The sequence below is a fragment of the Podarcis gaigeae genome, assembly GCF_964106915.1.
Source record: "Podarcis gaigeae genome assembly, chromosome: 8".
Taxonomy (NCBI): Eukaryota; Metazoa; Chordata; class Lepidosauria; order Squamata; family Lacertidae; genus Podarcis; species Podarcis gaigeae.
In genome coordinates, this window is record NC_139684.1 from 86342339 (window position 1) to 86454272 (window position 111934).

Consider the following 111934-nt stretch of genomic DNA (forward strand, 5'->3'; position numbering starts at 1 on the left):
AAGAAAATATTGTTGCCATCCATTAATATGCAGGTGTGTATATTCTTATTATCCTAATACACAAATAATTGCCAGTAAACTAATATATTCTGCGTAAACTCATTCCAGATAGAATTATATTTATCCAAAGAGAGTCTGCTTCTGCAGCCAAGTATTAAGGGGAATTGTCTCTCTCTTCTTCCCATTCATCAATATCAGCCTCTGCTCCGGGTTCGAGTCCCGGCGGAGTCACCAAAAAATTAAATGAATATCAGCCTCTAGGCTAGATGACCCTGGGGGGAGTCTTCAAAGGAGTCTGTCAAGAACCACAGTTCTCCTTCTGTCAGGGATCCTTGAGCTGCAACCCTTGTGTTCCATGGGGTTGGGCTGGATGACCTTTGGAGGTCCCTTCTGCCTCCAGTGCCAGGGAGACTGAGCAGGAAGGCGCTGGGCTCTGACTTCCACCTCTGGGCGAGGGAAAACCTTGATGCCGTGTCTTGATCTGGGGCGGCTGGGTCTGTCTTCCTCCCCAACTCTGACCCCCCGTTTTTCTGTTTCGCCCCCCAGCTGTGGTGCAGGTTGACGGAGACCCCATCCGGCTACAGCTGTGCGACACTGCAGGGCAGGTAAGGAGGCCGGACGGGATGGGTTGGAGACTGACCTGGACTTGGCACTTTGACCTGGCTCTTCCTAACCGTCCCTTTGGCCTTCTTGAGGTCTAGCAACTTGTTTTTTTTGAATTTATTCCCGAGGGTTGCAAGCCTGCCGCTGAACCGCTTTCCCCTCCTCAAATGACGCAGCTGGCTTCCCCTCTCTGCAAACCTGTAAGGGCAAAGGTGTCCCAGAGGCGAGAGGCGCAGCTGGGCTTCGCGGGGCCACATTTATCTGGGGCGCCTCTCTGCGCCTCTTGAATCTGGCTTGTGGGGAAACCGAAGAGGATCAGCTCTAGTGTCCGGGGTCCTAATACAGACACGTAGATATTGATCCATTCTGGCTGTGCTTGCAATTTGCATTTGAAATAGACATAATGGCTTAATTTTTACTTCTACAAAAAATAACAAACCTTTGTCAACACAGGAAAGACAAGACAAACTAGAAGACACCCAAATGCCTTGGTTAACACATCACCAATTACATGCCTTCTTAAACAACCCAGCAGTAAAATCAGCAGCAACTAGGCCCCTGACAACCTTCGAAAACCTCCTTCTAACAACAAAGGGACACGGTAGAGGAATGGTATCCGCAGTATACAAAATACTACTACAAAATCCCACGAACTCCCTAGATGCAATCCAAAAACAATGGGAGGATGACATAGGCTATGAGATTAACCCCACTCAGTGGACCAGAATGTGGTCTAACCCCCCCTTTAAATCCATATCAATGAAAAGGAAATAACTCATTCTGAAACTCACCTACAGGTGGTACCTAACACCAAGAAAACTAGGGCTAATATGCCCAGAAACCTCACCAAAATGCTGGAGAGGGTGCACCTCCACAGGCACATACCTCCACATGTGGTGGGAGTGACCCAAAATCCAACTATTCTGGACAACAGCCATCTGAGAAATAAGTAAAATAACCAAACAAGTATTAGATATCACCCCAGAATTGGCCCTACTAAACATCTTCCAAGACAATAATGCCCACTTACACCACAAAGAACTCATAACCCACCTACTTTCAGCAGAAACACCATAAGCAGACACTGGAGAGACCTGTCAGGAGTAAGCATGGACCAATGGTACCAAATAGTATGGGAAACAGCCCTAGTAGAAAAATTAACCAATAAACTGAAACTGACACGGGGACAAATAGAAGAAGACCCCTTCACCCCGGTATGGCTCCCCTTTATCACATACACAGCCCAACAAGACAATGACAAAAATCCACCAATGGCATACAAATCAATATGGCTTAAGGTAAAGGGATCCCTGACCATTAGGTCCAGTCGTGGCCGACTCTGGGGTTGCGGCGCTCATCTCGCTTTACTGGCCAAGGGAGCTTCCGGGTCATGTGGTACAGCTTCCGGGTCATGTGGCCAACATGACTAAGCCGCTTCTGGCGAACTGATGGGGACGCGGGTGGCGCTGTGGGTTAAACCACAGAGCCTAGGACTTGCCGATCAGAAGGTCAGCGGTTCGAATCCCTGCGACGGGGTGAGCTCTTGTTGCTCGATCCCTGCTCCTGCCAACCTAGCATTTCAAAAGCACAAAGTGCAAGTAGATAAATAGGTATCGCTCCGATGGGAAGCGTTTCCGTGTGCTGCTCTGGTTCGCCAGAAGCGGCTTAGTCATGCTGGCCACATGACCTAGAAGCTGTACGCCAGCTCTCTCGGCTAATAAAGCGAGATGAGCGCCGCAACCCCAGAGCCGTCCGCGACTGGACCTAATGGTCAGGGGTCCCTTTACTTTTTCCTATGCTGCCCTTCCTCCTTAGAAGGGGGTTGGCCTGGATGACCACCAGGGGGCCCCCTCCCACCCCTGCGGTTAGAATCATCGTTTTCTGATTCATCGGAGCGCTTTAAACAGAGGTTGCCTGGCTGCCTGCCACGGATTCTGGAGTGGCGATTCCTGCCGCGTTGCGGGGTTGATCTAGATGACCCCTGGAGGACCCCTCCCAGCTCTGCGGTTCCCTGGTGGTTTGCTTGCAGGGCACCTCTCTCTCCCTCCTCACAGCCGCCCCTCTTTGCCCCCCCCAGGACGAATTCGACAGCCTGCGGCGCCTCTGCTACCCGAAGGCAGACGTGGTCCTGCTCTGCTTCAGCGTCGTGTCTCCCACCTCGTTCCAGAACATCTCCGAGAAGTGGCTCCCCGAATTGCGCCGCCACTGCCCCGCCACGCCCGTCCTGCTGGTGGGCACCCAGTCGGACCTGCGCCAGGACGTCAAGGTCCTCATCGCCCTGTCCCGGCGCCGGGAGAAGCCCGTGTCTCCCTCGGCTGCCCGCACCCTCTCCGCCAAGGCCGGCTTGCTGGGCTATGTGGAGTGCTCAGCCCTCACCCAGCACAACCTAAAGGAGGTCTTTGACACAGCCATCACCGCAGGGCTGCGCGGCACCCGTGGCCCCCCGCCCAAGCCACAGCGACGCAGCACCGCCAGCCGCATCCGGACCCTCTCCAAGGCTTGGTGGAGGAAGCACGTCTGCCTGTCGTAGCGCCGGGCGATTCCTGCATGGCCTGACCCCTTCTAATGGGTTTGCCTGCAGACTGGACCAACCGAGGGACGTTGGCTTTTGAGAGGGGCCAGGCCGGGCTGGCCTTCTTCGCAGGGACATCAGGCGGAATCTCGGCAGGGCCAAACAGATCTCCAAACGGATCGCAAAGACGTTTCCTCGTCTTCGAATGGGACGTGGCCAGGCTTTCATTTAGGGACGCTCTGCTGGCATGGCAGGACAGAGCAGATGTTTCTGAACGGCTGCGTTTGGTGTCCTGGTTGCTGGTCTTCCTTCGGGGCATGTGGCTGGCAGCTGGGAGAACAGGAGGCTGGACCATTGACCTGAGCTTCTCAAGCTCTTGTGGAGCCTCCAGCCCCAGAGGCAGTCTATCTGGAATCTTAAGTTCTGTGGAGGTATTTGGCTATGGTGAGAACTGGACTTTATGGGCCTCTGGCCTGATGCAGCAGCCGAGCTTCTTAAATGTTTTTATGGGACCTCCAGCTCCAGAGGCAGTCTATCTGAATTCTTAGGTTTTATGGGGTATTTGGCCCCTGTGTTGCTGGACTAGATGGGGTCCCCTTTGGGCCTCATCCAGCAGCTGGGCTCTTCTAATGTTCTTGTGCTCTGCCCCCCCCCACCTTGGGATTTGGGACCTTCAGCTCCCAGCCCCACTGAAAAGGGCCATATATTTGTAGACCCAAATATCTCTAGGGAGATGAGACAAGGTTGGGGACAGATGCTTTGGGGAGGCTGTGGCTGGAATGTTTGCCTCCCCATCCCCAAAAATAAAACTTCTGCACATGGTTTAGCTGAGAGCGAGATGGAGCAGCCCCTTGCCCAGAGTGGGGGTTTACTTGCAGAAGTGTGAGATGGAGTGACATATTTTTTAACCACTTGAATCTGAAAATTTTGTAGAGTTGGAAGAGAACCCGGGAAGCCTCCCCAGGGCCACCTAGTCCTAAGCCCCTGCGATGCAGCAAGCACAGCAAACTTTGGTTCTTGGTTTCGGAAGGAGAATATTTCGGGTGGGGGGAAAGTTTCTGGAAAGGAAAAGTTGTAGAGTGATTTTTTTTTACGCCATTTGTGCCTTTCTCCTGAGACAAAACCCAGGCCTTGAAACTGCGGTGTGTGTGTGTGTGTGTGTGTGTGTGTGTGTGTATATATACAGTGGACGCTCGGGTTGCGACTGTGATCCGTGCAGGATTTGGCGCTTCTGCGCATGTGCAAAGCGCGATTTAGTGCTTCTGCGCGGCCGCCAAAACCCGGAACTAACCCGTTCCGGTACTTCCAGGTTGCGGCAGTCCGTAACCTGAAAAAACGCAACTTGAAGCGTCTGTAACCTGAGGTATGACTGTATTTGGTCTGACCCAGGCATCACGGTCAGACTAGGACCAGGGTTCAAATCCCTACTCGGCCACGAAGCTCCCGGGGTGTGACGTTGGGGGGTCAGCCACCTCCTCTCTCAGCCTGACCTACCTCACAGGGTTGCTGTTGCAGGGATTAAATGAGGATCGGGTGAACCAAGTATCCTTGGATAGAGGTGGATAGAGAGGCAAGCAGTGGCGTAGCGTGGGTTGTCAGCACCCGGGGCAAGGCAAGTAATTTGCGCCCCTAACCCCTAACCTGCCGCCGCTGCCAGTTTCTTCTTGCTGCTGCCTGGGCTGGGGTATTTACGGTAAGGTAGCCACAGCGCGGCGGCAGGTCCGTGTCAGGTGATCTGAGGCGAGTTGCCGCTGGCGCTGCCGCTTGCCCGGAGGAGGAGGAGGGCAGAGAGGCGAGGAAAATGCAACATGGCCCAGCAGCTGCAGCAGCAGCGGCGGCGGCGGGGGGGCTGTGAGGAGGGGCTGCCTGGCACGCCCTCCGTGGCCCTGATGCGCGGGGACCGCGGCGAGCGCTGAGAGCCGCTGCCTGCCGGACGCCTTCAGCCCGGACGCGTGCACAGCTCGTCGGTTCCGCGAGACATGGGGCTCTGCTACAGCCTGCGCCCGAGGCTCTTTGGCGACTCCGGAGGCGGCGAGCGCGCCCCCCCCCCAGATGTTGCGCCCGGTGCGGCCGGCCCCCCTGCACCCCCCACGCTACGCCACTGGAGGCAATAAAAGAATTAATAAAAAAAACCCCAAGCTGCGCCCCCAATAAAATGCTGTGAGACAACCTGGTGTCTCTTTCTGAGCCCTGTTGCTCCCCCATTGCAAGAAGCCAGGTGGAAATGTGCTTTTTTTTCGGGGTGGGAATTCCCCCACCTGCCCAGTTTCTCGTTCCCTTTGCCTTGCAGGGAACCTGCAAAACTTTCCCTCCTTCCCCTTCATTTATCTTTCCATGGAAAAAAAATAAAATCCTGGGAATTGGGAGCTGCTTTCTCACTTTTCCGTTTCCTGTTTCTCCTGCCCCCCCCTCCACCTGTGTCCTTCCTGAAAAGCAGTTTTTTTGGGTTTTTTGCAAGCTGGAATTCTCCAGCCTCCTGGCTGCAAAGGGGAGGGGGGGGAGTCTGCTTTGTAGTTCTCAATGCAATCGCACCCCCCCCCAAAAAAACCCCACACCCCACCCACGTACAGGAATTTGGAAAATTACAAAAGGTGATGGGTTTTCAATTTTGCTGCAACACAGAGATGAAATGCGCGCCACTGCTTCTCTTTCTCGGGGGGTCAGAGAACAGCCTCCCCCCTTGCAACAAAAATCTCTAGGTTGCATTTGCACAGGAGCATTTCTGACTTTTTTTTGTGGGGTGGGGGAAAGCTCCCTTTGAAGTATAATAAGCTGTTTTCTTCCCTCTCCTGTGTGAATGCCTGCCTTGGGTTTGGTCCCCCCCCCCCATGGGGGTCAGAGGCGGAAGGGAAGAAAGGGACTTGGGGTTTCACCCCCCAAAAAGGGGGGCGGGAAGAGAATCACGTGCTCCACCTGAAGCCCCGTTGGAGGAAAAGTGGGGGCAGAAATGCAATAAATGAACAATGAGTAAAGATGTATTTTTGTTTCTCCCTCATTCAGCATGACTTGGGCCAGAGGGCCCCCATGGGCCATCTAGTCTGACCCCCTTCAATGACTATATGTGATAAAGAGATGGATTTTGTGTCTATGTCCTGGGCTCCGTTTCTGTCTCTGCGATTCCCCAATAGCCCCCACTTCCTCCCCCCCCCAATGTTTTGTCACGGTTCCCTTTTCGATATGACCCCCTTCTGGACAGAGCGCCCCCTTTCGCCCCTCTCTCCAAATCCCAATAGACAGAGGCGATGGTTCTAACCCAGAGGTTTCCAACGTTGTGCCCTCCGGATATGCCTGGACCACAAGTCCCATCATCCTTGGCCACTGGGGCTCATGGGAGCTGGAGTCCCAAAAACCTCTGGAGAGGGGGGCACTGCTGTCCCCGCCATCTTGGCTGCCCTCTGTTCCAGCTAATTCGGTGAGTACTCTGCACGTGCTCAGGGGCACCTGAGCTTTAAAGGCGCAGCTTCGTGTCCCTGGGCTGCACTTTGGCCTTCGTGGCAAGTCTGGGCCTGTTAATATTAACAGGACGGCAGCGGACATGTCAGCCTCGCTTGCGCCCTGTTCTCCGCTGGGGCTCCTCTGAGAAGTTGCTTTTCTGGCCCCCAGAAGCAGAATCTTCGGCTGGGAGACGCTGCCTCAGGCCAGGCGATTGGGGGGAGCAGCCGGAAAAGGGGTAAGAAGGGAACAGAAACCTGGGAGGCTGGCAGGCCTGCCTGCCTTTCTCCTCCCTCCTGGCTTAGGTGCCTTCTTTTGATAGACACTCATAGAATCGTAGAGTTGGAAGGGGCACCCGGGGGTCATCCAGCCCAACCCCTGCAATGCAGGAATCTCAGCTGAAGAATCCTTGACCGATGGCCATCCAACCTCTGCTTAAAAACCTCCAAGGAGATTGCACCACCTTCCGAGAGAGCCGGAAGCCAGAGCTATTCCTTCCTTCCTTCCTTCCTTCCTTCCTTCCTTCCTCCCTCCCTCCCTCCCTCCCTCCCTCCCTCCCCCCTCCCCCTTCCTTCCTTCCTTCCTTCCTTCCTTCCTTCCTTCCTTCTTCCTCCCTCCCTCTCCCTTCCTTCCTTCCTTCCTTCCTTCCTTCCTTCCTTCCTTCCTTCCTTCCTTCCTTCCCTCTTCCTCCCTCCCTCCCTCCCTCCCTCCCCCTTCCTTCCTTCCTTCCTTCCTTCCTTCCCCTTCCTTCCCTCCTTCCTTCCTTCCTTCCTTCCTTCCTTCCTTCCCTCCCTCCCTCCCTCCCTCCCTCCTTCCTTCTCTCTTTCTCCCTCCCTCCCCCTTCCTTCCTTCCTTCCTTCCTTCCTTCCTTCCTTCCTTCCTTCCTTCTCTCTTCCTCCCTCCCTCCCCCTCCCCCCTTCCTTCCTTCCTTCCCTCCCTCCCTCCTTTCCCTCTTTCTTTCTTTCTTTCTTTCTTTCTTTCTTTCCTTCCTTCCTTCCTTCCTTCCTTCCTTCCTTCCTTCCTTCCTTCCTTCCTTCCTTCTCTCTTCCTCCCTCCCTCCCCCTCCCCCCTTCCTTCCTTCCTTCCCTCCCTCCCTCTTTCTTTCTTTCTTTCTTTCTTTCTTTCTTTCTTTCCTTCCTTCCTTCCTTCCTTCCTTCCTTCCTTCCTTCCTTCCTTCCTTCCTTCCTTTCTTTCTTTCTTTCTTTCTTTCTTTCCCTCCCTCTCCACCTCCTGCCTGGCTCCTGCCTGCCTCCCTCGCCTCTTCCTGGGGGTTTTCCGGAGCCTGGGCTCCAGGCCCGCAACCTGGAAGCTGCCCCACCCTGCTCTGTGGGGCAGAGGGAGGCTGAGATCCTGCAGGCCGCCTCCTCTTTGGCGAGGGCAGCCAGCGCTTCTTGGGTGCCCGCCTGCCTCTTGCCGGCCACCCCTGGCACCTTCCCTCCCCTGCCGCAACCTGCCCAGCTGCCGCCATCTTATTGGGGCATCAAAGGCGGCCTGCTGGCTCACAGCCCGGCCTGCCAGCAGGTGCTGGATGAGGCCCAGGAGTCCTTGGGATTTTGCCCTGCGGGGTGTGCCCAGCCATTCTGCGGGAAGGGGTGAAAGGGCCAGGCCTCGTCCCCCTGAGCATGTGCAGAGTGTATCTCGTGATGACAAGGCAGGGCGAGCTGCAGGCGGGCCCAGATCTCCTTCCTCGCTTCCCCGTTATTAAGGAGGGCAACCTTGGCATTAGAGTTTAGACTCGTCAGATGGTAGAGTCGGGAGGGGACCTCCAAGGGCCATCTAGTCCAGCCCCCCCGAAAATGCAGCAATCGCATTTCAATTGGAAGCGGGGCTCAGCGATGCCACAGCCTTCATTTTGCCATCCTTCATCCCGTGGGTTACAAACCGTTCAGACAGTATAACGCGGCACAGACATAAAAAGTGAAGGAACAAGAGTGCCTCTGAGCGCGTGCGGAGTGCACTTGCCTTGCCACTCAACCGCAGCCGGTTGGAGGCAAGCAGACACCTGCCCTGGGGTTGCTACCACCTGGCCAGAGCCTGCAAAGAGAGCGGGGCAGTCTAGGCGCTGATCAGCCATGTGGGGGGGGGGCAACCAGCCTGGGTCCCCTGGAGCCCCCCTCTTTCCTCAGCCCCACATTCTCCGGGATTGGGGAGCTCTTGGCCTGAGGCCTCCTTCCTGCCAGGGGCGGGGGGTTAACTAGATTCCAATTCCTGGGTTCTGCAGACTCCTGGGTCCTCTCCCTGCCCTCATTCTCCGGGGCTGGCAGGCTCCTTGCCTGGCCCCACCCAGCTGCAGGATCCAACTTGATAAGGGGGGGGCAGGAGGAGGAGGAGGAGGAGGAGGAAGGGCCCAAGCTGCACCCTCCCTGCCCATCAGCCCCCGCAGGGGGCGGCTGCCGGCTTGGCAAGGACAGGCTGTTCCTGCCGGAGTTGGCGCTCAGCTTGGCCTCGCCTGCCCCCCTACCTACCTGTGGGCCTCGCAGGGAGGGCGTGTAGGGCTTGCATGGCGGGGGGGGGGGGGGCGGGGAGGGAGAGAGATGGAGGAAAGTGGAAAAACTTGGGGTGGGGGAGCAGTTGGGTTGCCTTTAAAGTGGGCATGGGAAAGGGTTTGCCAGGTTGTGCCAGAAGGGGTGCCCAGCATGCACCTTGGGCTCGTCAAAAGCTAAGATCCTGGAGCCACAGACTGGCAGGCTTGGAAGGGACCCCCAGGGACCTTGCCCCCGCAAGGCACCAATGCATCCAGGACAGATGGGAGAGGTCAGCCCCATGGGTGGGGAGGGGGCTGTGGAAAAAAAAAAGGCAAATTCCACGCTGGGGATCCTCGGAAAGGAATTGGGAATAAAACGGATGCGGCTGTACAAATCTCTGCCACGACGGCATTGGCAGTCCTGTGCTTGGTTCTGGGTGCCTCGTCTCATAACGGAGATCGAAGAGCTGGAAAAGGTTTCAAAAAGGGCAGCCCATATGTTCAAGGAAGGAAGGGAAGGAGCCACTGTGGCAGCATTTGGGACTTTGTAGTTTGGAGAAGAGCTAAAAGGCAATTCTCAGAATATGCCTGGGGGGAGGGCATTGTTGTTTAGTCGTTTAGCTGTGTCCGACTCTTTGTGACCCCCTGGACCAGAGCACGCCAGGCCCTCCTGTCTTCCACTGCCTCCTGCAGTTTGGCCAAATTCATGCTGGTAGCTTCGAGAACACTGTCCAACCATCTTGTCCTCTGTTGTCCCCTTTTCCTTGTGGCCTCCATCTTTCCCAACATCAGGGTCTTTTCCAGGGAGTCTTCTCTTCTCATGAGGTGGCCAAAGTCTTGGAGCCTCAGCTTCAGGATCTGTCCTTCCAGTGAGCACTCAGGGCTGATTTCCTTCAGAATGGAGAGGTTTGATCTTCTTGCAGTCCATGGGACTCTCAAGCGTCTCCTCCAGCACCAGAATTCAAAAGCATCCATTCTTTGGCGATCAGCCTTCTTTATGGTCCAGCTCTCACTTCCATACACCACTACTGGGAAAACCATGGCTTTAACTATACGGACCTTTGTTGGCAAGGTGATGTCTCTGCTTCACCTTGCAGAGGGGGGGGGGAGGGCATGGAGAACAGTTTTTCTTGCAACCCAAGAATTCGTGAAGATTCAGGACAGATAAAAGTCTTTCGTCATGCAGCACAGGGTTAATCTGTGGAACTCCCTCCCACAGGAGGCAGGGGTGAGAACCAACTTGGGTGTCTTTAGATGAGGACTGGACAAATTCACAGGGGAGGAGGCAGAACCAGCTGGGCCCTTGGCCTGACGCAGCAGGCAGGCTATTCCCACGTTCTTATGGAGCCTCCGGGTCTAGAGGCATTCTACCTCCATTCCCTGCTCCTTAAGGGGACTTAGCCACTGTGGGAACAGGAGGCAGGACCAGGTGGGCCTTTGGCCCGACCCAGCAGGCCGGCTCCCTTACGCCACAAGGCCATCAGTGCCAGACCAGCTCCAAGCATGAATCAGCCGCGAATTTCACAGGGCACCAGAGCTCCAAGCTGCCCTCTCCTCCAGCTCCAAGGGCCTTTCCCTGCCTGCAGGGAGGGCGTCAGAGGAGCCAGCCATCCCAGTCTCCCTGTGGGTCCTCTCCCTCCCAGGTCGGGTGAGAGGGATTAGCTGTTCCTCCTCCCGGTGCCAGGCTTTGGCTGGGTCAACCCGCTTCCTTGTGATCAAGTTGGCAAGAGCAGCCGAGCCAGTTCTTTGTCCGCCGGTCAAGGGAGGAGTCTTTGAGAAGAGGCTCTGGATCAGGGCCGGCGACTCGTTTGCGCTCCAGGGTGTGATCCTGGTCAGGTTGGAGCCCCCAGAGATGGGCAGGACCCCCCGGGAGACAGAGGGAAGGGTATGTGCTTTTGCAGGCTGGTTTCTCCTGGTGGCACATGGTGGATCAGCGCTGTGCCACCAGGCCTGGCATGCTTCTGTCTGGCCAGCTGCCCAGATGCATTGTGGATTGGCCGTTATGTGGCGGGGGAGCAGGATGAGTGCCGGGCCTGACCAAGGGAGAAGAGAGCAGGACTAGGACGTCCCTTGATCTGGACACTCGATTCTGCGGATGCAGCCGAGAATAGCCTTCGCTTGTTTTGCTGTTGCATCACAATTTTTGCCAACTAGGACAGCAAAGCAGTCTTGCTATCTTGTTAGGTTCATAAGCACATGGGTTTCACCCACCCATCCCCAAAGGGTCTGGGTAGAATTCAGACCTGCTAAAACATTCCCCTTTCTCTATCATGAACATGAAATTTATTACAGTCAGAGACCAGCTTTTTGAGAAACACAAATGGAACTACAATCCCAACAGCAAAACAAACATTTAAAACAATATACAACAATGGATTTTAAGTTTAGAAGTGCGGAAGGCATATAAACATGTGATCGAAGGTAAGGTAGTCTATTTTAAATGTGTTTATATGCCTTTCGCACTTCTATCACATGTGGTGGACCTGCCCCAAGGTGAAAGACTTCTGGGAAAAGATATATAATGAATTGAAAAAAATGTTGAAATATACATTCATAAAGAAACCAGAGGCCTTTCTTCTTGGAATTGCCCAAGAAAGATGTTAAATTATTTTTGTATGCCACAACTGCTGCTCATATTTTATTAGGTAGCTAAAAAGTGGAAAACCCAAGAATTACCAATGATAGAAGAATGGCAGATGAAGATGATGGATTTTTCGGAGCTAGGAAGAATGGAAAAAATTTAATGATTATTTGATTAAATATGTTAAGTTAAATTAGTTGGAAATAACTTGCAGATAGCTAATTGGCTTAGGATTTTTTATAAATTAAGTGATGAATCAATTTCTATAATTTCAAAATGAAAAGACTGAAAGATGTTAAAGCTAAAGGTAAATCTTATAAGAACTGTGATTTGGAAATGGATATGCATGGAAATTCAACCAAGGGGAAGCGAGCAAGTCACTTAACAATGTTAATCAGTATAATTTTTAATAAGATTATGATTTCTGTTTGTTTGTTTGTCTTGTTTATAATTTTTTGGAAATTAATATTTTTTTTGAAAAAAAAATAAAATAAAAAAATAAAATAGACTACCTTAGAGAAATGACCCAAAGTCGCCCGTGAATCCAGGTTTGGGAATTTTCTTAACAAACTAGAGTGAATTCCGGGATGGTCTGCACCTACAGATCTGTGCGCAGAATCTGGCGACAATCCGGGTCGTCTTGTGGTTTTTCTATCTGTACAGTGTCCCCCCCCCCCCACATGCCAGCGGCTTTGTGGGCATCTGGGAAAGGCCACGAGGTTGCTATTGCACCCATGGGTGCCCTCTTGGCTACCCCTGCAGGAAAAGAAGCTGGAATAATAATGCATGCAGGCCCTCTGACGACCTGGAGAACTCTGTCCCTGAATCCCAGGTGTGTGCGGATTGCTTGGAAGGATGAAAGGGAAAGGCACTCTGGAGCAGCTCAGAGGCACTCTTAGTATGTTCTGGTTAGGGCTCGGTTTCCTCAAGACAGAGACGGCGTCTGAGGCAGTTAGCAAGTCCGGCTCTGCTCTTTGAGGCTCTTAATTCCAGGCCCAGGTGAGGGGCTTGCGTTTGCATGGTCTGATGGATCTCTGCCCATGCTCAGGGGGTCCTTTCTTCGTTTTTCACTTTGCATTTCACCCCACTCATATTGGGCACTGAAAACGTTTTCCTGGACAGGTGCTGGTTCTTGTAGGCCAGTTCTGGACCCGTAACCAAGAACCGCGGAATCGGGAGGAGCCCAAGGGCCTTGCAACGCAGGAGAAGGAAGTGGGGAAGGGTGCAGCAGGCTCCAGAAAAACCCCCACGCTCTGCAAGCTCAGAGAAGTTCCTGCCCTGGTGTTAGAAAAAGAGAAAAACAGTCTGTTTTTGGCTCCAGGCCTCTTCGGCTTTCGCAACAGGGGATGGGGCAACTAGTGGCTGTTTCTTCCTGGGACCTTCAGGCAGGTTCCTGACCCAATTTATTACGCAAAGCTAACTCAAGGCTACCACCTCCTGCAGGAATTGGGCACTGCAAGCCTGCGAGTTTTCCCCATAGAATCACGAAACTGGAAGGGATCCTGCGGGTCATCTAGCCCAACCCCCTGCCATGCGCCTGCTACCGGGGGCACATTCCTTGCAGGAAAAGTACCCCTTGACTTGGAAGTGCGCAGAGGGTGGGATGTGTTGAATCCAATCTGGAGGAAAGCCGCTTTGCGTACGCTCAGAGGCAGCCTCCTTCTCCAGATTCCTGGAGGATAAGGCCATTGAAGGCGATATGCAACCTCTGGGATAATAATAATAATAATAATAATAATAATAATAATAATAATAATAATTTATTTATACCCCGCCCTCCCCAGCCAAAACCGGGCTCAGACATCAACATCAAAAATATAACATATTACCATAAAATCAAGCAATCAATTTAAACGCATCCTCAGGCCCAGACAGAGGGGGGGGGGGCAATATGGGCCACCTGTCCCGGGCCTCCGATTCCAAATGGGGGCCTCGGTCAGAATATTTATCTATATTTTCCATTTTGTCTTTCTATGCAGATACGGTTCAAGCCTCGAAAGAAAATGATTTGTCAGCATAACTTTTGTGAAAATTATTTATATACTTATGTATAAGACTTCAGTTACCCCCAGGGTAAAAAAGGGGGGGCACATTATCCACCTGGCCCTGCAAGGCCCTGCACATCCTAAAATCAAACGCAGGTGGCGGTGTGGTCTAAACCACTGAGCTTCTTGGGCTTGCCAATCAGAAGATCGGCAGTTCGAATCCCTGCGACGGGGTGAGCTCCCGTTGCTCGGTCCCTGCTCCTGCCAACCTAGCAGTTCAAAAGCACGTCAAAGTGCAAGTAGATAAATAGGTACCACTCCGGCGGGAAGGTAAACAGCGTTTCCGTGCGCTGCTCTGGTTTGCCAGAAGCGGCTTAGTCATGCTGGCCACATGACCCGGAAGCTGTATGCTGGCTCCCTCGGCCAGTAAAGTGAGATGGGTGCTGCAACCCCAGAGTCGGCCACGACTGGATCTAATGGTCAGGGGTCCCTTTACCTCTAAAATCAAATCAGGATCAGGATCAAAGGCACCCAGGCAGGTGATGGGGAGATATTCTGCTTTGTGGGAGTATCTGGTTATGCCCGCGAGGAGAAGAATGCTAGACTCAGACAGGCACCCTTTGGCCTACCTGCAGAGCTCTGAAGGTCTCGCTTGGAAAATCTAGGTGCCGTACAAAAATTGAAATAGAGTGGTACGTCGGGTTAAGTACTTAATTCGTTCCGGAGGTCCGTTCTTAACCTGAAACTATTCTTAACCTGAAGCACCACTTTAGCTCATGGGGCCTCCTGCTGCTGCCGCACGATTTCTGTTCTCATCTTGAAGCAAAGTTCTTAACCTGAGGTACTATTTCTGGGTTAGCGGAGTCTGTAACTTGAAGCGTATGTAATGCGAGGTACCACTGTAACACGAGAGAGGCCTTCCTCCTGTCTCACGAGACAGGAAGAAAGGGAGAGAGGGAACAGAGGGAGCTGCCTTTTGCTGAGTGAAGAAACCGCGGGTCCATCTAGCTGGTATTGTCCACACGGACTGGCAGCAGCAGCAGCAGCTCTTGAAGGTTTCAGGCAGGGGACGTTCCCAGCCTCACCCCCCGGGAGATGCTCCCTGAAGGGACGGAAGTTGAGAACCTTATATACGCAAGGCAGATGTTCAGCCGCAGAGCTATCGTCCTTCCTGCATGACTTAAAGAGGAACGGACCAATATTTACCGGTAAATTGAAAACAGATTTGTGTTTGTGAAGCAGACTGAGGCCGGCTGTTTCGCTCTCCTGTGGCTTCCAGACAGGCCAGGAGCTCTGGGAAGTTGACACTGACTTCTCACCAAGAATTTGTAACTTCTGACTCTGGAGTCCTGGGTGCCGTTCTGGGTGCCAAAGTCTAAGCAGGACCCCCCTGGGCAGCTGGAAGGAGAGCAGAGGAGAGAAATCAGGATGGTAAAAGGGCCTTCTATGAGGGACAGAGGAGGGAGCCAAGAGTTCTGGAGGTTGGAACAGATTTGTAATTCTGCAATTCTATTACTTATATTTTGCTATGTCAATAATATGAATATAGCTCAACATGGTTTGCAGTGATAAAAATAACAGAATAGCAAACCATAACCATAATATGTGTGAGAGAAAAACACAGACATCAATTAACCATTGTGGAAAATGCCAACATTCTTTTATTTGGACTTTGTTACTTGAACCAACCTGAAGCTGCACTCACTTTATTTTATAGGTTTTGTTTTCCATCCGTAACAGTTTTACACACACATGTGATAGGAATTGCAATAGATCAATAAATATCAGGTTTACTAGCTGCTTTGCTTCTCAATATTCTCTGGTTAGCCTGTTATTTTCTCCTACCAGCAGGGAACCTACGTAAGGACTCTATATGGGCTCTTGGATACCCCATAAGGGAAAAAAGGGCAGATTTTTTGTTTACAACACACACACACACACACACACACACACACACACACACACACTTACTTCTGTTTTACAATTTAGAATATTCATTTAAACAACCTTAAAATATCAATTACTTCCCTTCTTTTCTTTCCATGGTTCATTTTGCATAACATAGATCCCCTCATATTATATATAAACCAAACCATTCATTATTCCATTATTACACCCATCAAAACTTATTCACACTGTTGAATTTATCTTAATGCTGCCGGCGTTTTCAAATGTACACAATCCCCCCCATATATTCAATAAACGTTTTCCAATCTGCTTTAAACATATTTTCTTGTTTTCCACATTTTAAACTTTGTCCGTCGTCATCACGGTTCCGCCCGCTTTTATAACACATTGCAATAACACACTGCAAAATGAAACGGTGATAATAAAAGCCATTCATTCATCCATCCGCCCAGGACTGCACCGCGGCGCCAGGGGGCGCTCTCGCTCCAGCCGCGCGCGGGAAAGGGAAGAGAAGGGGCGTGGCTCGGACGGGGCTCGCTTGCGCCGTCGACGCCCGCGCTTGCTGCGTGACGCTATAAAGCTCCGCCGGAGGAGGGAGACGCTATAAGAGCGCGACAACCCGGAAGCGGCTGGGCGCCGCCATATTGCACGAAGCGCTTTCCAGGCTCCGGGCAGGAAGAAGGAGAGGAAGAAGAAGAAGAGGAGGAAGAAGGCGGCGGAGGAAGAGGAGAGGAAGGAGGAGAGGAGGGGCCGCCTCCCCCCCAGCTCCCCGCCGGCCCAGCCATGTCCGAGACCTACGGTAAAGAGGCGAGGGAGAGAGGAAAGAGGGTCGGGGGGGGGTCTTTCCTGAATAGGTGGGGGGTTTCAAAGGAGGTGGCTTGAGGGGGCAGCAGGACCAGGGGGGCCTGACGGGGGGAGAAGTTGGGTGAGGGGGGGGTGTAAGGCGGATATTGTCCCCATTGTCATTTCCCTAAATAAGTATATTTAAATCATCACTTAGATTGTGATGGGTTTTTTGGGGTGGGGTCTTGTCGTGAGGATGGGGTGTGTGTGTGTGTGTGTGTGGAGAAGCCCCCACTCTTGTGCTACCCCAAAAGGGCTTTTTATGGGGTGGGGGAGGGCGCCGCTTGCCCCCTGGGTGTGTTTTTAATGGGGGGGGGGGTTTCTTGGGTGCAGCAGGGGCGGAGGGTGGGGTTTTTTTTTTGGGGGGGTGTCTTGGCCTCCCTTCTGCGGAAGGGAGCTTTTTCTGTGAGGGAGGGGGTCCTTCTGAGCTTAGAGATAAGGCGAGGTGGGTGTGGAGGGTGTCATTGGTTTAGTTTTGTTTCTTTTGCGATGTGTTTTGTGTTCCTGTGCTGAGAACCGCCCCGAGGTTAAAGAGAGGCAAACGCACCTAATAAATTATTATTATTATTGCTGGAGCGGTTGTTGGGATCTCTACCAGGACAGGGGGGGCGGGTATCCATGAGGGGAATATTGTGGTTTTTTAAAAAATAAGATGAACGTTACACATTTTGCATTTCCATAGTCTAAAATGCTCTGTGGGCTTTGGGTGGAGGGCAGTATATGAATTCAATGAATAATAATATTTGGGGGGGGGGCTTATCTTGGGCATGTTGGGGGTTAAAGCAGACCGTTGGCAGTGATTGGCTTTAGTCTTCTGGGGGAGGCTATTCAAGGGGGCAGTAGGAACAAGCTCCAAGGGCAGCCTTGCATGGCCCAGGTGCCCGCCAGATGTTGTGGGTGCCAACAGCTGTTGTGGCCTGAGCTGACGGGGGTTATAGGGCGAAGCATCAAGGAGGGTGCCAGGTTGAGGTAGGCGATGAAGAGCCATAGCTCAGTGGTACAGAACAGCTTCTTTGCGTGCAGAAGGTCCTGGGTTCAATCCCTGGCAGGGCTGAGAGGGACTCCCTGCCTGTAATGCTGGAGAGCCACTGCTGCCAGTCAGTGTAGACAATAGAAAGCCAGTGTGGTGTAGTGGTTAAGAGCGGTGGACTCGTAATCTGGTGAACCGGGTTCGCGTCTCCGCTCCTCCACATGCAGCTGCTGGGTGACCTTGGGCCAGTCACACTCCTCTGAAGTCTCTCAGCCCCACTCTCCTCACAGAGTGTTTGTTGTGGGGCAGGAAGAGAAAGGGGAATGTCAGCCGCTTTGAGACTCCTTTGGGTAGTGATAAAGTGGGATATCAAATCCAAACTCAAACTCATACTGAGCTCCATGGACCAATGAGCCTGACAAGGCAATTTCCTGTGTTTTCCTAAGGCTGGCTTGGAGACTCTTGTGTCCGAGTCCCTTGTCAACCTGGCAGAGTAACATTGCAGTTTTCATACCTGTCACCCCAAAGTGATTCCCTTTGCACCTCCCTCCCACCCTCTTCCAAGAAGGTCGCCCAGTGTCTTGCACCCAGAAGAGGGGCTGGGTCACAGCCAAGAAACAAACCTGAGCAAGACTCTCTTTACGTGGAAGAAGGAGCAAACTTGCTCTCTGCTACTTGGTAGGATCCGAACCAATGGATTCGAGTTACAAGAAAGAAGATTGCGATTCATAGAATCATAGAGTTGGAAGAGAGACCACAAGGGCCATCGAGTCCAACCCCCTGCCAAGCAGGAAACACCATCAGAGCACTCCTGACATATGGTTGTCAAGCCTCTGCTTAAAGACCTCCAAAGAAGGAGACTCCACCACACTCCTGGGCAGCAAATTCCACTGTCGAACAGCTCTTACTGTCAGGAAGTTCTTCCTAATGTTTAGGTAGAATCTTCTTTCTTGTAGTTTGGATCCATTGCTCCGTTTCTGCTTCTCTGGAGCAGCAGAAAACAACCTTTCTCCTTCCTCTATGTGACATCCTTTTATATATTTGAACATGGCTATCATATCACCCCTTAACCTCCTCTTCTCCAGGCTAAACATGCCCAGCTCCCTTAGCCGTTCCTCATAAGGCATCGTTTCCAGGCCTTTGACCATTTTGGTTGCCCTCCTCTGGACACGTTCCAGTTTGTCAGTGTCCTTCTTGAACTGTGGTGCCCAGAACTGTGGTGCCCAGATTCAACATTAGGAAGAACTTCCTGAGAGTGGGAGCTGTTCAATGGAGGAATGGACACCTTTGGGAGGTGGTGGACTCGCCTTCCTTGGAGATTTTAAAGCAGAGGTTGGACCAGCATTGCAGGGGTTGGACTGGATGACCTTTGGGTGCTTCTTCTGACTCTACAATTCCCTTTCCCCCACCTATAAAAAAGCAAACGTATATTTTTTTTTGCATTGCAGCTCAGCAGAATCGCTGCCTGTCTTTGCTTTCCTGTTCTCAGAACATGACTCTGTTGTGAACAGAACTCCAAGTGACGCCGGCTGGGCGGGTCGGAGCACATTTGTCTCTCCTCGCCTCCCCTGCGCTCCTAAATTGAGGGAAGCAGGAAGAGGTGGATTAGGGTGTAATTATGCCCTTTTCCTATTTGAAATCCTTCACCTCCCCAGTAATGACCTTCATTATGTTCCATTAAGGAGGCTTAGGTACCTTTTCTTCCCTGCGTGTTTTCGTGTAAAATCAGCCCACAGAAGTCGCACATCCTGGAAAAAACAACCACCATGTTGAGGAAAGAAGCAGTGGCAGCCCACATCACAGCCCTAATTATGATACCCTTACTACCTGCATGGCAGGTGAGCAAGATCCTCCAGCAGCATAAGTGCCCCATGGCAGACAATAGGGTCATCTGCCGACCTGGCTCTTCAAAGTAAATGGCATTGGAGTGGGAATGTCTTTTATTTTATTGTTTGCAAAAGTGGTCAGTGCATGGCTGAAACGGGGAATGCTGCAGGAATGTATGGCCTGGCCAAGAACTGGGGATTATGTGTCGTTTAAACACTAACTCATGACAGTCTCTGACCTGACTAATTCAGTGTTTGACGGCAGGAGAGTGGAACGGTCTCCCTCGGAAGGTGGCTGTGGCGGATTCTCCTTCATTGGAAGTTTCTAAATGGCCACCTGTTGGGGAATCTTTAGCTGCGATTCCTGCATTGCAGGGGGTTGGACTAGATGCCCCTTGGGGGCCCTTCCAACTCTACAATTCTAGGGCTCCTCCTGTCTAGAGTTGAGAGATCGATTGGGTATCTGGTTAAGATTTTATTTGGGAACAGGTCCCCCTACACCCCTGAAAATGTGGCCTGTTTTGCCTTTGGAGTGGCAGTTTTAAGGAGAAAAGTTTGTGGGAATTATAAGTTAAATTCTTCAAGAGAACAGACTCTGACCAAATGTGTGCTTTTAATACTTATTTTACCTGTATAACGAATTTTATTCTGTTTTATTTATTTTGTTTTGTGATGGCTTTGGCTACACAGATAAATAATAGCTGTAATTCATAACTGTCTGTGAGGCTTCCAAACCCTTCCTTGGGAAGCCAGTGCTAAAAATACCTCTTAGTGTTGTAACCCTTAAACGAACAAATAAAACCCAGTTGAGGGCTGTACAAAACAGTCCTTTTAAATGTGTGGGAGTCCCTCCCTCCCCATCCATGGGGGGGTTTCTGCTCTGGCTAATGCAGTACCTGAAGAGGTTCTATTGACAGACCCAGCTGTGAAAATGCTGTTTGCTGTGTTTGCCTTTTCAGACCTGAGCCCCCTTGCCTGGTGTCTGGGTGGGAAACAGTGGGTGTGGCATAAGTGTGCACAGATGTTCGTAATCGCTGCCTCTGCATGATGTGGGGCAGGGTGTTCGAATTGCACAGGTGCCGGAACGACAAATAACTTAATTGCTGCTTGTGAAAGCTGCCCCAGAGCGCCGCTTCTTAATCCTTCAGGGACTGGTGCGCGAATGGAAATACGATGTAGTTGATAGGAGCTTCAGAAACTGGGCCCGTCTTGATATGGAACTTGGAGCAAGAATTCTGAGCCCCTTCAGATTGCAGAGCTGCAGCTGTGTCAGTTGTCCCACAGCAAAAACAGGGCAGGAGTTCTTCAGTGCTTCCAAGTATGTCCTGCTTTTTTCAGCAAGAACGCCCCAAGTCCCAGCTGCTGGCGTTCACGAGTGTAAGAGGACTGTGGTGCCCACGGTGCAAGAAGGCGGTTGGATGCAGAGGAGGTGTATAAAGACATTGGCTGAGGACCATTGAAAGGAAAAATGTAATTCACTCTCTGCAAGAAATGTTGAGTTCTGCCACTCTCTTCTCAGGCATGCCTGTCAGATGGAGCTGAATGTTCTTTGCAGCCCAGCTGGAGAGGACAACATTTTCTTCTATTCTGGCCGCTGCCTCACTGCGGACAGCTGTGCAACATCAGCTCCCAAAATATTTTCCTAGGAAACAGAGGAGGAAGGCAAAAGGGGAGAGTTAATCTTGGGCTGGGGCTAGCAGCTCTTATCTGAAGCAGTGATGGTGTTGATTTTTCCTGGGGGTGCCTGTGAAGTCAAGTGGTTGCAGAGTGAGACAAAATAGACTCCTGACCTCACAAATGGGGCCTGTGAATTCCTGACTGCTTTTGTGGCTACCATGCGATGGTCTGTGTATCACTGGACGTGGGATGCCTCTGCTGTTGTGTGAGAGGAGGAGGTTTGGTGTCCTGCCATTTTGTCTACAAACTGCCTTGGTGGTCTTTGCTAGTACAGGGACACCACTGGTCTCCTAAGCCTCCTGCCCAGGTCTCTCCCAACCTACATTCATTTTTGAGCCTCTTATTGCCAGGCCACTCTCACTCTCTCTTGTTCTCCTTCCAGATTTCCTCTTCAAATTCCTGGTGATCGGAAGTGCCGGAACAGGGAAGTCTTGCCTCCTCCACCAGTTCATAGAGAACAAATGTAAGTTTATTTTGTGTGTTGCCGCCTTTGCATTCCACCTTTCTAGGCATGTGCCAGTTTGCAAGGAGTTGGAAACAAAAAGCCGGTATAAGAAAAACAACTTTGAAAGCCAAATTAAAATGACAGAAACAAGAAAGCTAGCTCTCTAGATCGGGTTAGAAATGCACACTGGAAGAACACATGAGAACATAAAAAGAACCTCCTAGGTCAGATTAATGGCTCATCTTGTCCAGCCTCCTCTTCTCACAGGGACCAACCAGATGCCACTTTTGGGAATCAGCAGGCAGGATCCGAGCAGGACAAGAGCAGCCTTCTTCCCTCCTGCTGTTTGTAGCAACCGGTAATGAGATTTTTAAAGGATATGATAGAAAGTGCCTGAATAACAGGAGATGGTGGCTGTAAATCTTCTCAGAAAAACGCCACTCTGTTTTTTTTTTATTATTGCCCTGCATTTTATTGGAGCACAAGGCAGATTGATGCAAGGCCATGCACAGAGATGAAAAACGTCATGTTGACAAGGCTGTTTGTAGCTGCCGAGCACTTAAGGCTGGCTAACAGATGTGAAGAGAGTGAGTCAGAGATGGAAGGTAAAGATCTCCGCCATTTCCTTCCTGTGTTGCAAAAGGCTGCAGAGGAACAACCTAGAGGCCTCTTTCCTCCCATCGCCAGCCTTGTTCCCTGCACCTGAAACTGACATCTCTTTTTTCCTTCACCCTGAACACATGAGCCACCTTTTCGGCTGTCGCCTCTGCCCCAAATCTGTTCAGCTGAAAGAGGAGAGGCAGGCACTGTTCTCTCCAGGGTTTGGGGACAGGTAACATCTGAATTGCAGTGTTTTACGTGACATGCTAGAAGTTTTATGAAGTTCTTATGTCTTTCTGTGGCTGAGCCTTCCTGCCCGTTGCTCATTCCGCACCCCCTTCTCTCTGCACTTTTACAGTCAAGCAAGATTCCAACCACACAATAGGGGTGGAATTTGGATCAAAGGTTGTGAACGTTGGTGGCAAAACGGTCAAGCTCCAGATCTGGGACACGGCTGGGCAAGAGCGCTTTAGGTAAGCAGCAGGATCCTCCGTGTCCATATTTCTGGGAATTTATTTGAAATACCCAAGTGTGCATCGCAGGGTTTTCACCCCCATTGCTCATGAAGCTGCATGATCACCAATTTGCCAAAGACTGGTGGTATTGCTCTCTTTGCTACACTGCTAATAGTAATAGTAATGATTTTTTTTATTTATATACCACCCATCTGACTGGGTTGCTCCAGCCACTCTGGGCAGCTTCCAACAAAATATTAAAATGCAAAAAACATCTGGCCGTTGCATTTTGGACCTGCTGAAGTTTTGTAGTCTTCAAGGGCAGCCCCATATAGAGTGCTCTGCAGTGATCCAGCCTGCAAGTTGCTGGAGCAAGGTGTCCAGGGTTCAAGCCACCTTTGTCAAAAGGGGCTGCAGCTGGCGAACCCTGAGTGCAGGATACGAAGCCCACCCGCTTTGAATAGAAGCTCAAGACCTGTATGGATGAGCAGCGGTCGGGGGTGGGCAGGGGGAGCCCCTGTGTCTTGAGAGGGGGCTTCTGTCGGCACAGCCCTGTGCGTTTTTGCTCAGAAGCAAGAGTCGCCTCGCCTCCCTGGAAGTCCCTACAGCATCACTGCCTAAAAAGTGCGTGTCTGCATCCTGTCGCTTTTAGCCCCATCTGAGACCTTCAACTGCTTTCTCTCTAGGTCAGTAACGAGAAGCTATTACCGGGGCGCAGCCGGGGCGCTCCTGGTCTACGACATCACCAGGTATGTCTCTGCAGTGGCCTTCCTTCCTGACTGCCCCCCACCCTCCGCAGCCATTCAGGGAGTTCCACAGCCGAGTGGGGATTCGAACCCTGGTCTCTCCCAGCTCCTAGGTAAAGGTAAAGGGACCCCTGACCATTAGGTCCAGTCGTGGCTGACTCTGGGGTTGCGGCGCTCATCTCGCTTTATTGGTTGAGGGAGCCGGCGTACAGCTTCCGGATCATGTGGCCAGCAGGACTAAGCCACTTCTGGCGAACCAGAGCAGCGCACGGAAACGCCGTTTACCTTTCCACTGGAGTGGTACCTATTTATCTACTTGCACTTTGAAGTGCTTTTGAACTGCTAGGTTGGCAGGAGCTGGGACCGGTAGCAACGGGAGCTCACCCCATTGCGGGGATTCGAACTGCTGACTTTCTGATTGGCAAGCCCTAGGCTCTGTGGTTTAACCCACAGCACCACCCGTGTCCCTCTCCTAGGACCTAGTCCTCATTTAATCCCCAGAGCAACCCTATGCATTGGTAGGAGATGCTGAGAGCGGCAGTGGCTGGCCCACGGTCTCCCCCCGTATAACAACAACAACAACTTTTTATTTATACCCCGCCCTTCCCAGTTTAGAAAACCTGGCTCAGGGCGGCTAACAACAAATTTAAAACACTTAACTGATGCAACAAAAAAACCCAAACATAAAATACAGTAAAAAACGTGAATAAAAAATAAATTCAGAATTCAAAAATCGATTTAGGGGGGAAATCCATCCAATAAACATTAGATGACCACCAGGGCTAGCTAGCTGAATTAGTCCTATTTGGGCCAGTGAGGAGGCCTGGGGAGAATTAGCTGTGGGATCCCAGAGCGGGTAATCTTCATAAGAAGAGGAGGGGGAAGGGAAGGAAGGGGAATAAAAGATCAGGCTAAGTTCAAATTGGAAGCCAGGGGGAATAGCTCTCTCTTACAGGCCCTAGTCTGATGCACTAACTACTCGGCGCTCTCTTTTTTCTTCTGCCTGCCTGATGGGTGCACTCCTGTCTTCCCCCAACCCAATTTTGGTCCCGTATTGCAGCAGAGAGACGTACAATGCCTTGACCAACTGGCTGACGGACGCCCGGACTCTGGCCAGCCCCAACATAGTCATTATTCTCTGCGGCAACAAGAAGGACCTGGATGCCGACCGGGAAGTCACTTTTCTGGAAGCATCTCGTTTTGCTCAGGAGAACGGTAACATATGCAAGGGGGGGGGTTGCTGGGGAGGGGTATAATCAACACACCCATGGAGGGAGAAGCCTGTCAATGCCTCTGCTCTCTCCTCCGTGCGCAGAGGCAGCCATGCTCCTGAATCCCAGTTTCTGGAAACCGCAGGAGAGGGCTTGTGTTCGAATCCTGATTGCGGGCTTCCCATTGGAACAGTCTCTCAAAGGACCTGCTAATGGCATTTTCCAATTGTACTGTTGAAAGTGTATTAACCTATGGTCCATGTGTGTGGTTTGGGGGCTGCACGGTGAGGGAAAAAACAATGCTGTCCAGGGTTGTAAAGACTGCGGAGAGAATAATTGGGTGCACTCTTCCCACCTTGGATCAAATCTACGCTTCCAGGTGCCATAAGAAAGCTGCAGAGATAGCGCAGGATAGTGTGCACCCCGGAAATGATCTCTTTCAGCTTCTACCTTCTGGAAGAAGGTCCAGGGTTATAAAGACCAGGACTAGCCGCCTAAGAAACAGTTACTATCCAAATGTGATTTTGGTTTTAAACGCAGTAAAAGGAGTCTCTATGGGGGTATATTGTATTTTAAAAACGGGGTATCAAGAGTTTATAGGGAGCTAACCAGGTTGGGATAGCTGGGGTAGCAGGCTTGTTGGTTTTGAATGTCTTATGTAGATTTCTTTTTTCAATTTCGTTGTTCTGTATGGGACAATGACAATAAAGAGTATCATATCGTATTATTACGTCAGTGCGAGAAAAGGATGCCGGACTAGATGATGTTACAGGAAAGTCCGAGGGCTCTCTCTTGGACAAATGAAGACACCGACCAGAGCAATTCAGAGCAAAACAGCAGCCAGTAGGCTCGGTCTTTATTTAAGAAAAGACTGTCGCGACAGGACTCCCACCGCCCACGAAGTGAAGCAAGATGGAAGTCCCGAACAAAGGAAGACCCTAACTTTTATTAGTTGCTAATCCCCAAAGCTACACCCCCAGAATTACATCATATTTACATCATGATTACATTAAAGTTAGGAGGAGTCGAGGAGGGGCTTCACAGGTAATCTGAGTGCCCTGACACCTGGCCGGAGTCTCCTCTCCCCTCCCCACATGAGTCATTTTAAAGACAAAAGAGAAGGGCGAAGTTTCCTGCCCCCTGAGGGGAATCCGGTCAGAGTCCTTTGTGAAAGTCCGTGCGGAATACACTAAAAGATGCAAGTTATTGTGTCACTGATAGCCTTCTGTCTGAGCCCATCACGATGGTAATCAAGGTTGTCACGTCCGCCACAGAGTACGTGACCGCTCGGTCGAAGGATTATGGTTGCCATGTGTCAGGTTACCCCCCTTTGATAGTCCTTGTAATATGTAGTCAAATAAAAGTGGTCCGATGAAAATCCGATGTACGGCTGATTTTTGGTGAATTTATAAAGAGTATGGTCCTTGAAGTTCAAAGTACTTTCACTTTTCGGAAGCAACTTGCTACATTTTGATTAGATCAGTCACGGTCAATTGAACTCGGAAACATTGTATTGAGAGCTGTCAAAAGGAGAGGGAACAGACGCTTGCGGCTTGCAGTACCAGCGTGGCCGCCGCAAGGGGCGCTGTTTGATAATGGTGATTGGCTGAGGCTGCCGCTGTTTGACCTAAAGTTCAGGCGCCCGGTCTACTCACAGTAAAAATAGAGCGAAGCGGAGCGCTATGGCGAAAGACTGTCAGTCGAGCGCTTCCTTATCTACGGAAGGCTTTTAAGAGATGACCCTCTAAAAGGGCATCTCTAGGGTCAGGGAGGGGGATGCGTGTATGTGTGTGGTGCTTGTGCAGTACACGTGTAAATGAGGGGGGGGTGTGATTTCCGGCGACAGTTCCCCCCTTCGGAGATAAGATTGCGAAGGTAGGAAAACCGCGCAATCCTTCTCTCCGTACAATCAATAAAAGTCTGACATGTCATACCTAGAATCCAGATTTTGGAAGTTCTTCAGAGGTCCCATTTCGATGGGAGTCGCCTGGGTTCCTGGTACCGGCAGTCTGTGGGCAGTAGCTGATAGTGGGCGAAGAGTCGGAAGGCAAGAGCCGCAGGTCTGACAGCACATCGGGAAGCAGTGGATTGCGCAGCAGAAGACAGCAATGCAGATGGTCACAGTGATGAGGATCAGGAGTCCGTTCCCTAGGAGTTGTTTTATCCAACCTGACCCAGGCAGCCAGCTCCACAGCTGAGTATCTGACAGTCCTTCATGTTGGATGTCTTTAAGCTCATCCGTTAGTTTATGGATGTTGTTAAGGTGTCCAGTGATATTAAGGGTTTGATCGGACACGTGTGTGCAGCACTCGGTTCCGACGAGGGCACAAACGCCTCCAGTCGAGGCAAGAACGTAGTCCAAAGCAAGGCGGTTCTGTATCGCGGTCTGCCTGACTTCCGTCAATTCTGTCAGGATAGATTGAGTAGCCGCATTGGACTCTTCCATGAAAGTTAGTAGGATGTCCGTTAATTTAAGGATATCGACGTGATTGGAGCCGGCTCCATACGCAGGAAAGAGAGCCCGGCCATAAGTTTCACTATTGGCTGCTACGTCGGAGAGTTGCGATAAGTCCTTTGCCCTCTTATTGCGTTTTCTCCCGGGGGGTAGGTTTTGTGTGACCCGGACCCCAGGTAGGATGAGGCCAAGGTAACAAGTGCCGCGGGAGTGGGGACTGGCCCATACATAGCCGCGGTGGCCACAAACCCAGAACAGCCCTTGTAAACACGAGTCTATGCGGCCAGTGAGGAAAGCACGGAAGAAACATTGGGAGACCGGGGAAGGGCTCCAGGGGTCAGGTAAGCTCATTACGCGTTTCCATGCAGACATTAAACTGGGGTGGATAGAGGGGTTGTTCTGGTGCCATAGGGTAATCCTTCCGTTTAAAGTAATGTCAATGGTGTACTTACAAGTACTATCGCCGATAACTTTGTCATTCCCGCTGAACTTCCGGCAAAGGTCACCTGTTGTGGGCCCAGTTAGATAGATGTATTGGTAAGTCAAGTTCACGGCAGTCAGGTTCCAGGATTGTACGTCAGCGGAGAGATGTTGTTGCAGGGTGAGGGGTACTCCAAGAAATGGTATGCCGCTGTGGAGGTGTGCAGGAGCATTGGCACAAATCCAACACTCATTGGTTGTCGTCTGTTTAGCAATTTGAGAGATCAGTTTCACATAGGTGTTGGAATGCCAAGTGGACAAAAAGTCATTATTGTTGGGGTTTTCAGATATTGACAGTTCCCCCCTTTGTCGAGGTGCGGTACCGGCGGGGTGAAGGGGGTCTTGGCGGAGCAGGTATGTGAGGTTTGTGGTGAGACCCCCACATCTTTGGGGTCCAGTAGTGTCCCATTCTGCTGGAGGTGTAACGGAGTGATGCCAGCCTTCAAGGTACGCTTTCCCGTCCCAACCGGAAGCGAATCCGATGTCCCAGACGCAGCAGTACCTTCGGAGGCAAACTCCTTGCAGGATGGTTTGGCGTGGGGTGGTATCCACTCTTTGACAGTAAAACCCATGAATTAGGCGGTCTGTGGGGTGATTCCGGTCAGTATAAACTGATTCAGTACCACCGTTGTCTAGAAGTGTCCAGTTCAGAGTTTGTTTGGGTGTACCATCAGAAAAGAGTACGTAAGAACCATTGAGGCAGCGGGCTCGGTTCCAAGGGCCATCTTTGGTGAGGATGAGTTTGCCCAGTGGCATGTAAGAGGGGGAGCGAATAAAAAGTTCCCAAGTTTGGTGAGCAGCGAGGGTCGGTAATATGGCATGTCGAAGGAGAACGCGGGTTTCGGGTAGGCAGAACTCAAAATCCCCCAGGCGGTCCGGTGTCCCTCTTTTCACCATGTCAACAATTCCGAAGTCCAGATATTTGTATTCCATTTGTAATCCTGGGCAGGAGCCGTGTGTGGTTATGGGGTGTTGGGAGAGAGTAGAAGTAAGAGAAAGGACGAGCAGAGTGGGTATGGTATTTGCCATTGCGAATAGAGGGTGTCGTTAGGCTGTGGAGCTGTCAAACGGAGCTGTCAGACTGCAGAGCTGTCAAATGCGGAGCTGTCAAATGGAGCTGTCAAACTGCAGAGCTGTCAAATGCGGAGCTGTCAAATGGAGCTGTCAAACTGCAGAGCTGTCAAATGCGGAGCTGTCAAATGGAGCTGTCAAACTGCAGAGCTGTCAAATGCGGACGTCTGTTCTACGGAGTTTGAGGCGAATAGGGGGTCGGTTGTTCCGGTCGGCTGATGTGATTAGTTCGGAGGTCCAATGGGCTGATGTGTCAGGTCCGGTCTGTTGGGCCCGGTTCGTACCCCGATCTGGTCCGGTCTGTTGGGCTCGATTCGTGCCCCGATCTGGTCCGGTCTGTTGGGCTCGATTCGTGCCCCGATCTGGTCCGGTCTGTTGGGCTCGATTCGTGCCCCGATCTGGTCCGGTCTGTTGGTCCTCCTCGGTGCCGGTGTCGTCGTCTGTTGGGCGCGCTGGTGTGTCGTAGGGCGAGTCGTCTGCTGTGGGTTCGGGTGGTGATGCGGGTTTGCAGCGGGTGTGGTGCAACCAGGCTGTTTTTTCTGCTACCTTAACAGAAGTTGGAGTGGTTAAAAGTACCTGGTAGGGGCCCTCCCAATTGGGCTGCAAGGGTACCTTATGGTAAGTCTTCACTAGTATCCAATCCCCTGGTTGATACGAGTGAATGTTTTCATCAAGGGGAATATTTTGGCTGGAGGCAGCGTATCGGTGTAAAAGAGTGAGTTGTTTCTGGAGTTGTATTACATAGCTAGTTAACTCTGTCTCTCCAACCTCTAGTTCTGATGTTGGAAATTGGGTATTATATACTGGGGATGGTCTTCCGAATAGTAATTCATAGGGAGATAATTTGAGGTTTCCACGAGGGCATGCTCTTAAATTGTGGAGGACTAGTGGAATGGCATTAACCCATTTGATACCAGAGTCCTTACAAAGTTTTCCTAGCTGAGATTTAAGCTGTTGGTTCATTCTTTCTACTTGCCCGGAGGAGGGCGGATGGTATGGAGTATGTAGCTTCCATTTAATTCCGAGGGCGTTTGCAACCTGTTGGATTATTTCTGATGTGAAGTGGGAACCCCTGTCGCTGTCTATGTGTCGGGGAACTCCGAAGCGGGGTATGATTTCTTGTAATAGGATCTTTGCAACAATGTGGGCAGTAGCTCTACGAGTAGGGAAGCACTCTACCCACCCAGTCAACTGGTCGATAATTACGAGAGCATGTTTGTTGCCGAGACAAGGGGGTAAGTCTATGAAATCTACCTGAAGACTTTCAAATGGGACAAAAGCCCATGGTCTTGCCCCTGGTGGGCATCTGGCAGTATGTTTCGGATTAAAGCTCTGGCAAGTATGGCAATTCTTTACGGCAGCTTTAGCGGCTAGAGCAAGCCCTGGGGCGTACCAACAGCGTTGTATGGTGTCTATAAGTTTGTGTCTGCCCCAGTGGGTACGTTGGTGCAGGATTCTCAAGTGTTTGGGTACCCATAGTCTGGGCATTATGAGTCTTTTATCCGGGAAATACCAAACGTCATTTTCCAAGTGGGCTCCTTGTTCTATCCATCCTTTAATCTCCTCTGGGGTTGCAGTTTTGTACATTTCTGCGAAATCCACGTCTGATAAGACTTGTGATCCTTGTAACTCATTATCTGCCGGGGGGGGGTTGGAGGGCTGCCTCCTGGGCTGCGCTGTCAGCCCGTTGGTTCCCTCTAGAGACTGGGTCCCTGCCTTTCGTATGTGCTTTGCAATGTACCACTGCAATAGCTGCCGGAAGGTGTATTGAGTTCATGAGGCGCTGTACTAGGGAGGCGTGTGCAATTTGCGTTCCTGCTGTAGTCAAAAAACCTCTCTGTAACCAGATTTGCCCGGTAGCATGCACCAACCCGAAACAATATTTCGAATCGGTGTAGATAGTGATCCTTCGTCCTGCTCCTAATTCACAAGCTCTGATCAGGGCGATAAGTTCTGCCGCTTGTGCACTATATTTTGCATTGATCGGTCGAGCCTCCAGGGTCTCACTATCGGTGACTATGGCATATCCACTTTTCCGTACCCCTCCTATAACCTTGGAGCTCCCGTCAGTATACATGATGAGATCTGGTTCAGGTAAAGGGAGGTAATCAAGATCCTCTCGTGGTTTCTCTACATGGCGGACTATTTGAGAGCAGTCGTGATGTGGGGTGCCATCGTCAGGGAGGGGCAGAAGGGTTGCGGGGTTGAGCGAATTTACTCTTTTTATGGTGACGTTTGAAGGACTGAGAAGGATGGCCTCGTATCTGTTTAATCGTTGTATCGTAAAACGTTGGCATCCTTGTAGGCTAAGGAGAGTAGCAACAGCATGGGGGACGTTGACAGTTAGGTCGTGTCCCAGGACAGTTTCTTGTGCCTTCTCTAGGAGCAGGGCTGCGGCTGCCACGGCTCTAAGGCATCCTACATTTCCTAGTACAGTGGTGTCTAGTTGAAGGCTGTAATAAGCGACAGGCCTATTCTTCCCTTGGAAGGGTTGTGTTAGGACGCCTGAAGCTACTCCCTTATTCTCATGCACAAATAGAGAAAAAGGTAGTCTATAATCTGGGAGTCCGAGTGCAGGGGAGGACCGCAGTTCTTTCTTAATAGATTCGAAGGCTTCAAGTGCCTCTGCTGACCACTGCAGCTGGTCTGGGGCATTGTCGTGTGTCATTGCTGTAAGGGGGCGGGTGAATTCCCCGTAGCGCGGAATCCATGCTCGGCAGAATCCACTCATTCCGATGAAACCCCGGAGTTGCCTTTTAGTTTTTGGTAGGGGTAATTTGGTTATTGCCTCAATTCTGTCTGTGGTCAGCGCACGGGTGCCCTCTCCTAGCATGTGGCCAAGATATTTCACCTCTTTCTTACAATATTGTATCTTTTTCGGGGATACCTTGTGTCCCTTCTGTGCTAGTAGGTTTAGGAGAGTTATAGTGTCCTTTTTGCAGGATTCTAGATCCTTACCACAGAGTAAAATGTCATCAACGTAGAGTCTCAGGGCTGAGCCTCCTGGCAGAGTCACGTCTGATAGATCTTGGTGTAATATAGATGAGAAAATTGCTGGAGACTCTACATATCCTTGGGGCAGTCGAGTCCAGGTTAACTGCCCTGTTTGCCAGGTGAAAGCAAAGAGGAATTGGCTTTCTGGGTCTACGGGGATGCTGAAGAAGGCAGAACATAGATCTATGACAGAGTAGACCACAGTTCCTTCTGGGATGGTGCTTAGGAGGTGGTGTGGGTTGGCGACTACCGCGTGTCGGGGTATAACAAAAGAATTGACGAGCCTGAGATCCTGGACGAGGCGCCATTTGACAGGATTTGTATTGGGCTTTTTGACGGGAAGTAGAGGGGTGTTGCAGGGAGAGGCGCATGGGACTAAAACTCCCATCCTCAGGAATTCATCGATCATCGGGGCCAGTCCGTCTATTGCGTCTGGAGGAAGGGGGTATTGCTTAGTACATGGGAAGGGTAGATCCTTTCTGTAGTTAATCTTGACTGGCACCGCGGACTTTAAGAGTCCGACAGAGGTTGATTCGGTTCCCCATAAGGAGGGGGAGACACCTTCTAACAATTCGGGCGGAAGATCAATTGTGGTGGTATGGGCTTCCTGTAGGACTCCTTGGAAATTGAAGATGGATTCATTTGGCATATGTAAGAAAATGCCTTCTTGGCCACATTGTATGGTGGCGTTTAATTTACAGAGCAGATCCCTCCCCAAGAGATTGACGGGGCTAGATGTCAATAAGAAGGTATGTTTAACAGATAGCGGTCCGACAGAAACTTTTGCAGGTCTGGAGAGAGGGCAGTTCCGAGGGATTCCATCCAGTCCCATTACGGTTCTGGTTTCTTCCCCGGGGGTTAAATGGCTATTGGTGAGGGTGGAGTAGGTGGCACCCGTGTCCAAAAGGCAATCGTAGGACTGTCCGTCGATTTGCATTGTGCAGATTGGGTCGGAAGAGGATAGTTGTAGAACGGGACAAAGAAAAGAGAAAGAGGCGGGATCTGCATCTAATTGTCAATGTTCTTGGTATTCCTCCATCACCATTTCATGAGTTGGGTTCGTGGGACGGTTACCGTGTTTGAAGGGATTTGTGACGTCGTGAGGTGGGTTCCGAGGCCGTGGCTGTGAGGGTGCTGAGTAGGGTTGTGTTTGCGCTTGGGGTCGGTTTGGTTCGTGTGGAGAGGAAGGTTCCCTAGGTCTGGGATAGGTGGTTTCCCTGTACTCTGACCTGTATGGCTTCGGATTTCTAAACTCTGCCCTCCTGGCTCCTATCAGAAGAGGGCAGTATCTTTTTATGTGCCCTACTTCATCACAGTGGAAGCAGACACGGTCGTCAGGTAAATCTGATTTTCCTAGCTTAAATTTCTCTTTGGGTGTAGGGATCCCGGCTGCATAGGCTAACACCCGGGGAGAGTCGGATTTTAGATCCTTCTTCTTCCGTTCATCTCTTGAGTTGAATACAGACTTCGCGATGGAAAGGATTTCGTTTATGGTTTTTCCATCATACCCAAGATGAGAGTTTAATGCCTTTCGGATGTCGGCATTGGCCTGATCCTTGAAGAATCCTTTGACTATTACCTCATGCTGTGGGCTTTCTGGGTCTATTCCACCCCAGGTCTTAATAGCAGAAACTAGTCTTGAGTAATAGTCGGAGGGATGTTCATCAGGTCCTTGAAGGACGGCTTGGACTTTGGTCCAATTTACGGTTCGCTGTCCCGCAGCTTTAATACCATCTAGGATGGCCTTCTTAAAAATTTTTAGACCCCATATGCCATTGTCTGTGTTATAGTCCCAGTCAGGATCATTAATTAACGTCTGAGCGGTCAGTGGGGACATCGAGGCGGGACGATTTGGTTGGTAATCTTCTCGGGTTAAAGCTTCCCCCGCCTTTGCTAGTATTTCTCTCTTTTCTGCCTCATTGAATAGGGCCCCAAGCAACATATGCACATCTGCCCAGGTGGGGTTGTGAGTGGAGAAAATGGTGGCCACCTGGCGGTGGCATTTGTCAGGGTCGTCACGTAGGGAGGGCATCTTGTCGGACCAATTCATTAAGTCCGAAGTAAGGAAGGGTTGATGAGTAAATACCATGCGGGGTGGGTCTCCTACTCTGGCCGGGGGTATAGGTAATGCTCGCAGAGGGAAGGCACCTTCTATTTCTCCGATTTGCAAATTATCCCTGTTTCTAGTTCTACTGGAGACGGGTCCCTCTCTTCCTTCGTTTAGAAGTTGCCCATTGAGTAAGGGTCCAAGATCCAAGCTTACTTGGTCTCCTTCTAGGTTTGATGTGCTTGAAGAAGGGTGGGGCGGCGATGTATTGGATATACTTTGGGAAAGGGCAGCAGCGGTGGCGGGCTGGTTTGCTACGCCTTCTCTCAGTCCTGCGCCTCCCCCGCTAGTTCCTGTTCTGTCCCCTGCCCCGGGTCCTGGCGGTCGGGGGGCTCGTGGTTCCGGGTAGTAGAAAGGAACAAGGGTCCTATCCAATTGCTCCTCCTGGGCTCTAATCTCATCATATGGGGGAGGTCCGGTTGGTTTTAGAACAGGCATTTGATGGGCAACTTGAGCTTGCAGCCGTTGAAACACTACGCGGGCTTCTATGAAAATGTTTAAATAGTATAGTTGTTGGGGCCTCTCGTCAGCTAGATAGGATTTAAGAGCTTGTATCTTTACGAGATTAAAAGAGCCGTGGGGTGGCCACCTGGAGGTTGGTTCTAGGTGGTGGGTAAAAGCGACCCAGAAGATGTTGCAAAGGTCCTTTAGCTTGGACTTTGAGAGTCCCTTCCTTCCCCTCAATCCTTTCCAGTTTTGGAGGACGAATTGAAGAGGGGTATCAGAGTCCTCCCTGGAGTGGAAAGGCTCCGCGGAAGCCTTGTCACTGGGAGGAGTCAGGTCTGAATGCTTGGTAGCCTGAGCTCCCATCTCTCCTTCTTATTTATCTATTTCTGTTAACAGAGTTCGTTAAAGACAGTGGGGTTGAACACACACACACACAAGGAGGACGGACAATGGGGGAAAAGAAAGAGAAAACGGAAGAGAAGATTCCTTCAGTAACCAAAGTATCCTGAACCAACACAAATTTCTCTCATTCATAAATCACGAACTAATCCCTGAAGATCTCAAACTTGAACGGAAAACCTAAACCACGGGTCTCTCTGCCCGGAAAACCTAAACCACGGGTCTCTCTGCCCGGAAAACCTAAACCACGGGTCTCTCTGCCCGGAAAACCTAAACCACGGGTCTCTCTGCCCGGAAAACCTAAACCACGGGTCTCTCTGCCCGGAAAACCTAAACCACGGGTCTCTCTGCCCGGAAAACCTAAACCACAGCACTGTTTACAAGACTAATCCTAGTGTGGGGCCCCAATTGTGAACCTCCCCTCTACCCTCCACAACAGCCTCCTGCCTAGCCTTTGGATTAAGTTCGGATTCCTTACTGAACGCCTGCGCAGTGCAGTGCCAGATCAGGACCCGAGAAAACAAAGTTTTGAAAGGAAGCAAATGACCTTGCGTTCTCACGTACACGGGTCATCCCTAACAAAGGTCGCCGTGCAGGAGGGGCGGCTTCATTTGCATAAATAGGGACAGTAAGAAAGGGTTTGTACGGACGCCTCTAGACGACTCCGAGAGAGGACGTCAGGGAAACAATAAGTACCACGTTTTTTCCCGGCCACGCTCCGAGGGGAAAAACGGGGGAGAAAAGGATAGAGAGATTCGTAGGGGACGCCTCTGGCCGACTCCGAAAGAGGGCATCAGAAAACAATAAGCACCACGTTTTCCCTGGCCACACTCCGAAAGGGAAAACGGAGAGAGAAAGAGAAAGAGAGATTCAAGATTTAGGTGTGACGTTGGAAATAAAGAGAAAGATTTGGCTGTTGTGGAGATGTTACCTTCCACCCTCCTCCCAATGTATCTTATTCAGAACCATACTCACGTCCGTTGATGTCCCTCGTAGATCCCGGGATCCTTTTCCTTGGCCGGCTTTACCTCGCCTTTGCTCTCTCTGGTTGGGCTTCTGGTGACGGTTGATTACCGCCCACAAAGAGGATGCAGGGAGAGGAAAAAGGATCCCCGGGCAAATGTTGCCCAGTGGCGCCCGATCCCCTCTATCTCCCCTCTCACCTTTGCAGGAGAACCAAGTGTCCCTGAGCACGGTCGCCAAAACTGTTACAGGAAAGTCCGAGGGCTCTCTCTTGGACAAATGAAGACACCGACCAGAGCAATTCAGAGCAAAACAGCAGCCAGTAGGCTCGGTCTTTATTTAAGAAAAGACTGTCGCGACAGGACTCCCACCGCCCACGAAGTGAAGCAAGATGGAAGTCCCGAACAAAGGAAGACCCTAACTTTTATTAGTTGCTAATCCCCAAAGCTACACCCCCAGAATTACATCATATTTACATCATGATTACATTAAAGTTAGGAGGAGTCGAGGAGGGGCTTCACAGGTAATCTGAGTGCCCTGACACCTGGCCGGAGTCTCCTCTCCCCTCCCCACATGAGTCATTTTAAAGACAAAAGAGAAGGGCGAAGTTTCCTGCCCCCTGAGGGGAATCCGGTCAGAGTCCTTTGTGAAAGTCCGTGCGGAATACACTAAAAGATGCAAGTTATTGTGTCACTGATAGCCTTCTGTCTGAGCCCATCACGATGGTAATCAAGGTTGTCACATCCGCCGCAGAGTACGTGACCGCTCGGTCGAAGGATTATGGTTGCCATGTGTCAGGTTACCCCCCTTTGATAGTCCTTGTAATATGTAGTCAAATAAAAGTGGTCCGATGAAAATCCGATGTACGGCTGATTTTTGGTGAATTTATAAAGAGTATGGTCCTTGAAGTTCAAAGTACTTTCACTTTTCGGAAGCAACTTGCTACATTTTGATTAGATCAGTCACGGTCAATTGAACTCGGAAACATTGTATTGAGAGCTGTCAAAAGGAGAGGGAACAGACGCTTGCGGCTTGCAGTACCAGCGTGGCCGCCGCAAGGGGCGCTGTTTGATAATGGTGATTGGCTGAGGCTGCCGCTGTTTGACCTAAAGTTCAGGCGCCCGGTCTACTCACAGTAAAAATAGAGCGAAGCGGAGCGCTATGGCGAAAGACTGTCAGTCGAGCGCTTCCTTATCTACGGAAGGCTTTTAAGAGATGACCCTCTAAAAGGGCATCTCTAGGGTCAGGGAGGGGGATGCGTGTATGTGTGTGGTGCTTGTGCAGTACACGTGTAAATGAGGGGGGGGGTGTGATTTCCGGCGACAATGAGCCCTTGGCCCGATACAGCAGCCAGGCTCTTGTTCGGTTCTTATGGAACCTCCAGGTCCAGAGGCAGTCTATCTGGATTCTTTAGGGATATTTGACCACCGTGAGAGCAGGGTGCCGGACCAGATGAGCCATTAGCCTGATCCAGCAGACTCTTCTCTTGCTCTTAGCTCCTTCCCTTCCTCCCCCCGCCTTCCCCTCCTCACCGCTTGATCAGGGCGTACCTTGCTGAGGTGCTGCTGCTGCGCTTCCTTCCTGTGCCGCCTTTGTGGTGGCACCACCAAGGACGGCTGAGCTGTGCCTGGCAAGGGGCTGCTGAAGTGCCTTCGCAGGGTGGTTTTGGGGCGGCCCCTCTCTGGGCTTGCAGAAGGCAGCTCAGCTTAGGTTCCTGCACCCTCTCAGCTTGTTAATGAGTAACGGCATTTTGTGACTCCTCCTGCAGTGGCTAACTCTTGAGACATGGAGGCAAAGGGTGGGGGAAGACTTGAGTCCGGGAGACCTGGAGTTTTTAATGCAGTTTTTTTTTTAAAAAAAGCCCTGTTTTTTTGCTCTCATTCTCCCTGGGAAATGCCCCCCTCCCCCCAGATTTGGGAGGAGGAGGGGCTGCTTCCTCACACCCTCTTTGCTTCATCTTCCAAGGCTGGCCCAAATTTATAATCTTTATCCTGTGTCTGTTTTTCTTTAACCTGGCAGAGTTAATGTTTCTCGAGACCAGCGCCTTGACCGGGGAGAATGTGGAGGAAGCTTTCTTGAAATGTGCAAGGACCATACTGAACAAAATTGAATCAGGTACCTGGGCTGATTTCCTTTCCCCGCCCGACTCCAAATGAAAATGAACGTTGGGTGAAAATGGCCGTGACTTCCAAGGGGTTCATTTTCTCTCTCTCTCTCCCCCTTCGGTTATTTTTAAAATTATTATTAGCGTGTATTTTATTTATAACATAGAATCATAGAGTTGGAAGAGACCCCAAGGGCCATCGAGTCCAACCCCCTGCCAAGCAGGAAACACCATCAGAGCACTCCTGACATATGGTTGTCAAGCCTCTGCTTAAAGACCTCCAAAGGAGGAGACTCCACCACACTCCTTGGCAGCAAATTCCACTGTCGAACAGCTCTTACTGTCAGGAAGTTCTTCCTAATGTTTAGGTGGAATCTTCTTTCTTGTAGTTTGGATCCATTGCTCCGTGTCCGCTTCTCTGGAGCAGCAGAAAACAACCTTTCTCCCTCCTCTCTGTGACATAACAAAGTATGATAGCCAATGTCACATAAAAGAAAAATAGAAAGTGTTACGCAAAAATTCTAGGGTGAGAGCATATTCAACAGGCCTGCTCATCGAGGTGCAAGTACCCCGCAGGTCTTACGTGGTTAGTAAAAGAAGGAAGTTCCAACCAAGTAATTTGAAGCAAAACAGCAGTCAGTAGACCACCATCTTTATTGCTGTGCAGCAGGTTCCCACACAGAGTAAGAACCCCGAACATAGGTTACAAGCTCTTTTAAGACCTTTCCCCCCTTCCTGTAATACTTTTCCAGAAGCAGCATTGATACATCACTGATATATCATCAACATTTCGCAAAGAGGGAGGTTGATACTGAGGTTACCCAAGTTCATCAACTTGCTCCGCTTATCAGATTTAGTCCCAGGCACCGTAAGGGACGCGGGTGGTACTGTGGTCTAAACCACAGAGCCTAGGGCTTGCCGAGCAGAAGGTCGGCGGTTCGAATACCCGCGACGGGGTGAGCTCCCGTTGCTCAGTCCCTGCTCCTGCCAACTTAGCAGTTCGAAAGCACGTCAAAGTGCAAGTAGATAAATAGGTACCACTCCAGTGGGAAGGTTAACGGCGTTTCCGTGCGCTGCTCTGGTTTGCCAGAAGCGGCTTAGTCCTTCTGGCCACATGACCTAGAAGTTGTATGCCGGCTCCCTCGGCTAGTAAAGCGAGATGAGCGCCACAACCCCAGAGTCGGCCACGACTGGACCTAATGGTCAGGGGTCCATTTACCTTTAAGTTTTACTCTTAAGTACCCGCCACCCAAAGAACAATAAAACTATGCATACCCTTGCCCTTCACCCTTCCCGAGGATGGGTTTTGGGAACACCTGGCCTCAGCAAACCTGTGTATGGTGCCTGTGTCAATGGTCATTATCCTGGCCTTAGTTAGAGGCTGTGGTGGGGACTTGGGGTTTTGAGGAAGTCGTTTAACTGCCCCCCCCAATTCCTTGCTTTAACAGAAAGGCATATCTATCGAGAGCTAAACATATAGGACAGAATTTCCCTACCAAAATTGAACACAATAAAATAATATTGCAAGGTTCTAAGAAACACAAATTCTTAAGTGCATCATGAAAAGGCTCCATTTCTTAATTAAGAAATCATCTTTTTTCCTGCCCTCTCTGCTTCTCACCATCTGTGTGAGCTTCACAGTGCATGCTGTGTCCCAGATTTTAGTTCCCCTGTTCTCTCATGGCTGGTGTTGACATATCCTCCCCAATTCTGTCAAATAATAATTCTGACAGACCTTGGGTTAGTTCCCTGTCCTCTTCCTGCACAGTTCCTTTAATATACTGAAATAGGAAAATTCAAGCATCCATGTCGAGCATAGCCAGTTATTGCTTCCATTTCCACTGCTACATATTCCCAGAATTTCCTGATTTTGGGGATACATCCAGAATGTACGTTGTATCTCAGAATTTGCCATTTCACACCTCCGGCAAGGCTTTACTGTTTCATATATCCAGTTAAGACATTTAGGCACCATGTTAGGCTCCAAATTTTATTTCAGGGTTGTACTAGCTGTTTGTTTGCAGAACTGCCTGCCAAATTCAATTCCAGCTATCTGACGGAATGTCCAAAATCCCTTTCCCTGCTACGTTGGTACTGATATCTTGCAAGATCTGCCATAGATGCAAAAGAATTTCACTGGGGTTCACCTTGGATGGAACATCAAGGGCGGCGTTAGAGCGCCACTGTAGCTTGTATTCATTTTTTTTTTTTAAAGCTTTTATTTTCAATGCAAAATCGTAACAAAAATTACAAACATTGAGTCCAAAATAGTACTATACAGACAAAAATCCCTGGCACATAAAAAACAAAACAAACCAAACAAACAAACAAAAGAAAAAAAACAGAAAAAAAGGAAAAAAAGGGGGGCAAAGGAAACAAGACTAAACAAAAACGAAAAAACACACATCTACAAAGCAAAACCATATCATAACATACATAAACACAAATTGACTTCCTTCCTTTGTTCTAAGACCTCCAAAAATATTTACTCTTACTGTATTGTTGTGTCTAATTAGATTACTTCCATCTTTATGCTTTTTTACATCATTTTTCTTGTTCTTTAACCCTGTAAAGCATCATTCATTACATACCAATATACTGACTCCAGAACAATGTTTTTTCAAATACTCTTTAGCACAACCCCATTCTTTTAATAGTTTCTGGTCCGATTGTCCCCTTATGTAAGCTGTAAGTCTTGCCAGATTTATGTATTCACAAAATTTAATTTGCCAATCTTTCACTGATGGAATTTTTCTTGTAGCTTGTATTCATAAGGGGGCCCCTGGAGATGGGGCTGGGGGCCTGATGCTTCCAGGCTGCCTTTCAGGGTCCCCACAAGTGCATAGTTGGGAATTCCTTCGAGAGGAGGGGAAGGAGGACTGCTCGGTCGCTCTTGACAGGTCTTCTCCTGCAGCTGCAGGGAGAGTTGGGTGCCAGAAGGCACAGAGAAGGCTGGCCTCTCTCTGCCTGTGCTGCCGAAGAAGAGGAGGAGGAGTTTGGATTTGATATCCTGCTTTGTCACTACCCGACGGAGTCTCAAAGCGGCTAACATTCTCCTTTCCCTTCCTCCCCCACAACAAACACCCTGTTAGGTGAGTGGGGCCGAGAAACTTCAGAGAAGTGTGACCAGCCCAAGGTCACCCAGCAGCTGCATGTGGAGGAGCAGGGAAGCGAACCCGGATCCCCAGATTACGAGTCCACCGCTCTGAACCACCACACCATGCTGGCTCTCCGGCCAAGTGTGCAGGGATCCTGCCCAACACAGACATGGAAAGTGCTTCCTTGAGGCACATAGAGCCGAGAACCGGTGATGCCGTAGGAGGAGTTTTATCAGGCCCGAACTGTGTCAGACTGGAAGCAAAGCAGCTCCGCTGCAGGGCTTCCAGGCTGCTTAGAATCAGAGAATGGGAGCATTGGAAGGGACCCCAGGGGTCATCTAGTCCAGCCCCCTGGATTGCAGGAATCGCCGCTTTACTAAAGCAGACTTTGTTGGCACACAACCAAGGAAACGGGGGCAATTGACAGGCCCCCAGCTGACACCAGCCCACCGGCCGGTGTGCCGGGCAAACTCCAGTCCTTTGTGCAGCATGAATCTGTGACCTGAGCTTCAGAAGTGGCAAGAGAGGCTGTGTGGGCATATTTACAAGCAGTTTATTCAGCGTACATCGGGGGAAAAGGAAACATGTCTGCTCTCCTTCATGTCCAAAGCAAAACGGCTAAAGCAAAAGCTATACACAAATGGAAGTTCCCAGCAAGCTGTGCTGGAGTGTAAACAGGCATGTGACACAACAACAATCGTGCCGGTTCCTTAAGGTGGAACGGAATATCCCAACAGACTTTTGGGGGGTTTTTTTGAGCTTCAGGAGTGGCCCTGCAGAGCCAGGGCTTGGATTCTGTTTGCCAGCCACGGCACAGACGGGGCATGCCTGGCTTTCCTTCGTCCCGTCTCTGCCGGGCAACCAGGGCCTTTGGTGGGCAGCCTTTCAGTTCGGAGAGAAGCCCGTCCTTCGGCTTCCTGCCTGCCCTGGAAGTGCAAAAAAAGCATTGTCTGGGGAAGGCTGGGGAGAAGCGCTTGGGAATCAGGAATGGTCTGGCTGCGGAAGGGCAGCCGCTACAACCTGCCCCCGAATTGCCCCGGCGGTGACTCTTGCCTTTTTCTCCCCCCCCCCCCGCCAGGTGAACTTGACCCGGAGAGGATGGGCTCTGGAATCCAGTACGGGGACGCCTCCCTGCGACAGCTGCGGCAACCGCGAGGGACCCAAACACAGACCCGGCAGCAATGCAACTGTTAGAGTCAGCGCCAGAGCATGCCTGGAAACTGCCTTGCAAGGTCAGCTGGGGGGGGGGCACTGGAGGAAGCCCCACTGCAGAGACTCCTGTCCAGGGTGTGTGTGGGGGGGAGTGCTCTGGAGCTGAGCGCAAGGGTGGCAGAATTGGGCCTGGACCCTTAAGGTCGGGGTAGGATGTGGGGAGCCCCTCCCTCCGATGTCCCTGCTTCTCCGCAATTGTGCATGGCCTAGGGAAAGCAGACAGAAAAGTTTCTCCCTGCCACTCACGGACATTGGATGAAGGCGAATGCGGGAAGGTTCAGGACCGATAAAAGTTGTCATTCACAGGGTTCATCGCTGAACTGTGGAACTCACTCCCACAGGAGGAAATAAAGGTCAGCTTGCCTCGATGGCTTAAAAAGAGGAGGCAAGTTCCTGGAGCAGGGCTCTGCTGTTCCTCCATAGTTGGAGGTAGCTATGCTTCTGAATGCCAGTAGCTGGAAACCGCAAGAGAAGGGAGAGGCCGCTTGTGCTCAGATCCTGCTTGCGGGATTGGGAGCAACTGGTTAGCCTCTCTGAGAACTGGATGCCGGACTAGACGGGCCACTGGCCTGATCCTGCATTCCGACTCTTGTTCGGTCCTTGTGGAACCTCCAGGCCCAGAGGCAGTCTATCGCCATTCCTAGGCTCTTGGGGGTCTTTGGCCACAGAGAGCAGGACGCTAGACTACGTGGCACCCCTTTGGCCTGATCCAGCGGGGCTCTTCTTGTGTCCCTATATAATAATAATAATTAATAATAATTTATTATTTATACCCCGCCCATCTGGCTGGGTTTCCCCAGCCACTCTGGGCGGCTTCCAACAAAACACTAAAATACAATAACCTATTAAACATTACAAGCTTCCCTAAAGAGGGCTGCCCTCAGATGTCTTCTAAAAGTTTGGTAGTTGTTTTTCTCTTTGACACCTGGTGGGAGGGCGTTCCACAGGGTGGGCGCCACCACCGAGAAGGCCCTCTGCCTGGTTCCCTGTAACTTGGCTTCTTGCAGCGAGGGAACCCCCAGAAGGCCCTCGGAGCTGGACCTCGGTGTCCGGGCAAAACGTTGGGGGTGGAGACGCTCCTCCAGGTATTAACTATGTTAACGAGGCACCTGTTACCTGCAGAGAGGAAACTGAAGCAGGCGACTTAGCAGCCAGGCCCTGGAGTGAATCACGGGAAGAGGAGTTGCCTTCCTGGCAGCTGCCGTTCCTTGAGCTGCTTCTTCTTCCCTCCCCTCCTTTCTTGTCTCTCAGTGCTGGGACTCTGCCTGCTTTGGACCCAGGGCCGTACAAATCACTGCCGCCACCGTTGCCGCCGCCTCCTCTTCTTCCCGGGACAACCTGCCCCGTTGGCCTCCTCGCTCTCCCAAGCCTTCGCCCTCCGTCTCTGCGCTGCTGCTGCTGCTGCTGCCTCCTTCCTCCTCGTCTCCCTCTCCGGAAAGAAGCTTTGCAGGAGCTCCGCTGCCAGGCGGGCAACGTACAGGAGGAGACTCTGGCGCCGGTCGGTTGCTTCTCCCTGGCACCGGCCGAGAGCCCCTAACTCCTCCTGGCCACCCTGTGACTCTTGGTGGCTTTGAGGTCAGTGGGCTCTGTGCTGGCAGCGGCGACAGGAGGAGGAGGAGGAGGAGGAGATCCACAAAAGAGTCTGAGAAGGGGGCTGTTGGTGTCACTATGGAGATATTTAACTTGTCTTTCCCCCAATTACCTCCCCCTCCCTTCAAGCGAATCTTAACCCCCTCCACCCTTTTGAGGAGAATTTGGCCCGGCTGGAGGCGTTTTGACAGGGCAGAGCGGGGGCCGCCCGCTCTGCGATTCCCTCATAGGAATATTCTGCCTGGGGAGCCAACCCAGGCAGACCCTCTTCCTGAGCAGCCTCTCTAGGGCTCCCATTCCGAGGTGGGACCCATCTAGAATTTGCACGTGCGTGAGTGTGTATTCCTCTCGCTGCTTTGTGCCCCTTGGAAGGGGCGCCTTCTTTTTCTCCCAAAGCCATGGATTCCTTTGCAGGCCCTCCCCTCGCCCGCTCTCCTCCCTCTGGGGCAAGGGGGGGGCAGGCTTGACTGCACAACCTCCCGTGTCCCCATCACTTTGCGTGTGAGAAATGTCCTTCCTTGGGGATGTGTGTTTGTGTGTGTGTTTTGCACAAGCGCCGCTCTCTCCGCTGGACGCCCTCCATCGGTCTGAGCGAAGAGTCCACATCTGCAGAGAATGAGCCATAGCTTATGTGTTCATGAACGTGCCCCCCACCCCGCTGCGATGGGAGGCCGGTCGTGTGTGTGTGTGTGTGTGTGTGTGTGTGCGCGCCCCTTCCCCTTGCTGCTGGGTTGTCGCCTGAGAGTGTCGCCAGAGGCTCCCGTGCTTCAAAACCGGTGACCAGGCCCCGCTGCGAAATGCTTGCGAGATTTTCTGGCCCGGGAGCTTAAGGCGAGCCCCATTCCTCTCTAGCAGCCCTCCCTGCTTTGACTCTTGAGTTATTTGGGTCACCCCTCCAGCAGAGCCCCCTTCCTGCAGAAATAAATCCACTTTCCAACCCAGCAGAACTTCCCATCCGGGTCTCAGGTGGGAATGGCTCTGGAAAAAGTGCTTTGGGTTGGGCGGGTGTCTGTTGTCTTTTGCAAGAAGGTCTAGGAGCCGGGTATCTCCGCCCCCCACCCCAATCCCCTCTCCTTTGTAGTGTCTTGTCTTCAAGGGGGATCCCTTCTCAAAAGACCTTTTCTTATGACTTCCCACCTCTCCTCTGCTCCAGAGAATCTTTCTCTGGATTTCTCTTAACACCCTGGGGTGTTCTGAGTGTCATGGCATCCCCCAGACACCAGTGCGACCAGCTTTCAACCAAACCAAGCCAAACCCAGCATGATAACGGGGGAGCTGGGTCTGGGGCCCGTGCACAGGCCTTGCCTCTGAGCATGCCTGGAGTTCCGTCCCCCCTCCCTCTGCCTTGCCTTGCTTTACAGATACCTGATATGGCTGGGGGAGTCGTTGCTGGAGTATCAGAGGCACTTTGAGATAACACCCCCCTTTCCACATCCCCTCCATCAGCTGAGCAACTCCTTCAAAAAATTCCCAAGAGGGGAGAAGGCGGGCAGGGGGGAGGGTGTGCCAGTGAGAGAGAACTGGTTAGAATTTTCTTTTGCCTTTTTAAAATACCTGCCCCCAAAAGGTATAATGCTTAACTCTGTTATTTATTACTTCTGTGTCGGGGGGGGGGGGAGTCCCCACCCCGTTGCCTCCTGGGGGTCCCGTCCTCTTTCTGCCCCCGTCCCAAAATGCTTCCACACACTCACTCTCGCTCTGTCTTCGATTCCAGGTAGCCCTCCCTCGCGATTTGCCCCGAGGTGGGCAGGGAAGGGGGCGCTGGGAGTCGAGGGGCTCCTTTTATCAATCAACGGTTACGAAAAAGAGTTAATGGCTGGTTGATTTCTCTCTCTCCGGTTGCAAACATTCCCTCCAGTTTTAAGGCTGTGAAACTTGATTTCTCCTACATAAAATGTTCTTTCGTTTTGTTTTCTTTTTCCAAAGTTGGAGACTGGTGGTGCCTTTCTTTCTTTCATTCATTTATTCATTCATTCATTCATTCATTCATGAATGCGTGGGTTTGTTTGTGTGTGCATTTGCTAGTCAAGCGGCAATAGAGCCAGACAGAGTTAAGGAGCAAAGAATTCCCACAATGTACAAAGTAAAAGCAGGAAACATGGGTGGCCAGGCAAAAACCTAAGAACCCAGCCAGATGGGTAGGGCATAAATATATTACTATGATTATTACTGAGAACTGCAGCTACCCAAGGCTGCATCTTAGGAGACAAGGTTGTCTGGGAGGGATTAAGCTCCCAGTTACAGTGGTGCCCTGCAAGACGAATGCCTCGCAAGACGGAAAACCCGCTAGACGAAAGGGTTTTCCATTTTGGAGGTGCTTCGCAAAACTAATGTCCTATGGGCTTGCTTCGCAAGACGAAAATGTCTTGCGAGTTCCTGCGGGGTTTTTTCCCTTCCCCCCCTTTTCCCCAAGCCGCTAAGCCGCTTATCAGCTGATCCGCTAAGCCACAAAGCCGCTTATCAGCTGATCCGCTAAGACGCTAATAGCGCTAATCCACTAAGCTGCTAATGGGCTTGCTTCGCAAGACGAAAAAACCGCAAGACGAAGAGACTCGTGGAACGGATTTTTTTCCGTCTTGCGAGGCACCACTGTACATCCCTCCACCCCTTTCCAGGCTCATACACTCCCCAGCCCAGAGCATCCTGATATTTGCACAGCGGTTTTCCTGCCACGGCTCTAAGCTCTTTGCGTAGGCTGGTGGCGAAAGGCCAACGGAGCCGGCCATCGAGTTGATACAGCCCAAAGTTAAAGCTGGAAGAATAAGAGAGCATCTTCAATTTGGGAACGCTCTCCTGCCTCCCTCCTAAAACCTCCAGGAAAGAGTGGGCAAGACTTTCCCTGACTTAAATGACTTGGTTTTCTCTGAGCCTCAGAAGGTCCTAGGAAGGTTTGTTTGTTTGTTTGGGGGGGGGGAGAGAATGAAGTGGTTTCCATGGTGACGGGATGCAGGCACCACTGAGAGAAGCATCCCGCCCCCCCAATAGCAGCCATGCCTCCCCAGTCCAGTCTGATTAGACACCCGTCTCCCATTGCATTCCTTCTGATCAGAGAGGAAATGTGAGAGATTTAGTTACATTCTGAAGATTATATATAATAATAATTTTTATTTATACCCCGCCCTCCCCAGCCATGGCCGGGCTCAGGGCGGCTAACAAGCAATAATAAAAACAAGTTGAATGAATACAACTTAAAAACAAGATTAAAATACAACATTAAAATATTGAAACATTAAAATATTAAAACGCAGCCTCATCACAGGAGGAGAAAGGAAAAAGAAAAAAGAAAAGAGAGGGAGGGAGGGAATCAAATTGGCTCCAAGCCAAAGGCCAGGCGGAACAACTCTGTCTTATCTTACAGGCCCTGCGGAAAGAAATCAGATCCTGCAGGGCCCTGGTCTCATGAGACGGAGCGTTCCACCAGGCCGGATCCATCACTGAAAAGGCCCTGGCTCTGGTTGAGGCTAATCTGACTTCCTTAGGGCCCGTGACCACTAGGGTGTTGCTATTTATGGACCTTGAGGCTCTCCGTAGGGCATACCAGGAGAGGCGGTCCCGTAGGTACGAGGGTCCTAGGCCACCCTACTTATACAATCTATATATGTAGATTGTAATTGCATCTCTGCATGTGATATTATAAAGCTTGGCAGCTTGGAAATCATCAGAACTGTAGAACCGGCAGAGTTGGGTGGGACCCCTGAGGATCATCCAGTCCAGCCCCTGGCAATTTAGCAGTCATTGGATCATTGAGAGACGGCCACCCAACCTCTGCTTGGAAACCTCCAACGAAGGACCTTCCGAGGGAGTCTGCTCATCTGTGCCAAGGATGGGGGTCCTGTGACTCTCCATGTGTTGCCAACTGGCAGCCCCACTGAATTCCAACGTTTGGGGCCACAGGTTCTTGGAACCCCACTGCCATTGGCCTGGTTTCTGACCGGTTGTGTGTGTGTGTTTGTGCATTAGACACTGGGATCTCGGTTGGGAGGGGGCAATGTGGGCAATAAACCAACTGTATTCACAATGTTTTTCCAAATTCAGGGATGATGTACTGCCCCCCCCCCCCCATGTTGCTGGAGTCTGATGCCAGTCAGCCCAGCCAGAGGTCTGGGAAGGGGGTGTGTGTGTGCAGTCCAGCAACATCCCCAAGGGCAGCTGATGTTGCCCAACCTGCGCTCACGGTCTGGCTTCAGCTGTGAGAGGGATGGACTGAAATGGGGGGGCACGCAGGTGGGTAACCGAGATGATGCCCCCCTTGATGTTCTTGGCTCCTGACTCCCATCAGCCCTGAAGATCCGGCCTCATGGGAGTGGTAAAGGTAAAGTTCCAGTCGTGACCAACTCTGGGGTTGCGGCACTCATCTCCCTTTGCTGGCCGAGGGAGCTGGCGTACAGCTTCCGGGTCATGTGATCAGCAGGACTAAGCCGCTTCTGGCGAACCAGAGCAGCGCATGGAAACACTGTTTACCTTCCCGCCGGAGCGGTACCTATTTATCTACTTGGTAGATAAATTTTGGTAGGGGAATTCTGTTCTATATGTTTAGCTCTCAATAGATATGCCTTTCTATTAAAGCAAGGAATTGGGGGGGGGGGGCAGTTAAACGACTTCCTCAAAACCCCAAGTCCCCACCACAGCCTCTAACTAAGGCCAGGATAATGACCATTGACACAGGCACCATACACAGGTTTGCTGAGGCCAGGTGTTCCCAAAACCCATCCTCGGGAAGGGTGAAGGGCAATGGTATGCATAGTTTTATTGTTCTTTGGGTGGCGGGTACTTAAGAGTAAAACTTAAAGGTAAAGGGACCCCTGACCATTATGTCCAGTCGTGCCCGACTCTGGGGTTGCGGCGCTCATCTCGCTTTATTGGCTGAGGGAGCCGGCGTACAGCTTCCAGGTCATGTGACCAGCATGACTAAGCCGCTTCTGGTGAACCAGAGCAGCGCACGGAAACGCCGTTTACCTTCCCTCCGGAGTGGTACCTATTTATCTACTTGCACTTGACATGCTTTTGAACTGCTAGCTTGGCAGGAGCAGGGACCGAGCAACGGGAGCTCACCCCGTCGCGGGGATTCGAACCGCCGACCTTCCGATCAGCAAGCCCTAGGCTCTGTGGTTTAGACCACAGCGCCACTCGCGTCCCTTCATGGGAGTTGTAGCCTGCCACAAAATAACGTTTCCCTGCTTCATCCTAACCCGGGGATGAGACGTCTCGTAATGCCGTTTTACAGATTTACTGCGGCCGCATTTGGAAGACTGTGTCCAGTTCTGGTTGCCTTGTCTGAAAAAGGATATTGCAGAGTGGCAAATGCTCAGAAAAGCGCGGGCAAAGCCTAGCAAGGGGATAGAGAGACGACCCTTTGAATCCCAGGTGCTGGAAAGCACCGGGGGTGGGGAATGTTGCTTTCGCACTCAGATCCTGCTTGTGGGGTTCCATTTGGGACCACTGATTAGCCGCTGTGAGAACTGGAGGATGTACCTGATGGGCCCTGGGCCTGCGTGTGAGAGACAGAAACCGAGAGAATGAGCGCCAGCTTAGAGAGTCACACAGAGCCACTGGCTTCATCTTGGCTCAAGGGTGAGGAATAACAGGAGCCGCAGCCCAGCCCCACTCTGCTTAGGCCCAGATGCTGCCTATTCCTTCCCTTACTGCATTTCTATCCCCCCCTGTTCTGCCAAGGAGCTGGAGGCAGGGGCATGGCTACCCCCCTCCCCATTTAATCTCCAACAGCAGCCCTGTGAGGCAGGTTTGTCTGAGGCGGGCAGTGACAGCCCCACGGCTGAGTGAGGATTCGAACCCAGGTCTGTCCCGCACACTTAACTGCAGTGCCACACTGGCCCTCCTATTCAGACAGTAAGCTCTAGATTACAAGGGTCAGCAAACTTTTTCAGCAGGGGGCTGGTCCACTGTCGCTCAGATCTTGTGGGGGGCCAGACTATATCTATCTGTCTGTCTGTCTGTCTGTCTGTCTGTCTGTCTGTCCGTCCTCTATCTATATGGGGGGGGGGGAATGAACGAATTCCTATGCCCCACAAATAACCCAGAGATGCATTTTAAATAAAAGGACACATTCTACTCATGTAAAAACACGAGTACTTACCACCAAGGCTGCTTGAACCCCCCGAAACAGCCTGCCTCTTCCCCCCCTTCCTTCCCACTGCAATGACACCGTGCTGAGGACAGCAGACCCCTGCATTGCAGCGGGTTGCGCTAGATGACCCGGTGGGGTCCCTTCCAACGCCGCGATCCTATGGCCGGGCGCTGCTGCACTGCTCCGAAGGCGTAAAGAGAAGAAAGGCGGCGCGGAGCCCGGTAGAAGGAACCCCAGGTTGCCCCCCGAGGGATGGGGAGAGCTGGGGGGGGGGGTCCCTCCCAGGTATTGGCGAACTGCAACTCCCATACTCCTGGGAGTTGTAGTCCGGGAGCTCCCCTGCCCTTCTCCCATAGGCGCGCCTCTTTGGCCCGCCTCGCAGGGCCGGCGGTGGCGTGTCTCCGCGCGCGCCGCGCTCTGCACATGTTCAGAGAAGCGCCGCCACGCCTCCCCAGCCGAGCCTTTGGTCGGCGGCCGAGGCTCCTCCTCCCCGCGCAGCCGAGCTCGGGCTCGTCGGGCCGGCGAACAAAAGCGGAGGGCGGCGGAGGAGGAGGAGCGACGGAAGAAGGAGAAGGAGGAGAGGAGGAAGAAGAAGAGGAGGCCTCGCGGCAGCCGGGGGCGCATTGAGGACTAGCCGCTTGCGGGGCGACACCGCATCCCTCCCGGCGAGCCGAGGTACGAGGGACGGAATGGGGGACCCCCGGGTCAACACGGGGAGCAGGCTGGACCCCCTGAATCCCTGGACCCCTCTTCCCGGGGGGGGGGGTTACCGCAATGGCTCCCCTGATCCCCCCCGCGGTCCTGGACGCCTCCTCCCGGGGAGCCCCCCCCCGAAATGGGCGCCCCCTTTTTCAACCCCCCCAAAACAATCGCGCCGGTTCTCCGGCCAAGTTGGGAAACTCGTGCTTTTTGGGTGGCCCCGAGGCTGCTCTGTGTGTGTGTGGTTTTTTTTTGGGGGGGGGGTCCAGTCCCTCTCTGCCTCTCCTAGTCGCCCCCCTTTCCCTCTTTTTATTTCATCTCTACCATTCCCACCCCATCCCTTTACCCAAGGATCTGGGAGGGGGGGCGCCGTCCTGCTTCTCCCTTTCCTCCTTTAACCCCCCCCCCTGCAAGGTGGGATCGGCTCGGAGAGGCAGCGGCTGGCCCTCCAGGTGAAGTCCGGGAGGGGGGGGTGAGATTTGAACCCATGTCCCCCAGCTTTGATCTCCACCGCAACCCTGTGAGGTAGGTCTGGCCGTGAAAGGCAGCAAACTGAGCCAAGTGGGATGATTTGAACCCGTGCCCAGAGCAGCCTGGGTGGGGAGGGGGGATGCTGGTCTGGTGCGGATCTTTGCCTTGACCATACCTGCCTTTCTCCCCACCCCCCCATATTAGGCAAGGGGGCTGAGCACCCCCAACGGCAACATGGCACCCCCCAGAGTTTCTTCTCCGTGACTTGCCTTCCTGCCCCCACCTGAATCCGCCCCGGCCGCAAGATGGCGCCGGCCCTCGCCTGCTCCCGGGACATGCCATGGAGGAGTCGCACCCCCCGGACGCCGCGCTAGGGTTCCCCCCCTGCCAGAGGATGGGTCGGGGCAGCCAGGGCAGAGAGGGCTGCCCGCTGGAGGGCGAAGGGGCAGCTGTGGGGGGCCTCCTCCTGTTGGCACTCAACGGGCATCCAAAACGCCGTAGGGCAGAGCCCGGCAGCGACAACAACGACCCTGCAGGCGAAGGGGCGGCCAAGCGTCACCGACAAGCCCCCCCGGACCCCCGGGCACCCGCCTCGGGGCACCTGGCGTTGGACTACGTGGTGCCCTGCATGAACTTTTACGGGATCTGCGTCAAGGACTCGTTCCTCGGGGAGGTTCTGGGCGCCCGGATTCTGGCGGAGGTGGAGGGGCTCCACCGCAGCGGCAAGTTCCGCGAGGGGCAGCTGGTCAGCCAGAGGGCGGTGGCCCCCCACACCATCCGGGGGGACCAGATCGCCTGGGTGGAGGGCTGGGAGCCCGGGTGCCGCGCCATCGGAGAACTCATGGCGCATGTTGACCGGCTCATGCTTCAGTGCGCCGGCAAGCTGGGCACCTATGACATCCGCGGACGGACCAAGGTGAGTTCTGGAGGGGCCCCCAGGGCTCATCTAGTCCAACCCCTGCAATGCAGGACGCCCAGCTCTCTCTGTGCATGTGCAGAGTGCATTTCCCTCGCTGCGTAAAGTAGGTTCCTGCAAAATGCTCTGCTTTCTTGTCCCTGCGCTGGCCTAGAGGGGGCACATCTTGCTTCTGGCGGGTGGGTGTCCGCGTTGGCCGTTTGGAACTCTGCACGGGAGCAGAGGACTCTTATTTTTCTGCTTTGCCCTGGTGTGAGGTGGCAGCGGGTTTGGGTTGTGTTGCGTCTGTGCTTCTGAATGCGCAGTTTGTGCAGACGTTTAGGTTGGGAAAGCCATCGTATCGCCCTGGAATTGTGTATTTGGAAGGGACCGCCAGAGGTCATCCATTCCAACCCACTGCAATGCAACGATTGCGACTGAAGAATCCTTGAGAGACGGCCGTCTGACCCCTGCTTAGAAACCTCTGCTGCTCCACCATTGAGCGATTCCTTGGTGAATCCTTCCTCGTAATAATATTGATCTTACCCCTTGAAACAGCAGAAAACAAGCTTGCCCCATCTTTATTCCTGCCTTGCAGCGGGTTGGACTGGATGACCTTGGGGGGTCCCTTCCAGATGTACGATTCTAGAATCACAGAACTGCAGCGTTGGAAGGGACCCTGAGGGTCATCCAGTCCAACCCGCTGCAAGGCAGGAATATTTTGCCCCTTTTGGGGCCCGAACCCACAACCCTCAGATTAATTGTCTCAAGCTTTACCGACAGGCCTTCTACCCCTGCAACCTGCGATGCAGGAACCACAGCAGGATCTGGGGGTCTTCCTGGTGCCCCCTGCTTTGCCGTGCGCCTGAAATGTCGGGGGCTTTTCCCTGCTCTGTGCGCCCCCCCCAGCAACAGCTGGACCTTTGGTGGAAACGCTCAGTTGCTTCGGCCGTCGGTGACCTCTGGGCCAGGCAGGGCAGGTCCTGGGGGGTCCTGGGCCCTCCTGCATTTGGGGTGGGGGTCTGTGGAGGAGGAGGAGGGGGCTCCCAGGACCCCTGGAGGTGTTGCATTGCAAGGGCAACCTTCCACAACCCGTGTTGCCTCTTTTGGGTGCGTGTTAGGGGTCGCTAACTCATCCCACCTGCCAGAGGGAGGTGGGAGCCTTTTCCTGTCTATGGGGGTGGCTGGGGGGGGGGGTTCCTTTTCCTGGAAAGACAAAAGCAGGCAGAGGCAGTGTTGGCCGGACGACAACTGTACCTGTTGTGTAACGAGCGCACGGATAGTTGTAGGGTCCCTGGAGAAGGTGGATTTTGGATTCACTGTGGAATGTGCAGCAAGGAAAGAGTGTCTCTGAGGACGTCTAGGGTGCATTTCTAGGAAACAGCAGCCAACTCACCCTCCTGCGTTCCTGGAACTGGGGGAGGAGCTGAGCCGCTTGGTGTTTGTGTGCTCTGTGGGGCAGGGAAGGGGGCTAGACGGTCTTGTGATTCTTCACCTATCATTTCCGCACAGAACTTTGCCCCTCTCTCCTGTCGCAACCGGCGCCTTCGTTCTGACCTTCTCCTGCCCGCCTTTGCCTAAATCGTAGAATCGTTGAGTCGAAGGGCACCCCCAGTGGTCATCTAGCCCAACCCCCTTCAAGGCAGGAATCCCAGCTGAAGGGTCCCTGACAGGAGCCCCTTCAAATTCTGCTTCTTACTCTGATTCAAACATCCCTTCTTACTGTCAGAAAGTTGTTCCGTGTATTGAATCGGAATCTGCTTTCTTGCAAGTTGAAGCCATGGGTTTGGGTCCTGCCTTCCGGAGCAATTTAGGGACTGGCTGGGTTGCTCTAATCAAAGGGGAAAGGGCTCTGTGTATGCTCAGAGGGCCCCTCACTTGCAAGTTATTTTTATTCTCATTTTATTTATTAAATTTGTATACCACCATTTTATCTGAAGATCACAGGGCAGTTGACAACATAAAAACACAAACAAACAAACAAACAAACAAACAAACAAACAAACAATTCCCCCCCTCGACTCATTTAGTTTAACAGTCCAAGGCCTGGTTAAATGGGAATGTTTTTGCCTGGTGCCAGAAGATGCTCAGTGAAGTCTCCAGGCTAACCTCCCTGTGGAGAGTATTCCACGAACGGGGAGCCACCCCAGTAAAGGCCCTGCTCTCGTGCTGCCAGACCTCTCCTTCAGACGGGCACCGGATGATAACCAGAGGATCTGGGTGGGTTCATATGGGGAGAGTTGGCCCTTGAGATACTGCGGTTCCTCGGCAAAACCGGCACTCTGGAGGGGGTCCAGAAACTGATTGGCAGCCGGCGCAGTCAGACTCCGTCCGTCTTGGCCCAATGAGCAGCCAGGCTGTCCAGTTCTGCTCCCGCTGGAGTTTCTGAGCCGTCCTTGGCGGAAGCTCAATGCCGAAGACCTTGCAGTAATCCAGAATAAAGGCCGATAGCAGTTTCCCTGCTGGGACCCTCTGCCTCAAACGAGTACCGGGGCTGAGCTGCAAAGACTGCTTGGCTCAGAGCCATCCCAGAGAGCTCTTTGCGCCCGGATCGGTGTCAGGAGCCACCCAGGCTGACCCTGCGGCTTTTTTGGCAACCCCGGCTGCCCCCTTTTGTCAAGGTCCCCGGCTGACCCCCGGCTCCCTCCCTCCCAGTGGGTAAAATTGCTGATGGAAGCTGATTTGCTGGACCAGCGCAGAGCTCTTCCCCTCTCCCCTCTCCGCTCTGTTTTTGCTTTTTCCAGCAACGTTGGCAGGATCTTTTCTTTTTGGGGGGTGGGTTGCAGGGGGCTGGGACGGGGGATGCAGCATTCGCCCCTGCAGGCAGCCCTGACTCTTTGCTCCCAGTAGGGAGAGGGATCTGTGAATTCTAGGAAAGGCCCTGGCTGCCTCCATCTCTTTCCTGGAATCAGAGAAATTTGCAGCCCTCCAGCTGTTACTGATCTGCAATGCCTGCCATTCTCCCTGCCTTCTGGGAGTTGGAATTTGATCGTATCTTGGGGGGGGGTGTGTTTGCTGCGGGCGGCATAATATATTTTTTTTGGGGGGTGGGCAGAAGGTGGGGTAGAGGCAGTGTTAGAAACTCAGATTTATAAGCGAATTGGAATGCCTGGATGCCATTTTTTTTTGGGTGATGGAATTTATTTATTATTCATTTCATTCTATGCCGCTTCGTATTTTAAAGGGAAAAAAACCACCTCAAAGTGGTTTACAACACATTAAAATATCAAATAAAACAATCCGGAATAAACCAGGAAAATATTTCAGATCCTTCTCTAAGTGACGTTTGGCTTTCTCCATATTTATTTACCTACTTAATTTCCTGAGCTGCCTTAGGAAGCCATTGCGGTGTAGTGGTTCGAGTGTCGGACCTGGGAGATCAGGGTTCGAATCGTCACTCTGTCATGAAGCTCGCTGGGTGTCCTTGGAATCATTCGCAGCCTTCTTAACCTCCCTCGCAGGGTCGTTGTAGTTAGCAGCTAGACTGGGGACTGGGAGCAGCCGCCAAGACCACATAACACCAGTCTTGAAAGACCTACACTGGCTCCCAGTACGTTTCCGAGCACAATTCAAAGTCTTGGTGCTGACCTTGAAAGCCCTAAACGGCCTCAAAGGCCCAGCATACCTGAAGGAGCGTCTCCACCCCCATCATTCAGCCCGGACACTGAGGTCCAGCGCCGAGGGCCTTCTGGCGGTTCCCTCACTGCGAGAAGCAAAGCTACAGGGAACCAGGCAGAGGGCCTTCTCGGTGGTGGCGCCCGCCCTGTGGAACGCCCTCTCACCAGATGTCAAAGAGATAAACAACTACCTGACATTTAGAAGACATCTGAAGGCAGCCCTATTCAGGGAAGTTTTTAATGTGTGACATTAAAGTATAACAACAACAACAACAACAACAACAACAACAACAACAACAACAACAATAATAATAATAATAATACAGCGGTATCTCAGGTTAAGTACTTAATTCATTCTGGAGGTCCGTACTTAACCAGAAACTGTTCTTAACCTCAAGCACCACTTTAGCTAATGGGGTCTCCTGCTACCGCCGGAGCACGATTTCTGTTCTCATCCTGAAGCAAAGTTCTTAACCCAAGGTACTATTTCTGGGTTAGCTGAGTCTGTAACCTGAAGCGTATGTAACCCGAGGTACCATTGTAATAATAATAATTAATAATAATGAACGGAGGAGGGGGTGAGCCATCTGCCAACTTGGCGCTCAGAGATTTCCACTGGGTTGCAATCGGGGCCAGGGCAGTTGCAAAACGTGCCTGGCGAATTTCGAACTCCGGACTGAGCAACCCTGAAGCGTCCCTGTGCTCTAGTAGCTGCACCACTGCATTGCCCAAATTCCTGGATTCCAGCCCCATCTCCGCAAAAAAGCCGGTCCGATTTTATATTTTTATTCTGCTTTCCAGCAAACCCTGATCTCCCTGTGATTCGCAACAGCCTTTCAGAAAGCCACAGAGATCAAACGCAGCTGCAGATTCGCCGCAGCAATTAAAGCCGTTCGGTCAAGTCGCAGCCGCTCCGAGCGTTGCCAGGATACTTCCTCCAGAACGGCGGGAAATGGTCCAGAGGCTGCTTATCGCATCCTTTGTTCCCCTGCACCCCCACTGCGGAGGGTGCACAAAATTGGGGCCCTGCCAGCCTGCCAGAGAGCTGATTCTTGGCTTGACTCAGTGTGGGTTTGTGTGGGGTCTCCCTCCATGTCCTGGCACGACCCCTGCAGCCGCCTAGCGAAGGGGAAACCGAGGCACAGCAGGCCACCCCCCCTTCCCGCCGCCTCCTGGAGCGCGAAGGGGCTCATTATCTCGAGGCGTCTAAGGGCAGAGCTGAGCCGTGTCCTCGGCTGACCCCGCCGGCAGCCTTCCACGCTTTGGTCCGAGAGCAGATCCTGCGTCACGAGGACTTAATGTCCTTGGTGCTACCGGGAATGTGAGGGAACAGGACGCACCAGCCTTTTGCCCCCTGGGGGGGGAGAAGAGAGATTACAGCCTCTCTCGCCTCCTTCTCTGCCCCCCCTTCTGCTGTTGACTTTCTTGCAGGGTTGGGAAGCGGTGGGACTTTGGCCACTGGCTTTGCTTGCAACCCCACTTTATTTTTGTTTGTTTGTTGGGGGGCAGAGATCTGTTGGGAAATCATTTGGCCTCCCCCAGCTCAGCGTCTCCTTCCTGGCCAGGCAGCAAACGGTGACCCTTTCTTGTCTCTCTCTCCACGCCCCCCCTCCAAAATCTCAGGTGTCAGTCCTTTAATAATAATAATAATAATAATAATAATAATAATACCCATTCATAGCCCAACCACCCTCCAATCTTCACTGCCATAATAATAATAATAATAATAATAATAATAGTAATAATTTTTTTTATTTATATCCCACCCTCCCCATCTGAAGCCGGGTTCAGAGCGGCTAACAACAGTAAAATGATAAAACATTATACAATCATTTCATTATAAAATTAATTCCAATCAGATTTCATTTCTCAAGCTTTCCCCCCTCCAGAATTTCCTCTCCAGGGCTTTGACTTTGGAAGTAGTTTTGCTATTTCCCCGCTTTCTGTTTTAGCAGCGGAGAGGGGCCTCTGGGCATACGCAGAATTCTTTTTGCTCGGGGTCGAGGGACCCTAAAAAGGTGTCGCGTGTTTTGGATTTGCACGTTTGTGGGAGCGCATCCCATCTTAGGGGCTCGCAGGGACGAGGGGCTCGCAGTTCGGGGAAGAAGTACCCCAAGGAAGTTGTGGGCGGAGGGAGCAAGCTCTTGGGGTCAGGATCCCCCTGGCGGCCTTGGGGACCCCTCCTCAAACTGTTCTCAGGATGGAGGCTTGGCTTCTGCTGTGCTCAAAGGCAGGGGAGTTTTGTTCTCATTTTTCATAAATTACAGTCACACCTCGGGTTGAAGTTGCTTCAGGTTGAGCGCTTTCGGGTTGTGTTCTGCGGTGACCCGGAAGTAATGGAACGTGTTACTTCCGGCTTTCGCCGCTCGCGCATGCGCAGATGCTAAAAAATGATGTCATGCGCATGCATGGAAGCTGAGAATCGCAACATGCGCAGACGCGGGTTGCGTTTACTTCAGGACGCAAACAAGGCTCTGGAACGGATCCCGTTCGTATCCAGAGGTACCACTGTATATTGAATTGTTTTTAATGTTGTGTTTTGATGCAGTAACCTACCCGGGGTCCCTTATGAGGACGGGTTATTCATATATAATCAGTTATCATTTTTAACTATAGTTACCCTTGCTAACTATTTTAATTACTATCAATTATTTTTATTACCAATTGTTAATTGTGGTTAATTATTTAAAAAATTATATTCTAATGAATAATAATAATAATAATAATAATAATAATAATAATAATAATAAACAACTGAATCCTGAAAAGGCAGAGATGTGCTGTATCCCAAGTTCTCAAGTCTAGGCTGGGGGGCTGTGCTCCCCTGCACTTTGGGGGAGGGCTCCTGGATTCCCCCCTGTTCCTGGGGGGCTCAGGTGGCCTCAGTATTGGGGACACGCACATCTACAGCCCCTTTTGGACAGAGACGACTTGGCCGCTACAACTCCACGCTCTGGCAATTTTCAGGCTGGATTACTGCAATGTGCTCCTCCTGGGGTTGCCCTTGAAGACTGCCGGGAAACTTTGGTCGGTCCCAAACATGGCAGCCCGATTCCTGTCTGGATCTCTTTAGATCTCCTATGAGCCCCAATTTAAAGCAGCTGGTTGCCGGTTCTTTTCCGGACCTAATTCAAGGTTCTCTCCCCCATGCTTTTCAACATGCAACTGCTGGGAGAGATCATCAGGGGGTTTGGGCTGGGTGTTCATCAGTATGCAGATGACACCCAGCTCTACCTCTCTTTCAAATCAGAACCAGTGAAGGCGGTGAAGGTCCTGTGTGAGTGTCTGGAGGCGGTTGGAGGATGGGTGGCGGCTAACAGATTGAATCCTGACAAGACAGAAATACTGTTTTGAGGGGACAGGAGATGGGCAGGTGTGGAGGACTCCCTGGTCCTGAATGGGGTAACTCTGCCCCTGAAGGACCAGGGGCGCAGCCTGGGAGTCATTTTGGACTCACAGCTGTTCATGGAGGCCCAGGTCAATTCTGTGTCCAGGTCAATTCTGTGTCCATCAACTCCATCTGGTACACAGGATGAGACCCTCCCTGCCCGCAGACTTGTCTCACCAGAGTGGTGCATGCTCTAGTTATCTCTCGCTTGGACTACTGCAATGCGCTCTACGTGGGGCTACCTTTGAAGGTGACCCAGAAACTACAACTAATCCAGAAACTACAACTAATCTTGAAAGACCTACACTGGCTCCCAGTACATTTCCGAGCACAATTCTCAAAGTGTTGGTGCTGACCTTTAAAGCCCTAAATAGCCTCGGTCCAGTATACCTGAAGGAGCGTCTCCACCCCGATCGTTCAGCCCAGACACTGAGGTCCAGTGCCAAGGGCCTTCTGGCGGTTCCCTCGCTACGAGAAGCCAAGTTACAAGGAACCAGGCAGAGGGCCTTCTCAGTAGTGGCACCCGCCCTGTGGAACGCCCTCCCACCAGATGTCAAAGAGAAAAACAACTACCAGACTTTTAGAAGACATCTGAAGGCAGCCCTGTTTAGGGAAGCTTTTAATGTTTAATAGGTTATTGTATTTTAGTGTTTTGTTGGAGGCTGCCCAGAGTGGCTAGGGAGGCCCAGCCAGATGGGTGGGGTATAAATAATAATAAATAATAATAATAATAATAATAATAATAATAATAATAATTATTATTATTATTATTAAAACACCTCCTCACGGGTGTTTAAAGCCCTGGGCGACTCGGGACCCCAAAACCTGAACGTCTGGCTTCCTTTGCCGCAGACTCTTCTGGGTGCTGAGACAGGCACCTTGCTGGTTCCTCCGACTGTAGGGGCTCCAGGAGGGTGGGTGGCAGCCCAGGGGGAGGAGAGGGTCTTCTGTTGAGGCCCCTTGGCTTGGGGACCCCCTCCCCACTAAGATATGCCTTCCTTGCACTGCTTTCATCTTTTGCTGAAGACTCACCTGTTTGCTCTGTCTCTCGAGGTGCATGTTTCTAGGGACCCGCCTTACAACGGGAAGTTATCCTAAAGTGCTTTTAACAATGCGCTTTAATTCTTGCATGTTAGGATGTCGGGGAGAAGGGCAGGCAAGGAATAGGTGGACAAAAAGGTAAAGGGACCCCTGACCATTAGGTCCAGTCGTGGCCGACTCTGGGGTTGTGGCACTCATCTCGCTTTACTGGCTGAGGGAGCCGGCGTACAGCTCCCGGGTCGTGTGCCCTGCATGACTAAGCCGCTTCTGGCAAACCAGGGCAGCGCACGGAAATGCCATTTACCTTCCCGCCGGAGCGGTACCTATTTATCTATTTGCACTGGTATGCTTTTGAACTGCTAGGTTGGCAGGAGCAGGGACCGAGCAACGGGAGCTCACCCCGCCGCGGGGATTCGAACCGCCGACCTTCTGATCAGCAAATCCTAGGCTCTGTGGTTTAACCCACAGCGCCACCCGCTGGTAGACAAAGAAGCCAGCAAATTCCTGCCTTCCTCGGGGTTGGGCTAGATCACCCCCGGGTTCCCTTCCGACTCGACCGTTCCAGGATTCCAAGAAAGGATTTGGTCTTCCTGCCCAAGTGGCTTCCGGACTCAACTTGGGTTGTTTTAACAATTGGACACCCCCAAATTCCTTGCGTCTGCCTGCCTGCCTCTCCCCCTTCCTTCCCTGCTCGCCCCCGATGCATGCTGCCCCCTAGGAAAAGCTACAGACTGGCCTCCTCCGCTGTTGCCCACCTGGCCCCAGAGCGGGGGTTCTAGGGGGTGGGCGCTTTGCAAATTAATCTCCCCATCTGCCCCATGCAGACCGCTTTCCAAAAGGGAGAATACGGGCTTTGGGTCCTTGTTTTTTCCTTCCTGGAGCTCCTGGCAGGGGGGGCGGAGCTGGGAAGAGGCGGTCCTGGAGCTGTGTTTGGTCCGACCCCTGGCATTGACCCCTCCCTCCTCTCCCTTCCCCCCTCCCCTCCAGGCCATGGTGGCATGTTACCCTGGCAATGGCAGGGGGTACCTGCGCCATGTGGACAACCCTCACGGAGACGGGCGCTGCGTCACTTGCATCTATTACCTAAACCGGCACTGGGACAGCAAGGTACGTGGGGGAGGGGGGGCTCTGCACCTGCCACCTGCCCCTCTGTCCACCCCCCCGGTCTCATGCATGGCACACATTTCCTCTTCTCCGACGCCCTGCCCTCCGTTCTGTGCCCCTTCCTCTGCCCCCTCCAACAGGCGAAACTCCTGTGCTCAGGGGGCCGACCTTGTGGAGTAGGACGCCTGGGTTCCTTCAGCAGCCTAGGACTCCGGGGCCCTGCTCTCGGCTTGCGGAAGAAGAAAGTTTGGAGGCGAAGAGCGCAGGGCTCAGTGCTGGGGCCACGAGAAGCACCGATAGAAAGCGTGTGCATCTGAGCATATGCAGAGTGCCTGCCCAGTGTCGGCGGATTGCAGGGACTGGGCTTCGACTCCCTGGTGCGCACGGAAAGTCCCAGCCAAAGTCTTTTGGCCGCGGGTCTTTCCGCCAGGACTCCTGGGGTCTTTCTGTTGTGGAGGCTTGGCGGGGAGCTTATGAAAGGAGAGAGTGGGCCTGATCCGTGAAGCTTCTGATCCAACCTCCTGTTCTTAGAGTGGCCAAAGAGCCCATAGAACCTAGGAATCGTGATAGACTGCTCCTGTAGCTGGAGGCTCCATAAGAGCAAAAGAAGAGCCTGGCTGCTGGATCAGGCCAAAGGGGGCCCATCGAGTCTGGAATCCTGTCTTCACAGTGGCCCACCAGATGCCCATTATGCAAAACCAGCCAGCAGGATCCGAACACAAGAGCAACTCTCCCTTTCCTGGGGTTTCCAGACACTGGGATTCAGAGGCTGAGCAGAGCCTTTGCGGCCAGTAGCCACCGAGAGCCTTACTGATTTCCATGAATTTCTCTGATATTTTGAAGCTGTGGCCCTCACACCCTCCAGTGGTAGAGAGTTCCACAGTCCGACGCTGTGGCACACGAAGGAGGATTTCCCTTCAACTGTCCTGAATATTCCGACTTGGCGTTATGAGAGAAGGAGAAAAACGTCCGTCACATCACATCTTAACTCGGCTTTTCCCTAAACAGAGGAGTCCCAAATGCTGCAACCCTTTTCCGTAGGGGAAATTCCCTGGCTCTGTTCTGGGGTTGCAAGACAGATGCAAACCCTCAAGCTACCTAGTCCAACATTGTGAACTCCCCCCAATTTGGCCAACCAGAGACTCCTGGGGAAAACCCCTCAGGCAGTCGCCCTTCTCTCTAAATGAGTATTCATGTGGTAGACTGCTTTTAAGCCTGGAGGTTCCATTTTCGCCATCCTGGATAAAAGTCCTGGAGAGAGGGAAGCTCCTCATCCGTTTTGCACCAGGTAATTTCACAGGTCAATTCTTCCTGGGTTTGGAGAGCGGAGGGGTGTGCGTGTGTAGGGGGGGGGGAGAGACTCTGTCGCCCCCCCACCCCCTTTCAGTATTCCTGATTTCCCGTCATCCCTGATCCATGGTCATGCCAGCTGAGGCTGATGGGAGTTGGAGGCCCATATTTCTAGGAAAGAGACTGAGAATAAAAACGCCCAAATCACAAGGCCGTTTTGCAAAATCTGTGGTGCAACCGGATTGGGGGTTCAGTGTCCTGTTCTGGTTGCCTCGTCTCCAAATGGATATTGCAGAAAAGGTTGCAGCGTTTGGGACTTTTCAGGCTATAGGAAAGGCGACCGAGAGGCAGGGATGCTTTAGCTGAGATTCCTGCATTGCAGGGGGTTGGACTAGAGGACCTTTGGGGTCCCTTCCAACCTGACAAGTTTTTGCCCCCCCCCCCAATAACACTAGAACTGATTGAATTTATATACCGCTCTATACCTGAAGGTCTCAGGGCAAGTTCCCATAAAAGAACTCAAGGGCATATGATGAAGATTCAGGACGGATAAGTCGTTCTTCACGCAGCAGGGAGTTAAACTGCGGAACTCCCTTCCACTAGACGCAGCATCGGCCAGCAACTTGGATGTCTTTCAGAGAGGACTGGACCAATTCCCAGAGGAGGAGGAGGAGAGGGCTTTGGGTGACTCCCAGCTGGGATAGTTGTGCTCATCCCTGGAGGCAGGGAACCCCAGGAGTGGAGAAGGGTCTTGTGTTCGAATCCTGATTGCGGGTTTCCCCACGCATCTGTTCAGCCGCTGTGAGAACAGGATGCTGGCCTGATCCATCCTCTGGACTCCTGTTCTAGTCCTACTTGCATTGGGTGGGGTGGAGGCCACCGGTGCCGCCCCCCCCTAACCTGGATCTCCAGGCAGCCCTGTTTAAGGAAGCTTTTAACATTTGATGGATTTTAATATTTTGTTGGAAGCTGCCAAGAGTGGCTGGGGAAACCCAGCCTGATGGGCGGGGTATAAATAATAAATTATTATTATTATTCCACATCCAAGGTGTTCCCGCTTGCACCCCAGGGCAACCTGGGCCTCAGTGCCTGGCTAGAGCATCGCCCCAACTTCCTGCCCCCCTAGCCCCCGTCCTTGAGTTGTCGCGCTTGTCCTTCTGTGCCCCAGATGCACCCATAGGAGCCCCTCTTTGAGGACCCTGAATGCCCAGCTAGGAAGTCCTCTTCCAGAGGGGCACTCAGTATTCTCACGCTCCCACCCAAGGGTGCCTGGGAGGGGCAGGAGGCGAACGAATGACTTGGGTGTCGGTTTCGTGCTACCTTGGGGTCCGTCTGCGAAGGGACCCTTTGACGTCTCCCCGTCTGTGCCAGGTTCACGGTGGGATCCTGCAGATCTACCCTGAGGGACGCTCGGTGGTGGCCAACATTGAGCCCATCTTTGACCGGCTGCTCATCTTCTGGTCCGACCGGCGTAACCCCCACGAAGTGAAGCCAGCCTACGCCACCAGGTAATGGGGAGGGGTGGGCCCAATAGATTGATAGATAGTTTATTACGGCCATAGGCCCATATTCAATAGATCATACAGCAAAAGAGGTATAACAAAGTAAAATTAATAAATTAAAATACGTTTAAATCAAGTACATCTCAAACCATAAATTTCTAAATTCCATTAAAATAAGAACAATATAGTGCTTAAAATATCAAATTATCAATATAAATCAGTATTATTTAGGCAAAATCAATAATCATAGAGTAATCCATTTTTCCTCTTATAAGCTAATACTGTTAACAGAAATCTGGCAACAGAAAGAGACCTACTGGGATCAGAATCTTGCAGTAAATGTATTAGCTGTGTTTCCAAGGAGTCACCCGAGATTTCCAATAATAAAGGGGACAAAAATCTGATCCGAGAAACTGAATGTAGTGAACAACAGAATAGTATATGTTGTAAGGATTCTATAGATCTATTATCACATACACACACCGCTGAGATCTGACCATTGGAAAATCTATTATTCAAGACATTGGAAGGAAAGGCGTTAAATCTTGCCTTAATAAAGACATATCTGTGGACCGCTACAGACAAAGAAGTCAAATAAGATGGTATCTGCTGAGAGGGCACTATGCCAAGATTTAATGGTCAGCAAGTGCCACTACCCAAAATGGTGTTTTGTTGTAGGTCAATCTCCTCAAGTTTTTGACAAAAAGAATTCCTTCCAGTAGCACCTTAAAGACCAACTAAGTCAGTTCTTGGTATGAGCTTTCGTGTGCATGCACACTTCTTCAGATACACTGAAACAGAAGTTTCCAGACTCTTCTATATAGTGAGAAGGTGGGGAGGGGTATTACTCAGAAGGGGAGGGGTATTACTCAGAAGGGTGTCCTTCAGCTCTCTATATTGGACAAACAGGCCAGACCTTACGCCAAAGAATAAACGGACATAAATCGGACATCAGGAATCACAAGACAGAGAAACCAGTAGGAGAACACTTCGATCTCCCAGGACATTCTATACAAGATCTCAAAGTAGCTGTTTTACTACAAAGGAATTTCAGAAATAGACTGGAAAGAGAAGCTGCTGAATTACAACTTATCACCAAACTTAAAACCATGGAGAAACCTGGCCTGAACAAAGACCTTGGATTCTTATCTCATTATACATGACAAAGCCATTTTTCACCTTTTCACCCCTTGCTTCTCCCTGTAAGACCTATTGCAGTCGTTAAGAGTCGTCAACAGGCTCATCACAGCTATCTGCCAACCACCCATTCCCACCACCCTTCTGAGTAATACCCCTCCCCACCTTCTCACTATATAGAAGGGTCTGGAAACTTCTGTTTCAGTGTATCTGAAGAAGTGTGCATGCACACGAAAGCTCATACCAAGAACTGACTTAGTTGGTCTTTAAGGTGCTACTGGAAGGAATTTTTTTTGTTTTGACTATGGCAGACCAACACGGCTACCTATCTGTAACTCAAGTTTTTGAGTGAGGATTTTTTTTTGCTGTGGCTAGGTCCAGTTCCACGGGACGCGGGTGGCGCTGTGGGTAAAAGCCTCAGCGCCTAGGGCTTGCCGATCGAAAGGTCGGCGGTTCGAATCCCCGCGGCGGGGTGCGCTCCCGCTGCTCGGTCCCAGCGCCTGCCAACCTAGCAGTTCGAAAGCACCCCCGGGTGCAAGTAGATAAATAGGGACCGCTTACTGGCGGGAAGGTAAACGGCGTTTCCGTGTGCTGTATAATTTCTTTATACCCCGCCCTCCCCAGCCAAGACCTGGCTCAGGGCGGCTAACACCAGGTATAAAAACAATTGATTAAAATTCAACTTAAAAACAAGATTAAGTACAACGTTAAAATGCAGCCTCGTTTCAGTAGAAACTCAAATCAAAAACTTTTTGGGGATCAAAATGTCAAGTCTTCATCAGGCCAACTATCCAGACTGGTCCTACGTGGGCCAGAAAAAAGCCAGGGAAGTCCCCAAATAGGAGTTCCATCACAGAAGGAGAAAAGATAGAGGGGAAGGGGATCAAGTTGATTCCAAGCCAAAGGTCAGGTGGAGCAACTTTGAACTCTGTCTTAAAGGCCCTGCGGAAAGAAAGCAGATCCTGCAGAAGGGAGATGTGTCCCTGTGCGCAGAAATCTCTGTGCTTTTGGCTCTGGCTTTCCAAATTGCATTTTCTTTTTTTCCCTTTTTTTTTTTAAAAAATAGATTTTTATTAGGATTTTTTTTTAAAAGGTTACAGAAAAAAAAAGAAAAAATATAAATAACAATCAAAAAAGGTAAAGAAAGAACAATACATATAAAACAAACATCATCCAAAAACAGAAAAGAAAAGAAAAACAACAACAAATCAAACCTTTACATCACTTATTTTCATTCACTTACTTCCTTGACCTCCTCACACCTCCCATTTTTGTATTCTAGTTCAAATAGATATTTCAGCAAATCCTTCCCAACTTTGTTTTTATCTTAGTAATTTATCTTAATATATTGTAGTTTTGCATTCTCTTCTTTCACCAATTCATTTTTACTTAATCCTTTATATCTTTTCTGCTAAAACCACATACTTTTATTCCAATCTCTTTCTAACATTCCTTAATTTTACAATATTTCTGAAGATATACTTTAATTTTCTTCCAATCTTCTTCCACCGACTCTTCTCCCTGGTCTCGGATTCTGCCAGTCATTTCCGCCAGTTCCATATAGTCCATCACCTTCTATCCTCTATCCTCTTTTAGCACCAATTGTCCGACCATGCCCAAGAGAAAGGCCTCTGGTTTCTTCTGGAAGGTATATTTAAATACCTTTTTCATTTCATTATAGATCATCTCCCAAAAGGTCTTAATCTTTGGGCACGTCCACCAAAGGTGAAAGAATGTACCTTCAGTCTCTTTACATTTCCAACATTTATTATCGGGCAGATGATAAATTTTTGCAAGCTTGACTGGTGTCATGTACCACCTGTATATCATTTTCATTATATTCTCTCTTAAGGCATTACATGCCGTAAACTTCATACCTGTGGTCCATAACTGTTCCCAGTCAGCCATCATAATGTTATGTCCAACATCTTGTGCCCATTTGATCATAACAGATTTCACCGTTTCATCCTCTGTATTCCATTTCAACAGCAAGTTGTACAATTGCATTTTAGTGGAGGGGATGGGGAACTGGGACTGCCCCCCCGGTTCCTCCCCAGTTCTTCCCATTGGGGCTGGGGGTGGTTGTCCTGCGCAAGCCCCACCGAGCCAAGCATGAGCCGTGCGAGAGCTCAGCTCCTCGGCACCGCACTGGATCCTTGCAAAACTGTCGCTTTCCCTCCGCACAGCTCAGGAACCTTGCAAAACTGTCACCGCTCTGCTTTCCCCCTAGGTATGCCATCACCATCTGGTATTTTGATGCCAAGGAGCGGGCAGAAGCCAAAGGGAGGCACCAGCTGGGTATGTGGACGGGCAACTAGGTGCTGGGGCTCACTGGCACCGGGAAGTGGGGTGGGGGCAGCTGGGGCACGGAGGGCAGGCCCACAGACCGACTGCTAGCGCTTGGGGCTCCATTGGCGCTGGGTTGGGGAAATAACCTCTGAGCGCGTGCAGAGTTCCTCCCCTCTGCACAGCCTCCTGGAACTGGGTGAGAGTGGCAGGGCCCCCTAAAAAGCCCCTTTTGCAGAAAAGCTGACCTCTTTGGGGTCACCTTTGTTCTTTCCCCCCCTCTAAAGCTCAGAAGAAGGGGGCAGAGTCCTCTCCCGGCGGGGCGCAGGAAAACGGACCGACCTGACGGACAGTCGTGTGTTGCCGCCGTGGGATCCTGACCGCCAAAGACCCTGCGCTCTCTTTGGCCATTTCAAGCTGCCTGTTGCCGCCTTTGCTGCCGCCTGTGTCCGCTGCCGCTGCCCCCCCCCAACTCCGGCCGGCTGCAGCTGGAAGGCCTTTGACCACAGCCCAGGAGGAGAGGAAGATGACGATGATAAAGAAGAGGAAGAAAAAGGGGACTGTTGAGAGGCAGCTGGACCTTGAGAAGAAAGGGGGGTTGTTTGTGTGTGTGTGTGTTTGTGTGAATGGGCCCGGCATCTGTAGGTGCAGCCCCCCCAGGGAGAGGGTGGCTTTTGTGTCCCCCTTCTGCCGCATCAGAAGGGACCCCTGGGTGTCGAGAAACCCTTGTCCAGCAGAACCCTCCCGGTCCACTCCTGCCTGCCCACAGCGCTTGGTCCTGCTCATTCTAATCCATCTGCGAAGTGAGAGAGAACGAGGGAGCAGGAAACGAGGGAGTGCGGAAGAGCAGAAAAAGAGAGGGGTGGTGAGAGAACCAGCCGCCCCGTGGATGAGACGGAATAAACATCAGCTCATGGAAACGATCTCAGACTTGTTTGTTTTTTGGGAATAGGGGTGGGGGGCAGAAGAGGGAGCCAGGGCTCCTGGACCACCCCTCTTCTGCTCTGGGAAAGGGGTGGGGGGCATTTGAGCGGTTCACTTGTCACACTGGCGGGTCTAAAGGAGGCACCCCCAAACTCGGCCCTCCAGCTGTTTTGGGACTACAACTCCCATCGTCCCTAGCTAGCAGGACCCAGTGGTCAGGGATGATGGGAATTGTAGTCTCAAAATATCTGATTTAGAGTTGTCCCCATCTTGTCCTCTGAAGTCCCTGCGCCCCCATTTCTCGGTGGAACGTGGATTTAATTATCTGCCTTTGTATCCAACTTTTTCTCCAAGTTGCTCAAGTTACGTAGTACTCCTTCCTGCTTTAATTCCCACAAGCCTGTGAGTTCTAGGGTAAGGAGAGATAGAAATTCTCTCTCTCTGTAGAATCGCGGAATTGGAAGGGATCCCCAGGGATCATCTAGTCTGACCCCCTGCAATCCATGACAGATGGACAGACACCGAACCTTTGCTCAAAAACTTCCAAGGAAGGAGAGTCCACTGCCGTCCGAGAGAATCCGTTCCACCGTCAAACAGCTCTTACTGATGTCAAAGAGTTCCTCCTGATGTTTAGTCAGAATATCCTTTCTCATAATTTGAAGCCATTGGTTTGGGTTTGAGTCATGCCCTTCAGAGCAGGAGAAAAAAAGTTTGCTCTGTCTTCTGTGTGACAGCCCTTGACAGCCTTGGGCACCACAGTTTAAGAAGGACACTGACAAACTGGAACGGGTCCAGAGGAGGGCAACCAAAATGGTCAAAGGCCTGGAAACCATGCCTTATGAGGAACGGCTAAGGGAGCTGGGCATGTTTAGCCTGGAGAAGAGGAGGTTAAGGGGTGATATGATAGCCATGTTCAAATATATAAAAGGATGTCACATAGAGGAGGGAGAAAGGTTGTTTTCTGCTGCTCCAGAGAAGCGGGCACGGAGCAATGGTTCCAAACTACTGTACAAGAAAGAAGATTCCACCTAAACATTAGGAAGAACCTCTGACAGTAAGAGCTGTTCGGCAGTGGAATTTGCTGCCAAGGAGTGTGGTGGAGTCTCCTTTGGAGGTCTTTAAGCAGAGGCTTGACAACCATATGTCAGGAGTGCTCTGATGGCGTTTCCTGCTTGGCAGGGGGTTGGACTCGATGGCCCTTGTGGTCTCTTCCAACTCTATGATTCTATGATTCTAAGATATCAGAAGATGGCTCTCCTATCTCCTCTCAGTCTCCTCTTTTCCAGGCTAAACATACCCAGCTCCTTCAACCGTTCCTCATCAGGCTCAGTTTCCAGACCTTTGATCAGGGGTCAGCAAACTTTTTCAACAGGGGGCCGGTCCACTGTCCCTCAGACCTTGTGGGGGGCCGGACTGTATTTTGGAGGGGGGGGGGAAATGAACGGATTCCTGTGCCCCACAAATAACCCAGAGATGCATTTTAAATACAGCCATACCTCGGGTTGAAGTTGCTTCAGGTGGAGCGTTTTCAGGTTAGGCTCTGCGGCGACCCGGAAGTAACGGAACGCGTTTCGCCGCTCGCGCATGCGCAGAAGTGGCGAATCGTGACCTGCACGCGCAGGTTGCGTTCTCTTCAGGATGCGAACGGGGCTCCGGAACGGAATCCCGTTCGTATCCAGAGGTACCACTGTATAAGGACACATTCTACTCATGTAAAAACACACTGATTCCCAGACCTTCCACGGGCCGGATTTAGAAGGTGATTGGGCTGGATCCGGGTCTTAGTTTCCCTACTCATGCCCTTGATCATCTTGGTCACCCTCCCCTGCACACCTTCCGGCAAAGACTCCAGGTGGGTTCTGGCCAAGGCAATACAACATTTCCAAAATTGCCGCTGCACATTTAAACTGGCATGTGCAAGTTTGCTGTACTAAATGGCCCTGCTCAATGATTGCTGGATGCTCCCAGGACAGTATAAATCCCGGTTTAGGAAAAGGGTCCGTAGAGGAAGAGGGTTCAGGCAGGAAAAGCGCCTTTGAGCTGACTTGGGAAGGTGTGAGGAAGAAGATTGCCAGCATGTCAAGAGATCCTGGGCTGTATTTTTTTTTTTAAAAAAGATATTTATTGAAGTTTCAAAAAGGTTACAAAATAAGAAAAAAAGAGAAAAAAGAGAAAAAAATACAAAGTAAAAACAATTAAAAACAAATCAATCTTTTCATGTCTTGTCTTTCATTTGCTTGTTTCTCTGACCTCCTCACACCTCCCTTTTTTGTATTCCAATTCAGTTAGTTAATTCAGCAAATCCTTTCCCTCCTTGTTTTTATCTTAATCCTTTACCTTGATGTATTATAACTTTGTATTCTCACCTAGTAACAATCCATTTTTACATATTCCTTTATAACATTTCTGCTAAAACCACTTAACTTCATTCCGAGATCCTGGGCTGTAGAAAGGAGAGTAAAATCGAATTTTGGCCAGCCCCAGAGCTGCATTTTAACGTTGGCCCAAGACAACTTGGCAAACATTGAAACCCTGAAGAGTTCTCCTGACCATGTAAAGAGAGCGTTTCCCTCGGCGGGGAGCAATCGCTCAGCTGGGCTTTGGGGAAGCGACTTTGAGGGTGGCAAACATCACTTTCAGATAGGTCTGAAGAGGAACCAGCGAGTGGGGCTGTGGGGCCAGAGTCCATAGGGCTGGGGGCTGGATTTTTTGGCACCACAAAGAGCTGCCCTCAAGAAGGGGACCTACTGGGACCTCACTGGCAATGGGAGGCATCCGGCTGATTTGGGGCCCAAACCACACCAAACCAGGTATGTCAGGACAGAGAAAAGGAACTATGGAACTCCCTGCCACCAACTTGGATGGCTTAAAAAAAAAAAAGGATTTGACAGATTCATGGAGAAGACTATTGAGGTCTCCATTTACACCCTCACAATTTGTGTGGCTCACCATAAAGTAACCTTTTGAGTCGTTTAAAAAGGTGCCCCTAATGGGAAAGAAGCAAATTTTTTATTAAATATTTTTGTTTGTGCGTGAGCGAGTGCAATTGATTGCATCAGCACTAGGTGGCAGCAAATCCTCATGTCACTGACTTCCAACGAGCGCCAGACTTTGAGAATTAAAGCAATTAAAGCGATTCCTGCCCAAATGCAGAATCCTAGAAATATCCCGGACATTGCAGACGTAAGCCAACCCTAAGTTACGCTGGTATCCCTGGATCCAAGTTCATTCATGCGGCTGAATTCATGAAACCTCCAACTGGATTTTGAATAGATGTGCTATTTGTTGTTATTGCTTTGAAATTTATTTTTCGGCAGGTCGTGCTGAGAGCAGCTAGTCGGAACAATGTTTTTAATAGGGCAGGGGGCGCTGGGGATGAGTTTACGGAGCCGGGGTGCGGGTGGCCCAAAAATATTTGGGAACGGGCTGCTTTAAAGCATCTGAGCAACACCTGTGGAAACTGCAAAAAGGTTGAGGACAAGAGAGCTGAGAAATGCAGACCAAGTTTGGAGCAATTTCTGCAAAGCAAGAGGGATCATGCACGCATGTTAATAATATGTACAGGTGAAACTCGAAAAATTAGAATATCGTGGAAAAGTTCATTTATTTCAGTAATTCAACTTAAAAGGTGAAACTAAATATGCTAGCTTAAAATTCTACAAGGCAGGCTTAAGCAGTATGTGGACCGAGAACTCCCAGAAGTGCAAGCTGGATTTAGAAGAGGCAGAGGACGCAGAGACCAAATTGCAAACATGCGCTGGATTATGGAGAAAGCTAGAGAGTTCCAGAAAGACATCTACTTCTGCTTCATTGACTATGCAAAAGCCTTTGACTGTGTCGACCACGGCAAACTATGGCAAGTTCTTAAAGAAATGGGAGTGCCAGATCACCTCATCTGTCTCCTGAGAAATCTCTATGTGGGACAAGAAGCTACAGTTAGAACTGGATATGGAACAACTGATTGGTTCAAAATTGGGAAAGGAGTACGACAAGGCTGTATTTTGTCTCCCTGCTTATTTAACTTATATGCAGAATTCATCATGCGAAAGGCTGGGCTGGATGAATCCCTAGCCGGAATTAAGATTGCCGGAAGAAATATCAACAACCTCAGATATGCAGATGACACAACCTTGATGGCAGAAAGTGAGGAGGAATTAAAGAACCTTTTAATGAGGGTGAAAGAGGAGAGCGCAAAATATGGTCTGAAGCTCAACATCAAAAAAACAAAGATCATGGCCACTGGTCCCATCACCTCCTGGCAAATAGAAGGGGAAGAAATGGAGGTAGTGAGAGATTTTACTTTCTTGGGCTCAATGATCACTGCAGATGGTGACAGCAGCCACGAAATTAAAAGACGCCTGCTTCTTGGGAGAAGGGCAATGACAGGCCTAGACAGCATCTTGAGAAGTAGAGACATCACCTTGCCAACAAAGGTTCGTATAGTTAAAGCTATGGTTTTCCCAGTAGTTATGTATGGAAGTGAGAGCTGGACCATAAAGAAGGCTGATCGCCGAAGAATTGATGCTTTTGAATTATGGTGCTGGAGGAGACTCTTGAGAGTCCCATGGACTGCAAGAAGATCAAACCTCTCCATTCTGAAGGAAACCAGCCCTGAGTGCTCACTGGAAGGACAGATTGTGAAGCTGAGGCTCCAGTACTTTGGCCACCTCATGAGAAGAGAAGACTCCCTGGAGAAGACCCTGATGTTGGGAAAGATGGAGGGCACAAGGAGAAGGGGACGGCAGAGGACGAGATGGTTGGATAGTGTTTTCAAGGTTACCAGCATGAGTTTGACCAAACTGCGGGAGGCAGTGGAGGACAGAGGTGCCTGGCGTTCTCTGGTCCATGGGGTCACGAAGAGTCGGACACGACTAAACGACTAAACAACAACAACAACAACAAAATATATGAGATAGACTCATGACATGCAAAGCGAGATATGTCAAGCCTTTATTTGTTATAATTGTGATGATGATGGTGTACAGCCGATGAAAACCCCAAATTAACAATCTCAGAAATATTAAATGAAATCAGCAAAACAAAGATTAGAAATAGACCAGTATTGGACCTCTGAGAAGTAGAAGCATGCATATGTACTCAGTACTTGGTTTGGGCCCCTTTTGCATCAATTACTGCCTCAATGTGGCGTGGCATGGATGCTATCGGCCTGTGGCCCTGCTGAGGTGTTATGGAAGACCAGGATGCTTCAATAGCAGCCTTCAGCTCTTCTGCATTGCTCGGTCTCATGTCTCTCATCTTTCTCTTGGCAACGCCCCATGGATTCTCTATGGGGTTCAGGTCAGACGAGTTTGCTGGTCAATCAAGCACAGTAATCCCATGGGCATTGAACCAGTTTTTGGTACTTTTGGCAATGTGGGCAGGTGCCAAAGTCCTGCTGGAAAATGAAGTCAGCATCCCCATAAAGCTCATCTGCAGAAGGAAGCATGAAGTGCTCCAAAATCTCCTGGTAGACGGCTGCGTTGACCCTGGACTCAATGAAGCACAGTGGACCAACACAAGCTGATGACATGGCTCCCCAAATCAACACAGACTGTGGAAACCTCACACTGGACTTCAAGCATCTGGCATTGTGTGCCTCCCTGTTCTTCCTCCAGACTCTGGGTTGTTGGTTTCCAAATGCAAAAGCTGCTCTCATCAAAAAAGAAATTTGGGGAGCCATGTCATCAGCTCATATATTAGTTTCACCTTTTAAGTTGAATTACTGAAATAAATGAACTTTCCCACGATATTCTAATTTTCCTGTTTCACCTGTAGAAGGTGCAGAATAGGGATGCGTGGCGACTCAGCTGTTTGTTGGGGGGGTGCAGTGCAGACCCATGCCTGGTTGTGGGTCCAGCGCCAGTGCTGAGCATCTCTCTCTGGTCTTGTGGCAGGTGAAGGAAGCTATCTCTGTTTGTGTCCCGCCTCCAGCTAGCGAGGGAGGAGCCTGAATTCGAAGGGGCGGGGCACGTTGCCCAGGCCGGTGCATTGGGGTGTCAGGTCGATCTTCGCAGGGGGGACCGTGGGGTGGAGGCTGAAGTGCTGGAGGATAGTGGTGAGGAAGAGGAAGATCTCCATTCGGGCCAGGCCAGCCCCCAGGCAAATGCGCTTCCCTGCAGATGAGGAGCAAAGAACAGGGTTTAGAATCCGCACAATACTGGGGATTGTAGGAAGCAATATAAATAGAAAAGAATGTAAGTTGTTTTTATATGCAACAACAGCAGCAAGAATATTATTGGCACAAAAATGGAAATAAGAATTACCGACGAAAGAAGAATGGAGGATGAAACTAATGGACTATGCAGAATTAGACAAACTAACAGGAAGGATTTGAAATTTGCAGGACCAGAAATTCACAGAAGACTGGCATAAGTTTACAGACTATCTGAAAAGTAATTGTGATGATCAGACTACGTTTGCGAGTTTTGTGAGGAGAATTATTTGAACTATTGCAAAAATGGATAAAGGGGAGGATAATTAGTTATGATAATTAAAGGCAGTATGAATTTAAGAAATGCATAAGAAGCGGTTAAAACGGCGGATCATCAGAGGTGCTGATGGAAGTCCAAAAAAGATTGTATAAGTGGTGAAGGTTTGTGGTATGTATTATAATTTATATGTTAAAATTAATAAAAATTATTGTATATATAAAAAATAGAATCTGCACAACCGATTCCCAGATGGAAGTGTGGAAAGGGGTCATAGAATCATAGAATCATAGAATCATAGAGTTGGAAGAGACCACAAGGGCCACCGAGTCCAACCCCCTGCCAAGCAGGAAACACCATCAGAGCACTCCTGACATATGGTTGTCAAGCCTCTGCTTAAAGACCTCCAAAGAAGGAGACTCCACCACACTCCTTGGCAGCAAATTCCACTGCCGAACAGCTCTTACTGTCAGGAAGTTCTTCCTAATGTTTAGATGGAATCTTCTTTCTTGTAGTTTGGAACCATTGCTCCGTGTCCGCTTCTCTGGAGCAGCTCCTCTGTGAGACATCCTTCTCCCTCCTCTGTGAGACATCCTTTTATATATTTGAACGTGGCTATCATATCACCCCTTAACCTCCTCTTCTCCAGGCTAACTATACCCAGCTCCCTTAGCCGTTCCTCATAAGGCATCGTTTCCAGGCCTTTGACCATTTTGGTTGCCCTCCTCTGGACACGTTCCAGTTTGTCAGTGTCCTTCTTGAACTGTGGTGCCCAGAACTGGACACAGTACTCCAGGTGAGGTCTGACCAGAGCAGAATACAGTGGCACTATTACTTCCCTTGATCTAGATGCTATACTCCTATTGATGCAGCCCAGAATTGCATTGGCTTTTTTAGCTGCCGCGTCACACTGTTGGCTCCTGTCAAGTTTGTGGTCAACCAAGACTCCTAGATCCTTTTCACATGTACTGCTCTCAAGCCAGGTGTCACCCATCTTGTATTTGTGCCTCTCATTTTTTTTGCCCAAGTGCAATACTTTACATTTCTCCCTGTTAAAATTCATCTTGTTTGTTTTGGCCCAGTTCTCTAATCTGTCAAGGTCGTTTTGCAGTGTGATCCTGTCCTCTGGGGTGTTAGCCACCCCTCCCAGTTTGGTGTCATCTGCAAATTTGATCAGGATGCCCTTGAGTCCATCATCCAAGTCGTTGATAAAGATGTTGAATAAGACCGGGCCCAAGACAGAACCCTGTGGCACCCCACTAGTCACTCTTCTCCAGGATGAAGAGGAACCATTGATGAGCACCCTTTGGGTTCGGTCAGTCAGCCAGTTACAAATCCACTGAGTGATAGCATAGTCAAGACCGCATTTTACAATGGTCAAGGGTGGGCTAGAGAGTGTGAAGAATCCCAGACTCCAGGAATTGCAGAGTTGGGAAGGTCATCTGGAGGCAGGAATCTTGCCCAACGTGGGTCTCAAACCCACAACCCTGCGATTAGGAGTCTCATGCTCTACCGACGGAGCTAATCCAGAATGCGGCATCTGGACTGGTGACTGGGAGTGGCAGCCAAGACCATGTAACACCGGTCCTGAAAGACCTACGTTGGCTCCCAGTACGTTTCCGGGCACAATTCAAAGAGTTGGTGCTGACCTTTAAAGCCCTAAATGGCCTCAAAGACCCAGTATACCTGAAGGAGCGTCTCCACCTCCATTGTTCTGCCTGGACACAGAGGTCCAGCGCCGAGGGCCTTCTGGTGGTTCCCTCACTGTGAAAAGTGAAGCTACAGGGAACCAGGCAGAGGGCCTTCTCGGTAGTGGCGCCCGTCCCGTGGAACGCCCTCCCACCAGATGTCAAAGAAATAAATAACTATCTGATGTTTAGAAGACATCTGAAGGCATCCTTGTTTAGGGAAGTTTTTAATGACTGAAGTTTGAATGTATTTTTAATCACTTGTTGGAAGCCGCCCAGAGTGGCTGGGAAAACCCAGCCAGATGGGCAGGGTAGAAATAATAAATTATTATTACAGTGGTACCTCAGGTTACAGACACTTCAGGTTACAGACTCTGCTAACCCAGAAGTAGTACCTTGGGTTAAGAACTTTGCTTCAGGATGAGAACAGAAATCGTGCGGCGGTGGCGGGAGGCCCCATTATCTAAAGTGGTACCTCAGGTTAAGAACAGTTTCAGGTTAAGAATGGACCTCCAGAACGAATTAAGTTCTTAACCCGAGGTACCACTGGTTTATTTGTTTGTTTGTTTGTTTGCTATTCAAGCAGATGGGATGTGTGCAAATGTGGTCTACTGGCCTTCCCCAATTCTATAAAAATTATGCTTAATCTCTCGTAATACTCTGACTCGGGGACCTCCAATGCGGTTTAGCGTTGGAAGGGTCAGGACCAATCAAAGCACATTGTTGAACCATGGAACTCCCTGCCACAAGAGACCCGGATGGCCACCGACCTGGGTGGCTTGAAAAGAGGATTGGGCAAATTCGTGAAGGGAGGAGAGGGCTCTTGATGGTTACCAGCCAAGTTGGCTATGCCCAGAGGCAGCGAGGTTTCTGAATCCCAGCTCTGCTTTCTCCTCACCTGAGCACAAGGCAGACATGTCTCAGAGACTCTGGCAGCTGCATGTTGTGCAGTAGTTTTTTCAAAATCTTTCATCGCTATTGTGCAAACTTTGTTTAGCTAAGGACCACTGTTGCGCAAGGCTTCAATAACACACACACGTATATTTAAATCCATACTGCTCCTTAGGAACACAGCGGCTTTTCTTGTGCACTTCCTGCGGCACCAGTGGAAGGAAAAGGCATTGGAGGAATGAACATAAAATAAGAAGTGCTTGCAGGATCAGGCCCATGGCCTATCAAGTCCCAACCAGACAGGGAAACCCGCAAGCTGGACTGGCAACTGTTCCTCAGAAGCATTTCCTTCCACATCAGCTTTATGGATGCTGTCCATGATTAAATGGGCGCAGGGTATTGGGGAAAATATTATGCTTGAACAATGGGGGAAATTGTGGAAAGAAACTACGTGCTATATTTTGAAAGAAAATTACCTTAAAATACAACATAGATGGTATTTAACACCTGAAAGAATAGCCAAAATGAATAAAAACTGTGGCAAAGTCTGCTGGCGATACAGCACAGAAAAAGGTACTATGATGCATATATGGTGGAACTGTTTAAATATCAAACAATTTTGGGAAACAATATATAATGAAATGAAAAAAAATGCTCAGATGCTCATTTAGGAAAACACCAGAAGGCTTTCTATTGGGAATAGTACCAGGAAGTTTAAAGGAAGAGGATAAGACATTATATTTATACGCAAAAGTAGCCACAAGGCTATTGATTGTGAAAAATTGGAAAAGTGGTATAATACTGACAAAAACAGAGTGGCTTGCCAAATTATTGGAGTATTACAATATGTCCAAAACAATGGGAGAAATTGGAAGGATCTCAAAAGAGAAGATAGACAAGGATTGGAAGGTGTTTAAGGAATATTTGCAAAATAATATTGAAAAACCGGAACTCCTATTAGAATAAACAAGTTCCGCTATAAATACTGAAATATCAAATAATATGGATAATAATGTGTAATAGAAAAAGAAGTAGAAAGTTGGTTTAATAGTGTGTGAAAGAAAGTAATAGAAATGGAAAGAAATTGCAATTGAGTAGATTGGAAGTCTAGCCCAGGGTGGGGTGAGGGGTGGGAAAAGGAAGTATGTGTGGGATTAAAATGGGTATGTATGAATATTTTAAAGGATTGTATGAAATGTGTGTTTGTTTGTATATCCGTAATATGTATTATAAATGTATTAATGTTGAATTATCTCAATAAAATTTTTAAATATTAAAAAAACTTAAAAAACAACTTTATGGATGCTGTATTTATGTAACACAAACACAACAGACCAACTGACTGTTCTGTTTCTCGAGCATCGTGACACCTCCCTTGTCTTACAGTTGATTAAGGAAGCAACTGTGTCGATCCAAGCTGCACGTTTTAAAAATTTTTGCAAACCACCCTGGGAGTTTTCTAGGTACCAAACCTCCTCCGAACGGCCTTCCCTCCCTCTTCGGCTTCCCTACCTGGGGCGAAAGGCATGAAGGCATCACTGCTTTTGAAAGCGCCGTTTTCATCCAGGAAGTTGGCTGGGTTGAAGGCTGTGGGGTCCTTGAAGTGGGTTGGGTCATAGTGCACTGAGCTCAGGAGAGGAATCACGTTGGTGCCCTGCAGTGAGATTTGGCAGGGAGAGAGAACGGGAGTTGTTAGAGTTGCGGAAGGAAGAGGGAAAGAGACACGGGAAATGCTGAGAGCCGCTGGAGAAACAACAGTCTTGACATTTTGGAGGTGGAAGGGGCTTCCAGCCAGGTCATGGGCAAGTTTTTGTTTTACTGACTAGGTTTTCCTCATAAAGGGTAGATCCAAACTACCATATTTTTCGCCCCATAAGATGCACCTGACCATAAGACGCACCTAGTTTTTAGAGGAGGAAAACAAGAAAGAAAATATTCGGAACGAAACAGTGGATGTATGATTTTTGTGGTTCATGCTGTGGCCACAGACATGTGATTTGACGGTGAGTTTGGGGTGGTCCAATGCAAAAATCCTGAGGATCCATGTGGATCTGTGCTTTGTAACCATGTTTTCGTGCCATTGCGGCCCCAGGCAACAGTGGGTGTGTGATTTTTTTGGTGCAAGCTGTAGCCATGGACATGGTATGTGATCTGGTGGTGAGTTTGGGGTGACCCAATGTAAAAATCCTGAGGATCCATGGACTTTTACCTCCCCCCTCCCAGGCAGCCTCCTTTATTGCTAGCGATCGCATGCCCATTAGCGGCTTTGTTTCAACACCCCCTTCCCTCTTTCCAAAAAAAGAGAGCATGATCTGCTTTTTGCCCCTGGGCAATTCGGCTCCAGGGACCACGCATTTACTCCATAAGACGCACAGACATTTCCCCTTACTTTTTAGGAAGAAAAAAGTGCGTCTTATGGAGCGAAAAATATGGGCAAATGGGTGGTGAGAAAGTAAGAACATAAGGAGAGCCTGCTGGATCAGGCCAGGGCCCCACCTAGTCCAAAGTCCTCTTTCCACAGTGGCCAAATACCCCCAAGAACTTAGGAATGCAGATAGACTGCCTCTGCAGATGGAGGTCCTATAAGAGCATAAGAAGAGCCTGGCTGCTGGATCAGGCCAGAGGGGGCCTATGTAACTCAGCATCCTGTTCTCACAGTGGCCGACAAGATTCCCATGGGAAACCCGCAAGCAGGATTTGCTGCTGCCTCCGACTGTGGAGGGCAGAGCAGAGCCATTGACATGCTCGGAGTCAGAGTCTGCATGTTGGGCATTTGGTACTCTCCAGATGTTTCTGAAATCCAGTGGCTGGGAGTCCCCACAGCCAGCATGTCCAATGGTCACAGCATCACAGAACTGGAGAGCTGCAAGGGACCCCAATGTTGAATGGTTTCTTTGAATTTTAGATTCCTTTCTGTTTCACAAGATGTGTATGTCTTTAAGGGCCAGAGCAAATAGAGTGGTGCCTCGCAAGACGGAATTAATCCGTTCCGTGAGGCTCTTCGTCTAGCGGTTTTTTCATCTTGCGAAGCAAGCGCATTGACAGCTTAGCGGTTTAGCGCTATTAGCGGTTTAGCGGCTTTCAGCGGATCAGATGATAAGCGGCTTAGCGGCTTAGGAAAAGGGGGGGGAAAGGGGAAAACCCCCGCAGGAACTCGCAAGACATTTTCGTCTTGCGAAGCAAGCCCATAGGGAAATTCATTTTGCGAAGCGCCTCCAAAACGGAAAACCCTTTCGTCTAGCAGGTTTTCCGTCTTGCGAGGTGTTCGTCTTGCGGGGCACCACTGTAACATGACCTAGTTTTAGAGCTGTGAAGCAGTATAGCAGGTGCTGTTAAAAGTAAAGGTAAAGGGACCCCTGACCATTAGGTCCAGTTGCAGACGACTCTGGGGTTCGGCGCTCATTTCGGTGTACAGCTTCCAGGTCATGTGGCCAGCATGAGTAAGCCACTTCTGGCGAACCAGAGCAGCGCACGGAAACGCCGTTTACCTTCCCGCCGGAGCGGTACCTATTTATCTACTTGCACTTTGATGTGCTTTCAAACTGCTAGGTGGGCAGGAGCTCACCCTGTTGCGGGGATTCGAACCTCAGACCTTCTGATCGGCAGGTCCAGCGCCAGCCGCGTCCAACAACAGATGCTGTTAAGTTATGTTAATTAAGCTGTTGGGTATAGTATATAAAGAGCAGCATGTAGCTCTCTCAGTACCCTGGTGGATGGCTTGGTGAATGGGTCACACTTATTGATATAATGTAATTTAGTGGAAAAAAGAGTTTTTGTTTTTGTTATTAAACCAAGCAAAAGTTACTTTTGTGTTTCTTGAATGTGTGGTCTCCCCAGCACGCCTTCTACAGCCCAACTCATCTGTGAAATAGCCAAGACCCAAGGGTCCTCTAGCCCAACCCTGTGAGCTGGGGTGGGAGGGGGAAGTTTGACAGCCAGCACATAGCTGTCAACTTACAGATTTGAAAATAAGGGACCAGCAGCCTCGAAAATAAGGGATCAGCAGCCAAAATAAGGATTTTAGTCAACCAGCAGCCAAACGAAGCCTCAAGCGGTGGTTCCCACAGCGCAGCAACCCGGCAAAGGGGATGCGGCAAGGAAAACCACCGTCACCTCTCCGCTGGGAAGCGCTGAGCAAAGGCGAGTCCCCAGGGAATGCGGCCAATTTGATTGGCACAAGGCATGCAAGCTCCACCCCCCAGTTGTTCTGAGACTCCTTATTGGGTGAGCAACCCAGCCAAGCAACACAGTTGGAGCCTCCCTCCTCCCTGGCCGGCAGGGAGGGAGGGAGGGAGAGGAGCTGCTTCCTTTGAAACCCGGGTAATTGAAGGGACATCATCAATAAGGAACAGCAGCGGGACACGGCGCTGGGATAAGGGACTTTCCCGCCAAATAAGGGACGCTTGACAGCTATGATCCAGCAACATCAGGAGGGCCTCTTTGCAGTGAAGGGAACTGGGCTGGGGTTCTTCTTCTTCTGACCTTGGGCAGCAGGAAGCCCCTGAAGGGGGTGTCGCGGGTGACGGCGCGAGGGAGCCCCATGGGCAGGATGCTGATGTAGCGCTGGATCTCGTAGAGGACGGCCTCTGTGTAGGGCATGTGCTTGCGGTCAGCCAGGCAGGGGGGGCGGTCCGGCCCGATCACGTGGTCAATCTCCTGGTGGACTCGAGCTGCGGGGAGATGGACAGGAGGAAGAGGAGGAGGCGATGGTTCTTGAACCCAGTGCTTGAACTCACAATCACAGCAATGCAGGAAACTCCCTTTGCCCCTAACCGCTAACCCCACTGGGAACTGTAGTCCTGCAACATTAGGAGGGCACCTGGTTCTCCCATCCCTCCTCGGAGATGCTGCCAGGTACTGCAGCCGCCGGGACATTCTGCATGCCAAGCAGGTGTCCTGTGTGCCCAGCCGCCTAGCGCTTGCCTTCTGCCAGCTTTCCTTTTGAAACATATAATAATAATTGTCAGAGCCGCCCCTAGGTCCCAGCTCACAAAGGACCAACACCCGGCTGTAGTTATGTACAAAAGTCTTTATTGAAGTTCAGTTTCCATTTCAAAGCCGCAGCGTGCAGCTCTACGTCTCAAAGTCTAGACCGGCGAAGTTCTGTCTGAATCTCCTCCCCTTCCACACCAGTTTAAGACTCTAGCCTTGCTCCACCTCTTGTTTAGCTCCTTCCTCTTCTGGGCCCTCCTGCCCGCTGGGGTTTCATCCTTTCTGGACTCTTCTGACGCTGACCCCCCTGATTCTTGCCCCTCCTTCCGGCGGGCTTTAGGACCTGGTTCCCTATCCGGGCTACCTGCTGTGCCGCTCGCCTGTACATTTGAACTTGGCGCGCGCGCCCAGCCGTCAACCTTCCTCTTGACCGTTCCCTCGCTCTCCGCTGGAGGCGTGGTCAGCCCTGACTCATCTTCTCTCGCTGGTGGTGAATACGCTGGCCCTGATACCTGGGACTCTTCCCCCCCACTACGCTCTGGTGGGGAAGCTGGTCCTGATTTCCAACTGCTGCTCTGGGAGTCCCCGCTGGCCCCTTGCTTCTGGGGTGTCCCCCTTGGGACCCCCCTTGCCCTGGCCATCGGCGCCCCCTTCTGTGAATCTTCCGATTCGCTGGAGAGGCTCATGGAATCTCTCGGGCTACTGTCATCTTCTCCTACGCTGCCCTCGGATTGCTCCCCCTCGCTCTCCATCTCCTCCCCTCCCTGTGCTCCCGCTGCGTCCCTGACAATAATAGTAATAATAATAATAATAGTAATAATAATAATAATAATAATAATAATAATAATTTATTTATACCCCGCCCTCCCCAGCCAGAGCCGGGCTCAGGGCGGCTAACACCAATAAAATCACAGTAAAAACATAATAGGGGGTGGGGAACCAGTTTAAAACACAGTTTAAAATGCCATTTAAAATGCAGCCTCATTTTAAAAGTAGCCGATAAATCAAGACCGTAAGGGGAGGGTCAGACTGAGTCCAAACCAAAGGCCAGGCGGAACAGCTTTATCTTGCAGGTCCTGCGGAAAGATATCAGGTCCTGCAGGGCCCTGGTCTCTTGTGACAGAGCATTCCACCAAGTCGGGGCCAGTACTGAAAAGGCCCTGGCCCTAGTTGAGACCAATCTAACCACCTTGCGACCTGGGACCTCCAAAATGTTGTCATTGGTGGACCTTAAGTTTGGGCTGCAGGGAACCAGTCTAGGCCACGTGTTGACCAGATACTTAATGGACACGAGAAGTGGAGAGTAGTACAATTACTGTCTATCTGCAAGAGGCCACACTGTGGGCCTGTTGGCGAGCGAGACAGGCAATGAGCCGCAATGGCAACTGTTCCCTTCCTCCCAGGTTGCACTTCTACATGATCATGACAAGCCAACGGGAGTTGCCTCCACGACCAACAGCTGACATGCGCCGCTCCAAAAAGCCGCCATGCCTGCAACGGGACATGCTGGAGCCAGCCCTGGGACGCGCCGCCCAGGAGACGGCAGAGGGGGGCCGGCAGCAGAAGGAAGCGCCAGAGCCCCGGGAGGAGGCGGAGGACAGCAGGGAGCTCCATGCAGGAGGTCCGTAGGTCAAGGTGGGCCCCGGTCCCCTCCACACATCTCCGCTGTTCCCACCTCCTGCCTCTGAGGTTTCTGCCGCCCAGAAGCAGCCCAGCAGCATGGCACGTTGGGACGGCCCCAAACGGTCATCCGGTCCGCCCCCCCCCACAATGTGGGGGTCGCAGCTCCCCCCACTCACCTGCAACTTCGGGGTGCTTCATGAGGATGAGGAAGCTGTAGCGCAGGGTGGTGCTGGTGGTTTCGGTGCCCCCGAAAAACAGGTTGTGGGTGGTCATCACCAGCGTCTCCGTGTGGAAGTAGCTCAGAGGGTCTTGCTTTTCCTGAAAGAGAGCAGAGGGGAGGCCGCATGCGCAAGGATGGATTGCGGATTGTGTTCTCCTGCGGGGGAAAGCTTGGCTCCCCCCTTCTTTGTGATATTGCAGCGCTGGGGTGCCCTCCAATTCTGCAGTTCTCTGATTCTATATGCCCACTCGACCACGTTGATTGGCGGAACTGGCGTGACTACGGGTGCCACGTAACTCTTGTTCCGCATCTGCAAGAAATCGGTCTTTTAGTGTGGCAGCACCTGAACTTTGGAACTCCCTGCCAATTGACACCAGGCAGGCACCTTCTCTGCACTTGTTTAGGCAAACCCAGGTGTTTAGAGGGATGCAGGTGGCGCTGTGGGTTGAACCACAGAGCCTAGGACTTGCCGATCAGAAGGTTGGCGGTTCGAATCCCCGCGACGGGGTGAGCTCCCGTTGCTCGGTTCCAGCTCCTGCCAACCCAGCAGTTTGAAAGCACGTCAGAGTGCAAGTAGATACATAGGTACCACTCGGGTGGGAAGGTAAACGACGTTTCTGTGCGCTGCTCTGGTTCGCCAGAAGCGGCTTAGTCATGCTGGCCACATGAGCCGGAAGTTGTACGCTGGCTCCCTCGGCCAATAAAGCGAGATGAGCGCCGCAACCCCAGAGTCGGCCATGACTGGACCTAATGGTCCCTTTACCTTTTACCCAAATGTTTAGAAATCCAATCCATTGCTATTTTAACTTTTACAATGTCTTAAACTATTGCTGTTGATTTTTTAAAACTACCGTATTTTTCCGTGTATAAGACTAGGTTTCCCCCCCTAAAAAAACAATGTCCAAAATTTGGGGGCGTCTTATACACAGATAGACCCCCCCATTTCTTAAATGGGGGCGTCTTATAGATGGAACAGTACGGTAATAATTCTATTGTTTCTTTTCTTTTCTTTTGTAAACTACTTGGAAGTTTGCTTGGTTCCTGTTTCAAAACAAGGTGTGCCTAAATTTTATGAATCAAACAAATGAATAGTAGACAAGGCGCTGATAGCCTACTGGAGACCTCAGGGCAGGGGTTTTACCCCAAACAAATTGAACAGCAGGGGTGATGGCTGGTGGCGGCTGAAGGCTTTTGGGTGCTGGGGTGGGTGGGTGTCCTGGGGGCAGCTGGACCCCCCTCCTTGGAGGTACCTGCTCCATGCGGATGAGGAAGCAGTCGATGAAGTCCCGAGGGGTGTTGGGGTCCAAATCCTTTTGGTGGCACCGAATGCGCTCTGCGATAAACTGACGCAGTTTCTCAAAGTTGCGGAAGATTTGGTGATGGGGCCCCGGCAGGACGTCCATGAGTCTGGGGAAGATGTTGTAGAGCTGGGGAAACGGGGAGAAGGAGAGGTAATAATAATAAAATTATTATTATTATTATTATTATTATTATTATTATTATTATTATTACAGTGGTACCTTGGGTTACATACGCTTCAGGTTACATACGCTTCAGGTTACACACTCCGCTAACCCAGAAATAGTGCTTCAGGTTAAGAACTTTGCTTCAGGATGAGACCAGAAATTGTGCTCCGGCAGCACGGCGGCAGCAGGAGGCCCCATTAGCTAAAGTGGTGCTTCAGGTTAAGAACAGTTTCAGGTTAATAACGGACCTCCAGAGCGAATTAAGTACTTAACCCGAGGTACCACTGTATTATTATTATTTATGCCCTGCCTCTCAATTTTATGATTCTATGATCCTACTTTTATTTGATGTGACATTTGTTATCATACTGTGTCATCTTATAAATAAAAAGGTAAAGGGACCCCGACCATTAGGTCCAGTCGTGGCCGACTCTGGGGTTGCGGCGCTCATTTCGCTTTATTGGGTGAGGGAGCCGGCGTACAGCTTCCGGGTCATGTGGCCGGCATGACTAAGCCGCTTCTGGCGAACCAGAGCAGGGCATGGAAATGCCGTTTACCTTCCCGCCGGAGTGGTACCTATTTATCTACTTGCACTTTGGTGTGCTTTCGAACTGCTAGGTTGGCAGGAGCAGGGACTGAGCAACGGGACCTCACTCCGTCGTGGGGATTCGAACCGCCGACCTTCTGATCGGCAAGCCCTAGGCTCTGTGGTTTAACCCACAGTGCCACCCGTGTCCCTTTCATGTTATAAATAAATATAGGTAAATAATAATAACCCCAATGGGAGCTGCCTCACTCTCACAGAGGCAATTTGTTGGAACCTTGGAAGTGACAGCCATTTTCCCCCAACATCAATTTTCCTTTGGAGTCAGGTGGGGAGAAGAGACCCTGAATGACCTGATTCAAATTTGTTCAGTGTGGGGGTTTTTAAGCAGACGATATTCCCTAGTTGTGTTTCCTGGCTTGCAGAGGGTTGGACTAGATGACTCTTATTGTCCCTTCCAGCTCCACGTTTCTGTGAGTTTTAGCCCCAAAGGGGTGGAGAGCAGCCAGTGGGTCTCCTCCGATGCTGGTACCCACCCTCTTCCCAGGCCCCTCCTCACCTCTCCCCAGATGGAGCTCATGATCTTGAAGTTCTCATTGAAGTGGTCCAGGAGGGTGAGGAAGTTGGCGTCTTGGTATTCGTAGCGCTGGCCAAACACCACGGCGCAGATGACGTTGGAGACGGCTCGGCAAACGGGGTTGATGGGGTCGAAGGGAGCCCCTGTGCGTAGAGAGGAAGAGGAGTCCTTATATTTACAAAATATAAGCAAAATATTGCGAATATATATATATATATATATATGCAGGTTTTGGTGTCCTCGGGTGTCTTCCCGTGTAAAAGTTGGGGTGTCTAGGCGACGTTTCGACGAGGTCTCACTCGTCATCTTCAGGCTGGTGCTTTCGGCTTCTTGTTACTGGAACAGAGCGGGATCTCAATGTTTGAGTTCCTATAAATACTGTAGAGGGGGTGTGGTGTCTAGCCTCCAATGTTCTGGGCAGAGAGGAAGTTCCCAGGCTAGTGTGCCTTTTCTTCTTTTGTTCCTTAATTACTTGAGAGATACCTTGAGTGATTTCTTGAGTGATATCCTGAGTACCACTTAGGTGGGTCATTAGGTGTGGATTAGTTGCTAAAGTCTTTGTGTCTTGACCTCTTGAACTTTGTGAAGAGTTTTCCTGAGAAGATGGCTGTATTGCACTTAGTTGTGCTTTGGCTTGGCTTCGTGTATAGGGGCGAGCTGTGGTTTTGTGGCTTGTGTCAGCCAGATCTGTGTAGGGATTGCAGGGGGGTGCAGCATCCGGAGGTGCCACCATGGATTGGCTACTGGATGGTGTCAGTAATTCATCTGTGGAGAGGGTCTGGGTTTGGGTCTGGTGTGGTTGATTGGTGTTGGCGTTCTGTGTGCCTCTGGATCTGGTGTCAGTTTTTGTGGGGAGGGCTAATTTCCAGATGTCTGGCAAGCGGGATGTGTCGTCACGCTTGTTCATGTTGTGAGGGTGTTTCTCTATCTCGATGGCTTCCATGATTATTCTCTTGTGGTGATGTTCCGTGTTAAAGAGCAATTTGGAATCTGCAAAATTAATTTCGTGTCCTGTTTCTTTCATGTGTTGGAAAAGAGAGGAAGTTTTTTCTTCTTTTTTGACGGCATTCTTGTGTTCTGCGATACGTGCATTTATTCGTCTGTTTGTTTGTCCAATGTACGTGGCTGGGCAGACTTTGCAGGGTATTTCATAGATCCCTTGGTTTTCCAACTGGATTTTATCCTTGGGGTTTCTGAGGATATTGGCTATTTTTTGGTTGGTGCAAAAGGCTGTTTTGATATTGTGTTTATGGAGGATTTTGCTAATTTTATCTGTAGTGCCCTTGATATAAGGAAGGAGGGCCATGCCATTGTTTTCTTCTGTGTCTTGGTTTTTGGGGGGTGTTTCCTTTTGGATTAGCTTCGTAATCCTGTTTTGCTGGTATCCATTGGCAATTAACACATTTGAGAGATTCTGTAACTCAGTTGTCAAGTGGTCTTTGTCAGCCAGGCGTTTGGTTCTGGAGATGAGAGTCTTGGCTACGGAGTTTATTTGTGCAGGGTGGTGGTGTGATTGTGCATGTAAGTAGCGGTTGGTGTGTGTTTTTTTCTGGTAGATAGTGTGTCCTAGGGAGCCATCAGGTTTTTTGTAGATTAGGACGTCAAGGAAGGGAAGTTGGTTGTTGGCTTCTATTTCCATAGTGAATTGTATTTTGGGGTGTAAGTTGTTGAGATGTGTGAGGAAGCTATCCAGTTTTTCCTTCCCGTGTGGCCAAATTACAAAGGTGTCGTCAACATATCTGAGCCAAAGTTTGGGTTTGTGTTCTGACTTGTCTAAAGCATTGGTTTCAAAGTGTTCCATGTACAGGTTTGCGATGACCGGTGAGAGGGGTGATCCCATAGGTGCTCCTTCTATCTGTTTGTATCTTTGTCCATTGTGGATGAAGTACGTGTTGGTTAGGCAGTGGTTGGTCAGGTCCAAGATGTATTCGGGGGGATTGTATTTGTTTTGAATAGCTGTCAAGGCTTCAAAGCACCAGCCTGAAGATGACGAGTGAGACCTCGTCGAAACGTCGCCTAGACACCCCAACTTTTACACGGGAAGACACCCGAGGACACCAAAACCTGCATTCCTGTACCCGTGAAAATCTACGAAAGCAAATATCTTACCTCTACGGGGAGGAAACCTTCCAGCTGACAAGAACCTACGAGAAACTAGAAGTCCGAAGAGCCACCATCTTATGTGATCTCTTGTTCCTACGCAACTGCCGAGACAACAAATTAATTCCCACATGCTTCCAACTTAAATTCCATTCTAAAACCCCGGCCACCGAAAGGATCCTGAAACGAACTGAACTATCCCTAATCAGAAACGAACTACACAAGAAAAGATACCTACTAGACCAAACCAACAAAGATCTACTCACTCTTCACCTCAAACTCTGTAACAAAATCCACCCTGCACTCTGGGACAAATGCAAACAACTAGCCGTCTGGAGAGCTGAAACGGAGACCTCACATAAGACAGACACACACACCAACAAACTCCACAAACTAGAGAAACGCCAGAAGCCCGGCCACCCTCCACAGCAACCCATGAAACAAACAATACATAACATATCAGACAGGATCCTCACCACAACTGAAACCAAAGTACTCTCAAAAGGTTTCAACTTTGCAGTCGCCCCGAGACGCATCCCCACGGAAAACATCATATGCGGAGTCGAAGCTAGCCTAACCAAATTCAACCCAGATGAAGCCAATAAAATCAGACTTGAAGTCACCAACATCCTCTGCTCCAGCAAACCACCCAGAAGCAATTTACACAAAGAAGAACAGAAAGCACTCACCAACCTGAGGAAAGACAACAACATAATCATTCTCCCAGCAGACAAAGGTAATGCCACAGTGGTGATGAACACATCGGACTACTGCCTAACCAACACGTACTTCATCCACAATGGACAAAGATACAAACAGATAGAAGGAGCACCTATGGGATCACCCCTCTCACCGGTCATCGCAAACCTGTACATGGAACACTTTGAAACCAATGCTTTAGACAAGTCAGAACACAAACCCAAACTTTGGCTCAGATATGTTGACGACACCTTTGTAATTTGGCCACACGGGAAGGAAAAACTGGATAGCTTCCTCACACATCTCAACAACTTACACCCCAAAATACAATTCACTATGGAAATAGAAGCCAACAACCAACTTCCCTTCCTTGACGTCCTAATCTACAAAAAACCTGATGGCTCCCTAGGACACACTATCTACCAGAAAAAAACACACACCAACCGCTACTTACATGCACAATCACACCACCACCCTGCACAAATAAACTCCGTAGCCAAGACTCTCATCTCCAGAACCAAACGCCTGGCTGACAAAGACCACTTGACAACTGAGTTACAGAATCTCTCAAATGTGTTAATTGCCAATGGATACCAGCAAAACAGGATTACGAAGCTAATCCAAAAGGAAACACCCCCCAAAAACCAAGACACAGAAGAAAACAATGGCATGGCCCTCCTTCCTTATATCAAGGGCACTACAGATAAAATTAGCAAAATCCTCCATAAACACAATATCAAAACAGCCTTTTGCACCAACCAAAAAATAGCCAATATCCTCAGAAACCCCAAGGATAAAATCCAGTTGGAAAACCAAGGGATCTATGAAATACCCTGCAAAGTCTGCCCAGCCACGTACATTGGACAAACAAACAGACGAATAAATGCACGTATCGCAGAACACAAGAATGCCGTCAAAAAAGAAGAAAAAACTTCCTCTCTTTTCCAACACATGAAAGAAACAGGACACGAAATTAATTTTGCAGATTCCAAATTGCTCTTTAACACGGAACATCACCACAAGAGAATAATCATGGAAGCCATCGAGATAGAGAAACACCCTCACAACATGAACAAGCGTGACGACACATCCCGCTTGCCAGACATCTGGAAATTAGCCCTCCCCACAAAAACTGACACCAGATCCAGAGGCACACAGAACGCCAACACCAATCAACCACACCAGACCCAAACCCAGACCCTCTCCACAGATGAATTACTGACACCATCCAGTAGCCAATCCATGGTGGCACCTCCGGATGCTGCACCCCCCTGCAATCCCTACACAGATCTGGCTGACACAAGCCACAAAACCACAGCTCGCCCCTATACACGAAGCCAAGCCAAAGCACAACTAAGTGCAATACAGCCATCTTCTCAGGAAAACTCTTCACAAAGTTCAAGAGGTCAAGACACAAAGACTTTAGCAACTAATCCACACCTAATGACCCACCTAAGTGGTACTCAGGATATCACTCAAGAAATCACTCAAGGTATCTCTCAAGTAATTAAGGAACAAAAGAAGAAAAGGCACACTAGCCTGGGAACTTCCTCTCTGCCCAGAACATTGGAGGCTAGACACCACACCCCCTCTACAGTATTTATAGGAACTCAAACATTGAGATCCCGCTCTGTTCCAGTAACAAGAAGCCGAAAGCACCAGCCTGAAGATGACGAGTGAGACCTCGTCGAAACGTCGCCTAGACACCCCAACTTTTACACGGGAAGACACCCGAGGACACCAAAACCTGCATTCCTGTACCCGTGAAAATCTACGAAAGCATATATATATATATATATATATATATATATATATATATATATATACATATACATATACATACACACACATATACACACACTGTATTTTTCGCTCCATAAAACGCACCTGACCATAAGACACACCTAGTTTTTAGAGGAGGGAAACAAGAAAAAAAATATTCTGAATGAAACAGTGGATGTATGATTTTTGTGGTTCATGCTGTGGCCACAGACACGTGATCTGATGGTGAATTTGGGGTGACCCAATGCAAAAATCCTGAGGATCCTGAGGACCCGTGCTTTGTAACCACATTTTTGCGCCATTGCAGCCCCCTCCCAGGCAGCCTCCTTTATCTCTAGTGTCCCTTATCTCTCTCCTTGATTGGCAAACGATCAGCAGCTTTGTTTCAACACCCACTTCCCTCTTTCAAAAAAACACACACCAAAAAACCATGACCTGCTTTTTGCCCCATGGCAATTCAGCTCCAGGGACCATGCATTCGCTCCATAAGAGGCACAGACATTTTCTCTTACTTTTTAGGAAGAAAAAGTGCGTCTTATGGAGCAAAATATACGGTATTTCAAATAAGCACATATATATGAAAAAAGGAACAAAAGAGAAAAGAAAAAAAGAAGAAGAAATAAAGAGAAAAGAAGAAATAAAGTTGGAAGAATTTCTTCCAAATTTATTTTACAAATATCTCAATATGAAAATAATAATAAAATTTCGCTGATTGACTTCCATCGCTTACACTGCACTTCCTATATACATTTTAAGCAAGATTGTATCTGTTATTCTGTATTTCCCCCATACAATCTCACACAAATATTCTAATCAATAAGTATCTAAATCTTTCATAAATCTATTCTAAACACAACCAAAACCTTACATTTAATCCGTGTCTACATAAATAATCATTTAGACATTTCCATTGTTTCTGGATTACATTTTTTGGTTTTTGTCTTATCGAATCAGTCAACTTTGCTAATTCCAAGTATTTGCTAAATTTATTCAACCATTCTTTGGTTGGAACATAATTTCCAATTATTGGCAATCAACATTCTCGCTGCTGTGGTCGCGTACAAGAAAATATTAATTCTGTCATTCGGGATGTCTCCATTCAAAATTCCTAATAAATATGATTCTGCTCTTTTATTATGTAATGTTTTTACTAGGTTTTTAATTTCCAAGAGGACGAGGAGACCTTGAGGGTGCCAGAGGGGTTCCTTCCTTGGGGGACCTCAAAGCAAACAGATAAAGAGGTCCTCGCCCACAGCTCCACCCTCCCTCCCAAGAGCAGCTTTGGGCCATGTGGTGTGACCAATCCTGGGACCAGCCCTGCCCTTTGAGGGGGTCTCTCTGCATCTAAAAGAGGCTCAGCCCTGCCTGCACCCTTCCTGCATCTCTTGCCAGGTGAGAAGAAGAAGAAGAAGAAGAAGAGGAGGAGGAGGAGGAGTTTGGATTTGATATCCTGCTTTATCACTACCCGAAGGAGTCTCAAAGCGGCTAACAGTCTCCTTTCCCTTTCTCCCCCACAACAAACACTCTGTGAGGTGAGTGGGGCTGAGAGACTTCAAAGAAGCGTGTCTAGCCCAAGGTCACTCAGCAGCTGCATGTGGAGGAGCGGGGAAGCGAACCCGGTTCACCAGATTACGAGTCCACCGTTCTTAACCACTACACCATGCTGGCCTGCACCTCAAATCACAGCTCTGAAAAATGGGGAAAGTGGAGGAAAGTGTAGCTTCCCATGCCGTAGAGTGATCCTAAGAATACCTGAAGAGCCTGGTGGCTGGATCAGGCCAGAGGGGGCCCATCTAGGCCAGCATCCTCTTCTCATAAGGAACCTAGGGCTCAAGATAGACTGCCCCTGGAGCTGGAGGTTCCATAGGAACAGAAGAAGAGCTTGTCGCATCAGGCCAAAGGGAGCCCTTCTAGTCCGGCATCCATATCTCCAATCATGGAGGAGGCAGAGCAAAGCCGTCCTGGATAGTAGCCACCTCCTTTTCCGAAATCCTCTCCCGCCCACCAAGCAAGGACTCACCACCAGTTTTCTTGAACTCCTGGACCAGGAACTGGGCCTCCTCCTGGATCCGGCCTTCAATGCTGCTCGTTCCCATTCCAAAGTTCTTCAGGGTGTGCAGAGCGAAGCGGCGAAGGACCTTCCACTTCTCCCCATTGGAGAAGGCGATGCCTGTAGAAGTCATGGGGAGCCGTGGGTCAAGGGGGGCATGGAGGGGGGTCTGGGTGGTTGGTCTCCCTGCCCAAAGCTGATTTCCTCCCTTCCGCTCCAAGGGGACACCCCAAGACCTTCCTGAGGGGCAGCCCATCTGGAAGCCAATGTGAGGGAGGTGGCTTGGGAGGCCATGAAAGCCAGGGGTGGCTAATTATTTAATTTTTTTAAAAAAAATTCAATGCAGAATTACAACAAAAATTACAAACATAAAATCCAAAACAAAGCAGTACAAACAATAAAAGACAAAAAGCAAACACACACACAAACACAACAAAAGGAACACACATCTACAAAGAAAACTATATCATCATACTAATCATTACGTACATATACAGACATTCACTTCCTTCTTTTGTTCTGAGACCTCAAAATTTTTAATCTTTCTAAATTCTTGTGTCTAATGTAAAACACCTCTATCTTTATACTTTTTGCACCATTTTTCACTTTCTTTAACCCTGCAAAGCCTCATTTGTTACATACCGATATACTTACTCCAGAACAATGTTTTTTCATATATTCTTTAACACAGTCCCATTCTTCTAATTTTTGGTCCGATTGTCCCCTTAAGAATGCTGTGAATATTGCCAGATGTATATATTCACAAAATTTAATTTGCCATTCTTTCATTGATGGGATTTTTCTCCCTTTCCAGTTTTTTGCTATAAGCGTCCTGGCAGCTGTTGTCGCATAGAGGAATACTTTCCTTTGATTATATTGCTTGTGATTATACCTAAAAGGAATGCCTCTGTTTTTTTACTAAAAGATATTTTAAACATCTTTTTGATTTCTTTATATATTTCATTTCAAAATTATTTAATAGGTCGGCATTCCCACCACATGTGAAACATTGTTCCTATTTCTTTCTTGCGCCTCCAACAGGTATGCAGGGGTGTCTAATTGATGCCTCTTGCCCACGTTGCTGAACGACAACTCCCCTCCTCTCCCTTTACCCTTGGCTGTGCGGGTTGCTGGGAGATGTAGTTCAGCAACCTCTGGATTAGTAGAATCGTAGAGTTGGAAGGGATTCCAAGCTTCATCTACGACAAACCTCTGCAGTGCTGGAATCTCAACAAGCATCCATGGCAGATGGCCATCCAACTTCTGCTTAAAAACCTCCAAGGAAGGAGAGTCCACAACCTCCTGAGGGAGACCTTTCCACTGTCAAACAGCTCTTACTTTCAGAAAGTTTTCCCTGGTGTTTAGTCAAAATCTTCATTCCTGTAACTTGAAGCCATGGTTTGAGTCCTACCCTCCAGAGCAGAAGAAAACAAGCTTGTTCCCTCTTCCATGCGACAGCCCTTCAGATATGTGAGGATGGCTATCATCTCTCTAGACAGCATCTTAAAAAGCAGAGACATCACCTTGCCCAACAAAGGTCCCTATAGTAAAAGCTATGGTTTTCCCAGTAGTGATGTATGGAAGTGAGAGATGGACCATAAAGAAGGCTGATCGCTGAAGAATGGATGCTTTTGAATTCTGGTGCTGGAGGAGACTCTTGAGAGTCCCATGGACTGCAAGAAGATCAAACCTCTCCATTTTGAAGGAAACCAGCCCTGAGTGCTCCCTGGAAGGACAGATCCTGAAGCTGAGGCTCCAATACTTTGGCCACCTCATGAGATGAGAAGACTCCCTGGAAAAGACCATGATGTTGGGAAAGATGGAGGGCACAAGAAGGGGACAACAGAGGATGAGATGGTTGGACAGTGTTCTCGAAGCTACCAGCATGAGTTTGACCAAACTATGGGAGGCAGTGGAAGACAGAAGTGCCTGGCGTGTTCTGGTTCATGGGGTCACGAAGAGTTGGACATGACTAAACGACTAAACAACAACAACAACAACAACAACAACAACAACAACAGCAACAACAACCATCTCTCTTCTCAGTCTCTTCTTTTCCAGGCTAATCCTACCCAGCTCCCTCAACCGTTCCTCATCAGGCTTCTTTTCCAGACCCTTGACCCTCTCAATTGTCATCCTCTGCACACCTTCCAGCTCGTCGAAATCCTCCTTAAATTGTGGTGCCCAAAACTGGACACAGCATTCCAGGTGTGGTCTGACCAAGGCAGAAGAGAGCGGGACTATGACTTCCCTTGATCTGGACACTAGACTTCTGTTGATGCAGCCTAGAACAGCATTAGCTTTTTGTTGTTGCTGCATCACACGGTGGACTCATGATCAGCTTGTGGTCCACCAAGACCCTGAGATGCTTTCCACAAGCCAGGAGCCCCCCAGTCATTGATGAACACCCTGGGGCTGACCCCTCTTTCACGTCCTTCTGGTAAGAGTTGTTTGAGAGCCAGACAGAAGTCTCCTGGGGTGTGGCAGAGGTCTGGGGCTGACCCTCCCTGGAGATATTTCAGCTGAGGGTGGAGGGAGATATTTTGGAGATACTGGGATGGCCAGATCCTGCGCTGAGCTTGGTCCTAGACATCCATTTTAACTCTATCCCATTGCTGTCTTTAAATCTACCCCTCTGGCCTCCTTAGCTAGCTGACCTTTGGGGTGGGGGCCGTCTTCTTACCATTGCCCCTGGTGAAGCGATAGAAGACTGGGAAGTCGCCACGGCCGCTGAAGTCATCCGCCTGGTCCACCAAGGCCTCCTTGACCGCCTGGTATCCGCAGAGGACCACGCAAGGCAGTGAGCCCAAGTGGATGGTGTAGATGGGGCCATAGCTCTCGCTGAGCTGCAAAAGAGAAGGACAGGGCACACAAGATTTGAATCACAGAATTGTAGGAACGCAAGGGCCTGGCTCCTGGATGAGGCCAGTGGCCCACCTGGCCCAGGATCCTGTTCTCATAGTGGCCAACCGGATGCCCATTACGCAAGCAGGATTTGAGCGGCAGCCCCCTCTCCCCTCCTGTAGTTTCTGGCAACTGGGGTTCAGAAGCATCGCTGACTGAAAATGATTTACAGATGGTATTTAACTCCCAGTAGACTTGCTAAGTCTAGTGGGATGCGGGTGGCACTGTGGGTTAAACCACAGAGCCTAGGACTTGCCGATCAGAAGGTCGGCGGTTTGAATCCCCGCGATGGGGTGAGCTCCCGTTGCTCGGTCCCTGCTCCTGCCAACCTAGCAGTTTGAAAGCACGTCAAAGTGCAAGAAGATAAATAGGTACTGCTCCAGCGGGAAGTTAAATGCCGTTTCCGTGCGCTGCTCTGGTTCACCAGAAGCGGCTTAGTCATGCTGGCCACATGACCCAGAAGCTGTACGCCGATTCCCTCAGCCAGTAAAGCGAGATGAGCGCCACAACCCCAGAGTCGGTCACGACTGGACCTAATGGTCAGGGGTCCCTTTAACTTTACCTTTAGATTTGCTAAAATGTAAAAGACTGAACCAGATAAATGCTGGAGACGCAATGAGGCTGAAGGTACGTTCTATCATATGTGGCGGACTTGTAAAAGGGTAAAAGAGTATTGGGAAATAATTTATAATGAAATGAGAAAAATGTTTAAAAGCACTTTTCCAAAAAGACCAGAGTCCTTTTCTCTCTCTCCAAATCCTTTATTATTTTATTCTCATAATATACATTCTTTACAACAAACAACTCCAAAATAAACAGACAACTCCAAAATAAAATCATATGTAACAAAACCATGTCTCATGTTTTCATTTACACTGATCTCCTCTCCGATACCTTTACTTGATATTTCTTTCTGCTTTCTGCTTTCCTTATAGAATCTTTATAAAAATTTAAATCTCTTAAATCCTATACCAATCTTTAACAATTTCAATTACGTAATCCCTTCACCTTCCTCTCCCACAGCTAAGTACTTCCTTCCACCTGTATGCAATCTTCTTTACCTACTATTATTTTTGTTATCGTTGCATTATTCACTTTATTTGTTATTCCATCCTTAATATATTATTATCCTATCTACTTGCGCCTTTTAAACTTTTGCATATTAATTTTTAAGCTCCAGCACTGACTTTTTTCATGTATTCCTTAACACATTCCCACAGAGTCCTTTTCGTTGGGGATAATTCAGATGGAAATTCCCAGGTGTCAAAAAGGCTACTTATGTACAGTATGCTACTACTGCGGCCCAAAAATGGAAAACGGGTGAGGAGAAGAATGGTAACTTAAACTGATGGAATACGCGCAGCTGGCAGACTTAACTTATAGAATAAGAGAACAAGAAGAATATACATTTAAAGAAGAATGAAAAGTGTTTAATGGGTGAAAATTGTGTACATTTGAAAACGCTGGCAGCATTGAGATAAATTCAAAGGGTAAATAAGTTTTGATGGATGTTATCTTGGAATACTGAATGGCTTAGTTTATGTAAAATATGCATTTATGGCATGCAAATGGAACCATGTGGGACGCAGGTGGCGCTGTGGGTTAAAGCCTCAGCGCCTAGGACTTGCCGATCGAAAGGTCGCGGTTCGAATCCCTGCGGCGGGGTGCGCTCCCGCTGCTCGGTCCCAGTGCCTGCCAACCTAGCAGTTCGAAAGCACCTCCGGGTGCAAGTAGATAAATAGGGACCGCTTACCAGCGGGAAGGTAAACGGCGTTTCCGTGTGCGGCTCTGGCTCACCAGAGCAGCGATGTCACGCTGGCCACGTGACCCAGAAGTGTCTCCGGACAGCGCTGGCCCCTGGCCTCTTGAGTGAGATGGGCGCACAACCCCAGAGTCTGTCAAGACTGGCCCGTACGGACAGGGGTACCTTTACCTTTACCTTTTAAATGGAACCATGGAAGGAGAAGAAGGGAAGTCATTGATATTTGAAGGTTGTTGAAATGAATAGTCTAAAATGTAAAATAGAAAAACTTCATAAAAATTATATATATAAAGAAACATCACTGCCCCCAGTTGTAGAGCTGGAAGGGACCCCCCCCAACTCCAACTCTGCAATTCTGCGATTCTGTGATTCTATGATGTGATACTTGATTGCGATGGGAAATTCGATGCAACAAAATACCAACGGTGGGAATTGCAAAGGATGACATTATTAAATTCCTATGCCACCCTTCATCTGAAGATCAAAAGGCGGTTTGCACTTTAATAACAGAAAAAACACACATCATCATAACGTACGAAAACGATAATCCGACTTATCAGGTTCTTTGATCTTAATTTCATTGCTCCTACCATCTCCACAGAAGGACACTGACAGCTCCGGCTCACCTGGGATTAATCTTTAACGAAAGGCCCAGATCGCGTTTCTTGGCCCAGAAGCTTCTGTTGCTCAACCCTAATTGCTCAAGGTAATACTATTTCTCGGAATATATAGACTCACCCTTCTCTTCCAGATTTCACCCTGTTTTGGCAGGACTAGAAAGTTGTTGTGATGCCGCCCAGGGTGGTTGGGGCAACCCAGAAAGATGTGTGGGGTATAAATAGTGAGATTATAATTATGGAATGGGACATCCCTATTTTCATCAGAGAAATGTTGGGATATGGTTACCAGATGTCCCCGTTTCCAGGGGACAGTCCCCCGATTTACAAATCTGTCCCTGGACAAAATCCATCCCCGGAATGTCCCCGGATTTTATTTAATTTCCCCGGATGTATATTTGAAGTGTTGTAGATTTATTAGTAGGGAATGAATGTTGCGTGATGGGTTCAACGGCACAAGACACATCATATGGGGACTTCTGGTGAGACAAAATGGCGGGCGCCATGGCAGCGGGCAGCTCCTGAAGCCTGCCAGAGCCAACTGCGCTACCAGGCTGGCATGGGCTGATGAGACTGCTGCTGACAAGGGGGAACTGGGGACACCCAGCGCATCAACTGGGGGAACCGCTGACCCCCCCGTGACCCAAATCAAGCCAGCAGCAAGAGCGCCCGGCCACCCGGCCAACTGCCCAGTGGCGCTCCGGGTCCAGGAAAACCCCAGAGCCGACGCAGGGAGAAGGAGGAGAGGACAAGGAGAAGGAAGAGAGAGAAAGAGGAAGGAGAAAAAAGAGGGGGAGCCCCGACCTTGCTGCGCCACTGCCGCCGCTGAGGAGAGGTAAGAGAGCTCTGGGATGGCAAGGACATGTGGCTGAGCCCAGGCGGACCCGAGCCTACTCCACGGCAGCTAGCATTCCAAGAAAGCAGGCTGGGACCCAGAGGAAGGCCGCGCAACAGAGGAGACCACAGAACAGAAGATATTACTTCTTAATTTTTTTAAAAAGCAACTTTTTAAAAATAACTTTTTTGCCGCAGCGAGGCTCCTTACAGGGTCCTTGCTGTGCGATCACATTCATCCTGTGCTTTTCCAGCTGCACTGGCTCCCGATGATGCTGGTTTAAGATGCTGGTTTTGACCTTTAAAGCCCTATGCGGCCTAAGACCCACGTACCTATGGGACTGCCTCTCCTGGTATGCCACGCAGAGGACATTAAGGTCCATAAATAGCAACACCCTAGAGGTCCCGGGCCCTAAGGAGGTCAGATTAGCCTCAGTCAGGACCGAGGCCTTCTCAACACTGGCCCCAGCCTGGTGGAACACTCTGTTTCATGAAACCAGGGCCCTGCAGGATCTGATTTCTTTCTGTAGTGTCTGCAAGACAGAGCTGTTTCGCCTGGCCTTTGGCTTAGACTCAGTCTGACCATTATGTTTTCCTCCCTTTATGTGATCTATGGGCTACTTTTAAAATGAGGCTGAATTTTAAATTGCATTTTAACCTGTATTTTAAATTGGGGTTGTCCCACATTACGTTTTTACTGTAATTTTTACTGGTGTTAGCTGCCCTGAGCCCAGCTCTGGCCGGGGACAGCAGGGTATAAATAATTTATTATTATTAGTTATTATTATTATTACTACAGTGGTGCCTCGCAAGACGAAATTAATCCATTCCGTGAGGCTCTTTGTATAGCGGTTTTTTCGTCTTGCGAAGCAAGCCCATTGACAGCTTAGGGGATTAGCGCTATTAGCGGTTTAGCGGCTTTTAGCGATCAGCTGTTAAGAGGCTTATCAGCGGATCAGCTGATAAGCGGCTTAGCGGCTTAGGAAAAGGGGGGGAAGGGGGGGGGAAACCCGCAGGAACTCGCAAGACATTTTCGTCTTGCGAAGCAAGCCCATAGGGAAATTCGTTTTGCGAAGCGCCTCCAAAACGGAAAACCCTTTCGTCTAGCGGGTTTTCCGTCTTGCGAGGCATTTGTCTCTTGCGGGGCACCACTGTATTCTCTTGGGGAAAAAAAGTGTCCCCAATTCTTTGAAAAAAATCTGGTAACCTTATGTTGGAGGATATGCCATCCTGGCCAGTAGCTATCAATAGCAATCAACCGGAATGGGAAACTTGCAAAGTCAGAGGGGATGTGAGGCACACGGAGGGCTCCATGGGGCTGTTTCGCAGGTAACTCTGTCCACACAGCCAGGCACTGTCCCCCCCTCGTTGCCCTGACTGTCAAGTCCGACTGGGCAATTAATTCCACAGTTGCCCAGACTGGAACCATCAGCTAGTCAGCTGTTTAGCGAGGGTTTAAGTCATGAAAAGGAAGATTTCCCCAGCTGATTATGCTTCCCTTTTTTTTTTTTTAAAAAAAATATTTATTAAAGTTTCAACAATTACAGAAAGAAAAAATAAAAACAAAACAACACGCCACAATATAAAAAAGAGGAAAAAACAACAACAGAGAAATAAGGCCCATTAAACAAAAACAAAAACGCAAAACAGAAAATGCATCAGATCTCCTCATTACCATTCTTTCATTAGCTTATTTCCTTGACCTCCTCACACCTCCCTTTTTTGTATTCTGGGGCTACCTTTGAAGGTGACCCGGAAACTGCAATTAATCCAGAATGCGGCAGCTAGACTGGTGACTGGGAGTGGCCGCCGGGACCACATAACACCGGTTCTGAGAGATCTGCATTGGCTCCCAGTACGTTTCCGAGCACGATTCAAAGTGCTGACCTTTAAAGCCCTAAACGGCCTCGGTCCTGTATACCTGAAGGAGCGTCTCCACCCCCATCGTTCAGCCCAGACACTGAGGTCCAGTGCCGAGGGCCTTCTGGCGGTTCCCTCATTGCGAGAAGTGAGGCTACAGGGAACCAGACAGAGGGCCTTCTCAGTAGTGGCGCCCGCCCTGTGGAACGCCCTCCCATCAGATGTCAAAGAGATAAAGAATTACCTGACGTTCAGAAGACATCTTAAGGCAGCCCTGTTCAGGGAAGTTTTTAATATGTAATGCTGTACTGTTTTTAACACTGATTGGGAGCCGCCCAGAGTGGCTGGGGAAACTCAGCCAGATGGGCGGGGTATAAATAATAAATTATTATTATTATTATTATTATTATTATTATTATTATTATTACTATCTATTTCAGCAAATCCTTTCCCTCTTTTAAAATTTTTGTCCTGTAAATTGTCTTAATATAATGTAGCTTTACTTTTCCTCCTTTCACCAATTAACAGTCAGTTATTCCCAAATCCTTTATATCCTTCCTGCTAGAATCATATAATATTATTCCAACATCCTTCTAACAGATATTAATTTTACAGTGTTTCTGTAAATAGTCTTTAAATTTCCTCCAATCTTCTTCCGCCGACTCTTCTCCCTGGTCTCGGATTCTGCCAGTCATTTCCGCCAGTTCCATATAGTCCATCACCTTCATCTGCCATTCTTCCCGGGTGGGTAAATCTTGTGTCTTCCAATACTTTGCAATAAGTATTCTTGCTGCTGTTGTAGCATACATAAAGAAAGTTGTGTCCTTCTTTGGCACCAATTGGCCGACCATGCCCAGGAGAAAGGCCTCTGGTTTCTTCAGAAAGGTATATTTAAATACCTTTTTCATTTCATTATAGATCATCTCCCAGAAGGTCTTAATCCTTGGGCACGTCCACCAAAGGTGAAAGAATGTACCTTCGATCTCTTTACATTTCCAACATTTATTATTGGGCAGATGATAGATTTTTGCAAGCTTGACTGGTGTCATGTACCACCTGTATATCATTTTCATTATATTCTCTCTTAAGGCATTACATGCCATGAATTTCATACCTGTGGTCCATAACTGTTCCCAGTCAGCCATCATGATATTATGTCCAACGTCTTGTGCCCATTTCCCCAGCTGATTATGCTTCCCAAACCTCTTTTATCTAATCCCAGATGCTGACTCACTTTCCAAATGATGAGGGAAAAGGTGGGTGGGGGACAAATTGACTCCCCTTCCCCATTCTAGGGAAATTATGCCGGCCTGTCGCCTTCTGGCAATGGTAGCCAAGATGGGCCACCTCTGCCACAGTTGGAAGACCTCTGCCAACTGTGGAAGAATGGCAGATGAAGATGATGGACTTTATGGAGCTAGCTGATCTCACTGGAAGAATCCGTGACCAGAAAGAAGAGGAATATCAAGAAGATTGGAAGAAATTTAAAGACTATTTGAATAAATATTGTAATATTAAAAATTAGAAGTTACCCGAAAGTACCAAACAGGCCTAGGATTAAATTAGGAGTTAGTTAAATAAATGAAATTTAGAATGTTAAGAAAAGTTAGGAAATCTGATTATAATTGGAATATTGTCTTTGAATCATGATACTGGAAAACTGTTACATTCAGATACAAGGAAATTCAGTTGGGAGGGACTAGAGGAAGTCAAACAATATGTTTATGAGGTTGGAAGTTTAATTAATTAACTAATTCGTGTTGTTTATGTGTTTGTTGTTATATTTTCTGTTTTTATTCGTTTTATTTGCTCTATTTGTTCTTTTATTTTTGTTTTACTTGTTTGACAGTATGTGTTATATTTGTATGAAACTCAATAAAAATTATGGGGGGGGGGGGAAATGGGCCACCTCTGCCTGCCCCTGGTATTTTGAGCCATGGCTTGGCTGTTGTTACTGAATGGGGCGCAGAATCAAAGAATCGTAGCATTGTAGATTTGGGAGGGACCCAAGGGTCATCTAGTCCAACCCCCTGAAATGCAGGAATATCAGCTAACACATCCCTGACAGGGGCCACTCCAATCTATACTAAAGACCCTCCAAGGAAGGAGAGTCGACCCCCTCCCAAGGGAGTCCATCCCATGGTCGAACAGCTCTTACATTAGTCAGACTCTCCTTTCTTGTAACTTGAAGTCATTGGTTTGATCATCAGGAGGTTTGGGCTGGGTGTTCATCAGTATGCGGATGATACCCAGCTCTACCTCTCTTTTAAATCAGAACCAGTGAAGGCGGTGAAGGTCCTGTGTGAGTGTCTGGAGGCGGTTGGTGGATGGATGGCGGCTAACAGATTGAGGTTGAATCCTGACAAGACAGAAGTACTGTTTTGGGGGGACAGGAGGTGGGCAGGTGTGGAGGATTCCCTGGTCCTGAATGGGGTAACTGTGCCCCTGAAAGACCAGGTGTGCAGCCTGGGAGTCATTTTGGACTCACAGCTGTCCATGGAGGCACAGGTCAATTCTGCGTCCAGGGCAGCTGTTTACCAGCTCCATCTGGTACGCAGGATGAGACCTTATCTGCCTGCGGACTGTCTCGCCAGAGTGGTGCATGCTCTGGTTATCTCCCGCTTGGACTACTACAATCCACTCTACGTGGGGCTACCTTTGAAGGTGACTCGGAAACTACAACTAATCCGGAATGCAGCAGCTAGACTGGTGACTGGGGGCGGCCGCCGAGACCATATATCACCGGACCCAGTACGTTTCCGAGCACAATTCAAAGTTTTGGTGCTGACCTTTAAAGCCCTAAATGGCCTCGGTCCAGTATACCTGAAGGAGCGTCTCCAGCCCCATCATTCTGCCCGGACACTGAGGTCCAGCTCCGAGGGCCTTCTGGCGGTTCCCTCATTGCGAGAAGCAAAGCTACAGGGAACCAGGCAGAGGGCCTTCTCGGTAGTGGCTCCTGCCCTGTGGAACGCCCTTCCAGCAGATGTCAAAGTGATAAACAACTACCTGACATTCAGAAGACATCTTAAGGCAGCCCTGTTCAGGGAAGTTTTTAACGTGTGATATTTTACTGTATTTTTGCTTTCTATGGAAGCTGCCCAGAGTGGCTGGGGAGGCCCAGCCAGATGGGCGGGGTATAAATAATAAATTATTATTATTATTATTATTATTATTATTATTATTATTATTACCCTCCAGAGCAGGAGAAAAGGAGCTTGCTCCACCTTCCACGGGACAGCCCTTCAGATATTTGAAGATGGCTCTCCCCTATCTCCTCTCCCCCAGCCTGAGCAGCGGCCTGGCTGTGGTTACGGAAAGCAGAAGGCAGTCCTCCCACGCTGAGTGTCCCAGTCTTCATGACTTCACAACTGCTGGCTCCGAATAAAATCCATGTCTCGAATTGTACTCTGTCTGTTTTGCAGAGTCAGAGTGACCCCTTGCAAGAGGCCCTGGGCTCTATGGGGGAAACTCTGGCGGCTAAACCGGTTTCACAGGTGTTTGGGGTCGCCGGCTTGGCCGTGAATGATGACAGGTCTGGCGTTTCGCTCAAGCACAAAACTCAACCATTTAAGTTACCCCTGGAAATAGAGAGAGAGAGAGAGGTTGTCTCTTACCTTTTCCAGAGATCGGTGCATTTCTTTGGGGTCTAACTGGAAGAGGTTGCCTACAAAAGGCAGCGGGGTTGGGCCAGGGGGCATCTTCCCACTTTTCCTGCCCCCCCTTTTCCCATTCAGGTACAAAACCAGGCAGGAAAGGCACAGCAGCAGCAATGCTGGGGTGATTGCCCCGCTGAGGTCCATGGCTGCAGAGAGAGGATGAACTGGACTTTCCCCTCTGCACTAAATATATAGGTGTGTATATATTTCCCCCTGTATTTTACTCCTGAAGTTGACGGCTGTTTATGGTCCTGCTCGGGGCTGGAGCCGTCTCTCCCCCGCAAGGCTGTAGGGAAGGTCTGGCAGGGAGCCACGAAGCCCGTCCGGGTTTCCTGTCCTCCAGCAGTACGTTGTTGTAAATCAGCCAAGCCGGTGGCGAAAGGCACCCATCTCCAGCTTCAGCTCTCTCTCTCTCTCTCTCTCGACTTTGAGAAATATTCGTTTACATTCCCAGCTTCCAGCTGCCAAAGCAGGATTTTTGAGTCATGCACACTTTGCAAGTTACGGCTCGTGATGTCCTGATAGACTTCTGGTTTTCATTTCCCTTGGCTTTCCACTCCCCATTCTCCCCATTTTAGCCCCATTTCACAGGCCCCGCCCAGACCCTGGAAAGCTTAAGAACACCAGGAGAACCTGACTGCTGGTTCAGGCCAAAGAGTTATGTCCAGCATCCTATTCCTACAGTGGCCAGATGCCCCTCTCCCCCCAAGAACTGAAAAACCTAGATAGACTGCCACTGGACCTGGAGGTTCCATGAGAATGTAAGAAGATTCTGGCTGCTGGATCAGACCAATGGCCCATCCGCGTCCAGCAACCTGTTATCAAATGTGGGAACCCAGGGAGCAGAATACAAGCGCAAGGGCCTTCTCCTGTGGTTTCCAGCAACTGAGATTCAAACCTGAGATCAAATTCTGGGGCTTAAATTAAGCCCTAAGGATGTGATGGCCACCAATCTAGGTAAAGGGTAAAGGGACCCCTGACCATTAGGTCCAGTCGTGGCCGACTCTGGGGTTGCGGTGCTCATCTCGTTTATTGGCCGAGGGAGCCGGCATGCAGCTTCCAGGTCATGTAGCCAGCATGACTAAGCCGCTTCTGGTGAACCAGAGCAGCGCACAGGAACGCCGTTTACCTTCCCGCCGGAGTGGTACCTATTTATCTACTTGCACTGGTGTGCTTTCGAAATGCTAGGTTGGCAGGAGCTGGGACCGAGCAACGGGAGCTCACCCCGTTGCGGGGATTCGAACCACCGACCTTCTGATCGGCAAGTCCTAGGTTCTGTGGTTTAACCCACAGCTCCACCCGCATCCCAGCCATCAATCTAGATGGCTTTAAAAGAGGATTGGACAAAATCAAGGATGAGGAGAGGGCTGTCAGTGGAGGATATTTGTGCTCTGCCTCTATTATCAGAGCCTAGAAAAATTCAACCTGTGCTGCTGAAAGAAGTATTGCGACTCATGCAACACGTTGGCGATTAATATACACAGAATAATAAATTATACATTCTTTATCAACCTTCTGAGAAAAATGCAAACCATTAAACAAAGCCACAGAGACTTGCGAACTACCCAACCTCAGGTGAACTTATAATGTCTGGTTTTGATAGATTTTTCAAATGCTTATCTCAGTCTTTTAGATAAGTTCATGAAGATACCAACGAAAGGTAAGTTGCATGGCGAGTTCCCGCCTCGCCCTCAGAAATAAAGACCCAAGACATCAATATTTTAGGTTAATGGGTGAAATTAGGCCACAACTTTACTGATTACAAGAATTGAGCGGTATTGGCTTAGGCATTGGTCCTATCAACTAACCCGGTTCAGCCTGATTGCTTGAAGAGCAGTGAGGGTTAACCACCAGTAGGGGGAGCCCTGCTGATGCACATCAACTAGGAACTCTCCCAGGGTCACCGCTCGGGGGCGTACCGTGGGCCCACACCTCCATAGGCTTCGGACAGGGCCACGCCCCCCGGAATCCTTTACTGGACTACCCTTCGCTTTGGGGGAAGGTGATGGAGCTTCCTTCCCCCCTCTCATTTGCATAACCAATGCCTAAGCGCCAATGCCGAGGAAGTTGTGACGATTTGCTACGAGGTAGGCGAAAAACCAAATGGCTGGTGCCAATTTGCCAAGTGGAAAAAATTCCTACCAGGCCCCTTGACGGCGACCGACCAAGGTCCATAGCAAGGTCAAAGAGCCAAACCGAAAGGGTGGGAGGGTGGGAAACCGGAGCATACTGGAGCGGAGAAAGAGGGAAACCCTAAATAGCGGGGGGCCAAGCCTCCCGGGCCAGCCGATTGGCTGACAAAGGAGATGACACGTCCGAGGATTCCCCCAGTCTCGCGGGGGCTGCAAGCCAGCCCCCGCGCATGTGGGGGGAGGGCATGAAGCCCACAACCCCACCTCCTCTCCAGCTTGGAAGTGGCTTCCTGTGCTATTCGCAATACCGAGAGATGCTAGTGGAGTTGTAGATGTTAATGAAGTTGTAGACAACAGGGTGCCGGCGTTTTGCACCAAAGCCCTTTTACCGGGGCTTGCAGGTAGCACACTCCCAAGATAGTTTTCCAGGCTTCTTCAGTGGTCTAATCTCAAAGTCTTGATACGTATATTGATATTCAATCTTATAGAGAATATTCTTTCTTGGCTTAAGGGCCTCATCTGGGGCGAACAGCGGCCTCTTGGTTACTTGGACTGCCAGGGCGAAACAGGTGCAAAACGCCGGCACCCTGTCGCCTACAACTTCATTAACCTCTGTCTACAACTCTATTATCAGAGTTGGCAATGCTTCAGAAACCACAGGAAGGGAGACACAATCCTGTACCGCCTTGAGATTTTAATGGAAGGCAGCATCCAAAACACATTATGCAAGAACGTGGTGTTGCAAAGGAAGATATTCATCTCAGTTTGCCTAAGGCTTTCTGAGTTACACACATTCCTCTGAAGCGATAGTTTGCAGAGGTTGCGGCGCACAGTTAAACTGTGGAACTCCTTGCCACAGGAGGCAATGTTGACCAGCAACTTGCATGGCATTAAAAGAGGACTGGGCCAATTCATGGAGGAAGAGAGGGCTGTCTGTGGCTCCTGGCCAGGAGCTTGCACAGTTGGAGGCAGCAAAGCCACAGAATCTCAGTTGCTGGAAACCCCAGGAGGGGAGAGGCTCTTGTGGTCGGATCCTGCTTGTGGGCTCCCTTTTTGGGCAACTGCTAAAGAAGGCTGGGCTAGAGGGGCCCTTGGCCTGATCCACCAGGCTCTTCTTATGTCCTTGTTTGTTGGCTTTTTATGTTTGCAGCCGTAATACGCTTTTCACGGATCATTAAGGGTTTATTTTCTGTGGAGATTTGTATCTGTTGAATATTGCATTGATTCTACCTGTTGTTCGTCCTTCCCGAGAGAGGGATTTCAGGGCAGGTGTGGCACCTGAGCTTTGCAAATGGTGCTGCACAACACACCCACCCCTTTTTGGACATGTCCCAAATCCAGGGCTTACCTGGGACGGGGCTCAGGTTACCCCACACCTGCCCCTGTCTTGGCCTGCACCAAAAGACGGGGAGATTATCTCCAAGCTGAGCAAACAGGCAGCAAGGCGAGGCCTCCATTGTCCATGGCAGAACACAGCCTCGCCCTTGATGAGGCTACCAGGAAGCTGCCCTGATGCCCCCAGCCAGGAACGCCCCCCCTGCCCTTTCCCTGCCGGCCCCAGGTGAGAAGAAGCACGTAGACAAGGACTTAGCCCCTTCTCCACCCCCCAAAGCCCAAGGGCTCACCTCTTGCATTTTGAGCAGGAAGCTGTCAATGAAGTCGCGAGGGCAGCTGGGGTCGAAGGTTGCCTGGTGCTCCTTGACCATCTCTAGAATGAAGAGGCGCAACTTCTCAAAATTGGCGAAAAGTTGGTTGTGAGGTCCAGGCAGGTAGCGTAGGATGTGGGGGAAAGTGTTGTACAACTAGGGAGGGAGGAGAGGACGAAAGATGGAAGGCCCCCACCCTGCAAGTACTCGCTTGTGCGAGAGGGCAAGTGTTTCAGGGAGAGTCTCCCTTCCACAATCCAGCTTAAAAACAAAATCCCCAGGCATGTCAAAATGGGGAAGCAGAGATGTTTATGAGAAACAAATGAATGAATCGAGAAATGCCATTCCATCAGAAGAGACTTGCTTCCACTTTGCTGAGAAAATACACAAGGGAGGACTTTACTAGGCTCCAGGGGAAGGAAGGAAGGAAGGAAGGAAGGAAGGAAGGAAGGAAGGAAGTCCTGGATTTGTGTGGGGAATACTGCAGTTGAAAGCTCAACAACATTGCCAAAATAAGCTCAACAACCCTTCTGTCCGGGTTTTCACTTTCTGAAATATAGGTAAAGGGACCCCTGACCATTAGGTCCAGTCGTGGCCGACTCTGGGGTTGTGGCACTCATCTCGCTTTACTGGCCGAGGGAGCTTCCGGGTCACGTGGCCAGCATGACTAAGCCACTTCTGGCGAACCAGAGCAGCGCATGGAAATGCCGTTTACCTTCCCGCCAGAGCGGTACCTATTTATCTACTTGCACTTTGATGTGCTTTCAAACTGCTAGGTGGGCAGGAGCAGGGACCGAGCAACGGGAGCTCACCGCGTCACAGCGATTTGAACCGCCGATCTTCTGATTAGCAAGCCCTAGACTCTGTGGTTTAACCCACAGCACCACCTGCCTCCCTATATTCTGAAATATAGCAGCCCTAAATTTTCCAATCTTATTGACCCAAACACTGCAAGATCTGCTAACACCCAGCAGGTCCTTCCTCCTCACTTTTTTCAGCCGAGAAGAAAGTGCTGGCCACGGACGGTGGTGAAACAAAGGTCTCTTGGCAGACATTCGAGAGACTTTGTTGTGCTGAGCACGTTGCTGAAGAGAAGAATAAGCCTTGGGACAAACTTGGCTGTCCTAGTTTCTCTTGGCTGCCTCTGCAAGCCATGTAGTGGGCTCCAAAGCTTATTTCTGGGTTGCCTCCTGCCTGGTGATCCCCAGTTATTATAACTATTCTACTTTATTACATTCAAATCCCACCTCTTCTTCCAAGAAGCTCAAAGTAGTGCACATGGCTCTCTGCTCCTCATTTTATCCTTACAACAACCCTGTGAGGTCGAGAGACAATGTATGGCCCAAAATCAATGAGTTTCATGGTGTGGGGAGTGGGGAGACGAGCCCTGGTCTCCAGCCCTCTAACCATTATGCCATTGAGTGATTTGCCTTCAGCTTTGTTCGATTGTTAGAAATGGTTCATTCCTGTCCGTTTCCTTTCCTCTCCGTTTCTTGGTTTCTCTTGTTGTTGCGTAAGTTATTTGGCTGGATTGCTGCACTGCAAAGTTCAGAGGAGAGCAACTTTCCAACAAGGGCTCTGTGTTCATGGGTCGTTTGGGAAAGTGTGAATTCGGTCCTTTGCATGTGAGCTGCGTTGAATTCCCCGTCCCCAGCTCATGTCACCAGCTCTCTGATTCCCAGCAGCGTAGCGTGGGTTGTCAGCACCCGGGGCAAGGCAAGTAATTTGCGCCCCTAACCCCTAACCTGCCGCCGCTGCCAGCTTCTTCTTGCTGCTGCCTGGGCTGGTCGGGTGTGGTTCTCTCCCGCGCTGAGCGCTGCGCTGGGCGGCCGCTGCACTGTCCCTCCCCCAGATAGTCCCTCCCTCGCTCTCTCTCCGCACCGCACGCCTGGCACCCCCCCCCACAGTGGGCGGTGACCTGGCAGCTCAGATCGGATTCGCACAGCCAGCACTGTGTGAGAGAGTGAGTGAGCCAGGTAGGGGCAGAGAGCTGCGAGTGCGAGCGCGCCCCCAAATGTTGCGCCCGGTGCGGCTGGCACCCCCTGCACCCCCCACGCTACGCCACTGCTGATGCCTGGTGTTTGAAGGATTCCCGGGGCCAAAGGGCAGGGGCTTGCCAGAGGACTGAGCCCCAGCACCTCTCTGTTTAATAACGGAGTGCCCAGCTCAGCTCAGTCCATGGAAGCAGAACTCTCCGTGAGATTTGGGCCGCAGAGCTTTTAGAACAAATGCGTTGCCACGCCAGCATCTGTGACAGTCGAATCCTGATGCTCATCTTAGCCAAATGTGGGGAGGGGAGCTGTTTTTCTCAGCCATCTGTACAGAGCCACAAATTCCACCCTTTCGCCTGAAATCCTCACCTTGCAAAATGCACCCAAACTGCGGCAATGTTCGAGACTGTTTATATGATGTTGGGAAGCCAGTGTTACAAACACTTAATAAAACTTAATAACAATAGATCTAGCCTTGGGCCAAAGGGGCTGAGCATGCAGCGAGAAAATCCATTACTCTGTTGCCTAATTGCACTGGTTAATGATGAACGAATTGGGGAGTCCACTGAGGGATCACGAGGCTTGCAGGCATTTAGTCCCACATGGGACTAGGAAAGATGTCTTCTGCGCGGCAGAGAACCAACAACCAACCAACCAACCAACCAATACACGGTGGCGCTGTGGGTTAAACCACTGAGCCTAGGACTTGCTGATCAGAAGGTTGGCGGTTCGAATCCCCACGATGGGGTGAGCTCCCGTTGCTCGGTCCCTGCTCCTGCCCACCTAGCAGTTTGAAAGCACGTCAAAGTGCAAGTAGATAAATAGGTACCACTCCGGCGGGAAGGTAAACGGCGTTTCCGTGTGCTGCTCTGGTTCGCCAGAAGTGGCTTAGTCATGCTGGCCACATGACCTGGAAGCTGTACGCCGGCTCCCTCGGCCAATAAAGCGAGATGAGCGCCGCAACCCCAGAGTCTGTCACGACTGGACCTAATGGTCAAGGGTCCCTTTACCCTTTACCTTTATCCCGCCTTTGTCCCCAAGGAGCTCAAGTCTGAGTCCATGGTTCTCTGCCTCCTATTTAATCCCACAACAACCCTGTGAGGTAGGCCAGGCTGAGAGAGACAGGGCCTTCAAGGTCACCCATTGAGCTTCCTGGCCAAGCAGGGGTTTGAACCCTGGTCTCTCCTAAGTTCTAGTCCTACTCTCTAACTACTAATAAATAATAATAAATTTTTATTTATACCCCACCCTTCACGGTTCAAAAACCGGGCTCAGGGCGGCTAACAACAAATTTAAAACACTTAATTGTAAAAGCAGCATAAAATACAGTAGAAAAACATGAAGAACAATAAAATTCAAAGTTCAGAAATCAATTTGGGGGAAATCCATCTAATAAGCATTAGATAATCCATAGGGCTAGATGGCTGAATTAGTCCTACTTGGGCCAGCGAGGAGGCCAGGGGAGAATTAGCTGTGGGGTCTCAGAGCGGGTGATCTTCATAAAAGGGGAGGGGGAAGGAAGAGAAGGGAAATAAAAGATCAGGCTGAATTCAAATTAAAGGCCAGGCGGAATAGCTCTTTCTTACAGGCCCGACAGAAGGAGATTAAATCCTGCAGGGCCCTGGTCTCATGGGACAGAGCATTCCACCAGGTCAGAGCCATCACTGAGAAGGCCCTGGCCCTGGCGGAGGATAATCTGACTTCCTTATGGCCCGGGACCTCTAAACTGTGGTTATTCATGGACCTTAAGGTCCTCAGTGGGGCAGACCAGGAGAGGCGGTCCCGTAAATGCAAAGGCCCTAAGCCACAAAGGGCTTTAACCACTGCATTACACTCTCTCCCTCTGTTTGCATTCCTCCCCAGTTCACCAGAAGGGTAGAGCAAGGCACCAGAGGACGGACGCCGCTTTGGCCCG

The 111934-nt window shown here is 50.1% G+C and overlaps 4 protein-coding genes across 5 annotated transcripts in view; 3 read left to right on the forward strand and 1 right to left on the reverse strand.

Annotated features, from left to right (window-relative positions):
* Positions 1-6087, forward strand: part of LOC310851676 (rho-related GTP-binding protein RhoU-like) — a 7197-nt gene extending 1110 nt beyond the window's left edge. Inside the window, exons 2-4 of the mRNA XM_083754307.1 lie at positions 547-605; positions 2681-4685; positions 5223-6087. Coding sequence (XP_083610433.1) covers positions 547-605; positions 2681-3133 — 512 coding nt within the window. The 3' untranslated portion in view covers positions 3134-4685; positions 5223-6087. The remainder of the gene's footprint in view (positions 1-546; positions 606-2680; positions 4686-5222) is intronic.
* Positions 6088-16093: 10006 nt separating this feature from the next.
* RAB4B (RAB4B, member RAS oncogene family) lies at positions 16094-45103 on the forward strand. The gene is made up of 8 exons (XM_083754354.1): positions 16094-16284; positions 21184-21264; positions 22205-22319; positions 22988-23050; positions 24108-24262; positions 37194-37289; positions 41455-41608; positions 42840-45103. Exons 1-7 carry the CDS (start codon positions 16269-16271, stop codon positions 41568-41570), a joined length of 642 nt encoding a protein of 213 aa, XP_083610480.1. The 5' UTR covers positions 16094-16268; the 3' UTR covers positions 41571-41608; positions 42840-45103.
* A 4679-nt stretch (positions 45104-49782) lies between these two features.
* On the forward strand, positions 49783-67616 carry EGLN2 (egl-9 family hypoxia inducible factor 2). Its single transcript, XM_083754170.1, has 6 exons — positions 49783-49938; positions 50638-51349; positions 60362-60481; positions 63140-63276; positions 66638-66705; positions 66981-67616. Exons 2-6 carry the CDS (start codon positions 50774-50776, stop codon positions 67037-67039), a joined length of 960 nt encoding a protein of 319 aa, XP_083610296.1. The 5' UTR covers positions 49783-49938; positions 50638-50773; the 3' UTR covers positions 67040-67616.
* A 2962-nt stretch (positions 67617-70578) lies between these two features.
* On the reverse strand, positions 70579-104665 carry LOC310851502 (cytochrome P450 2F5-like). 2 transcript variants are annotated; one of them, XM_083753999.1, is made up of 11 exons: positions 104209-104665; positions 94649-95463; positions 93695-94097; positions 92588-92926; positions 85969-86129; positions 84650-84826; positions 83356-83497; positions 81107-81294; positions 78137-78278; positions 72518-73730; positions 70579-71251 (listed from the first exon to the last, which is right to left on the reverse strand). In XM_083753999.1, the coding sequence occupies exons 4-10, from the start codon at positions 92871-92873 to the stop codon at positions 73549-73551; spliced, it is 1278 nt and encodes a 425-aa protein (XP_083610125.1). In that variant the 5' UTR covers positions 92874-92926; positions 93695-94097; positions 94649-95463; positions 104209-104665; the 3' UTR covers positions 70579-71251; positions 72518-73548. The 2 variants fall into 2 exon arrangements, with proteins under 2 accessions (XP_083610125.1, XP_083610124.1); XM_083753998.1 differs by lacking the exon at positions 93695-94097 and having other exon boundaries at positions 92588-92737; positions 95301-95463.
* Between the last annotated feature and the right edge of the window lie 7269 nt (positions 104666-111934).

What these genes read in the sequence shown, in the direction of transcription:
- RAB4B (XM_083754354.1), top strand. An exon ending in CCAGTTCATAGAGAACAAAT is followed by an intron (nt 21,265 to 22,204) that starts GTAAGTTTATTT and finishes GCACTTTTACAG; the next exon opens with TCAAGCAAGATTCCAACCAC. An exon ending in ACTGAACAAAATTGAATCAG is followed by an intron (nt 37,290 to 41,454) that starts GTACCTGGGCTG and finishes CCCCCCCGCCAG; the next exon opens with GTGAACTTGACCCGGAGAGG.
- EGLN2 (XM_083754170.1), top strand. Translation starts at nt 50,774, where the DNA reads ATGGAGGAGTCGCACCCCCCGGACGCCGCGCTAGGGTTCCCCCCCTGC. An exon ending in ACCGGCACTGGGACAGCAAG is followed by an intron (nt 60,482 to 63,139) that starts GTACGTGGGGGA and finishes CGTCTGTGCCAG; the next exon opens with GTTCACGGTGGGATCCTGCA. An exon ending in CAAAGGGAGGCACCAGCTGG is followed by an intron (nt 66,706 to 66,980) that starts GTATGTGGACGG and finishes CCCCCTCTAAAG; the next exon opens with CTCAGAAGAAGGGGGCAGAG.
- LOC310851502 (XM_083753998.1), bottom strand. Translation starts at nt 104,394, where the DNA reads ATGGACCTCAGCGGGGCAATCACCCCAGCATTGCTGCTGCTGTGCCTT. An exon ending in TGAGCTCCATCTGGGGAGAG is followed by an intron (nt 84,827 to 85,968) that starts GTGAGGAGGGGC and finishes CCGTTTCCCCAG; the next exon opens with CTCTACAACATCTTCCCCAG. An exon ending in GGGGCTTCCTGCTGCCCAAG is followed by an intron (nt 78,279 to 81,106) that starts GTCAGAAGAAGA and finishes ATCTCACTGCAG; the next exon opens with GGCACCAACGTGATTCCTCT.